At 42.8% G+C, this 144,179-nt stretch overlaps 4 long non-coding RNA genes across 5 annotated transcripts; 3 read left to right on the top strand and 1 right to left on the bottom strand.

Annotated features, from left to right (window-relative positions):
- Window positions 1-42,953: 42,953 nt before the first annotated feature.
- LOC122464021 lies at window positions 42,954-59,119 on the bottom strand. The gene is made up of 3 exons (XR_006287854.1): window positions 58,780-59,119; window positions 44,135-44,224; window positions 42,954-43,735 (listed from the first exon to the last, which is right to left on the bottom strand). It is a non-coding gene; the product is annotated as an uncharacterized LOC122464021 (long non-coding RNA).
- A 110-nt stretch (window positions 59,120-59,229) lies between these two features.
- Window positions 59,230-73,813, top strand: LOC122464022. The gene is made up of 3 exons (XR_006287855.1): window positions 59,230-59,403; window positions 67,014-67,131; window positions 71,675-73,813. It is a non-coding gene; the product is annotated as an uncharacterized LOC122464022 (long non-coding RNA).
- A 7,082-nt stretch (window positions 73,814-80,895) lies between these two features.
- On the top strand, window positions 80,896-84,544 carry LOC122464020. Its single transcript, XR_006287853.1, has 3 exons — window positions 80,896-80,969; window positions 82,827-82,916; window positions 83,659-84,544. It is a non-coding gene; the product is annotated as an uncharacterized LOC122464020 (long non-coding RNA).
- Window positions 84,545-126,608: 42,064 nt separating this feature from the next.
- LOC122464019 lies at window positions 126,609-133,063 on the top strand. 2 transcript variants are annotated; one of them, XR_006287851.1, is made up of 3 exons: window positions 126,609-126,727; window positions 129,862-130,115; window positions 132,419-133,063. It is a non-coding gene; the product is annotated as an uncharacterized LOC122464019 (long non-coding RNA). The 2 variants fall into 2 exon arrangements; XR_006287852.1 differs by lacking the exon at window positions 126,609-126,727 and adding an exon at window positions 127,261-127,701.
- Window positions 133,064-144,179: the final 11,116 nt, after the last annotated feature.

Raw genomic sequence — 144,179 nt, 5'->3', positions numbered from 1 at the left:
ACTTATTCTCCATGAATTTTATCTAGTTCTTTTCTGAATCCTGTTATAGTCTTGACCTTCACAACATCCTCTGTCAAGGAGTTCCACAGGTTGACCATGTGTTGTGTGAAGAAATACTTCCTTTTGTTTGTTTTAAACCTGCTGCCTATTAATTTCATTTGGTGACCCCTAGTTCTTTTATTATGAGAAGGAGTAAATAACAATTCCTTGTTTACTTTCTCCACACCAGTCATGATTCTATAGACCTCTATCATATCCCCCCTTAGTCATCTCTTTTCCAAGCTGACAGATCCCAGTCTTATTAGTCTCTCTTCATATGGAAGCTGTTCCATACCCCAATCATTTTTGTTGCCCTTTTCCTGTATCTTTTCCAATTCCAATATATCTTTTTTGACATGGGGTGACCACATCTGCACGCGGTATTCAAGATGTGGGCATACCATGGATTTATTTAGAGGCAATATGATATTTTCTGCCCTATTATCTATCACTTTCCTAATGATTCCCAACATTCTGTTTGTTTTTTTGACTGCCGCTGCACTTTGAGTGGGTGTTTTCAAAGAACTATCTACAATGACTCCAAGATCTCGTTCTTGAGTGGTAACAGCTAATTTAGACTCTATGATTTTATGTGTATAGTTGGGATTATGTTTTTCAGTGTGCATTACTTTGTATTTATCAACATCAAATTTCATCTCCCATTTTGTTGCCCAGTCACCCAGTTTTGTGAGATCCCTTTGTAACTCTTCGCAGTCTCCTTTGGATTTAACAATCTTGAATAGTTTTGTATCATCTGCAAATGTTGCCACCTCACTGTTTACCCCTTTTTTTCAGATCATTTATGAATATGTTGAACAGTATTGGTCCCACTACAGACCCCAGGGGAGCACCACAATTTACCTCTCTGCATTCTGAAAACTGACCATTTATTCCTACCCTTTGTTTCCTATCTTTTAACCAGTTACTGATCCAGGAGAGCACCTTCCCTCTTCTCCCATGACAGCTTGCTTTGCTTAAGATCCTTTCTGAAAATCTAAGTACACTATATCCACTGGATAACCCTTGTCAACATGCTTGTTGACCCCCTCAAAGAATTCTATGAGACTGGGGAGGCATGATTTCCTTTTACAAAAGCCATGTTGACTGTTCCCAGACAAATCATGTTCATCTATGTGTCTGATAATTCTGCTCTTTACTATAGTTTCAGTCAGTTTGCCCGGTACTGAGATTAGGCTTAGTGGCCTGTAATTGCCAGGATTGCCTCTTGAGGCTTTTTAAAAAATTGATGTCACATTAGTTATCCTCCAGTCATTTGCTACAGAAGCTGATTTAAATGACAGGTTACATACCACAGTTAGTAGTTCTGCAATTTCACATTTGAGTTCCTTCAGAACAATTGGGTGAATAATATCTGGTCCTGGTGACTTATTGCTGTTTAGTTTATCAATTTTTCTCCAAAATCTCCTCTCTCCTCAATTTGTCACCTAAAAAGAATGGCTCAGGTTTGGGAATTTCCCTCACATACGCAGCCGTGAAGACCAACACAAAGAATTAATTTCGTAATCCACATGAAATGAGTGTTTGAGCTAGTGAACTACTCAGATAATAATAAGAGGAAATGAATTCAAGTATTATTTAATAGGCTGTAGATAACTATCTTCCAAATGGAAATCTCTTCAAAGAATGTTAAAGATGGAAAGGGAAGAGTTCAAAAGTCAGCAAATGCTCAAAGTTAAAGTTTCCCACATAGTTTTATTTATGCCCCCTTTTTAACTTCCTGATCATACTATTTTAAATTCAGGATCCCTGCCTCACACAATGTACAGATTAAACAGCGTGCATTGAAGGAGGAAGCTATTCAATTTCAATAGATTTTTAATCCTCGTGGTTACTGCATATCATCAATGAGAATGAGGCAGGGGTCCTCCCAAACTCCTGACTCATTTACTGTGTAATCTGAGCAAAGAGAGAGGAGTCCTGTAGAAAAAAAAAGAGTGTCCTAATTAAAACTGTATCAGACTGCAAATATACAAAGTCATGCTGGCAACCTTAATTTGGTGTTTTTAGTCTTCTTAGTGCTTCATTTTGCAACTTCAGTGCTAGACTGTGACTTTTACATCATCCACTACACAGGACAGTGGCTTATTAGGGTTCCATTTGTTTGCAGAAATGGTGGTGGGCAGGCAGGGAAAGAGGAATTTTTCCCTTTCTTTTCCCAGTTAAACCCAAAACACACTCATATCCAAGGCGGGCAGCAGCACTACTTGATAAAAATACCTAAGTTACCTGTAGTTCATGAACAAAGCATAAACATTGCTAGAAGAGATACACATACACACCATTTCCACACATAGCATAGCAAGTTGGTCAGGTTATGCAGTTTGTAATGCTGTGGGTATGTGGAATTTGGAAGCCTTTTTTGTAAATACTGGACATTTAGGGTAAACCAGTCCATTTTAAGAGGCACAAATTTACCTTTCAAAGCTTTTTTTAAATCCTATGATATAATTTCTGTCAGAGTTGATGTTAGCAGAATCCACATATAGGGGTGAGCTACATCCAAAGCAGAAATGTTACACCAACTTCTTAAGTTGGAGAAGGAATTTTAACAGTCACCTATTGATAGCCTCCAAGATTCTTCTCAAACACATTGTTATATCATCATTATCTCCATTGTTTGTGATGGTGTGCCCTTCTCAATGATTGTCAGCCAATAGGCAAGTTTAAGTGCTTGCCCTATTGTGTGCATGAATTCATCCTCATGTTAGTCAGACACTCTTGGCAAAATGTTTCTAAGGTAACACGGCACTTCTCAGGTTGATCGTCTCTTCTCTGTCAGCCTAGTAACAAAATCCTGAAGCGTGCTAGCATCGAGCAGGCACATGTTGTATAACTGTTGCTTAAAGAATAAAATATGTTTTATCGGTTTCTTAGATGCTGATTGCTTTGTGACACATCGTAGAACTCTAGGCAACACCAGTCAGATCCCTCCACCTCATTTGAAATGCCACCCTGCCAGGGAGATGCATCAAAGCTGATTTTACAGTTTGCGCTACCCTGGAAACGTGGAAAAAGCACGGTTTCCCTGAAGTTTCAAGCAGAGAAATTACCTCAGAACAAATTAGCCTTCAGTGTCTAAATCTTTGCAGGCTTGAAAACAAAGTATGTCTGCTTCTTTGGCTTTTAATTTTTACTGGGAATTCATATTTGAAGGGTCTTATTATATTTTCAGTAAGAGAGAGAGACATTACTAGCTTTCTATTCTTTGAGAGGATATGTTCCATGGATTAGGATACATATTTAGTTTCTAGTAACTTTCCCTCCGAAAAATAAAGTAAACATCACAACAAATTTCCTCCTTCCCAATTCCAGAGAGATGAAGGTTCAGGCTAGTACAGTTTGCCTTTTGCTAAAAGGGTACTGAGCAACAGGGATGCATTACAGGGACACTTGAGAACATACTGCAAATCTGTAAACAGCTTTTTACTATACCTTGGTGCAATTTCAGGTTGCAAAACTATTGAAAAACAATTTCAGGATGCAGAAAAAATTATTTTGCAGTGAAGCACAAGAAACATGAATGAAGAGGGACTAAAGTACTATATTTGATTCTATTTTGTACTTGGATTGAGAATCCTTCTTTTATATCATTTTCTGCTCTATGTATACACTGTCAGTGAGCCTGTACTTTATAAAACTTTGCTTGGTAGGTCATATATTTTACCGGATAGCCATCATTCAAATTATGCCAAGGTCTCAAATAAATATAACTGTTGTGTTCCCTCTCATTGTGTTCTCAAGTCTCCTCATGAAACCAGCAAGTAATTTGGCATAATTAGCTGTCTCCTCTCAAAAGAGAGTGAGGAGTGGAATAGCATGTGTGGAGAAGGTCAGGAATGGGGTGCATTGGCAGCGCTGGCTATTAATCATCCACAAACATTAATTCACTCACCGATGTAAGAATATAACTAGAAACCATCCTTCAGGCTCTCTACACTGAATGCCAGTTTTCCGTATGTAAAGTCTCTTGGTCTGCATTCACACATTCAAAATTCCCCAGGCACCAACCTGTGCTTATTCCATGATTACTTCATACATGTTTGGTTGCAGTTTATTTGGTCCCTGGGATTCTTCCCTGGGGCCTGATTCTCCTATCCCTTACCCTAGTATAAATGAAGAGGAACTCCGCTAACATCAGTGGATGGGGGAAGGGGGTGTCTTGCGATGGATACACTATCTTAAGAGGGAAACAGTTACTGGTAAGCAAACCTCATAACTACAGGAATACATCCCCATTGAAGTCAATAGTAACTTTTCAATAGGCTGTGGTACAGACCCTTAAGAACAGAAAGCTATGGAAAGCGCTCTCTCTTTCTCTTTTAAAAAATTTATATCTGAGAAGATCCTCCAAACACAAATCCCCACAAAAACTAAAAGCTGAACAAATGGCCATTCCCGATTCTTAACCCTGAGAAGATTTTGACACTGAAGGCTCAACCTATATCTGTTCTCAGGTAATTTCTCTGCTTGAAATTTCAGGAACACACAGTTTTTTCCATGTTTCCAGGGTAGCGCATTTCAGCTATAAAATCAGCTTTCATGCATCTCCCTGGCGGGGTGCCATGTCAGATGAGGTGAAGGGATGTGACTGATGTTGCCTAGAGTGATGCGGTGTGTCACAAAGCAATCAGCACCTAGGAAACTGACAAAATGTTTTATTCTTTAAGCAACAGTTACACAACATGTATCTAGTTGATGCTAATGTGCTTTGGTTGGTGTTATAAGGCTGACAGAGATGAGACTTTATTAACTTGAGAAGTGCCATATTACCTTAGAAATGCTTTGCCAAGAGTGTTTAACTAACATGTGGATGAACTCATGCGCACAATAAGGCAAGCACTTAAACATGCAGATTTGCTGAGAATTATTGAGAAGGGTATAACCATATTGATGGCCTAATATTAATCTTGATGGCCAATGTGGGAGAATGGGAGTTTTGGGGGGTTAATGGGAATCCTTTATTAACATTCAGTTACACAAAGGGACTTAAGCATTGTGATGCTGATTGTTGTAGTCACTGGGCCTGAGAGAGAGAGCATGAGAATGACTCTAGTCCAGTGGACAGGGCACCCATCTGGAAGGTGGGACACCTAGGGTCCAGGCCCTCTGCTCCAACGACTATTTAAGAATTTATTCAAAGCGGGACAGCTTCAATAGAAAAGATTATGAGAGATCAATATCAGACTAGTCCTGTGGTTCAAGCACTCTCCTGAAAGGGTAGAACTGAACTTGGGTCTGCCACCTTGCAGTTGAGTGCTTTAACCACTGGCTAAAAGCTCTAATGGGGATACCACCTTCTCCTTTGGCTTGATTTTGAATGGGACTTGATTCTGTCAGGGGCCTCTGAGCACATTTACTGGATTGGGCCCCACAGGTGAGATAGGCAGAGGAGCACCTATCTCCCCCACCCCCGTTTGTGGATTGCTCTGGGACTTAGGCAAGAGATAAATGCCTAGCGTGAGGCAGCAGTGTGCAGGCCAAGACACACAAATGTAGGTGCCAAGGGAACTTTTGCTGCAAATATTTAGGCACCTACAGTGGGAGTTTTGTGGATGTCAGTGGCACCTAAACATGGGTTTTCAGTGTATAAATCTCAGTTTTAGGCACCTAAGTGGATCTGGGCCTCTGGGCCTCAGTTCCCTGTCTGTAAAATGGGATAATATTTCCCTGCCTGACAGGGGTGTTGTGAGGATAAACCACTAAAAGAGATTGTTTGGTGCTCAGATAATGTGGTGGTGGTGGTGGGGAGGGGTGATATAAGTACAATAGAAAGAGAAGAATACTGCTGAAGGCAATTTTTTTTGCCACATGGAAGGGACGAAATTGTACATTGTGTCCACAGTTACAAAAACCACATGACTTTCTCGGTGAGCATGCACTCAGTCTCTCTCACTCACCCCCTTCCCCACTGCAAGCACACAAGCTGAATTATGTACAACCATAGTATAGTAGAACCATTTTTTTAAAGGAAACAAAGCAGCAACATCTCTATCAGTGTTCATGTAACATAAGTGGTTTGTCCTGTGCTGTTGCCTCCCTCCGCCATCATGGGAAGGCCCTTTGATTTATTGCTTATTCCCTCACTGCTTTCTTAACAAGAACATCCAAACTTGGTGCAGAGTCCTTATTACACGCTAAAAGGAGACACTTTGTGGGTGTCCCGATGCAGTAATGAGCAGCCAACCAGAAAGACAGCTATAGTTCCAAAGCAATTTAAAGCTGCCGCTATTTACGAGCTCAGTTGTGGCTTTGTCATCAGCCCTGTTTATTGATTATTATTATTTGTATTGTGGCAATGCCTATGCATGCTAGTAATGAAGAAAGCCCTCACTCTGTTAGTACTGTACTAACACAAAACAGAGAGACAGCCCCATGGCCTACAGAGTTTACAATTTAAGTATTAGACAAGATAAAAGTGGTGGAGACAGACAGACAGAGAGGGGAGTAAAAGGAAACAATTAAACACTTTGTTGCACTGTCCCAGGAACAGCGCTGGAACCAGATTGTGAGTCAGTCAGCATCTGGTTCCAAGGAGAAATAATCCACTCCAGCCTTTGTACCCAATGCCAATGACTTCTTCTGGCATGCTGGCTCAGCAGCGCTGACCAGAGAGAATATGCTATTTTTCAATCAGCTCTACTCACAGTAGGTAAGTCCTGGTTTCATAGAAGTCAGTGGCAAACTCTCAACACTGTGTCTCAGTTGCTTTTGTTGTATCAAATTCCTACTTAACTCTCATAAAAGGCCATCCACCATGGTGTCCTAGCTAAGTAGATTTTATCATATAATGGGAGAAATGCATACATGTACCGTGACACGGATATTTCCTGAACAAAACTTTTCATAGACATTTGGCATAATCAGCTTATCTTTTAAAGGACGTATATTGTATAGTAACCGAAACCAATAAGTGTTGTATGTATCTGTTGGGTAAATTATGTAATCCCAACGGATGAGAACATATTTTGGTGACAGCGCTGCAGTAAGGATTCATCACAACCCAAAGGCCATACTCAAAGTGCATTTTGAAGAATGACAAAATAAGAAGGCACACGCACCTATCATTTAATCTGTTATTTAAATTGTTCCACTATAAATCTCATTCCAGTTCACCAAATGACATTCTTTCAACTGTGAATATTGTCTGCCTTTTTTAATATCATAACTTTCAAACCGACTACGCTAAATTCATACTAATTACAACTTTATGCTATGTTTGACAAAAAAGAATATTTACACAAATGCAAAAATAGCTGAGATAAAATGAATTCACAGCTGGAATTCAATAACTACTAGCAGTTTAACTGGCTGTTGTGAGCACTTATGACAAACTGCACTACATAAATGGACTTACCCTGCTTTGGCCTACAGCCGTTGAAGTCAAAAGCATTGACATCACAAATGGTCCCCACATTCAAGTGTCACCTTTTCCTGGTGTTTGTGCCAAATGTTTCAGGAAATCTAAAATGAAAGCAGTTCTAAAGTTCAGGCCACCAGTCAAATTACAATTGCCTGGTGGGTGGAAGTCCCTTTCCCTCTCCTCTTGTATGACCATGCTATGAAACATCCTCCTGTCAAAAGCCACATCCCTTTGAAGGACAGCAATATCTTGGGCTTGATGAGCTATGATCTGCCACTAAAATATGCAAGGTGACCACTGATCACTTCATTACACTTGTATCTGCTGCTACCAACTGGCCCTGTCTTTTGTTGCAGACTCTAAAATTTATGGTTTGATTCTCCAAGCTCCACTAGAGTTAATACTCATCTAGGATCAAATTGCTTACACTATCTGCTGTCTGTAAGAGCTGTCTGTGTGTGGCAGGAGAGGAGGGACATACCAGGTCACTGGTAATCCCGTTTGTCATAGTCCTGTTTTCTCCCACACTAAAACCCTCCCTCTTCTCTTTCGGGAGTGTCAGATGGAAGAGACTTTCTTCCAAGTCCCTTTTTCTGCTTTGGAAGTCTTCTTCCAAGAAGAAGTGGGAAGACTGGGGCTTACATACTATCTAAGAGTGACAGAATCTTTTGCCTCCAGTTTCCTGACTGATGGAGTCATAACAGAGTCTGTAGGAGAGGTTGCCAGTAAGATGGAAGGGGAGAAGACTATGAGATGCATAATGTTTAGTGAGTAACCTTCCATTATCAGCCAATCTGACTATTTCTAGTTCTGTAATAGCTGAAGGACAACATAATGGGGAGTGCAGCACAAGGGAAGATATTCTTCCTCTCAACCTCCGTGATTAGAACTGAGTGAAAATGTATTTTTTTTTGGCTCAGTGGCTGAACCAAAAAAATTAGTTTTGGGTCTAATTGATCTTTTTTTCATTTCACTTTTGGGTGTTTTATACCCCTTTAAAAATATAAATCTATCTAAATTTCAAAAATGAAAAGTTAAAATGTTTTATTCAAAAAATGTCAAAACAAAATGCTTTGACTTTTTCGGGTTTTTTTGGACAAAACGAATTGTCAAATTCTACCCAAATTTGTGAATAGTTTCAGACAACACAAAACTGCATATTTTGTGGGATAAATTATTTGTCTGAAAAATTTCATTCAGCTCTACCTGATACTGGAAAAATATGTGGACCAAAAGGAGCATGTGAGTGAAAGAGCAGAGAAACCTCACACCAGGAAAAAAAAAAAACGTTGACGAGAGCTTATAGGTCCAGCTAGCCTTGCTCTGCTATACTCACAGCCAATGCCAGGCCTGGAGGGGGAAGAAGAGGAGAGAGCCTGGCTCAGTTCAGGGCTGACTCACTTCCCAGGCAGCTCTGCCTCTGCATGATGGGAGTGTCACTGCAAACCAGACAGCACCGCTGTGTCTCTGCCCGAGAGAGAGAGACCATTGAGGACACTGGGAAGCACCCAGCAGTGAGTGAACTTTGCCATTTCACTCTTAGGACATGGAGGAGGTAGGCCCCCTCCAAACTTACATCCACCACAACCAAAGGGACCTGAGGCCACAGCAGGACACCACAACAGGTCCATAAGGAGATGCTTCTCCACATGAGCCACTATAGACTGTTTGGACTATTGGGGCCACACCCCAGCTGAAGGGACATAGGCTGGAAGTAGCTCAGGGCAGTGGACTTCTCTGCTGGGAGGACCCTGCCAGTGTTGCTTCACACAGGGCCCTGGGCTGGGACATAATGGAGAGGGAGAGCCCAGGTCTCCCTCCCATACACTCTTAAGGGCTAAGGCCCAGATGTGAGTGCTGGGCAGAAGATTCCTGGCCTAATGTCAGGAACCAGGAATCTGTGCTGCCCGGTTAGGGAAGTAAGGGACTGGACATCAAGTTGCCTGGCCCCACAGCCCCCCATCACAGAGCATTATCGCAACTTTCCTGTTTACACTTCATTGGCTCTGCATATTGCACACTGCAGCCCCATCTCCCCTCCATCCACCCCACTATTTAAAAGGAACCCTCCACACTATTTTTTAAAATTTTTCTTCCACAAACACATGTACCAGTTCTGGACATATTAAGGTCAATTCTGTCCATAGTTATAGGGACACAATTCCAACTGAAAGCGACTGGATTTACAAGCTGTAACAGAGAGCAGATTTAGGCTCATTTACTAATTAATTCCTTCTAGCCTTGTTAGGAATGAATCACCTGAGCTGGCACAACCATCATTTGCTGCAGGTATGTAAGAACAGGTTACATGCTGACTCTTGGGTATGTATTACAGTTTGGGGACAGACAAGTGAATATCTTTACATCGGGCCCCAGAACTGCTTGAACCAGTTCCTAGTGATTGCTGAATTCGTATTAATGAATTCATGTTGGGGGGGTACAACCTAGCAAAAGTAATCCAGGCCGTTTAGTGTTTGTGCTGCATTTCAGAGAACTACCTGTGCTGGGAACGCAACACACAGAACTCAAGGGATCAAGTTCTGCTTTAACTGATATCCTGTGCAGCCACAGTGAAGTCAACAGGATTGCATGAGATGACAGAGATTGGGCCAAAAATCTCACTCTGATATTCCTTTAAAAGGGGTGCCTGATTGAGAGACAGGCCTGCTTTTACCTTACCAAAATGATGTGGGTTTGTGTGTGTGCTCTGATGTTTTTCCACCTCAGTTGAAGCTTATTTTGGAAGCAGTCATGAATGCCAGCTATTATGACCGAACTAAGGGACAAGAGGAAGTGATCTGGGCTGTGGTATCACTTGAAGGGGTGTGATATTTTCATGATCTGGCATTCTGCCTCACCTGAAGGGTGACACTGCTAATAACACAACTCAGCGAAAGCACAGTCTCAGTCTATAATCATTGCATTCTGTTGCTGGAGCATGGATGAGTTTCCCTACCCCTCAGGCTGCCTTGCTGCATTCTCCTACACTGCCCTGTTCTTGATATAACCCATCCCTCCTATCACTGTCAACTAGCATTACACCCCTATGGCTTTTCTTGGACAGGTCTCATGATGGCGAATTGTTGTTTGTTAGTTTATGACTTGCTGCCCTAATTTTTCTTCACTTCTATGTTTTATTACATTTTAAGCAGTCCCAGGGTTTCGGCACTAAAGTAAGATGTTTCTGCCTTTAATAAAAGGAAGCTTACTTCATTATCTGCTTATGTCTCAGCTCAGATACAAATTGAAACATCTTAATAAAGTACAAACTAATTAGGTGGAAGATCTAATTTTAAAAAATCAGGATATGTCTGATTCTAAAGAAATCTACCCTGATCAGGTCTTTCAGGCACCAGTTAGAAGAATACACATCTGGTACATGAAATAAGTTTCCAGCTCATTAATTCTGAATAGATTAATTTACAAATTAGTTATGATGTTTGCAATATTGTAGATATTACAATAACCCAAAATACATCATTGCATGAGTAAGAAACAGTTTGAGAATGAGACAGGGATTAATCACAGTAAACTTTATTAATTTTAATACAGTTAACTATGGACTAACCTGTTTAGAGGTATAAGCTACAATATTAAAAATGCAGTTTAACATTGCATCACCAATTTTTATGTCCATTACATGTAATAGGATTTTTCATCAAACATCTTTACAGGAACAGATTAATCATGTATATTTCTGTCTCCGAGATTCATCCCTCAGGGCATTAGACCTTTTAATCTTCTTCCCTCGTTCAGTGTCCATACCAGTTAGGTCATCTGATTCCTTTTCTTCATTCACTCATTATACATTAAGCAGCCACAAAATTATTATCACTGGGGTTTTTTTTGTTTGTTTTTTTGGGTTTTTTTAAGCTTTCTCTGCTGAGATCTTATTTGGACTCTAAACAGTATCTGAAACTGAAGATATACATGCATATAGATGGACTGATTCCAACCATCTGCAGCTACAGCAGTCACCAGTGATTATAAGCGTGCTCAAATATCCAGTCAAAACACACTTGCAACTTTGTAGACTGAAAGGGAGCGGAAAGCCAGGCATATCATTAGAAGTTTCTTTTTTCCCTCTACTTGTTTTTATCTTATAAAGATCAGCTCTGTATTTTCCTGGCTTTGTTGGGGGCATCCATTACATTAATCATGGTCGGGGTGTGTCAAATAGTGTTCAATTATCATACTCCCTGGATGTTAACACAGGGAGAAAGCAACCTACATTGTTCCCTAAACCAAATGCAGACATGTTGAGGAGGGAGTGCCTTAGAACTTTGATGAAGGGAGAAAGCAACCAGTTTCACTGCCATATCGATCTTGTTACACAGTGGGGTTGGCTCACTGATGGCAACAGTTAACTGTCTCTTTGGTGGCAGGGTATTAGGACTCCACACACTACCATGAGCTGCTGTGACTGAAGTATTATTAATATTTAAGTCAGAATTACAAGGGAACAAAAGAGTTGGTCCTACTCCCACCTCCTTTAGCACTATTGTAATCTGTGAGCACAGACATTCTGAGCACATTCAAGTGTTACTGTAGTGTATGGTGAGTTGTAGAAAATGTAGCTGGAGTGCAAGGACATCTGACATATGTCCAGAGCCTAGATCTGTGTCACAACAAATGTCTTGCATTTAGATGATGACACTGAAATAGTTAATAAACCCACAACATAGGACTCAATTCAGGCCAGGTGTATGTAGATAAAACTCCCACTGAAGTCTGTGGGAATTAATCTGTTTACACCAGAGCTGACTTGGCAGCTGGTGCTAAAGGACTTGTATAACTTCACTGCTTTATTTTTATCACTGAAAAATAGCTGAGCATCCTCATCGCACAAAACACTGTATCAATTCACACTAGGCTATGCTCAATTGCTTATTTTAATTTATGCCAGCATAATTCACAGATGGTCTCTCTAGGAGTTGATATACAGTAAGAGTATTTTTCACTGCAAATTTATCCTGACAAATGATGTCAGACTATTAGTCTCAGTGTATTAATGTCACTCACTAGGAACAAGTCTGGCTGCTGAGCTTTCCAGCCAGGAACTCCAGTGTATTGTTATTTGACAAGTCGCAGGAGGAGTTAATGATATTACCAGTAACTGGACTAAAACTCCACATCTCCTGAGGTGATCTCATCACCTAACCAATCAATCTGCTTTCAAAGACTGAGTCTAATGAGTGGTGTTCCTAATGCTTCTCCTTTAGAGACACAAAGTCTATTATAGGCACCGGCAGCAGGATTAAAGATGCCACTATTTCTGTGGCACTCCCATGGACTTCACTAGTTCCTGCACAGCCCATATCTTAGCTTAAAAACAGAAAAAAGCCAAGGGCTGAATAAGCATGGATTTAGAACTTCCCTCTCTCTCCCTGATGAACTCTGACGGTCCCATGACCCTCCCAGACCCCTCCATTACACAGAGAGGGGAATCACAGTTCCCATTTACAAAAGAGAAATGGGTATGGGACTTCTAGTACAGACAGTCCTGAATATATGAACCAGTTGCTGGAGCTCTTGGGGAACAAGCTGCTGGGCTCCATTGCTCCAGCAGGAAGAGGAGGGGGACCTCCCTAGCACAGACACTGCTGCCTTTGGTTCTCGATGCCATCTTTGACACCCTCCACTCTGGTTTCCACATCTCCTGTGCCATGCAACCGTCCTCTCTTACAGAGCCTTTCTTTAGAAAAAACAACCACCCATTTTTGCTGTATTGTCTCCATACTTTCTTGCATCTGAATCATTGTTCAGTGCATTATGTTTTGAAAAGTTCTTGCTCACACAAATCGTCTCACTGCAATCAATTGGACTTCTTGTGTCCCCTAAACTGTAAATTCCTTGGGACAGAGTTTTCTCTACCTTGCTCTATGTGTAGTCATTCACACCTGTACAAAGAAGTTGCAAAATACTACCACATATGGCTAGCAGCATGCATTTAGCATCTACCTTGTACAGCTGTAAATGACTACACAAGATACCTATAAAATGCCACCTCCTGCATGAATCTTAATGGATACCAATAACTTACTCTCTGAAACATTTCAGTCTTCCAAGTCATTTCACAGCATTCTCAAACTTTTACTTGCAATACAACATTGACTTTGAGGTTTTGAACTGGATTGAACATGGTGTTGAGTTCTTGGTATACTCCATAAATGAATTCAGATGCTGCTGTATTGAAATCAATTTATGCCATTCATTTTGATAGGAGCAGGTTTGGGTCCTCGCTGTTTAGACCTCTCTACGGTGCTTAGAAAAACAGGGATGAGACAATATGATAAACCTGTTCTGACACCCAGGGAAATGATTCAGTGAACATTCAAGAAAATGGAACAGGAACGATCTTAAATATTTATTGGGCCAGAGAGGGACAGTGAGAGACTGACTTTATAGCCCAAGGATTAGGCCACTTGATGTGGGAGAGTCAGGTGCAAGGCCCTGCTCCAATAAATATTTAATTAGTCATATAAAGTGAAGCAGCTTCAAGAGGCGATGCTTACCCCAGAATACCTACTAGTCTGCTGAGTAGGGCACTTAGCAGGGGTATGGAAGGATGGGGTTCAAGTCCCTGCTCCACCTCAGGCAGAGTGGAGAGTCAAACGTGAGTGCTCTAGTCAGTGGGCTATTGCACGCAGTGGTACCCACACCTGCCCCAGGCTGTCTCTTGTGCAGAGAGGTTTGCTCAGACTACACCTACTGAATCTGCTGAGGTAGGCAGGGTAATGCCTAGCTTGAGAATCCTGCCAGGCTTAGGTATGAGCTAGGGCACCAAGCTGCTTGCTGGTGACAGGACTTAGCTAGTTTTGTGCATGGCCACCAGTGGCAACTGAGGTGCCCAGGGAAATTCGCTGGTAGAAATTTAGTCGACTGGGGTGACAAGGTGTCAGCTGAGTGGTGGTTTTTTGAATGCTACTAGTGCCTAAATGCTGGACTTACTTAGGCACCCAGAGAGGCAGTTAGGCACCTAGCTCTCTCTATTGAATCTAGCCCTCACTTCTCGAATAACAGAAGGAAATGTTAAAGTCCTGGAGTGTAGGAATGTGCTGCTACCTTATTCTGAAAAGACACATGAGGATAGCAAGAATAGCCTACAGCCAGCATCAGTTTTGAGGCCCTAGTATTTGTCCATATGCAAAATAATCTAAAAATCCTTCAGAATGAGCACACAACCTGCTGTGGGCTGCTATAGTTATGTGGAAATGTGGTTTTAACGTTTAAAATGTTGGTAACAACACTCTTGGGGGTCACATCGTATCATGCAGGGCAGTGAGCTGTGGCTTGTCTAACATCTAGACAGGATTGTAACTTTCCAAGTAAGGGACAGTGTGTGGCTGAACTGGCCCAGGAGCAGCGCAGGAACCTGCCTCCGAGAGTCACAATCTGATGCTTCCCTTTGCTCTGGGTCCGAGCAGCTGGTGTGGCTACAGCAGCCGCTCCTCCAGCAGCGGCAGGAGGAGGGGACGGATGATACTGAAAAACTACTACTATGCTGTTTCTGAAGCAGCTTCACATAATGATGTGTTGTCTGGGGTCAGGAGTTGGCTCCTTGTGCCCTTTACTCCTTGAATGGGCTTGCAAGAGGGCTCACGTGTGAGCCAATGGTGAAGAGTAAGGGAACGATGTGGGGAAGGAAAGGGAGTCTAGTGTTCAAAATACTCTCAAACAAAAAGAAGCTCCAAAAGCTTCCAGAAGCTTCTTGTCTGGGGATGGAATAAACACATTGTTGCTGCAGGCCTTTCAGAGAGCTTGTGAGCTGGGAGGTCAGGTGAAAGCTACCCCAGGCACCCGCAGTTGTTGCATATCTCCACAAGGCAGCATCTTTACAGGTGTTGTACCTGGTGTAGTTTGTTAGCTTATTCAATATTAACACAACATCTCTCTCTAAATTAAGTAGAAACTAGCACCAGTCCCACAGCATATCAACAAAACCAGCGTTAGCACACAAAGGAAACCAATCTAGCTATGTATTTGTGACCCAAGAATCTTAGTGCCAACTGACAAGGGGGATGGGAGGAGGCAAGAGGAGGGTGGATAGGGGATATAGGAATCTCCAGACTCTGGTATGTACATTCTAGCTCTCCAATAGAGTGTCATGTGAGATCCCTTATAAAAGCCTGTCACTTTGGCCATCAATACCCTTGTGAAATGTCTGTACAGATCCTGTGTAAAGAGTGATGTGTATAGTTAGGATACAGATATTCAGGCCTGTCTGTAAAGGCCTATACTCTAAGAATTTAGGTGTATTCTTATCACTTAGCTAGTTACAAAAAGAATCAAAATCACTGTCTGCCCGTGTAAGGGCCTTCTCTTACTGTGACAGTCAGAGGCGCTGTTCTTAGGCTAAGGCCTTTGGCTAAGCGGCAGAGGCAGCCATAAGCTAGGAAGCGACGGGTCACCTCCTCACATTCCAAAGTAGTCACATTGAAATAAGGTGCTATTGGGCTGTTAGGAATACAATCCTGTCCTGATAATGCCTATTACCTCCAGAGAAAGGGAAGTGCCTAGAAAATGTAAAAACAAAATTAGTTTGATAGCATCCTGTCTGTCAAGAACTCACTTATCAATAGCTCGGATGTGAAATCCTCATTTCTGTGTTGTTCTATCATTGTAGTCCCCATTTCCCTATTGTTTGTCTGTATAATCTCTGTCTGGTTCTGTGATTGTTCCTGTCTGCTGTATAATTAATTTTGCTGGGTGTAAACTAATTAAGGTGGTGGGATATAATTAGTTAAATAATCATGTTACAATATGTTAGGATTGGTTAGTTGAATTTCAGTAAAATGATTGGTTAAGGTATAGCTAAGCAGAACTCAAGTTTTACTATATAGTCTGCAGTCAATCAGGAACTGTGTGTGTGTGGGGGGGGGAATGGGAACAGGGAATGGGGTGGGAAAATTGGAATCATGTTTTGCTAAGGGGGGGGGGGAATAGGGACATAAGTAAGGCTCTGTGGTGTAAGAACTGGGAAGGGGGACACTAAGGAAGGAAACTGGAATCATGCTTGCTGGAAGTTCACCCCAATAAACATTGAATTGTTTGCACCTTTGGACTTCGGGTATTGTTGCTCTCTGTTCATGCGAGAAGGACCAGGGAAGTAAGTGGGTGAAGGAATAAGCCCCTAACATGTATATATTGAAAATATATTTTTAAAGTCTGTGTCTAGGTTAGAGGGCCGGCTCTAGGCACCAGCGAAGGAAGCAGGTACCCGGGGCGGCCAATAGAAGGGGGCGGCACACTGTGTGTTATTGGCGCGGCACATCTGGGTCTTCAGTGCCAATTCGGCGGCGAGTCCTTCGTTCCCTCTCTTCCTCTTCAGTGGCAATTCGGCAGCAGCTTAATCGGGTTTTTCCTTTTTTTTTTTTCCTTCACCGCTTGGGGCGGCAAAAAAGCTGGAGCCGGCCCTGTTAGGTCACCAGCAAAGGTGAAAAACAGGTTTTCCGTCAGATAAGATATGTCTATCCGGCTGTTTACATGTCAGTTAAGAATTGTATAGTTCACAATGGGTCGATACTCACCAGTCTGAACCGAATGCAAATGGAGGATTGTGAGAACTCCAAAGAAAGAAACTAAGGGGAAGAGTAAAACAAGGGTGGGGCGAGTGAGGGGACGCAGAACCCTGTCCTGAGGGGCACCCCAGAGGTTTGCTCTACTATATTTAAGGGACAAAGATGACATTCTGTCACCCTTCCCTTAGGAATTAAATGGACAGCAAGTTTCCTTAATGAAAAAGGAGGCTCAACCAGGCTTGGTTGAAAATGCTGGAGAGAACATTGGGAGGGAAACTGCTTTAGCCAGGAGGTTAACCTGTTAAGTTTAGTCTCTGGAAAGCACATGATGATTTTGTTTTATATGTTACTATTTGTTTCCAATATATTTACTCACTATTACTTGAATCTCTGGTTTTGACGATAAACCTATTCTTGTTTTCCCTATAGACATTTCTAACTGCTCTGTGCTAAGTTAAATTTTACAGGCTGGTGTGTACTGTTCCTTTGGGACCAGCAAGCCTGGTAATTCTGTGAGTGCTGAGTGGATAAGGGGCTGGGGATGTTGCAAGGACTCAGGGTTGGGCTGTGCCTATCACTACCTGTACAGAGAGAGCGAGTCCTGGAAGGTAGTGCTTGTGCTATCAGAGGGTGCTGGTTTCAGGGAGCTTAGCTTCAGTGGGCACAGACAAGACTGCTTCACTTTCAGGGCAGGTGGTGGTGAGAGGCCCTGAAAGAGAGTCCCAATATTTTTTAAATTCAGCCATCAACAGAGAGGGTGGTGGCTTGTGTAAATTTGCTGTCAAGGATCCCTCGCCACACATGAGACGTAAGATTTCCCCAGTAGATGGACAAACCAGAAGACAGCACTCTTCCTCAGAGCTTATCAGAGATGTGTTCCCTGCTGCTGCTGCTGATACAGTGGTCAAAATAAATAACTTCTCTTCAGAAGCGATAATGTTAGCTTTTCTGGTAAAATGATCAGCGAATGGACTTCTCGGAGTTTCGGAAGTCTTAGTGGAAAAATACCAGAAGAGTCAGAGGCCGTACCTCCCAATGCCAATATAGGAAAACCTCTTCTGAGAGTGACTAACTCACTTCCTGGGTGAACAAGTGAAGCAGAAATAGAATTTGTCTTTATTGGCAAAGAATCTCCTCAGTTGCTACTTCACTCAGGTGTTGAAGATGCTGTGTTACAGTAATAAGTATAAGCAGAATATAATACCTGGGGTGCCCTGTAAAACACGTTGCAAGTATTAAACTCAAATAAAACTATGTTTAATTCACAGAGGCACTGTCATGCCACATACAAGGAGACTTAACCAGCCAACACAAGCATTTGTTTTGTTACAGTGACATCAGATGAAGAGTAACCGGAGTGGTAAGGGGAGGCCATTATAGGAGAACACCAGCTGCTCCCAGAGGTGAAGATCAGATGCTTCCATTAGAGCAGATGGTTATAGTAAAAGTAAACTGGAGATCTTTAACCAGTGATGAGAGCATCTCTAGCAACAAAGAGGTGCAAAAGGAGATAGTAGTAACATGAAGAGAAGATGAATGGAAGGTCAAGCGGGTCTGAACGCAACAGAAGGTAAAATGGGGCATTTTGAATCTGAATGATACAGGAAGAATAGGGGACCCTAGTGTGTGTGTCACTAGAACCCGCTCATGGAATTAAACCCCCATAATGCATAGGTATAGTACTTTAGATCCTGGGGAATTAAGCATTTTGAATCCTCTAAGCTGTGGCTCAGGATATACATCAATTCATACTGGCGTTGCAAACAAAGACTAACACTTTATTATCAAATTTGTATTTCATTAGTACCCAGGGCCCCCAATCAGCCATTGGAGCCCCACTGCACTATGCACTGTGCACTCATGCAATGAAAGTACAGTCTATGCCACAAAGGGTTTGCCAGGCTTCCATACATGCCCACAAACCAAGCATCCTCCTTCATGCCTTCCTAATATACCTATGTGACCCTGGGAAACCAATTGCCAGCTCTGGCCCAGGCTTTAGGTGTCAGCTAAGAACTGACATAGCTGGAAACCAAACCAGCTCACCAGTATGTTAGTTTTGTTCAAAATAGGTATTAGTCTTATATGAATATATTTAGTGTTTAGGTTCTGTGAAATGCTTGTAAATTGCTGCATGCATTAATCTCACTTATAATGTCTATAGTCCACGCTATAAAGAAATATGTAAGTTTTGCTTTATAACTAAAAATATTTGCTCTGCACTTGTGAACCCAGGCATGGGAATAGTTCCCTCCCCTACTCCGCCCATTAAGGAGGCCTAACAAGATTAAATGGGCCATTAAGAAACATCACAATACAAAGGACTGATGAATGGCCCTATCCCACCTTGGAAATGCTACATGCAAAGGCGCTCATCTCATGGACGAGAAAGCCAATGTAAAAGATAAAAGCGGGTACAAGAAAATTTGTCATCTCTTTGCTGTTTGAACTCTCACAGGGCCAGAGACTTTAAAGGGAAGCAAGAGATCCCCTATGGTTTGCCCTGAAAGACATCTTGATTGGACAGACCACTACAACTCTGTCACTCTAGGATTTAGATTGCAATTCATTTGTGTTATATGCTTGCCTGCTTTAACCTGCAAATAACTCTTTCATTTCTTTTTTCCTAGTTAATAAACCTTTAGATAGTTTATTACAGGATTGGCTACAGGCGTTGTCTTTGTGCAAGATCTAGGGTACCAATTGATCTGGGGTAAATGACTGGTCTCTTGGGACTGGGAGCAACCTGAATATTTTGTGATTTTTTGATGTAAGTGACCATTTATCACTAAATCCAGCTTGCCTGGGTGGCAAGATAGACTGGAGAGTCTAAGGGGACTGTCTGTGACTCCATGGTAAGACTTATAGTGATCCAGGAGTTCACATTTGTTATTGAGTTGGTGAAATCTAATTATAGAACATCCCACCAGCTGGGGGTGTCTGCCCGGTTTTTGACAGCCTGCTCTGGTGTAGGCAGTCATGGCCATGACTGCCTACACCAGACACTCAGCATGACAAGCTAAAGGCTATGTATCTGTAAGCTATACATCATGATACACTGTGGTATAGCTGATATTCAGAACTACCAAAAGAGACCTAATTATACTTTAACTCCCCGAATCCACCAGCTACTCCTATCCCATCCACTTGCACAGCAGACCATTCAGCATATTTAAGAAACCCTTCACATCAACTAATCAAGAGTTACAATCCAAAAAATGAACCGCATTGCAGAGAAAACATTTGTACCAAATTAGAAACAAACATAATTTCTCATTTAATTGTAAATACACAGCATTTTCCAAATGCAACCATCTGCATCGTCGTGCATAATTAGAGTATAATTTGTCAAACAGGGGGAAAATATCCACCAAGATTTATGGTTCTTTCATGTAGGGCAGCTTTCTACATTCTACAGTGAATCCCATCAAAAATAACTGTCTCAGTACTTCGGTCTCTGGCCTCCCCACCTTTCCCCACAGCCTATAAATGGGTACCCATTCCTCAGGCATATGCTGTGCCTCCTGACCCCCACGCTGTGACAGGTGATCTGGGAAACCTGATCGCGACAGTAAAGGGGTGTACCATATCCCTAATTCCTGCACAAGCATCATGAACAAATATCAGTTTGGCCCTCAGCGGTCAGTTCTTTCATCTGTATTGCAATCAACATTTCAGAAGAGGGCTGAAAAGCATATGGGATTCCTGTGGATGGGTGAACAGTTCTGAGGTGAATGAAAGAAGCCTTCAAATTGCTTTAGCTTGTATTAGAGTCAGGGCTGCGGCAGAGAATCAGGAAGTCAAAAACAGCTCCCTGCTGTCTTCCCTACCATCAGCACAAGTGAGTGTAGTAGAGAATGTGACACATAATGTTCAAGCCCTTGAATATTTAATGGAGCCTTCTGTAAATTTCTGTAACATGCCTGTTAATAGTAGTATCTAATTAAAAATGTATTAAAAGCATGTAAGTTAATGGAATAAATCCATTAGATCCCTTCTGCTAAAATTAACATTTCAAATTTGTGTAAAGGATGCTTTAATGAAACACCACCACCAAGAATATTGCTCAAATTAGTGAGTAAGGTGCCTTTAATACAGTGAGGTAATTTTTGGAGTAGCGTGCTCTGTCCCCACATCAATTATGCTCAAAACTGACAAGCTTCATAGGGTGGTCATGCCTGAAAATTATATTTCATGGCTTGTCACAGATTAATGGAAAAATCATATTAAAGCTGTGCATATTAAACTATTGATTCTCAAAGATTATACATGCTTTATGAGAAAGGCAAGCTGGAAACAAAAATGGAAGTGTTTTAAAACTGAATTTTTAATCTGTGCTTCAATTACATACTTCAGTGCATTCAGGCAATAGCAAAGTTGGGAGAGGTTTTTGAGTGCTCAGAGAAGCTAAATCAGTGTAAAGCTGGTGTCAGTGGAATCAGAATTGATCCTTGTATAGCTCACCCAGGGATATGGGAGATTTGCTTGCATAATCCTTCTGCCAAGGGCCAGGTTCACTATCTAGGGGCTCCTCTTAACAATGCAAAACAGAATTGGCTCCAGCTCCCACACAGTAATCTGAGAAAATTTAGCACAATCCCTGGGTCCCACTAAGAGGCAATACTTCCCCTCTTGCAAGCATTGAGTCTGTGTATAACAAATAAGAACTTTTATTGAAAGGCAACCAAGCATTAGTTTGGGAAACACCACAACCATATTCCAAAAAAACATGCGAATGTAAGAGTATGTTGGGTAGTGTCCTTTGCCTCAGTTTCTCACCTTGCTCTGTGAAAGTCCAGCAAGCAAATGGACCTTTCACATGCCACTCCTCTCTCCCTCTATTGCACCATGCTCACAGATGCTGTCCCCGCTCAGTGAAGACCCAGAGGTCAGAGGGGCATTCACGTGAGTTTACCTCCCACCTCAACTGCTGCCGCCACCACCCCTGCAATTGGCTCATAGTTGCTGCCGTTCACTCTGTGATGCTGACGCCTACCTCTGTGCCATCATTCACTCCGCTGCTGTTGGACGCTGCATCATCTCTTTCTCTGTCACTTGCCTCTCTATTGCCACCTCTGTGATGCCACACCTTGAGGTCCCACCCAGCTCTCAGTGATTTCAGCAGTCAGTGGAGAACCTCACTGCTAGTACAGTCACTGAACACTGTCCCACAGCAGGTCTAAGGCTGAGAACTGAGACCTGGTTATCCGTGATTTCAGCTCTAGCGATCACAACAAAAGACTCTCAGGTGAGAGTAATCAGCTTTGTCTTTAAACAATGGAGAGGGGGAGCTTCAAATGGCATCTAAGACTCTTAGGCAGAGCCCATACCACCAGGTAGGAACACCTGTCTCCCCACCCCCTCTCTCTTTTCACTGGGATTTGGCATCCCTGCTTAGCAAGTGCAGTTCAGTTGAGGGCGACCCCCTCAATCAGGGAAAGCTAAGTACAGTTCGGCTACCCTTTACTCAGACAAGAAGAACAACAACATTTCAGTACCCGTGCATTCCATACTAAAGTGATTTGTAACCCAACACCAGTCAAAACTGATCACTTTGGCAACACAGGTTTGTCTGCTGAATACCTAGCAGAGTAAATATGGTCTGGTCCTAAAGTCTTTTCCCCACAGCTCATCACTAGATGTCAGGGAAGAGCTCTTTCGGGCCCTGCTTACACTTGCAAATTAAGGGCCCAATTCAGGAAGTACACAAGTAGATACCTAAGTCCAATTGAAATCAATGGGACTTAAACTCATTCTCTAATACCCTTCCTGAACAGGAATGGATGTAAGCGTGTGATTATTTGCTCTTCTAAATCAAAGCCAAAGCATAGAATATAACCGCATAAGGGTTTCAGAGTAGCAGCCGTGTTAGTCTGTATTCGCAAAAAGAAAAGGAGTACTTGTGGCACCTTAGAGTCTCTATTTTTGAAGACGTGTGCATTGCTGTGGGAAAACAAACTGGAATAAAGACAAGATTTCCCTTTGCTAATTCATTTGCATGGTCAGCACTTGATATGCATGAGTCTACAATGCCTTAATACTCTCTACAGTTGCCTGGAAGGACATTACCAATGACAATTTGGCACATTAGCTCTTAGTCTAATCTAATAGTTGCCTGGAAAATCAGGTAATTCCTGTGATGTTTGGTTTTACAATCATGGATCAGGTTATTAGAAATGTTGGAAAGACATGCATACCCTACCTCCACTAGCATTCAGAGTAGAGCACCTAGTAATCTGGATAGCAAAAAGCCTCAAGATTTTAAGATAAAATCTAATCAAAATTCATTTCTGCGCCTCTTGAAATATTGCATACCTTTTAATAAGATGAAGCATATTTCCATGCAATCAGCTAGTCCTTTTTCAAGCTCCGTTTTTAAAAATTACTATAACAAGTTCTTTCGTAATTCAAAAAGAACTTCATGAAACTGTTCACCCACTACATAAATGCTTTGGAGGCCACATTTGAAAAGAACTCCCTGCTTCTGCAATTTCAACTTTCTTGACACCACTTGGAATTTTGCCTGAGTAAAGTTTGTAGGACTAGGTCCTTTACTTGAAAGTCCCTTTTAGACACATGTAAAGATTTCAAGGGAACTTTGATTCATATATGAGTTGTTTGATACACAACAGTATAAATGGGCATATTACAAACTTTTCATACACTTAAAATCCACTTGTAAACAAATGCATTGGAATTCTGTACCAGTTGTTTCATACCTCACGGGGAAAACAAACAACAACAACAGAAAAACATCCTAAACTGGGCATCTAAGCAAGGTCACCATTGTTACTAACAGCACACATTACTCCAAAGAAGAAAGACCTGAACTTATTTCTTCTCAGTCCAAATACTCTGAACTCCAACCTCCCTACACCCATTCCATCTGTCCCAGCCATCCTCTCCCTCCTACAATCCCATCCCCCCGCCCCAAAAAGGAACTCAAGCAAGCCTTGAAGGATGTCCTGAAGTTCAACAAACTCTGGCTTTGATAAAGCTCTTCCCATTTCTACCAGTTTGTCAGTGTGAGCATCTCAGATAACCTGTCTGCTACCGCAGTACTACTCCAGAGAGGATCTCTCAGATAGCTAGAACCCAACCATTTAAGGCTTTAACGGTCCAACACCTTAAACATCACTCAGAAATCAGCTGGAAGCCAGTGCTGCTCATGTTATATTCTCTCTCTAAAGCCTCATTTAATATGCAGGCTAGGATAGTTTGCTGGAAATGTCCCAATGGTTTAAAGTTTTGGAAAAGGCACTGCAAAAATGTAATTGTGGTAGCAAAGGTGTGGACAACCAAAGTGAGCCCTGCATTCACAAGAAAGGAACATAATCATCTTCATTTGGCATGAAGTCTAAGAAACACATTTCACTACTGTGGCTACTTAAGAATCCAGATTTTGCTGGAGCAAAATTCAGAGCTGCATAGCAGGCTGGTTTGCAGATGAAAGTGAGTCTTAACTCAGAACAGCTGAAATTGGTCACTTTGGCAGACCGGGCTAAACAGCTGATCACAGGGCAAAGTAGGTGTGTCTGTGTGAATACAGTCTGTTCCAGAAGAAGTATTTTCCCGCAGTTTATCAATAGATGGCAGGGGAGAACTCATTCAGACCACTGCTTACGCTTGGCACGACAAAATATTTCTGTTTACACTAGCTGTTTGTGCAGCTTCTGATCCTGTGAAATTAAATCCATGCCAAACATTTAAAAAACAAACAAACCTGCTCTGCAGATGACTTTCCACTGTTATTGAGGAGGTGAGAGCTTTAAAATAAAAAATGAGGGGAGAATCTACTGCAGGTTGCCAATGATTTGCATAATGAAAAATCTCTGCACGCTTGGTGTACAGAGGGAAGAGAGGCAGTGATGGGCTGCCCTTGCTTTGTTTTACATACACAAAGAGGTGACGTTAGACAAACAGTCACTCAGCAGGCTCAAGACCAAGAACATTCACGTTTGTTTTTATTCTGTTCACTTGTCAGGTAGTTTGTTCTTCAGCAGGAAACCAGCTGGAATTTTACAGAGAGTTAGAACTGGAAAGAGCCCAAACCGTCCCTCAGGTTGTGATGAAGTCTTTACTAGTGTGGTACCACCATTGGAGAGAGACCTTTTTGCACAGCAGGCTCCTTGAAGCTCCATGGAGGTATTAGAAATGCTGTCACTTCCTTCTCTCCTATTTGTGGTAAACGCGACTTTACCCCATCTGAAGTGTTTGAAAGTTGCTGCATCAATTATGTTCAGTGCTATGCTATCTATGAGCTGTATGTCTAATGTTTGTGAATAAACAGTGAACTTTATCCTGAGCTGAGAGACAAGAAGGTTGGGGAAACTGTATGTAACCAGTAATGAAAGAGTCAGTCAAGGCATCATATCACAAATGGCAAGAAAACTGCATCCAGGGGTTAGAACAAGAGTTTGCTTCAGAGCAAGCATTGAACTTTGAGGAAGTGCACTTTGCCTCTTTAGGCTTTTATTCAGTCATGCCATACTGCCAGCCTCAAACATTCAAAAATCATGAATCCGGGCCCCAAAATAATGAGATTGGGTTTAAAACTATGAGGTTTTTTTAAAATAATAACTGTTGGATTCTTTATATTTTTATTTGCCTCCTGTTTTTGAGCTTTTAGGTTTACACTCCGGTCATGTTTTCAAGCTTTCCTCTGCAACTATGAGGACTAGGAACTTACTGTTTAAAATGAAAAACCGAGAGTCTCACCTAATCATGTGACTCTAGGAACTTGGGCTTTCTGAAACACACCAAATATTGCAAGACTTGCAATAAAATCACAAGAGTTGGCAACAGTGGTCGTAGTTTATCAACCATCAGGAGCATAAAAGCAATACTGCTCCTTTGAGCAAGAGAACTCTCAGCTGGCCACGTGCTTCTGGAGACCAGAAAATACAGACAGAGAGCTAAGACCCTTCGTTGGTCCAATTTCTTCCCTGTGCATATGCAGTCTCAGTGCATGAACAGTACTAACTTAGGCCCAAATGTTCTCTGGATACATGTGTGAGATACTGGGTGCACCTCCTCTGAGCCATGGAGCTCCAGCAGCCCTTTTGGGTGGAGTATGCAGGTGCTTTGGGCTGGAGTTGAAGCTGTAGGATCCACTGTCATATGGATCTGCCACTCAGAGAAGGGGGAGGGGCACAAGGGCCATGGAGATTACTCCAGCCTTAGGAGCCCTTTCCAAAGGAGTATGTTGCATGCAATGAATTCAGAATAGAACAGACAATTACACCAATGTAGTTTGTTGTTTACAGATGTGAATGACTGCCATATTATAGGTGTATCTAAGGAACACACAACTGTATCAATAGTTGCATGATTCATTTCATAATTGTTTCAAGGTAAGTTTCAGCTTGCCGAGAACTTGGCAACTACATTTGAAGTTGTTGGGGAAAAAAGGCAACTCTTTAGTTGTAATCAACAAGTAATTACTGCTTGTGCATTTGTTTCTGCAATTGCTGAAGGTTCAGCAAGAACTCACGATGACCTTGCTTTAGCTGTGAGGGGGAAGTGCAGCTGCCTTCGCATTCTCATTCAGTGATGCTCTTTCCTCCTGTGGGGCCCAAAGACTGGGATGACCAAATCCCTTCGATCCAAGTGAACCCCGCAGGGCACTTTTAAAGCTGACAAACATAAAGTGCAAATGGCATGACTTATGCTATGTTTTAATTACAAACCTGGTAAACTCAGAGTAATAATAATAATTTTTGGAGGGAGGGATTTGCTGGCGAGTCTAAAGATGGAATGAGACATTTTTTCATTCTATCTTGAATAAAAAGGATTTTCTCATTGCAACACGTATAACATGTATTTTTAATACAACATCAATTGCTTTCAATATCTTACTGAAATGACTGGTCATCCATAATGGAAATGTGATACTAAGGCCTACGTGTCAGGTTGAATTTCCCCTGCAGACTAATGGAGCTCAGTTGGGTCTGTAAGGCAGAGCCCCATACATGTGGGTGGATTCCCACCAAAGTGCAGGACAAGTGGACCAGCTGCACCTTCCTTCTATGCGCAGTAAACTCCACTCACCCAGGCATGGGGAAGCATTGCTATGGCCCTTCCTCTTGCTTGGCCCTGTGGGGTAGCTTGCACCCTGGAGGGACAGTAGGGGGAAATAACCTTGCACTCAGGGATTCCAGTTATGCTCATGGCCTGTGGCCTCTTTGAGGCCAGTGTAGTGGATATGCTGGTGTGTGCTGCTTAAGAGCCAACAGGAGGAAACTCTGGACTAGTCACCCGAAATTCCCTCTTGGGAAGCTTGCTGATGTGCACCCCTGTAATGTGCCTGTCAGCACATAGGACAACATCGAGCCCTAAGTAACATATCCATGATCACTTCAGTAAATGGAAGAACTCATGTCAGAAGAATAGAACCTAAGAGCCCTGATTCCTGCCCAATGTTTTAACCACTAGACAGAGAGATTTCCCTTCTTTCATTCAACAGAACAGTTCATCCTAATGATATGAAAGATCAGGAGAGATCTCATTTAGAATCAGGCATTTTCTACCCTGCATTCTCAGTGGTGGCACTTTTCCTGTAAATTCCCCCCAAATGTACCAAGAAACAGGATTTTAGGAAGAGTAGGTTTATTTCTGTTGTATTGGGGGAAAGTGTAAATTGGAGTCTATGACTGGCCTTCTCTATACCATTCCTTATATTAGTCTCTTATAGATCCTCTTTCCAAACCATATTTTCCCAGTCGTAATGTCTTCCTTTGTGGAAGCCTCCTGTGCTTCACATAATGGGTACTTTGTTGCCCTTCTCTGGGCTGTTTCTGCTTTGCCTTGTATGGTGAGCCAAACGGAACACAGCATTCAAGGTGAAGATGGAGCAACGAATGTAGATGTATTTGATTTTCCCTGTTATTCTCTATCCCATTCCTAATACAGTCCAACACACCTTACACACTTTAATGACTACTACTGCACATTAAGCCACCATCATGGAGCTGTCTATGTTGACTCCTAGATATGTTTGCTCAGAGTTTACAAATAATTCAGAGCCCATCAGTGGGCCAGATGCTAGTCTGTGAAACAACCCCTTAGTGCCACTCTGTAGGGACCTGTCACCACTTCTTAGTGTGGTCTTCCAAGGGTTCTGAGCTTCTCCTGACTGACCCTCCTTAGTTTGCCCTCAGTCAGGTCAGTCCCTGGATCCTCACCTCCAATTAAATCTGTCAGTCCTTCATTTTTTGGGCTTGCAGTCTCCTTGCTGCTTTCCTGGAGGCAGCTTGGTGCAGGGCTGTCACCCCTTTGCTGTCCCAGGCCTGCCTGCCTGCCTGCCTCCCTTTCCTTCTCTGTACTCTCTCCTTCAGAGAGGCCTGGTTTTTCTGTAGTGGTTGCCGCTTTGGGTGCCTGCCTCCATGATTGGCAGCTCTGGCAGCTGTGTGGGGTTCTGATCAAGCTGCTTGCTTGTAAACAGGAGAGACTTTCCTCCCGCCTTTGTCTATGCTCAGTATGGGGTTGGTAACCCTATTTTAGGGCCATAAAGCTACCTAAACAGGTGCCTAGGAATTTGCCCTGTATAACAGGAATCACTGTATAAAAAAAAAATAGTTCTCCTAGCACTGATTTAGGCTGGGCAGCAATTCTATTCTGCCACATCTACAAAAGAATATGCATTTGATGACCTTGCTTAGATTACAGTGGGGGAAAAAAATCTCTTGGATTTTACAATGTTATGTGAAAATGTCAATTTGATTGACTTATGTCTCTGAAAGGGAGACTCCATTTCTGGTAGAAGTACCGAAGTTGACTTTTATGATACATTTGCACCCATCTTCGGTATGACAGAATGTCTCTGGAATCAAAGAATTTTTTTCCCCCCTTCAGTGCAATTATGGCGAGTGTCTCTGAAAAGAATGTCTCTTTGCTGTTATTACAGGAACAAATTAATCTCTTGTGTTAACTCAGCTGCATGCATAGAATTGCAGCAAGGGTGGTTTGGCTAATAGTTTGGCTAATGAAGGATAATTGGAAGGCTTGTTGGCCTTATAGGTTTTATAGCCAAACATCTTATGAAGCCAGTGACCTGTGCTTGAAACCCATGATCAAAGTGACTGATAAATTGTGCTGTTTAGATGGCTTTAAAGGGTTCTCTCTGTCAAATGATCTCAGCTTCTATCATTGACATCTGGTGCTGGTGATCAGATAACAGAAATTAACCTGAGCAATGGTTGATTTACTTCTTGATTTGTCATCTTTCAGTAGAATTTCCACTATTCTGGAACCACTGAATAGTATATTACAAAGCAGAGTTTTTTATTCTTCTGTACTGATAGTGCATAATGGCTTGCCCATTACCAAATGAAAATGGTGTAACCAGGTCTAATTCCCATGTTGCCCAACTTCTCACTTTCCATGTTCAAAAGTTCCATTGACTTCTCCCACCCCTCCCCCCGATGTCCTTCAGACAATTCTGAACCCACTATGACAAGTTTCTCCATGCATGACCGTGATACATGTCCTAAATAGAAATCTTCAGTGTGAAAAGCTTATCCTGGTATTGTCTGAAAGTTTTATTACTATATTTAGTGTCTGCTGCATAAATATCTTGCCTGGAATTCTGAAATAGATTTCCCAGATGATAATTAGAGCTGGTTGCAAAATGGGGGGAAGTCTGTTTTTTATGATTTTACGCAATTTAATTTAGATGAATTTCCAGCTAGTTCTAATGATTTTTTTCCTCAACCATTGTGGTCTTTCAGCTGAATTAAGACTCGTTCTCCACCCCACCCTCTGGCTCTAGTTTCTGCCTCTTAACCTGTTCACTCCCATCACATCTCCTGTGCAACAGAAGAACTGACATTGGTAAGTAACTTTCTGCACCTGTGTTGTTCATGCTTTGGGGACTGAGGGCAGGTCTACACTTAAGACGCTGTGTCGGGGCAGCTGCACTGATGCAGCTGTACTGCTCTAGCACCTAAGTGAAGATGCTCCTACACTGATGGGAGAGCTTCTCCCGTGGGTGTAGTTAATCCACCTCCTGGAAAGGCGAAGGCTGTGTCGATGGAAGGTGGATTAACTACTTTTTAACTATGGGAGGTGGATTATAGCGACCTAACTACATTAGGCTGGTATAACTACATCGCTCAGAGGTGTGGATTTTTCACATCCCTGAGCGACATAGTTATGCCAATATAGATCTGTAGTGTAGACCTGGCCTGAGACTTACTCTTCTCCAGTTGGCCATGGAGATCCCAAGTGGGACCCACTACTTCACCTGTGTTCTGTCACCTTCAACTAAAGCAACTACAGGAGCATCAAAGCAATTGTCTCAGCCAAATTGTCCCTGGCTACTACATGCCGACAGTGGGTAATTTCTAGGTTTGCCATGTTTGGACTTAATAACAGCTTATAATATTTTAAAACCATATTCAGGTCTGTATGTGCATGTCTGTATGTGTGTGCTACTCAGATTCCGCACCAAATTCTAAGGTGCTGCATTAGGTAGATTCCCTGTGCCTGACTATTTGGTGCCAGGTGGCCTTTTTATGTTGGCTTTACCAGTGTAAAGTGGATGCAAATCAGCCCTATGCCCCCCCTGGGGAATATTACCAACACAGAAGGGCCTCCCCAGCAGACACAGAGCCAATTACTCTTGCTTTATTTTCCTCCTGGCCTCCTGCAAGAGCCTCCTATGCAAATATATGTAAAAAACAAAACAAAAGCAGTTAAATTGTCAAAGAAAGTGCTGTCCTCAGAAATGGCTAAAATTGTCTTAGTCTATACCATATATTAGTGCACATCTCAATATTTTGTACATGATAAAGTGAGTCTGCAGCTCCAAGTCCTGCAGTCCCACTTGATTCTAGTGCATTCCCAGACAGATAAATGAAAGTAACCACAATAATAGAGACAGGGTATTTAATCTTCCACAACTGAGAGGACAACCATGTGTCTATGAGAAATGAGATTTCTTGTTAGAAAACATACCTCATTCCCAGGGATTTAAACTTACATTTTTCAACCTCATTTTTTCCCCTTTAACATCAGGATTGAAGATTTCTCAGTGTTTTGAAGTTGAGAAATATACATACAGTATTCATAGATTCTAAGGCCAGACTGGACCATTGTGATCATCTACTCTGATCTCCTGTATACCACAGGCCATAGAACTGTCCCAAAAGAATTCCTAGAACATATCTTTTAGAAAAACATCCAATCTTGATTTAAAAATTGCCAGTGATGGAGAATCCACCACAACCCTTGTAAAGTTGTTTAATTACTCTCAGTTAAAAATGTATGCCTTATTTCCAGTCTGAATTTGTCTAGTTTAACCTCCAGCCACTGAATCATGTTATACTTTTTTCTGCTAGACTGAAAAGCCCGTTATTAACTATTTGTTCCCCATGTAGGTAATTATAGACTAACAAATCACCCCTTAACCTTCTCTTTGTTAAGCTATATAGATTGAGCTCCTTGATTCTATCACTAAGACATGTTTTCTAATCCTTTAATCATTGTTGTGGCTATTCTCTGAATTCTCTCCAGTGTATCACCATTCTCCTTGAATTGTGGCCAACGGAACTGGACACAGTATGCCAGCACCAGTTCCACATACAGAGGTAATATAATGACAGGATATCGCCTCCTACTAGCAATCAGTTGCGCGGGAAGTACGGGTGCTGGGGGTGCTGCCGCACCCTTTGGCTTGAAGTAATAATAATGAACACCAAATACATGGTTTCAATGGTTTCCTTCATCAACACCCCCACTATAAAATTGTTCCAGCACCTCTGCTAGCAATGATGCTTTTTAAAAACTGTCTTCTACCTGCTATTGCCCATACCTACTGGAATGCTGAGGATATTTATATATCAGCAAAAGATTCTGCCTATTTGACCTCTAAGATCACTTTCTTAATCCATTCAAAGGCTTTCACATTTTCACCTAATTGCTAAGCTTATAAATATTTTCACTCACATAGTGGAAAGGTCAAACTAAGGCTGCTGTTTGACTCATGTCATTGACATTCCTCTTGCATAAAAGATTTTATTTTGTGTATCTTCAATCCATACTCCCCCTGCAAATATAAAATCACAAGCCTCCCATTTTTCATTTATCAAATAGCCAGTAAAGGAGCATACTTTCCTCTTTATTAAAGAGGGTGATTATTTGCATTGTATTGACAGCATTTGCTATTTAATGTACTCCTGCTTTCATCCAGATGTGCACTGTTCTGGGGCAGTCAACTGTTTGGAGCAAGCTGTAATAATTGACTCTTTCCATTTTAGTAGCACTGAATCAATCTGATAACATCTCTCCATGGGAAATGATCCACCTTTTCATGTATCCCCACTGGAAATCTAGTAAATAGTGAAACCATCCTCTTTCAGAATAAACATTTCCTCCCAGGAGGATATTTTTTATTAGAACCTTTGTGAAGTCACCATTTTGGTGCTGCAGAAAGTACCTGTTGACATCTAGCTGGCACCACAGAATTAATGCTTTCCATTTACAGACTGACCCTTTGTGTTGAGGAAACCTTTTAAGACAAATGATACTGCATAGTAAAACAGGAACACTTGAGAGACGAAGGTATTGACAAAAACAGATCAATAGCAAAGGAGCTAGACCTCTACCAAGCTGGGGAGCGAGGGGAGGAAGGCATCCCGGTCACTGTGAAATGTGAAATGGCTTAACTTTCAATCCTCAAAATATTCCTCAAACAACAAAGCACATTTATACTTCTTTTCTTAGAGTGTCTGTAAGCTAATTATTGCCAGTGCTGTTATAGTGAATGCTACAGTCATATATATATGATCCTTGTCCCCGTAGTATCTGACCAACTCACTGTTCTCAATGAACTTTTTAGCCTCACAACACTCCTGCAAAGTAGTAGGGAGGTTCTATCGTCATATTTTTATAGGGTGGGAACTGAGGGACAGGGTAGATTAAATGATTTGCCCAAGGTCACACAGGAAGTTTGTAGCTAATTCACACAGGAAGTTTGTAGCGAATTGAACCCAGGGCTCCTAAGCATACAGGTGTCCTCCTGTCTTTGGGAGACAAAACAATGTATTTTAGGAAATATAAGGACAAGTGAAAAAAAGGTATCACATCTTTTCACACGGATGTGATATATGTATTTCCAAGACCCTGAGCTAGGAAGAAAGGCCAAATGTTCATCTCCTAATTACTTTTCATATTAGTACAAGTGCACCCTGGTAAATTTATAAACTCATAGTCATGTTGCATAATCTCTTTGCAGCTAATATGTTCATTCACAGGGGATTCATACAGCTTTCATTCATATATATTTTTTTACATGTATGAGAGTGACAAGATGGGTGACCAACTTTTATTGGACCAACTTCTGCTGGTGGAAGAGACAAGGATCTTGTCTATATGACTGATTACGTTGGTATAATTTATGTCACTTAGAGGTATGAATAACCCTCACCCCGGAGCAACATATATTATACCCACCTAAGCACCGGCGTAAACTGTGCTATGCCAGCAGGAGAGCTTCTCCTGCTGATGTAGCTACCACCTCTCATGGAGGCAGGAGTTATTAAGCCGATGGGAGAGCTCTCTCCTATTGCTTAGAGCGTCTCCACCCCAAGTGCTACAGCAGCTCAACTGCATCAGTGCAGCTGCACCACTGTAAGTGCTGTAGTGTAGATGTAGTCAAGATTTCAAGCTTCACAGAGCTTTTCTTCAGAGTGTCACAGCTAAATGCAAGGTTGGACAGATTGTTAAGCATAAGGGGTTAACACATGTTGAAGGAAACCACTTCAAATGAAGTGGGCAATTAATACCTCTGCAGTCATAGGACAAAGTAGGTTGCAAAGTGTTGTAATGACTCCTAAAAGTAGTGTCTCTGTTGAGTCAATGATTTGTAATGTCTAGAAGAGTTATGAATTTAAGCTCCCAGGCTTGTATTTTGAAGGTGTTGTGCAGGTTTCTTACGAGGGTGAGGACTGAGAGGTCAGATATGGAGTGATCACTTTGTGAAAAGTATTCGCCCACAGGTGATATGGTGCTTTTGTTTTTTATAATTTTTCTGTGTGAGTTCATCTGAGAGCAAAGTGATTGCCTGGTTTCACAAACATAGCTGTTGCTGGGGCATTTGATGCACTGGATGAGGTACACCACATGTTGTGATAGGCATGTGTAGGATCCATGGATCTTGAAAGGTCTGTTGTGGGGGGTATTGATCATCATAGCAGTGTCTGCAAGTTTTGCATCTGTTATTCTGGCATTGTCTGATTCTGCTTTGGGTTGTTGTGTCCTGGTCTCTAGGAAGTTTGCTTCTGATGACAAATTTAGTAAGGTTGTTTTAAGGCCAGAAGAGGAGGTTCAGGAAAGATTTTTTTCAGGATGTGATCCCCATCAAGCATGGGTTGTAATTGTTTGAAGATACTCCACATGGGTTCCAGTGTGGGATGGAGGTGACAACTGGGGGAACACCAGAGAAGTAGACTGCGTTTTGGAAGGGCTACATTTGGTCAGGTTCAAGTAATTTAATGATTGGTGGAGAAATAAATATAGAAATGAAAGATAGAAAGAATCTAGTAGGCCACATTAAGATTCTTCTTTCACTGGCATAGACTAGGTTATAGAAGCTTCTGTCAAAGAAGCAGGTGGGATTTTTCTTAAACAGGATTTTTTTCCTATAACCATTTCTTTACAACTACTTTTAAGTCAAGACCACTGTTGTCAGCTAGAAAAGGCCTTTTCCTTCTTTCATTGCTTCGGTGAAATCCTGGCCCCACTGAAGTCAAAAGAGAGTTTTGTCATTGACTTCAGTGGGGCCAGGATTTCACCCTATGATTCTATTCTGATGAAGTCCTGGAATCAATGGAGATAAAAATAATTTTCTTGAATATTTGCTTACCATACTGTGTCATTGCCAATAAATTTAATTCTGATTTTAAAAGCTCACTTTGGTCTGAGATGAACTTTTGGTCTGAAAGGTAACTCTCTGGTTAGCTCTATCCTGGTTCTGTATTAAAATAAACATGTTTACTTATCCATGGTAAGGCAAGTTTGGGATCCGTAATTAGACAATATGCTGGATCCATCTGGGACTTGGCCCACAATCCCAACACCAAAAGACCAGTACTTTTCATATCTGATCACCCAGAAATTGTCAAATAGTTACATGAACTGGTGAATATTGAGGTTAATGGGATATTTAGGTTTCTTACCAAACCTTCTTTCTGTTTGCAGATCTACAGCCAAAGTACACCTATAGTATTATTCAAATATAGTTCTTTGCATTATTCATTCTGGGTAAGGCTGAGTAAATTATATTAACAAATAAGAAAGAAAAGGCATTAACAGTGTTTGTGATTTCTCACGTCTCATATTCCACTTCCTCTTTATGCCTATCAAGAAACACAGTGAGACTGATATAAAGACTGACATAAAGGGTAACAAGAAAACATTTTGCAAATACATTAGAAGTAAGAGGAAGACCAAGGAGAGAGTAGAGGTCCATTACTCAATGAGGAGGGAGAAACAATAGCAGAAAAAGCAGCAATGTCCAAAGTGTTAAATGTCTTTTTTGTTTCAGTTTTCACCAAAAAGGTTAGCAGTGAATGAACAGTTTAAATGGAGTTGGATCTGAGGCTAAAATAGGGAAAGAAAAAGGTTAAGGATAAATTAGATATCTTCAAGTTGGCAGAACCTGACCAAAAAAGTATCCTAGAATACTTAAGAAGTGGCTGAGCCATTAGTGATTAGTCTTGAGAACTCATGGAGGACAGGATTGATCATAGAGGACTGTAAAAGAGCATGTATAGTATCCATCTGTAAAGAGGGGAATAAGAATAACCCAGGGAATTATAGACCAGTCAGCTTAACTTCAGTACCCAGAAAGATAAAGGAGCAAATATCAATCAGTCTGCAAGCACCTAGAAGATAATAAGGTGATAAGTAAGTCAACATGCACTGATCAAGAATAAATCATGTCAAACCAACCTAATATTCTTCTTTCGCAGGGTAACGAGCTTTGTGGATGGGGGGAGGGAAGAGGTAGATGCGATATATCTTGACTTTAGTAAGGCTTTAGTACTGTCTCACATGAACTTCTCATAGCAAACTAGGGAAATATAACCTAGATGAACCTACTAGAAGGAGAGTACACAACTGGTTAGAAAACCATACTCAGAGAGTAGTTATCAATGGTTTACAGTCAAGCTGGAAAGGCTTATTGAGCAAGGTTGTGGAGAGATCGGTCCTGGGACCAGTTCTATTCAATATCTTCATAAATTATTTGGATAATGGCATAAAAAGTGAACTTATAATATAAAGTCTGAGGACAATACCACACTGGGAAGATTGCAAGTGCTTTGGAGGACAGGACTAGAATTCAAAATGTTCTTGACAAACTGGAGAAATGGTCTGAAATAAATAGGATGAAATTTAATAAGGACAAATGCAAAGTGCTACACTTAGGAAGGAATAATTAATTGTACAAATACAAAATGACTCCCTAGGGAGGAGTACTACAGAAAAGAATCCAGGGTTATAGTGGATCACAAACCAAATATGAGTCAACAATGTAATCCAGTTTCAAAAAAAGGGAACATCATTCTGAGATCAGTGTTGCAAGACATGAGAAGTAATTCTTCTACTCTACTCAGCATAGATAAGGCCTCAGCTGGAGTATGTGTCCAGTTCTGGGCACCACACTTTGGGAAAGATGTGGACAAACTGGAAAAAGTCCAGAGAGAGCAACAAAAATGACTAACAGTCTAGAAAACATGATCTATGAGGAGAGGTTGAAAAAAACTGGGTTTGCTTAGTCTGGAGAATAGAAGCCTGAGGGAGGACATGATAACAGTGTTCAAGTACGTAAAAGGTTGTTATAAAGAGGAGGGTGATATATTGTTCTCCATGTCCACTGAGGACAGGACAAGAAGTAATGGGTTTAAACTGAAGCAAGGGAGACTTAGGTTAGATATTAGGGAAAACTTCCTAACTGTCAGGGTAGTTAAGCACTGGAACAAATTACCTATGGAGGTTGTGGAATCTCCATCACTGGAGGTTTTTAAGAGCAGGTTAGACAAACACCTGTCAGGAATGGTCTAGATAATACTTAGTTCCACTTCAGTGCAGGCTCTCTTCCAGCAATACAGTTTTCTATGATTCTGTGAGATGCTGAGAGTATGTAACTGCTATTTGCTCCCATTGGTACGCCTATCTTACAAATTGACCCCTGTAGCTGTGTAATGGCCAATATATATTTTAAACGACTTGTTGAATGGCGCAATCAGAATATTTTTGGGGAAAGCACAGCTACAACCGTGCTTGTTTTGAAATACTGGGCCACATCCTCAGCTGGTGTAAATCAGTGTCACTGACTTACACTACCAGAGGATGTGGCCCACTCCCTTTACACTTACGCTTCGCTCTTTGAATCCTCACTTCTCTGCTATATGTGCGGTTTATATTTGTGATCCTAGGAGTATTTCAGAGATTTTAAAAATATTTCTATCTTTGGTGCTTTGGAAGAGCCAGAAATGCCCTCTCTCTCACAGGAACATCTCGATGATCTGTATGCTTCTGTGACAGCCCAGTTCTGAGTTACTCTACTGTGTCTCCTCTGCTAATGGCTGACAGTTTGTGAAATACAATAAATAGGTAATAAATAGCTTGGATAACACTTGTTTCAGATGTAGATAGCTACTGTAGAATAAATGAATGGTGTCTGAAACTTAAAGGAACATTGAGGATTAACAACTATTCTTAGAAATGCTTGCTTCTCACAGAGGGCTAAAGCATCCAATGAAAATGTTTCCAGTACATGAGGCTGTGAACCTTCAGTTGCATTCACATGAATGAACTACTGCACCTGTACAATGCCCCAGTGATGTCAATGAGGCTCTGTGTAGGTACAAGAGTCTGCTTGCATGCATCTGATTACACAATCAGGGTTCAACTAGGTATCAAAATTAGACTTGGCAAAGAACTAGAAAATAGGGGAATGGGACACACTTGCACTGCCAGAGGATGGACTAGGTCACTTAACAGGCCCTTTTTAATCTCTATGATTCTATTTAGTGAACACATAATTATCATCCTTTTAAAACTTTATTAAAAGCATATTTAAACCACATGAACAGAGTTAACAAGACAGCTGGTGAATTTGGTTTTAATTGTCTGTTTTATGAACAGGGAAAAGGACCAACAGCCCTGTCTCTCTCTGATAAATTCAGTTTCATGAATTTTCATCAGATGTGTTAATTACAATTTCTATTGTGCCAGAGTGAAATACTATTCAATTAATTAATTAGATTTTGATTTATGACCACGTCTCTTGAGGTCTTCAGGTGTTTGGTGAAAACAAAATTTATGAGTCTGGGAATGTCAGAAGGTAAATTTTGCTAACTGCAATGTATTGTTCCATGCTGAACAAGCACCCCACGATCAGACGCACTTGCCCTTACTGTTCAGTGGAGGGAACCTGGAAAGGAAGAGACAGCAGGCCGGAGCCAATATTTTTTGAAGTCAATTGTAGTCTTTCTGTTGACTTTAACGGGTATTAGATCAGACCCAAAATGAGAGGGGAAGGAAGGCCCCAATCCATCTGTGGTGCAGTCACCTACATGCAAGAAGGCTGGGGGCCTAAACATGGACAGGAAGGGAAAGGTAGAGAAATACTGTAAAAACTGCAATCTGATTGGTAAAAACAGTGTCCCTGCCTATCCCTTTTCTGATTTAGCTTTAACAGCTGGATTAAAAATGAGCGCTTACTTCTGCTGTACCTTGTATTTTATTTGGAGAGAGAGTAAGAGGATGAAAAGGGTTGGGGCACTGAGTTATAGAGCTGAGCTGAAAGGGCCTGACAGCAAGGGTTGTGTCCTGGCAAGGCAGGAAGACAACTGGAACCTCTCACACACAAGTTGGGTAGGGTCTCCTCCTCCTGCCCCGAGGATAGCATGGTGGTGGCAACTGCGTGCCCCACTCCTGCCAGTTGCTGCCACCTCATGGCACAGTGTGTGTGCTGCAGAGTCGGCCTCTCACTCCACGGCACACAGGCAGCACGGCAGAGGGTAGGGAAGAGCAGCAGCAGGCCACACAGTCACTGGCACATGCAGCTGCACTGACCCCACGAGCTGGAGGCAGTGGCAGCAGATTTGGAGGGAAAGCTCATGTTGGAAAATGATTTGACCCTTTCGGGCTGGGGTCGGGTGGGCTGGGATCCAGTTCAGGCTTAAAAATTAAGCCCAAGAAGACTTTTGTTGAGATGGTACATCTGTCAGGAGCCAAATGGAGGGAAAAGCTAAAGGAAGGGAAAGGGAAATGAGGACATCTTCCACCAGCTCCGGACAAAACATTCAGATTTCCTTCAGTTTAAAGGAGAAAGGAGCTGAAATCTATAGGATGTCAAAGTATGTAGTGGATATGCCCAAGAAATCTAGACTTGCTAGACATTGTGTCCAGTCAGTAGCAGCGAGGGGGATAACACAAAGTAAGTCTATGCTAGGGACAGTGTATCGTTTAATAAACCAACAAAAAGTGGATGTTTTAGATACCTGAGATGTTGCTGCTTTTCACAAAGGCTACGAACTTGCTTTAGAGTGTCCTATGACTTGTACAAGATTTGAACATTGGCTTGGTAACTTTGGAATGTGAGTGGAATTATTTGAAAAAGATTTCATAGCAACAATGCTTATTCATTTTTCATATTTAAGTAGATTATTTAATGACACTGAAATCTACATTACTCATTACATGTAGGGCTTTTGGAAAAGAAGCTTGAAAATATCCTATTAACAACAGCTTAGGTACCACAGAAGTTAAAGATAATTCTTACCTGGGCTGTATGGGGCAGATAATAGAGTAATAGGGGTCCTCAGGCTTTGTACCTGGGGTGCTATTCTTTTCTTCAAGGACAAATAGATATCTTCTGCAGGACCTACTACCCTGGGCTCAGCTCCACAGTCTGTTGGCTCACTGAGGGCTTCTCTGGACTTTCATCCAGATGTCACACATATTGCTTTCCTTGTGGTGGTACGTAAGATGCAAGCCCTACCTCACAGCCCCGCAGGCTTGTATCTAGTTGCTGCTGCAGCTCTTGCTGGCAAAAGCTTCCTACCTTGTTGGGCTCTCTGCTCCTGGTCCAGATGTCAGGCTGCACAATGAAGTCCATGGGGCTTAAAACACATGCTTAAAGTTTTAAGTCCATGCTTAAGCGTACTGTTGAATCAAGGCCTGAGGGCAGGTCTACAGCTGTGCCACTGTAGTGTTTTAATGAAGACACTCTACGCCAACAGGAGAGAGCTTTCTCATCAGCATAGTTAGTCCACCTCTGCGAGAGGTGGTAGCAATGTGAGTGTGAGAAGCTCTCTCACCGACATAGCGCTGTCTACACCAGCACTTAGGTCCGTATAACTACGTTGCTCAGGGATGTGGATTTTTCACACTCCTGAGCAATGTAGTTATACCAAAGTAAGGCCTGGTCTACACTGGGGAAGTGGGGGGGAGTTTTGATCTAAGTTACGCAACTTCAGCTACGTGAATAATGAGTAAGAGAATAAGACTACCCATACTTTTATGAATTTATATCATACTGCCATATGGGTCCTACTTCTAGGTATAATATTTTTTTCGATTGTTAGAAGTTTATAAAAATGCTCACAAAAATGTGGATGCAAACCCTTTTTATATACTTCATTGTGTTACATGAAATAATTCTCTACCATAATGTGAGAAGATTAGAATTCCAGATATGTTTGGCTCTTCCATTCAAATCATTTTTTTTGAAAGTGGCTATAACGAAAAATAAATTAATTTCTGGAGAATCAGCACATTAAACAATGCTTTAATTTTCTCTAGTATTATTATTACAATCTAATAGTATATTTAACAAAAAAGAGATTGTATTTTTATATATTGTATTTTTGACACATTTTGTATTAAACTAAAAAAAATACCATGAACATGTGTAGATGAGCTGGGAAATCACACTGCTCTCAGTCATTGGAACTACACCCATTTACACCAGCTGAGGATATGACTCTTTAAGTCTGATTCTGCAGTCCTCATTCAGAAATGTATTTACCCATTTACTTCTGTGGGAGTTTGCCTGATTAAGACTACAACATCAAGCCACTTATGCTTTAATCACCACACTTTACATGTGACTTCAATGCACAGCTACGTATAAAAGGAAGATATTTTTATCCTCACTTTTATTTAAGTCAAAATTGCAGTAATTCACCTAAATCCTGCATCATGGTAGGGGGTAAGACTAGGTGATCCTTGCAGTCCTTTCTAATCCTGTGGTTCTGTGATCCTATTATTTTAATTACAGGGTACACCAAGTTTAGGCATTAACCAAATCTTCTAGGAACAGTTCATTAAACTATTGCAAGTTTTTAAACTTGTCATCTTGTATCAGTCTTGTAGTTATGTCTAATATCCAAATTAAAGAATAAAAGGAGTGCATGCTATGGGCCCATTTCTTCTCTGGCATGGTTTACATCAGCACTGGTGTAAGAGCTAGGGTTGCCAGGTGTCCAGTTTTCGACCAGAATGCCCAGTCAAAAAGGAACCCTGGCGGCTCCAGTTGGCACTGCGCATGTCTCGCATTTCTTGTGTATGTCCTTGGCCATCCGGTGCCAGTAGAATCTATTACAAATAAGTTCGAGAGTTCTCTCCATTCCCAAATGTCCAAAGTCATCATGCAGGGTCCTTGTGACAGGGCTCTGTATTCTTTTGGTAGCACTAGTTGTGTTAGTTGATTTTGCACAGAGGGGTACTCTTTGGGGAGAGCCTCAGGGAGTCTGTCAATGTCACATACAAGCTGAGGGGGCTGGAAGGAAGTGTAAACCAGCTGAGACTCTCTTTTGGTTTGGCCCTTTGTCTTTGAAACAAATTAAACATTAGGAGCAATCAAAGATTTATCATACTCAACATTTGGGAACCTAACTGAGACAGGTTTCAGAGTAACAGCCGTGTTAGTCTGTATTCGCAAAAAGAAAAGGAGGACTTGTGGCACCTTAGAGACTAACCAATTTATTTGAGCATGAGCTTTCGTGAGCTACAGCTCACTTCATCGGATGCATACTGTGGAAATCGCAGAAGACATTATATACACAGACACCATGAAACAATACCTCCTCCCACCCCACTCTCCTGCTGGTAATAGCTTATCTAAAGTGATCATCAAGTTGGGCCATTTCCAGCACAAATCCAGGTTTTCTCACCCTCCGCCCTCCCACAAACAAACTCACTCTCTTGCTGGTAATAGCCCATCCAAAGTGACCACTGTCTTCACAATGCGTATGATAATCAAGGTGGGCCATTTCCTGCAGAAATCCAGGTTCTCTCACCCCCTCACCCCCCTCCAAAAACCACACACACAAACTCACTCTCCTGCTGGTAATAGCCTCTCTCTATTACCAGCAAGAGAGTGAGTTTGTTTGTGGGAGGGCGGAGGGTGAGAAAACCTGGATTTGTGCTGGAAATGGCCCAACTTGATGATCACTTTAGATAAGCTATTACCAGCAGGAGAGTGGGGTGGGAGGAGGTATTGTTTCATGGTGTCTGTGTATATAATGTCTTCTGCGATTTCCACAGTATGCATCCGATGAAGTGAGCTGTAGCTCACGAAAGCTCATGCTCAAATAAATTGGTTAGTCTCTAAGGTGCCACAAGTCCTCCTTTTCTTTTAACTGAGACAGCCTTTCCTAGAACCAGAACATTTTAATAGATCTAATTATATATTCTCTTAAAGATTCATGACAAGCCTGCTGTTGCCGCCTTCCTTTACTGGCGAGAACGCTGTTAAAAGTCAAGACCATAAAGACTTTTTGACAAGTCTGTTTTAATTGCAGTGATTCCCAGATGAGAAGGAACTCATAAAATGATGACATACAACTTTTTTTCCCAAATGGTTATTTAAAAAAGCAATCTCATTAAACGAGCTGCAAATGCTGCGTAAGACCCATACCTTAATGATACCCAGACCAGTTTTTCATTTGGATTCCAATGGCTTGCACTTTACCAGAAAGATTACAGGACCAGCATGATATTTGTTAATTTTTAATAACACCACTATCACTACCTGGGAGAAAAAGCAACACTGCTGAAAACACTGAAGTAAATTACTGTATTTTCAAACTTTTTGTTTGTGCTGATATGTCAAGCCCAAAATCGGCTTGGATGTCAGTGAAACTCAGATCAGCGACTTGAAATTAGTGATGACTTAAGTACACTCCAAAAGATCCAGCTGCATCAGACACTTTTGGACTCTTCCTGAGATTTAATATGATTTGAATACAGGTAACATTTACAGACCTCACCCAGGCGTGAGTCCCCATTGTGCTAGGCACTGTACAAGCATGGGGTAAGGTCCTGAGCCCTGCTTCAGTCTCTTTTCACCAGGTAAAAGGCCAGAGCAGCATAAGGGGGCCCCACAATTGCAGCCAGGGAAGGATTCCTCTGGTGCAGACTTTGCAGAGACAGACCTAAGGTTACCTTCCTAGAGCCCCCTTGGAAGCCCTGACATAGCAGGACATGTCAGGGCAGAGCTGAGGGCGGAAGGGATATGTCAGGGGCAGGGCCCCAGCATGTGGTGCTGCAGAAATTCCAGGCGGTGCTGCAGCCCATAGGGGAGCCTGAGAAGGTTGCTGAAACTTAGAAAGGCCCTCCGGACTGTCTATGTTATGCCAGGTGCCTCTTGAGTCCTCAGAGAAGGCCAGGATTGGGACGGCGCAAAGGCCATCCTAAAGCTGCTTAGGTGCCCCTCTCTTGGGCTATGGAATCTCACCCACTGAAGAGACGCCAACCTCTGCCCCAAAGAGTTTACACTCTAAAAAACAAAACAAAAAACAAAAATAAATAAGCAATTGTCCGAAGCCCAGAACTAATAAGTTGACAATGTTTCACTCAACCTACCACCATCCCGTGACCCCTGCTACCATTCATTATTGCATCTTCACCCTGGGCAGCCCTCCCGCATAAGAGACCAGTGAGCCTCAGTCTGAGAACAGAGAGGAAAAGTTTCTTTAATTGTAAAAAAAAATAAAAATAAAAATAAATAAAAATGAAGGTTTGTTCTCAGACACTTCCTGTCCTGGGGAATCTTTATTCCTGGTGGCAGTGGGCAGAGAAACCACGTGGCCTGTCCCCATGTCTCCCCTCCTGTTTCAGCTGCTGCCTGACAGAAACACCTCATTTATACTAGTTTGGAGTTTGTGGCTTTTCTTACCATAAGCCATTTCAGGGGCGACAGCTTACTGTGGGGAGAGAGGGGAACTGTGGGGATGATGTCAGTCAAAGGCTTCTCAGAGCTTCTACTCTGGTAAGCAAAAAACATACAGTAGGATTAGTAAGTATGTATGTACTGCTGCAACAGACATGCTGCCACACACCGGTGTACATGCAGTCAGGATGTGTATTAAAGCCCAGCCATTTCTAATTGAAATACAAGCTTGCTGGAATAGTTCCTAGACTTGCTGGAATAGTCAATGGCTATTAGCCAGAATGGACAGGGATGGTGTCCCTAGCCTCTGTTTGTCAGAAGCTGGGAATGGGCGACAAGGGATGGATCACTTGATGGTTACCTGTTCTGTTCATTTCCTTTGGGGCACCTGGCATTGGCCACTGTCGGAAGACAGGATTCTGGGCTAGATGGACCTTTGGTCTGACCCAGTATGGCCGTTCTTATGTCGTCACATCAACAGGTAGCGGGCGTGAGGGGAAAAAATAGTAATGAAAAAACTCTAGCTCTCTTCAGTTAGGTTTCATAACAGCAGTGAAGCACCGCAGGGGAGAGCTTAGATGGGTATTTGTTTTCATGGCAACACACATTCCTCTTTGCACCTATGACTTCAATATTAGAGGCTTTGCTATCAAGCATATTATTTATGCTTTTATACCAAATGAGATCCTTACAACTCAAGAGTGCAGAAGGAGGCAGGGCCTACTGTTAGAGTAGATGCTAGACAGTTTAGCATGAGGCATTGCATCTGATATTTTTAGCAGTTTATTTTTCAAGTAATTGAGACTAATAGTACTGGAAAAGATGGACTTAAGTAGAATTCTTAATGTGACAGGGTGGGTTTTTTTTTTTCTTTAAGTACATTGCATCTGGCCTTTGTGCAGTATGCCATTCAATCCAGGAAATTATTTTATTGCCAGAGTCTGAAGTATCAGTAAATGTGGGTGAAGAGTTCTGTGATATCAAAAAAGGAAGTGGGAAAGCATCGTTTTAATTCCAGTCATGCATGTGCCTTTTTATAGACAGCTATAGGCTTAATGAGATCCATCTCTCCTAAATGTGCATTAGCACTGATCATCGGTTAGACACATAAGACACCTTTAATCAAAATGAAAGACAACTCTCCCACTTCCACTGTTCCTATATGGTAATTAAGAATGATGCCATTCCAAGTTCACAGAGCAGACTGAGGGAAGTGATCAGTACCATATAGCAATGGTGTTTTCTTTCGGATTTGTTTTAAGGAGGTAATGCATGGTCATATCACTATAGTTTCCCGAATATACCCTCCTCCTGGACAAAGAAACTCGAACATTTTTTGTAAACAGCGAAAAAGAGTGCTTTAAAATAACAAACATTCTACTCTTTATTTGAGCCCTTAAGACAGGAGTCAGGTTTGAAGTGTTTTTAGGGTGACCAGATAGCAAGCGTGAAAGATGGGGACGGGGGTGAGGAGTGGGTGGTAATAGGTGCCTATATAAAACAAAGCCCTGAATATTGGGACTGTCCCTATAAAATAGGGACATCTGGTCACCTTAAGTGTTTTGCATCATCACTTCTGGCCAGTTTCCTGGACTAAGAAAAATTTGGAGGGAGGATTCTAGGGGAGAGGTCTGTACTTGTCAGGGGCAGAGACCTGAATCGGGGCACATGGGATGAAAGCCTAGCTCAACTGAAGTTAACAGAAGCTTTGCCATTGACTTCATTTTAGTCAGGATTTCATCCTGGGTGGAGCCAGTCCCCCAAGCCAGTTTACCTCACCCTCTTTGGGAACCACTCCTCCACCCCTGACCCTGCCTGGGAATAGACACTACCTCTTGCTATGGCCAAGTCCTGTCCCTTGTCTCAGGCCAAGTAACAGCAGGTGCATCAGGATCAATGCAGTAGCAGCAGCTTTGTGCAAGGCAGAACCAGCATGAGGACTAGAATGGCTCTGTGCTGAAGAGGCTCATCAGCAAGGCAGGTAGAAAGCACAAGGATCTGCCTGCTTGCAGGGGGAAAGGGGCTCTTTTGGAGCTATGGAGGTGAGGACAACTGGGAGACAAAATATCTAGAGAGCTGGGAAAGGCTCCTTCATTAGCTGAAGGGGTAGGGAAGAGATGGGAGGGTTATGGGGCTGTTGCTGGGCAGAAGAAAGAGTGTGAAAGTTAACTGGCTCCAGTCTTTCATTTTGGAACCAAAAGGAAAAATAGACCCTGCTTTTACTATGCCTCCTTATCAAGATTTGGCATGACTCTAATCACACCAGTTCTTAACGAGCAGATCCCTCCCCGCTGATCAAATGGGACCCATACATGTTCACTGAGACCCTGCTAGATGAGTAGGGCAGGTGCTGTTAGCACAGCCTGCTCAGTCTCCACCACTTGGTATCTGGAAGGACAGGCGGTTAGCCAAGACTGGTAGTAGTGGAGATGGAGTGCCCACTGCTCGAGCTGGGGACTACAGGATCTCCCTCCTGGGGATGCTTTCTTTGTCTTTGTGTTCTAGATGGTCACACTTGGGAGGACAGGGTGCTAAAGGGCTGGCATATCCCAGTGCATAGAAAGGACCGGGGAGCCAGTGGTGGAGCTAATGGGAGGGAAGCCACCTGTCCGCCCAGTGGTCTCTAGGGATATGTCTACACAGCAACTAGACACCTGAGGCTGGCCCGTGCCAGCCAACTTGGGCTCGCAGATCTTGGGCTGTGGGGCTGTTTCGCTGTGTAGATGTCTGGGCGTGGGCTGGAGTCCGGGTTCTAGGACCCTGCAAGGTGGGAAGGTCCCAGAACTAAGGCTCCATCCCTAGCCTAGACATCTACACAGCAGCTAAACAGCCCCGCAGCCTGAGACCTGCGAGCCTGAGTCAGTTGGCACGGGCCAGCTGCGGGCTTTTTTTTGCTGTGTAGACAGACCAGAGGTGTATGTGTGGTGCCTTTTCAAGCTTATTATGCACAGAGGCCCCTCTAGAGGTAGGCAAGGTAGGCAACTGCCTATGGAGGCATATTCTCAGTGCACTGGGAGGTGATCCACCCCACACTAGCCTGCCATAGTGTAGACTGTCTGTGTGCACCCTGATACTAATTAATAGTTCCTTAATGCACTTTGATCTAGTCGTCTTTGCAATGGGACTAAATCAATGCACATTAACTAACGGAGAATGCGCATCAGCAGGGTGCACATCGGGTGCACCATGTGCACAGTAACACACCCACAGAGAGCTTGGCACAGGCCATGCAGCTGGAGGGTCCAGCTGGGTGGGGAGAGCCCAGGAGGAGCCCACAGTTTAGACTGGTCCCCGGTGGCTCCTCTGGGGCTGAGTCCAAGGGCAAGGCTCCCCACACAGGTCAGGCAGCAACCAGCTAAATGGCAGTCCCTGCCCCTCATCTGTCCCCCGCCCTATTGCACTTGCCCCTCTCCATCCCCCATGTCTTAACCCCACTCCAGCTGCCCCAACCTTCCCCTCTCCCGGCATCCTTACCCACCCAGCTTTCCTACCATCACCCCTGCTCTCCCGCAGTTGCAAAACCTGGTTCTGCCACTGAGGCAAGTACTCCCAGACCACAGTAGCATCTCAGCAGATGTTGGCTAGCGCGATGCCCACCAAAACTGGAAGCCACAGTATTGGCATTGATTTGAGAGAGCTGCTAACAATCCTGAGCAAGGCATAAATTTCAGGCTCAAGTTGACTAGAATAACAATTGGTTTTAATGACATCTGTGATTGGCAATGGATATAAGACCCACTGCTTGGCAGCCACCAGCTTCTTTCAGCATAACAAGTAGTCTAATATTGTGTTATAGGTGCATGTTATATTGTGAGTGTGTGGGTGTGTGTGTGTGTCATAAATATAAAGGGAAGGATAAAAACCTTTAAATCCCTCCTGGCCAGAGGAAAAACCCTTTCACCTGTAAAGGGTTAAGAAGCTAGGATAACCTTGCTGGCACCTGACCAAAATGACCAATGAGGAGACAAGATACATTCAAAGCTGGAAGAGCAGGGGGAACAAAGCGTTCTCTCTGTCTCTGTGTTTTTTTTTTTTTTTTGCCGGGACCAGAGCAGGAATGCAGGTCAGAACTCCTGTAAAGGGCTAATAAGCAATCTAGTTAGATATGCGTTAGATTCTGTTTTGTTTAAATGGCTGATAAAATAAATTCTGCTGAATGGAATGGATATTCCTGTTTTTGTGTCTTTTTGTAACTTAAGGCTTTGCCTAGAGGGATTCTCTATGTTTTGAATCTGACTACTCTGTAAGGTATTTACCATCCTGATTTTACAGAGGTGATTCTTTTACTTTTTCTTCAATTAAAATTTTTCTTTTAAGAACCTGATTGCTTTTTCATTGTTCTTAAGATCCAAGGGTTTGGGTCTGTGTTCACCTATGTAAATTGGTGAGGATTTTTATCAAGCCTTCCCCAGGAAAGGGGGTGTCGCGTTTGGGAGGATTTGGGGGGAAAGACGTTTCCAAGCGGGCTCTTTCCCAGTTATATATTTGTTAGAAGCTTGGTGGTGGCAGCAATAAAGTCCAAGGGCAAAAGGTAAAATAATTTGTACCTTGGGAAAGTTTTAACCTAAGCTGGTAAAAATAAGCTTAGGGGGTTTTTCATGCAGGTCCCCACATCTGTACCCTAGAGTTCAGAGTGGGGAAGGAACCTTGACATGGTGGCAGAGAGGTGGGATTAACTTGAAATCATTTTGAGATCAATTTGAGATTTTTTGAACCAGAAGCACAGATTTTTTAAAAGGAAATATTTTTTTCCCTTTGGGCTGCTGGAAAGCAGGTTTTAAGCTGAAAGCAGTTAGAGTTTTTTTTGTCTCTGCTTGGGAGCCAGAGTAGAGAGAAAAGGTAATTGTCTTTTGTGAGCTGGAGTTTTCTCTACCTAAAGGCAGGGTAGTTAACCTCCTGCAGGGAAATTCACAAGTCTTCACAGACCTGAAGTTGTTTTTACCTAAGAGCAACTAGACGGGTTTTCTGTCTATTTACCTGCAGACAAAGGTATTAGGGTTTTTTTTTTTTTAAGGATTTTTCTGTAGGCTGACAATCACTATCAGAGAACATAGTTATCCGGTTACAGCACAACTTATATATATTTTGACAAGCCAAGTTTTTTGTTTGTTTGTTTGTTTTATTTCTAACTCTCGAGTGTAAAGTTAGTTAAAAACAGAGAGGCAAACATGACAGAAACCAAGGAAAAATCCCAAGAGGCTGCCCATAGGAGAGCTATGGAGACAAAGGAAAAAGAAATGGAGGAGAAGGAAAAAGAGAGGAAGCATGCTGAGGCGGGGAAGGAAAAAGAGAGGAGGAAGCATGCACTGGAGATGGAGAAGGCAAAGGCTGAGTGGAATCTACTGGATAACCCTAACCATCCTTCCCCAACAATCCACAAATGGGAGCGACTATGTCCACAGTATGATGAATCCAGTAATATTGCTGAATATTTTTTCACCTTTGAGAGACTGTGCACTCTCCATAAAATTCCTGAAGCTCACAAGATGACCACATTGGTCACAAAATTAACTGGAAGAGCTCTGGACATATTCAATAAGATGCCTATTGATGAGGCTTTTGACTATAATAAGTTCAAGGATTTGGTTTTAAAGCAATTTCAAATTACATCTGAAACATACAGAGTAAAATTTCGAACTCTTAAGAGATGGCCTGGATTAAGTAATGTGGCTTATCTAAACCAGATGAAGGATCTGTTAGATAAATGGGTCCAAGGAAGGGGTGTCACTAGCTTTGACGGAATGTGTGATTTGATAGCTCAGGAGCAATTCCTGAATATGTCCAAGGAGGAAATAAAATAGTGTTTATGGGATAAGGAAATGGACTCAGCAGAAAGTCTTGCTTCTTATGCTGATCGATACAAGCAGTCCCAGATCACCAGAGAGGCGGGCAAGCTGGAACAAAATGGATGGAGGGAGGAGAGAGGAAGAACCCTGGTCGCAGTTGGAGCGGATACCAGAAGGGACACTCTCAGACCACACCCTACTACTGGGGGCAGCCCAAGGCCCCAACTACACACCAAGAAATACTCCAGACACCTTATCGTCATGCCACATCATTCTCCAGCAACCCACCTAGCCCAGTGACCCGTCAGCTGGATGATGTTTTAAATGTAACGTGCCAGGGCATGTAAAGGCCAAATGCCCCAAGAACCCCAACCAATTACAGTTCATTGCACCGGAATCACACCAGAGGTCCTCAGGCCCGATACCTTCCAGATACCCTTGGAGCAGAGGGAAACTGAGTGTGGGCGGGAAGAAGGTCACCGCGTGGAGGGATACCGGAGCACAAGTGTCGGCTATCCACAAGTTACTTAGTGGACCCCAATTTAATTGACCCAGAGATCCAAGTGACAATTCAACCTTTCAAGTCCAACTCTTTCAATTTGCCTACAGCCAAGTTGCCTGTCCAGTACAAGGGCTGGTCAGGAACGTGGACTTTTGCAGTATATGATGATTATCTCATCCCCATGCTGTTGGGGGAAGACTTGGACAATCATGTGAAGCTAGCCAAGAGGGTGGGAATGGTCACCCACAGCCAGGCTAAGCAAGCCGTCCCGCCTAGCTCTGTTCCGGAAACTTCTACCAGGACCCGGTCAGAGGTGATGGACCCGGACCCCATGCCAACGTCTGCAACAGCAGTAGTAGATCCAGTCCCAGAGACCCAGACAGAGCCAGTCCCAGAACCGGAACCGGCAGAAGCCGATAACCCTACACAAGAGGCTCAGCCGGAGCCTGAACCCCAACATAGTGCACCAGTGGAGAGCGGTTCACAGCCAATGGAAACAGCCCCATCCCCTACATCGCTTCCAGAGGGACCAAGCCTAGGTCCACAATCCAATGAGGAACTGATGTCTCCAGCATCAAGAAAACAGTTCCAGACCAAACAGGAAGCAGATGAAAGCCTCCAGAGAGCTTGGACGGCAGCCCAGAGCAACCCACTGCCTCTCAGCTCTTCTAATCGATCCAGGTTTGTTGTAGAAAGAGGACTTTTATACAAGGAAACACTTTCTGGTGGACACCAGGAAGACTGGCATCCTCAAAGACAGTTGGTAGTTCCAACTAAGTCTGGATAAAGCTCTTGAGCTTGGCCAACGATCATCCTAGTGGCCATGCTGGGGTGAACAGGACCAAAGACCATTTGGGGAGGTCATTCCACTGGTAGGGAATGGGAAAGGCTGTTTCTACCTATGTCCGGTCTTGTGAGGTATGCCAAAGAGTGGGAAAACCCCAAGACCAGGTCAAAGCCCCTCTCCAGCCACTCCCCATCATTGAAGTTCCATTTCAGTGAGTAGCTGTGGATATTCTGGGTCCTTTTCCGAAAAAGACGCCCAGAAGAAAGCAGTACATACTGACTTTTATGGATTTTGCCACCCGATGGCCGGACCAGTAGCTCTAAGCAACACCAGGGCTAAAAGTGAGTGCCAGGCACTAGGAGACATTTTTGCCAGGGTAGTGTGGCCCTCCGACATCCTCACAGATGCAGGAACTAATTTCCTGGCAGGAACTATGGAAAACTTTTGGGAAACTCATGGGGTGAATCACTTGGTTGCCACCGCTTACCATCATCAAACAAATGGCCTGGAGGAGAAATTTAATGGAACTTTGGGGGCCATGATACGTAAATTCCTAAATGAGCACTCCAATGATTGGGACCTAGTGTTGCAGCAGTTGCTCTTTGCCTACAGAGCTGTACCACATCCCAGTTTAGGATTTTCACCATTTGAACTTGTATATGGCCACGAGGTTAAGGGGCCATTACAGTTGGTGAAGCAGCAATGGGAGGGGTTTACACCTTCTCCAGGAACTAACATTCTGGACTTTGTAACCAACCTACAAAACACCCTCCAAAACTCTTAGGCCTTGCTAAAGAAAACCCACAGGATGCTCAAAAAGAGCAAAAACATGCCAGAGAGCGTTCCTTCAGGGGACCAGGTCATGGTCTTAAAGGCGCTCCAGGCCCATAAAATGGAAGCGTCGTGGGAAGGGTGATTCACAGTCCAGGAGCACCTGGGAGCTGTTAATTATCTCATAGCATTCCCCACCTCCAACCAAAAACCTAAGGTGTACCATATTAATTCTCTAAAGCCCTTTTATTCCAGAGAATTAAAGGTTTGTCATTTTATAGCCCAGGGAGGAGATGACGCTGAGTGGCCTGAAGGTGTCTACTATGAAGGGAAAAGTGCTGGTGGCGTGGAACTGGTGAACCTCTCCACGACCCTTGGGCATATGCAGCAACAGCAGATCAAGGAGCTATGCACTAGGTATGCGCCGACATTCTCAGCCACCCCAGGACTGACTGAACGGGCATACCACTCCATTGACACAGGTAATGCTCACCCAATTAAAGCCCAACCTTACCGGGTGTCTCCTCAAGCTAAAACTGCTATAGAACGGGAGATCCAGGATATGTTACAGATGGGTATAATCTGCCCCTCTGGCAGTGCATGGGCATCTCCAGTGGTTCTAGTTCCCAAAGCAGATGGGGAGATACGTTTTTTGCATGGACTACCGTAAGCTAAATGCTGTAACTTGCCCAGACAACTATCCAATGCCATGCACAGATGAACTATTAGAGGAACCGGGACGGGCCCAGTTCATCTCTACCTTGGACTTAACCAAGGGGTACTGGCAGGTACTGCTGGATAAATCCGCCAAGGAAAGGTCAGCCTTCACCACACATCTCGGGCTGTATGAATTTAATGTACTCCCTTTCAGGCTGCGGAATACACCCGCCACCTTCCAAAGACTTGTAGATGGTCTCCTAGCGGGATTAGGAGAATATGCAGTCACCTACCTTGACGATGTGGCCATATTTTCGGATTCCTGGGCAGAACACCTGGAACATCTACAAAAAGCCTTCGAGCGCATAAGGGAGGCAGGACTAACTGTTAAGGCTAAGAAGTGTCAAATAGACCTAAACAGAGTGACTTACCTTGGACACCAGGTAGGTCAAGGAACTATCAACCCCCTACAGGCCAAAGTGGATTCTATCCAAAAATGGCCTGTCCAAAAGTCAAAGAAACAGGTCCAATCCTTCTTAGGCTTGGATGGTTATTACAGGCGATTTGTACCGCAATACAGCCAAATCGTTGCCCCACTGACAGATTTAACCAAAAAGAAACAGCCAAATGCCGTTCAGTGGACTGAAGAGTGTCAGAAGGCCTTTAACCAGCTTAAAGCGACACTCATGTCTGACCCTGTACTAAGGGCCCCAGACTTTGACAAACTGTTCCTAGTAACCACAGATGCATCCAAGCGTGGTGTGGGAGCAGTTTTAATGCAGGAAGGACCGGATCAAGAATTCCACCCTGTAGTGTTTCTCAGCAAGAAGCTGTCTGAGAGGGAAAGCAACTGGTCAGTCAGTGAAAAAGAATGTTACGCCATTGTCTACGCTCTGGAAAACTATGCCCATATGTTTGGGGACAGCGTTTCCACCTGCAAACTGACCACGCTGCACTTCAGTGGCTTCATACCGCCACGGGAAATAACAAAAAACTTATTCAGTGGAGTTTAGCTCTCCAAGATTTTGATATCGACATCCAACACATCTCAGGAGCTTCTAACAAAGTGGCTGATGCACTCTCCCATGAAAGTTTCCCAGAATCAACTGGTTAAAATCATCCTTGAGATGTGGAAAATATTGTTAGTCTTTCTATACTTGGTAGTATATTTAGAGATGCATGTGTATTATTAACTCTGTTTTCTCCTAGAGCTCCAGGAAGAAATCCCAGCCAGCGTTTCACCCTATCTGTGATTTGGGGGGCGTGTCATAAATATAAAGGGAAGGGTAAACACCTATAAATCCCTCCTGGCCAGAGGAAAAACCCTTTCACCTGTAAAGGATTAAGAAGCTAGGATAACCTCGCTGGCACCTGACCAAAATGACCAATGAGGAGACAAGATACTTTCAAAGCTGGAGGGGGGTGGAAACAAAGGCTCTCTCTGTCTGTGTTACTTTTGCTGGGACCAGAGCAGGAATGCAGGTCAGAACTCCTGTAAAGGGCTAATAAGCAATCTAGTTAGATATGTGTTAGATTCTGTTTTGTTTAAATGGCTGATAAAATAAGTTGTGCTGAGTGGAATGTATATTCCTGTTTTTGTGTCTTTTTGTAACTTAAGGCTTTGCCTAGAGGGATTCTCTATGTTTTGAATCTGACTACTCTGTAAGGTATTTACCATCCTGATTTTACAGAGGTGATTCTTTTACTTTTTCTTCAATCAAAATTCTTCTTTTAAGAACCTGATTGCTTTTTCATTGTTCTTAAGATCCAAGGGTTTGGGTCTGTGTTCACCTATGCAAATTGGTGAGGATTTTTATCAAGCCTTCCCCAGGAAAGGGGGTGTCAGGTTTGGGAGGATTTTGGGGGGGAAAGACGTTTCCAAGCGGGCTCTTTCCCAGTTATATATTTGTTAGACGCTTGGTGGTGGCAGCAATAAAGTCCAAGGGCAAAAGGTAAAATAATTTGTACCTTGGGAAAGTTTTAACCTAAGCTGGTAAAAATAAGCTTAGGGGGTTTTTCATGCAGGTCCCCACATCTGTACCCTAGAGTTCAGAGTGGGGAAGGAACCTTGACTGCTGCACAAGGGTCAAATGGAGAGGGTAGTATGGAGAAAACAGGGTCCCCCATTAAAATGAAGAAATGAAGTTAATAATTCAGAGAGAGGGCAGAATGGAAGGACCAATTCCTCTTAAATATTTAAGGCTGTGTCTTGATGCCTTTACTCAGTCTGAGTTACATGGAATTTCATGGGACATTCCGTTCCAGAGTTCAGTTCAACTTGAATAAGGGTATCAGAGGCTGAAACTTAGTATTCAAGCTGTAATATTAGGTCACGGCAGCCCTTGTGAGGAATTTAAGGAAAACTAGTTGACCTGGAACAGAGGAACAGCTGAAACAATGTGTGGTTGGATTCCTTCAAGGGATTTGAAATCCTCAGAGATTGTCTCAGTCTACAATGGAAATAGCAAGAGAGGGAGATAATGATTTTGCAAGAACATAGCTCATTACTGCCTAAAACCCTGACAGTGGCAGATAAGCTTTGTTAAAGTTTCAAGACAAAGTACACGTTCCAGTGAGATAATCAAAAGAAATCAGAGGTCATCTTTCAAGAGCACTGAATTTACATTTTTAATGATTATTTCCTTCAATTCTCCAGGCATGGAAGGCCTAACACATCAATCCTTAATGTGCTTCAGGAAGTGAGAGTGTGTTTCTGCTGTAACTCAATACCTGGCAACTGATCGCTACATAAGAGAAACTTTTATGGATTTAATTTCACAGCAGAGTGTCTTAGATTTAAATGCAGTGACCTTTTTGGTCAAGCTGAATACTGAAACTCGAGCTTCCACCCCAGAGGATGCAGCTCACCAGAGAACTAAAAGGCACATTAGTGGATCAGTCTCACTTTGTTCAGCCACTGTGCCTCATTCTCATGCTACCCACCCACCCTCTCGCTATCTGTCTCAGTCCACCTCAGACTGAGAAAAAGTCTTCACTGTCTTGCCAAAGGTGTGCAAGGACCTTTAGGACCATTGTTTGGACCCATATTTATTACCTTTCCCTCTGACTCCTTTTATTTTGGCTTGTGTTCCTGAAGCGAGTCCCATACATTAACTCCGTTCATTGTGGATTCAGAGGTGTTTTTGTTAGATTGTCTCATAGGTGCTGACTCCGGGGTTGCTCAAGCACCCACCGGAAAAAAATAGGGGGTGCTCAGCTCCCAGGAGCCATAGTCGTAGGCAACACAGGACTCTTGCTTATGGGGAGACTGGACGGAAGTGCTGGAAGCTTCCTAGAAATGTCGGGGGGGTGCCCACTGGCGCCCAGACCATGGCCCCATCCCCCGCTCCACCCTGAGGCCCCACTCCCAGTCCATCTCTTCCCCTGAGGCCCTGCCCCCACTCTGCCTCTTCCCACCTTTGCTCTGCTTCTTTCCCTGAGGCTCCCTCCCACAAGGTGCCCCCGCCTGCTTCTCTATGCCTCATCCCCTGAGGCCCTCCTGCTCACCCTTTGCTCCCCTCCATCTCCTCCCACAAGGCACCCCCTACCCACTTCTCTCTGCCCCCTCCCACGAGCCCCCGCATTCCTCTCTGCCTCCTCCTCTGAGGCCCCCACCCACTAGCATACCAGTGATAGACACATATTCAATAACTAGAATATGAAAGAAGCATATAAATATGCTGAAAATAGCCTCCCCCCAAAACTGACAGAGCTTTACCCCCCTGCCCCCCATTCCCAGAAACACACACCCCTCTTCAAAAGCACCCACTGGCAAAAACAAAAAGTCAGCACCTGTGGATAGTCTTCATAGTACTCTCTCATGTTAATATTGCACGGTGCCTTGGATGGGATGGCCAAGGGGGTACTTCAGAAATAATTTTTTTCTTGTCATCAAATGGTGCCTATTGTAATATGATTTAAAAACAGAGCTGCAGCTCAACTGAGTCCCCGGCCTGAGCACTTTGCCAAGCCAGATGCTCACTTGTGCCTGTTATCATAGAAAACAGCAGCAAAGCAGCTGAATTGCAGAGTAGCACCAGCCAGTAGTCTCCAGAGAAGCAGAGCTGTGGGCTTCATGAGAGATGTGTTGTTTATGTGTCAGACATTAAACCCATGAGACTTTGCAGTCTGCAACAGAGCAAATCATAGTGGGTTTAAAACAGCACCCAAAAGAGACATGAAAGTCTCAGGATTTTTTATGTTAAACTAGTGCACATCATTCATCAGAAAAGCTCACTTACATACTGTATTAAAAGATAGGGTGATAAAAGATAAGATGGGAATGTAGCTACAACATTGGAATTAGAGCTGTTCCTTCTACTCCCACAAAAATCTAAGGACTTCTGAATATTCCTTCCTCACTATTATTCTCAAGTCATTACCCAATTAAAAGCTATTCAGACAGGGCCTGTTCTCGTTCTCGAAGTCAATTCCTAACATCCCTTTGCCTTCAGTGGTTGAAAGATTTACACATAATGCACAAAACATATACCCCTTCTGTGGGCTTTTTTAAAGTGTAATAAAGTCCCCCAGCTTTTTGTGCCAATGGACATACCTGATTTCAATTTAAAATCATCATGGCTCTCAGTTGGCTTAAGCCAAATTCTGAACCCTGAACTCTTTCCCATGTACTATTGCTAGACTGTTCAGTTAGACGCCAATTCAGGGAAAGGACTTAAGCAGATGCTTAACTGGAGCTCAACCATATACTAAAGACAAAGCACCTTTTAAAGAACCTTTCCTGAATAAGGCTCCTTTCCTTAATCTGGGCCTTAATTTGGAAGGAGAGTGGGATACATGTAGCATATAATGAGAGTATCATGTTATTCTACAAAACAAACTAGCATCAATTTTTCTTTTGTATTACTCCAAATTATATTTTATGTCTACTTTAAGGCTCCTGGAAAAGGGGCTAAGTGAAAACGAGTATCTGGTCTTTAGAGTCTGTATTATATAAAACTCTGGAATACATTGAGGACATTGTGAGAAAAGTGGCTTGTTGAACTTGCTAACTAATTTTTATGGAGACAAAATTGCCAACACTGAAATTATCTTTTATGAAAGGAAATGTGGAGTTATAGATTCACAATAGGAGCTGGGGCATTTTTTAAACCTATAAATGCATTGCGCTGGCCTTACATAATGCTAATTTCTGTGGGATTTTTTTAAGGTATCAAAAATACTGTTTTAAGTGATGTTCATATTACAGTGGGAAAATAAGTCTCTAGGGGAAAGAACAATATGCATCCAGCAATTTAGTCCTAATCATGTGTTTACCCAAGGAATATTGATTTATTCATACCACTAAAAATAATTATATTTTTTCCCAAAGCGATACTGCTAAACGCTATACACTGAAATTGTTGTTTTCTAAGTCTGTATATTATAAATTCCTGAGTGCAGGAACTCTCTCTTTTTCTTTGTTTTGTACAGCACCAAGAACATTGCTAAACAAATAATAGATAATAGTATACCCCTGCAAGGATACATTTCCAAGTGAGGCACATACACTCATTTGAATGCTCCCAGTGTATCAATAGGTATACAAGTATGCAATATGTGCAAGTATCAGATGTTCACGTGTAAATCAACTATTTACCAGGAGATATGGCTATGTAGGGACACAAATACCTGATTTGAGTGAAAAGAAAAGGAGTATTTGTGGCACCTTAGAGACTAACCAATTTATTTGAGCATAAGCTTTCATGAGCTACAGCTCACTTCATCGGATGCATACTGTGGAAACTGCAGAAGACATTATATACACAGAGACCATGAAACAATACCTCCTCCCATCCCACTCTCCTGCTGGTAATAGCTTATCTAAAGTGATCACTCTCCTTACAATGTGTATGATAATCAAGTTGGGCCATTTCCAGCACAAATCCAGGTTTTCTCACCCTCCGCTGCCCCACACACAAACTCACTCTCCTGAAACCTGATTTGAGTGCACACATTGGGAATATGCATACATCAGATGTGTAAATGTAAGCACAGAATGATTCTGAAAATCTGCTTCATAGATGACTGCTTCAGCTCAGCTGTAGAGACCAACAAAAATCCAAGGAGTTCCTTAAAAGTAGCTACTCTAATCAAAACAGTTAATAATAATGAAATAGAAACATTTAATAATGCAAGTAAATCTCACCTTTTGTGCACAAGTGCAAACCAACATCATTTGGATTATTCTGCCGAACCAAAACTTTCCTTTTCTTGTTGCTGGGCAAAGTATCAATGTAATCTCTATAACAGCACAATGTGTTATTACCGGTTGCCTAGCTCATTTCCTACATGATTAAAACAGAAGCCATACTTTTTTTTCTTACTGGGTAGGTGAATGAATACTAGAAGCCAGGTGAAAGTTATTTGCCTCTTGCTCTCCCATTTTCATGAATAGATGCATCAATAGGTCACACTATTGCTATTCATGGGCTGTAACTTCATCTAACACCCCTTCCTAGTATCTTTCATTCTTGTAATGATCTCAGCTAAGGTGTGACACACACAGGAGAATTGTAAGCAGCTGGACTTTATTTCCTAATACCAGTCACCTGATATAGATTAGGGCTACAAATGTTTAATGCCTCTGTCACATGATGGGTCAGTTACCACTCACTCCAGTAGCTACTGTAAAAATAGATCAGATAAGAGCTTATTGTAACATTTGATGATAAGCCTCAGTTTTTTATTATTTATACAGTCCCATAAGTGTAAATGAAGCTTAAGCAGCTTATGAAAGACAAAGTCCCTTCACACAAAGAGTTTTAAAAAGGTATGTACTTCTGAATTCATATACCTAACAAATCGAATGCACAGGGCTGCAGACATGGACTATGTTTAGCTGTTCCTCCAATTGCAGTTTGTTTTGATTAGCATTTAAGCTGATTGTGGATTTTCACTTACCAAAGTTATTGCTCACATACCTGCAGCAATGCGATCACTGGTAGTGATGGCTGGTGAAGCCACTGTCCCTACAGGCTATCCTGTCAAGACCTATCTCCCTTCTTCCAGCAGTGTGTACAATGCTGTAATGGGACTTGGATGTTTGCAACCTTTCCAACAAAGGGAAGGTTGACAAGTGGCCCCTCAGCACTTGCATTAAAGTGCTGCGGCCACGGTCACAAGCTGTAGCCAGTACAGCTTCCAGATGCATAAGCAGAAGAACCAGGAAAGTAGCTGTGCCCATTCATTTTACAATGCTGAGTAGCTATGCCTGCCTCACAGGTCAGAAAGGAACAATGCTCTTTTTCAGCCTGTGTTTCCTCACCTCTTGTCTCCCCGTCAGAGAGTCAGAAAAAGCTAAAGAAAGGCAAACCTCTTTTTTAGGTTTTACTACAGCAACTGTAACATGTTTATAACCTAGGATACGTTGGCTATTTGAGCAGGGGAGGAGTGAGCCACTATCTCTCAACTTTCTTCCCTACTACTGTTGTTTCTCTTTTGACATCTGTGGGGAAGTCTCTGAGGTTCATTTCAAACCCCTGCTATCCACTAGAAAGAGAACTTTAACCCCTTGGTGAGTGTGAGATGACTGATTAGGAGCCTGTCACTGTCACGTAGCTTAAAATAACAAGCAACGCTCATGTTAAAATAAATAAAGGAGACATCGTGATGTTGATTTCAACACATCAGGGTGCCTGTCTCGGCTGCCCTAAAAATGGAAAATCGTGCTTGCATTTAGTGCAGTCACTTCCTGTTGGTTTTAAAAGTCATTTTATCAGAGGTGCACATAGCTCTGTCTCCTTCGTGCCACTCTCAGCACACGTGACTGGCAAACTGACTTTGTCCAGAACTGCTGTGACTGTCAGACTATACAAGGTTGCAGTGACAACAGATAATCAACTTGATTTGCTACATTATTGAACCCACTTGATTTTTCAGCCTACACAAATGAAATTAATTAGCTCGTGAACACCCTAAGTCACATTGCCACTTGTTATTGCATGCCTAGCCGTATCGAATTGATTAAGCTAAATGTGAGTGAAATTACAGAAACAGTGGATAAGGGGAGCATAGTCAATGGAATATATTTAGATTTTAGTAAAGAATCCAATACAGTGCCTCTCAAAATCTTACTTGAAACCTTGCGTTGAAATGGGCTTGTTGTGGGAATGGAGAACTGGCTCAGCCTTATAATGATCAATGATACAGTGTCAGGTTGACAGAACTGGTTAGTAGGCAACTGAAAGGTCCATTTTTGTTCCTGCTAATCTAAAGATGGAGCAAACAGCGCACTAATGAAATTCACAGATAGTATCAACCAGAGAAGGGTGCGACACCAGTCAGAACCCAGAAATAATAAAAAGGAAACTAGAGAGATTAGAAACATGGGCAGAAAAGAACAAAATGAGATTCACTTTGAAAGATGAAGATTTACATGTGTGAGGAATAAAGATTCAATGATGGAAAGAGAAAATGTTAATGCTGCAGGAGACCTACAGGTGCCATGATGGTAATTTGCTACACTAATGTAAAAATCTTAGGAACAGATTCTTTCCCCATCTAGCAACATAGGTGCTGGAACTAGGGATGCTGGGGGTGCTGCTGCATCCCCTGGCTTGAAGTGGTTTCAATCATATACAGGGTTTATGTTTGGTTCAATGGCTCTCAGCACGCCCACTATACAAATTGTTCCAGCACCCTTGTCTGCCAATGAAGTTAAAAGGAGCTATAAGCAAAAACTTGACCCTGGCTACCCACACAGAGGGTGTATAAGTCACCTCTTGGTTACCCTTATTGTTGGCAGCAACATGGGACTGATCACCATTACTGCCCCACAACAGAGCATGGCTGCTACTCCTCTTTTTCCACAGGGGGGCGGGCAGGGGCAGGGAATGGCACAGCTTTGACACACTCTCTTCCCAGACAAAACGAAGTCCAGTGCAGCTGAGCTAGCACAGAGGTGGGAACAATCACAGCCAGCCGTAGAGCTAGTGCTGATTAGTTCTACCCTGCATAAAGGAAGGAATCCGGGACCACTTTGCACCTCAGAGTCATTATCTGGTCCCTGGTCTGCTCCCAGGACAGTACAACTACATGCTGCCCCTTACTCAGAGCTTCCATGACAGAGTGATATGAAGAGAGTATTCTGCCTTAAAAATCCCTGGGGCAAAACAGGCCTCAGTACTGCTCGTAATATGTGCGCTATCCATAGCAAGCTGACCAACCATCATATGGTTCATAGAAATGTCACTGGTGGTGAGTAGCCAGGCTTGGTTTCATTTTGCTAATTTCCTCCAATAAAATATTAATTTGGAGCTGACTGCAGATGAGCTTTGACAGGAACTGTCCACTCGTGAAAATATGCCTGAACCTATTAAATCTAATTGCGTACTGGTGGAAAGTGGAGTGCGGAAAGGTTAATTCACAGGACAAGGACAAGAATCTCCGGTGCTCATTGACATTTCTTAGTTCAGTTGCTTCATTCTTGGTGCTCCTAGTACACGTCCCTGATGTTATAGTAAGTTTGCAAAGTAAGAGCTTCATAATACTATTCATGTCCTCTGTGTTACGAAAGCAGGTGCCCTCTGACTCATGGTTATGCTGTTCAACAGTATCCTTAGTGCAGATACCCTGAGGGGCGTAATCCTGAACAGCTCAGGTACTGAGTGTTGCCCACATAAGTGCAAGGTAAAAAGTAACGAGCAGGAGAGAGAGTGCAGGGGAACTCTATTTTATATTCGTAAGAGCACCACTGCGTTCCTTGTCTAGAAGCAGAAGCATAGAATGAAGAATGTGTAGCTACCTGCCCCATTAGTATGATTGAGGAGACAAGGTCTTAAGTACAATCCTCAAAGACCCCTCTCCCTTAACCTTATGTAATTGTGAGTAAGCAAGCAGACATGCCGGGGACTTGAGACTTAACTACGTGTCAGTGTAGAGAATTAGACCTAGACTGCGATTTTCAGAGCTGCCTAAGGAATTTAGACCCTTAATTCCATCATTTTAATTCTGGAATTTGGAGGCCAAATCCCTTAGGTAGCTTTGAAAAGCCCCACCGTATTGATTAACACTACCTGTGTCCCAAGTATAGCCTCCATCTACCCTTGAGCTAGACTGCAGCAATCATGTGCTTGCAAGATCAAGTCCTGTATGTGGCAAATATTTTCAGTTAGATTATTTGTGTACCAGAACACTTGGGAGTGATGGACCTAGTTCTGCTCTGAAACACCAGTGTAAATCTGCAGTATTGGCAGAAGTTAAAGATATTTCTCTATCTACATGAGCATAATATTGCTTGTTGAGGGGTGGGATGGAGTCAAGGCTCCACCCACTCCTTGCCTCTTCCCACGCATTTCTCATCCCACTGTGGAGGATGAGGAGTAGCAGACTTGTGAAAGCTGGTCTCTCCCATATTACTACCATTGCTAAGGAAGCAAGGAGATGCTGTTCATCCACTTACTCCCTTGTGTGAGAATGTAGCTATGGTCAAGATTTTACCCTTAGTTCCTGTCAACTTCAGTGGTTGTTGGGGAAAGAATCTGGCCCTTAGAGTTTTACAATAGTACAGTAAATCATTACACTTCCTTTGATTTCACTGAGCAGCTAAGTCATAGAATCATAGAATATCAGGTTTGGAAGGGACCTCGGGAGGTCATCTAGTCCAACCCCCTGCTCAAACTGACCTCAGAGAAGTCATGTTAGCTAATAAGATGTTAAACATGAATTTATAGGGCTTGAGGTTTACTGACAGTCAGATAATAGGGTGGTAAGCACATCTGGTCCATGTGTACACTTACAGCAAAGTTCTGTTTAGCAACATGTTGGTTAACATGACTTCTCAAGGTGTTCTAACTCTGCGAAGACAAACCCTCGGGACAGCAATGGTCACTAATAAATAAAACTACTGCTGGTTAATAACTAAATATATTCAATAGTGTACACCCTGACAAGAAATGCACTTTGATAGCTATTTGAAGCTGTTTATGATTCCCTGGCATATGTCTCATGGAAAAGCATTTGACAAGTAAATTCCCTTGAGCACGTCATGTAGGATCTGACCCTAGAAAAGCAGATTCCTTCTGAGGCTCAGAATGGGGACTCCTTTTTCAGAGGAGTCGTGTTTATCCTGAAGTGAGAATTGCCAAATGCTGATGGACAGACTTAGTCCCAGAAAAGTGATTTTAAAATAAAAGTCAAAATGCCTGCCAACAAAAGTGGAAAAGGTCTGTGTTTAACTTAAAACAAAAGACAGACTTGCCTAAGTACCTTACTAGGGAAGGAGCATGGTATATGGCTAAAGCCCAGGCCTCAGAGTAATGATATGGTTCTCTTCCTGGCTATGCCATTGCATCCATCCACACATCTGTATCCTCCCTTGCACTGGAGTTTCCCTGTCTGTAAGACGTAGGTAATGTCACCTCCCATCTTCACAGGAATGTTGTGGAGATTTGTCAAAGAATGGAAAGCACTATAGAAGATTAGAACCAGATACTCCTCTGTTTTCCGAGATAAAGGGGATAAAAAGAGGCCAAATACTGACTAACCTGGCCGGTATGCATATGAGGAGCCGAGCCAAGCGTCATCCACCCTTCCTCAACCCTTTAAGCACGTATTCAGAGCTTTATAGTTTCAGTGGAAATGACTGGGAGAGTTGCAGACAATCAGTGGGGACAAACCTCCCAGTTCAAATTAGATGAAAACAGGCTAGCTTGCAAATGAATGCTGGCTGAGGAGCTGCCATAGGCACAGATCACAAAGGGTCAAGTGCCCCTCCAGCAGCTGGCCTGGGTGGGGAGAGGAAGGGGCGGGGCCAGAGCTGGAAGGGATGAGGCGGGGCCAGGGCCTCTCATGTTCTGGCCACATTGCCTGGGATGCTGCCCGGTGCAGCGCAGTGGCTGCCTGGGAGAGCGCCAGGCTGCAGCAGCGCTGGGCTGTCCCCTGCCCGGGCTCGGCTTCTGGGGACGTGACGGAGCGAAATGGAGCCCCCCTACCTCCAGCATGCTCAGAATCGGCTCCTGTCCCCTGCAGCTGAGCCTGGGTGGCGGGCAGCCTGCTGCTGCCACAGCCAGGTGCTCTCCCAGGCAGCTGCTGTGCTGCACCGGGCAGCATCCGGCCATGCCTCTGGGGCCTGGCTGCCAGGAAGAGCAGCTGAACGTGCCAGGCAGAACGGGTGCAGCTGGAGGGCAAAGTCCCGCCCTGCAGGTAATGTGGGATTGGGAGGGGCCGGGGAGAGCACAAGGGCCCTGGGCTGGGGGCGGGGCAGGGAGGAGTCACATGGGGAGGTCAAGTGTCCTCCCCTTTAGCTGATGCCCCCTTTGTGTCCCTCCCAGGAGTCGCCTATCCAGACAACTAGTATTATTTTCTTTCTAAATTTAAAGGTCAGATATTTATGTTGTAACAAACATGGCAACATATCTTCACTTTAAGTTAGTGGAAATGCATGGAGGTTGCTCTCTTGCAGAGATGTGAATCATGAAATAACTAGCCCACAGATAATTCAATCTGCCAAATGCTTTTGATGGGCAAACCACAAAAAGTTCAAACATTCGCTTTACACAAGCTTTCAGAAGATTTGATATTTCTCCAAAGTTTATCCAAACATTTCTAAACCTCTGTTTTGGAAATCAAGCTGACATACTTGTGAATCTTTCTAAATGGACAATAGTATTTCGTTTCCTCTGAGGAGAAGATGCCAAATAGTATCTTTCACTGTATTATGGTACTTCCACATGAAACCAGAGTGTGTACAAAAGCCAAACCAGACCAAACAACTTCTTCAACCTTTCCTTAAAACATCACAAATTGTTCTCATTGAATTCCAGGCACAGATTGCTTGGATTGTAAGCTTTTGGGGCAGAGACCATCCTTTTTGTTCTATATTTGTGCCTAGCACAATCCTGCTCATGACACTGGGGTCCACAATAAAATAATTAATAGGTCAATTGATTTTAAGCCCACCCCAACTAGCCTTTCAATAATGCTGGGGAAGGGGAAAAGACACGGAGGAAGAAGATAAAGACATGCTAACTGTGATGGTTTGGGGGAATTCTGTCCTTATACAACATATCAATATGGTTTGATATTATGTTTATATCCTATAGGTTGTCTTCACAGTAGTTTTGCATCATATTTATTGTTCTGAGGAAAGGGGGACTGGTACCTGGGTAGCTTCTGACTAGGATGTTAAGGACCGTCAACAACTGAATCAACTTTGTCCTAGCAGAACAACAGGGTAGCTGCAACCTAGTTAAAACCGGTTCTCTCCAGAGAGGGAAGTTCAAAAAAGAATTAGATTCATTCATGGAGGATAGGTCCATCAATGGTTATTAGCCAGAATGGGCAGGGATGGTGTCCCTAGCCTCTGTTTGCCAGAAGCTGGGAATGAGCGACAGGGAATAGATCACTTGATGATTACCTGTTCTGTTCATTCCCTCTGGGGCACCTGGCATTGGCCACTCTTGGAAGACTAGATACTGGGCTAGATGGACCTTTGCTCTGACCCAGTATGGCCGTTCTTATGTTCTTAAGTGGAAAAAGTCCCCAAAAGGGGAAGGGAGAGGCAGAGTTGTTAGTGTATGCATTTAAGAACATAGATGCTGAGAAGTTCAGGTAGAGGAACAAAGGGGCGTGCTTCCTAAGCAAGAGGGAACTGTTTGACTGCAGTGGCAGCCAGAGCTAAAGGACGGTGGCTGTAGGCATTAGAGAGAAGACTCCATGAATCAGAAAAGTGAGGACCAGGGAGAGGGTACCTTGAACCCTGAAAAGACACTGAAAAATACTACAGAATGCTCAGGATTGGTGAGGAAACTGAGGCAGGGAATTGTATACAGATGTTTCTGATTTTGCATGGGTCTGTGTATCCCTTGTGTTGTCTAAAGTAAATAGTGAATGGTTTAAAAATCCCTCTGCAATGTCTGTCTGATTTGCTTCAACTATGTCCCTGAAGGGACAAACAGTAAAACAGAATACCCAATGAGGGTGAAGCTCTGGGAGGGATGTGCTTAAAGCACTTAGAAAACTTGTGGGGTTCAGCACTAATGTCGGGGCCTCGGGCAGCTAGCCTGTGACGCCCTTCCCTCAAAATGGCACCGGGCAGAGCCCGTGCTTGGTAAGTGTGCCCAAGGTCCAGAACACAGACAGTGACTGGAGCCCACCCAGTTCTTGGAGAGCCTAAAAGCATACAGATCCAAGCACAACAGCCTGGTAAGGATTCGGCAGCAGAAACTGAACCAGGGCTGTGACATTAACCCCTTAAAAGTTCTTAATCCATTTTATACATTTTACTCTTGTAAGATGGCAAACACCTCACACACAAGCCTTCAAATAGCACATTTCTAATCTCTCTCTCAACCTCCAAACTACTCCTGTTTCCAATAGCAGTTACATTCTTCTGCTGCATGGCAGGATGCTGTTTATATACTCCCTTCCCTTTTTTCTCAGGAAGGCTTGAGATCAGCTATAGAGATATCGACATGAAGCACGTGTAGAATTGAATTAAAAGTTACATCATCACTAAAAGTGGCCTGTCACGCAAGCTGCTGCTGAATGATTCAGGCAAGTGCGTGAGATGTTCTATTTTATTCCTTACATTTAGGTGACATATTTGAAAATTGAATGATAGCCCGGCACTGACATCTCCTCACTTTCAGACAAAGGCAGTAACATGGGCCCAATCCTCCTGTAACTCTGAAGAGGGAGGTACCTTTCTATAAATGTGATGTGACATCATGCTGGTGTGCTGTGACCACAGCCATGGGGATCAGTATTGTCTCATTGTTTCTTTGTACTCTGTCTGTATCCACCTGTCTCTTGTCTCATGCTTAGCATTGTAAGCTTTTTGGGGCCGGGACCATCTTTTTGTGCAGTGTTTGTACAGCACCTAACACAATGGGATCTTGGTCCATGACTGGGACTGGTAGGCATTACAATAATATAAATTAATAATACAATGTACACTTATTGGAGGTATTGCGGGTTTTTTTTACTTGTTCAACTTAGGCTAAACACTTTTACTGTATGTGTTTGTCTCTAATTTTTATATTCATTTAAAATAAATTCTGAATGTAACTCTGATGTATTAAATGCATTTTCATTTGCATGCCAATCTGAAAGTCGCATTTGCCCTAAAACTCATACTGCATGATAATGCACAAAGACTATTGTGAGAACAAGCTCTGTTGCAACAAAAGCCCATTTATTTCAACACCAGTTAGTATGGTGATGTTTAAAGAATGAAAAGCTCCTAAGGTCCCTTCTATAGGTGTCATTCAGTTTTAAAATCAAATAAGTTGCTTGCATTGATGTACATACACAGTGCAGCATTCTGTATTAACCATGTATGAATGGTATAGAACTTGTAATCTATCTTGTTAATAAGCACATTTTTAATAGAGTAATTGAAATGTGACCAAATGAAAAAATTTTAGGAAAGGAAATCATCAGAGGTTATGAACTGTTTGACTTCCAGCTAACTAATCTGGCAGAGAAGTATATGGAATAATTTTTCCCCCTCAATGATCCCTCCAGAAGCTTAAAAATGAAAATTGTTTCAGAACTGCTTTTTCCCTTCCGTTGCATGCATACATTGGTTTGTTATTCTGGGATTGCTCATGAGTACAAAGCTGCTGGCACTGATGTTTCCTTAAAGAAATAGAGAATTGAAACTATTCTTGAACAGAAGAATTAAAAAGAAATGGATACAAAAATGTAATGGCTTTTGCCACAGAAGTAAGTAAAAGTATCTCAAATTTGGGTCCCAATCCTTTTTGAAAATGTGCTTTTAATATATGATGCAACATTTATAGGATTTCCATCATATTCTCTGAAAATGTACTGGATTGATTTTAAAAAATCATTTGGTTATTTATTTCATGATTATCAAACATAGGCATGCACAATTCCATATGCAAAAATTCTGAGTTTGCATGTGCGACTCCCACAAGTACACAGATGGCACAGCTAATTGGACATGTGAACCAACATCCAATTTGCATGGAAGTTAGGCATGCTGTTGAAGCTAAATTAGGTCCCTCTTTCACAGCTCCCTGTTCACTGTTCTCCCTCTGCTAGTCATTCATTTCTCTTAACCAATCACTGAACAACAATCAGCAGAAGCTAAAAAAACAAACCCCATAACAATCATGGCAAGCAATGAATTCAATGGCATCAACTGGCTCTTATTTTCTTTTGCTACTTGCCTGAACACTGCACCTCCACCCCAGATTTCCCTGACATCCATTCAAGCACCTTTCAAGCACATACCCAGTCTTAGTGCTGGCTGTACAGGAAGCAGACTGTTTCCATATCCATGAAGATCTCGAGATCTATGAGTTTGGGAAAGAGCTTGCCTCCTACCCTGCACTACCCTCCATACCCCTAGGGACTCAGGAGGACAGTGGCCGGGAATGTTCCACGTGCAGAATCTCATGGAGATTTTTACCTCCCCATCCCAAATGTGTCTTTCCACAGATTTTCTGCCAGAGCGGATGGTGTAGCCACTGAAGAGTAGGTTACACTATGAAGATAGGGGAGATTTTTTTTCCATTGCACAGTTGTTATTAAATATGTTTATTTCACGTTTAAAGATAATTAAGTCAGAGTCAAATAATGCAATTAACTGTACTACTCACACAATACTTATGATGCTCTCTAGTTTCTTTTGGGACTACACACCTCAGGATTCAGAACTAAAATAAATGAGCTCTTGTTTCATTAGTGTCCGACTGTGTGACACTAACAGATGATATTGTGTCACACACGTTTTGAGGTTCTCAACTACTAAATGATAAACGGATTAAGCATAGTAAACTCTGAAGTTCTGAACAGGTGACCTGAACAGAACAAACTCTTCTATCTGGAAGGCACCACTGGCAAAGGCCCAACAGAAATCCCCATTTGATTTTTGTTTTTCCGTTAGGTAACAATTTCTGTGTCATCGTGTTAGTGATAGCACGGTATGCATGTGCTCCATATAATGATACAGCTATATTACTGTCCCTGCCTTACATTTAAAATAATTTCCCACTATAGATTTGTGAGATTTTGTTTCAGGAAACATACTGAGGGATTTCATATTTCTATAGTTCCTTGAGAAAAGAAAGCTGGGGTGAAAATTTCAAACTTATCTAAGTGGCACAGAAGCCTATATCGACTATTTTTCAAGAGAACAGTTTTCCACTGGAAAACGCAGTTTCATCAGAGTCAAAACATTTCTCAGGAAATGTCAGTTAAGATGAAGTTTTTTGATGGGAAAGTGTCAGAACAAAATGTTCCTGCTTTCTTGTTTCATTTTGATAGTGTCAAAACATTTTGTTTCAATAAGGTAAGAACAGTTTGTTTTGACTATCATTTCAGTTCATCTAGACTCTTAGATATAAATATTAAAATAGTATGTATTATAAATCTCATTGACTTTTGAATTTAAATTTGTCACCTTCTGTATGTGGAAAATTCTTATGTTGACTGTTTTCTGGCATTTCCCCCCTCCCCTTAGAAGGAAAAGTACATTTTGCCAGGGTGAATGTATGGGTCAGTGGCTCAGTTTGTTCTAAAAGCAGAGCTGGGTGAACGGTGCAGGTTGGTGGCTGTTAGGTACACAGACAAGTTGTTATGCTGGTCTAGTTGGACCACCGGCCTGATATTTGGTATGAGAAATTCTGTGTTCTTGGACATGCTGAGCTACCCACAGGAGGAAGTATCTTGGGGCTCTTTTGTGTTGTTGTTAGTTGATGTTGCTCTCTGTAGGCATTATGAAAGCAGTGAGTGTATTTTAGGGACTGAAATGAGGATTTTGTATTGTGCTACACTCTTTTTTTTGACCCACATAGCTTGTGAGAACACAGAAGTCCAGCTGATGCCTGTGTCTGACATGTGATAAATGCCCCTTCTATTCTGCTTTTGCTAGGAGGGACTTTTCCATTTGTTTACTGCAGCTTTCTTTTCTCATTTCAGTTTGGTAAGTCTGCAGAAATGTGGTGACGGACACAGAGTTTCATCTCTGTTGGAAGCTTCCTGTTGGAAGCACACTGTTGATTGATTAGTGTGCCAGAAAGACTCCTGATTACACACCTACTAGCAAATCAAGGATCATGCTGCAATTAACCTTTAGGCTGCTGGCATTTTTTTATTTTACTGATAATTCAATCTGTGATGTAGGGAGGGAATACCCTTAGACATGAGCCTAAGTGTTTAAGATTTATTGCTCTCAGAGATATTATTTAAGAAGTCACTTCCAGTGTCTGACTCTTTTGACAGGATAAAGTTTCTGACTAATGTAACTCTCTTTATTTTCCTCATGTTCTTTTAATTCTCTCTTTTCACTCATGCTTAAGGCCATTCTCAATGCCAACTAAATAGAAACGCACAGAAGGAAAAGGATATACTAAAACAATTGGCCTGATTCACCACTGCCTTGCCCTTGTGTAGTCAAACACCTGGGCTGAGCAAAATGGATGTAAAAGGCTGCTACTCCGATCTGAGTACATTTGACACCCACTTTGCCTGGCAGAAATGTAAGTGACTACATAAGGCGCAAGGCAGTGGCCAATCAGGCTCAGAGGCTCTTACAGAGCCATCCTCTAAGTACATTTTCCCCTCCATCCTGAATTCTTTAGGCCAGCAAGACAGGCAGGAGGTGGGACCAGGGAAGGCAAAACATGGATTCTATGGGAATCCATACCCCCAAGTTTGGAATCACCGAAGAACAACTCTGAAGTGCTGCCATTGGCCACAGGGTCACCCTCAGTGCTATACCTTAAAGAAGATTGACCAGTTAGTGCTGCTCATGCATTCTCTATTCTGGCTTTCATTTTCCTCTGTGGATTTTACACCATGGTGTAGGGGGAACATGCCACTTAGTGAGGCTCTCACTTCAGCCCCACATCCTTTCCCCACCCAACCCAGGGGATATTTTGTGGAGGTGATTTGAAGCAGCCCCATACAGGTGAATGGGAGCAGAGAGGGGGAATCTGCAGAGCTGTCGTTCCCTCTATACAGGCTCCCAGGACTTTGCCTTCACCTTTGGGTCCCCTTTACACTATAGATGGGAGAACACATTATCTAATCCGATTTAAAAATTGGATGTCCATCTGTTTTTTTTTCAGACTCAGTGAGGTGAGGCAATGGCAAGACCTACACTTTTCACTCAGGGACATCTATATTCATCTAATTGATCACTCTACCCTGCTTACTACATCTGTTCCAGAAGCTTTTCATCTACCATCCTCAAATCTGCAAAAGCTCCAAACGAAAACAACAACCCAAAGAAAAACACAACAAAAATACCAACTTTGCATTAGTAAGTCAACTTGGATCAGATCCAACTCTGCAAAGAGAGAGGCGGTCTTGCTCTGCCTGTATGACAGCTCTACAATTTTGCTGCCTCGTTGCATTCCAGCTGGAAAAGGCATAATTCTTAACCCACAACAGAACACGAGCCACACCTAGCAGAGCATTAACCATATTGGTATGGTATGGTATGGTAGGTATCACCAGGTGGTACCATTACTCATAGCCTTTCAAGTTCTATTTCTTAGGACGACATGTTGTGTGGTGTTCTTTGTTTATGCATTGTTCTGTGAGGAGGCAGTGGTCCTTTAGAGAAAGGTGTGGGGGCAGGACAGTTTGAGCTCTGCCTTAGTCTCTTCTTGGAGTCAATTAGTGCTGTCTAGACATTAGTGTTGAGCTCAGATTACTGAAAGAAGGGATTGCTCTGAATGCAGTTTGCCCAACTCTGTTCTAGGATTGGGGGTAGCGATGTGTGCATAAATAAAACAAGTTACACTTAGACTATACTCGGGGTGTGTGCAGGAATAAAAACTGACGGCGTTCAGAGCAGCATGTTCTGGGGCCAGAGGAGATCAGCCTTCCCGCCACGCCCCGGGGCCCAAGGAGCTCTATACCCCTGCCATGGCCCCGGGGGCGTTCTGTGCCCCTGCCGATTATTGGGAGGGCCCATGCCCCTGCTTGCCCCCCTCCTTGTGTGCGCCCCTCACTAAACCAGATTTGTATAATTTATTTCTCCTCCATTGGAAAGCTAGATAAATGGCCCCAAACAAACTGCTAACACGCAGAGGGGAAATGCAAGTGTCATAATAGGACATGACTATCAGAAGGGGCAACAATATGATACAATCTAACAAACTAAACACTTTATCTACTTGCCTAAAACAAGTACAAGAACCTCAGATAACCAGAGATAAATCAGACAACCAGAGATAAACTGGTCCTAACACTTCCCTTACAGAACTGGTGTAAAAAATAACAAAACCCATCTCTTCCTAGGAATAGGGCACCAGTGTCAGACTGTGCTTTCTATGTTGAAATACACTAGGGGTAATAAGAGAGCATGGCAATGAGGCTACATATACCAAGGAACAGAGATCCTTTGTTTGAGGCAACAACTTTTCTGAATTTGCCATGGCAGGTATGTGATTATATGCGGAAATAATTGTATCTGAAAACCTCTGAGTATCTTTCTACAGATTTTTCTAAGCATTAAGGACCCTTTACTCAAATACCAACATGGTAGATTATAATTACTGCCACACAATGAGGAAGCTGCTCATCAATTTGTATGAGTATCAGGTATTCTCCAGGCTGATAGAGCAGGAGATGAATTAGACTAGCTCACCAGCTGTTTTAAGTTGTTCTCCTAGTTCAAATTCCAGGTGTTGTGAATAGTGTTGCAAAAAAGTGTACGTACACTCCCTTTTCATTTCTGTTTGTCTTGCATCTGTTTATTTTATATACCCCTCATGATTTGACTGTGTTAATGTTTCTGGTGTACTTAAATGGAGCTACAATAGGAACTACTCTGTCAACAATTCGCTGATTCAATTTTAACATTTACTGTGGCAATAACATACACCTAAGGAATTACTGCAAAATAATAGAACTAACTTTCATGAGTCCTTAAGGTTGCAGTTCAATGATTTCCACAGTGCGCTTTATGTTGGCTGCAGCACTGGTAGTAATTTTCCATTGTGTTAACTTTATGACTCAGCGTGGCACATGTTACACCACTGATCCTCATGCTGCTATATAAGGTGGCTTTGTATTTTCAAATGTTCAGCATAATGCTGCTGGATTAACTGGTGTAGCAGGTGTGGGTAGAGTGTGAATATCTGAGGGGAAGAAACCCAGTTAGGTCTTCATTAGCACAAAACTATTATTGCTTTCTGCTACCTGCTTCTCCATTCCCACCTGATCTCCTTGTCTACAGCTAAAATAAAGTTACAGTTTAAAAGGGTCTTGGAATGAAATGATTTTTAAGAGGTTTCAGTTACAAAACATGGATTACAATACAGATAACAAAATATGATTCCCACCTTGTATAGTCATTTATACCTAAGCAGAGCAAGTGTGATGTAAAATGCTACCACTCTCACACACTTTGTACAGGTGTAAGTGACAGCACAACGTGCAAGGTAGGGGAGGATCAGGTCCATTATGTCAAAACAACATCTTTAACGCCAAAAGATCTTTGGGGAAAGTTACATGCTGTATATATTAGTGAACAAAAACTACGTCTAGTGACAATGAAGGCTGCAGGACACACCTTATCCACCCAAAGCCTTAAAGACATAAGATGTTAAGGGAAGAGTCTTGTACATTTCTTCCCTGGTTCATATTGCCAACAGCACTGTCAAGAAACACACTCACTGCTCCATATGTCTCTTACTTCCATCTCCAACAACAATAAATACCCCAACTTCAAACTAGTACTGAAGGATTTGTACTAAGCAGTGACTGATATGCTTTTATATAAATTTGGCAATCAGGTGTGACCTTTTATCATTCAGGAAACTATTTTGCCTTACAATTCTTTTTAGGAAACAAATCTGAGGAACTGTTCCAGATTGGGGTGTCATTAGAGGAGGTTTTGGAACAAATTGATAAAATAAACAGTAATAAGTGATCAGGACCAGATGGTATTCACCCAAGAGTTCTGAAGGAACTCAAATGTGAAATTGCAGAACCACTAACTGTCATCTGTAACCTATAATTTAAATCAACTTCTGTACCAAATGACTGGAGAATAGCTAATGTGATGCCAATTTTTAAAAAGGGCTCCAGAGGCAATTACAGGCTGGTAAGCCTAACTTCAGTACCAGGCAAACTGGTTGAAACTATAGTAAAGAACAAAAGAACTATAGTAAAGAACAAAATTGTCAGACACATAGATGAACATCATTTGTTGGGGAAGAGTCAACATAGTTTTTGTAAAGGGAAATCATGCCTCACCAATCTACTAGAATACTTTGAGGGGGTCAACAAGCATGTGATCAAGGGGGATCCAGTGGATATAGTGTACTTAGATTTTCAGAAAGCCTTGGACAAGGTCCCTCACCAAAGGCTCTTAAGCAAAGTAAGCTGGCATGGGAGGGAAGGTCCTCTCATGGATTGATAACCAGTTAAAAGATAGGAAACAAAGGGTAGAAATAAATGGTCAGTTTTCAGAATGGAGAGAAGTAAATAGTGGAGTCCCCCAGGGGTCTGTACTGGGAGCAGTCCTATTCAACATATTCATAAATGATCTGGAAAAAGGGGTAAATAGTGCTGTGGCAAAATTTGCAGTTGATACAAAACTATTCAAGATAGTTAAGTCCCAAGCAGACTGCGAAGAGCTACAAAAGCATCTCTCAAAACTGGGTGACTGGGCAACAAAATGGAACAAAAGATGAAATTCAATGTTGATAAATGCAAAGTAATGCACATTGGAAAACATAATCCCAACTGTACATATAAGATGATGAGTCTAAATTAGCTCGTTTCAGAGTAGCAGCCGTGTTAGTCTGTATCCGCAAAAAGAAAAGGAATACTTGTGGCACCTTAGAGACTAACGAATTTATTTGAGCATAAGCTTTCATGAGCTACAGCTCACTTCATCAGATTGAAAAAATTAGCTGTTATCACTAAAGAAAAAGATCTTGGAGTCATTGTGGATAGTTCTCTGAAAACATCCACTCAATGTGCAGTCGCAGTCAAAAAAGTCAACAGAACGTTGGGAATATTGGGAAAGGGATGCTAATAAGACAGAAAATATCATATTGCCTCTATATAAATCCATGGTACTCCCACAACTTGAATACTGCATGCAGATGTGGTCGCCCCATCTCAAAAAAGATATATTGGAATTGGAAAAGGTTCAGAAAAGAGCAACAAAAATGATTAGGGGTATGGAATGGCTGCCATATGAGGAGAGATTAATAAGACTGGGACTATTCAGCTTGGGAAAGAGATGACTAAGAGGGGGATATGATAGAGGTCTATAAAATCATGACTGCTGTGCAGAAAGTAAATAAGGAAGTGTTATTTACTCTCTCATAACACAAGAACTAGAGGTCACCAAATGAAATTAATAGGCAGCAGGTTTAAAAAAAAACAAAAGAAGTATTTTTTCACACAACACACAGTCAGTCTGTGGAACTCCTTGCTAGAGGATGTTGTGAAGGCCAAGACTATAACAGGGCTCAAAAAAGAGCTAGATAAGTTCATGGAAGATAGCCAGTATGGTGTCCCTAGTCTCTGTTTGCAAGAAGCTGGGAATGGGCAACAGGGGATGGATCACTTGGTGATTACCTGTTCTGTTCATTCTCTCTGGGGCACCTGGCATTGGCCATTGTCAGAAGACAGGATACTCTGCTAGATGGACCTTTGGTCTGACCCAGTATGGCCATTCTTATGTTCTTATGCAATTGTCATGGCTGTCATTGTTCATTTGCATTAAAAGTGAGCTTTGAAATCCTCATCACCTCTCTTTTAGCTGAAGATGCTTGCCTCTAGCCTCCAGGGCCATTTGGTGATGGCTTCTCATTTTTTACCTTCTCCTGCAAATGATGGGTAATGTTAGTCCCATAGCGAATTCATTGTCAAACTACAATTTGTAAGGTTTGCCTTGGCAATTTTTGTTATGGCTAGGAAGTTATAAAATGCTCTATTGGAAAACACTCCTTATGTATAACTGGTATTCTTCGAACTGGCACATGAGGAGCAACAGTGTGGCCACAGGACAGGTCCCAAAATGTTTTACATTTCTTGCAAAAGGAATACAAAGTGAGACAATTGGGGGTAGGGAGGAGAATGGCCAAAGTGGGTGACAATGAAACTGCCAGGAAAAACTCAAATAGGACTCAAAACTTATATTCTGTTTGTTTTTTGTCATTTCAATTAGAGTTTTACAAAATAAAAGCAAAATCATTTTCAGTACTGCATACCTCATCTGTGTGAAGTTACTATGACTGCATATAAAAGCATAGTGAAATGGCCAGTTGTCTGCATCATTGGCTATCCATGTGATCACGTGATTTGTATGTGAAGTACCTGCAATTATTCACCCAAATTAAGCATGGAGTTGCATGCACAGGCACGCACATGCACACACCTTTAAATATTAGCTACTTAAAGGCAATTCAGAACAGACACAATGTCAGTTTTTCGAGTCTCATCTGAAAGAACTCCATCTCTCACCCCCTACACACAGAATAAACAACATGGAACTCCATTTATCTTCATGGAAAGATGAATGACTGAGTCAGTCCTGGATCTGAGCTGTAAGTTTAAGGTAGTCTACTAACACCAAACCTGAAAAATAAAATTGAACTGAGTTGTTTTAAGGCACCTTGGATAGAAGAAGTTTACATACCCGCTAGTGGATAGTTTAACTAAGGGTGGGAAAATGTGAAAATAAAAGAAATTGAAAGGAGGGAGATAAGTGCAGGGGATACAGTGAATATCTAATAGCAATATGCACGAAAACCCGTTTACATTTTTCCCAGCAGTTTAAAATTGCAGCAATTATTCCTTCAGTGGCAAGTGGTCTGTATTTATGATGAGGTATAATCAAACAATATAATGTGTAGATGGAAACTAATTCCAACTCCTACTTAAAAAAAAAAAAAGTACAAAGAAGAGTCAAGAATTCCAATTCCCCTGAGATTCCTGTGATCTAGACTTTATAATATGACAGAATCTAAAGCAATAGTCTCAAAACATTGCACCTTACAATTATGTCCTCCCTTATGAAATCCAATATTATAGAATGCTGATTCACTGGAGATGTTATTAAGATTGCATTCTGTTTTTTCTGAAAGTGCCAGCAATTTTGCATAAGTTTGTGTAATTATATAGTATAGTCTTCCTAAAACAATTCCGGGTACTCAGCTTAATATCTATCCATATGTAATAATAACAATTAGGCCTGGTTAAATAGGAAGTCAGTTATAACCTCTGAGACAAGTCTTTGACCACATACTGTATCATTTTCTTTACTTTTTTTAAACAGCCGTACTGAGGTGAGGTTTGAAAAACCCCAATCAAAGGCAAAGCTTATTCATTTTGGTATAACACGACTGTGATAAAGATTAAAGAAGAGACAAAACGAAATCACTTTTCATGCACAGCAGAGGACCAGCAGGTGTTGCCATGGAAACAAAGTCAATCCATATCTGCTTCATCACTGCGTGGGCTTCTAAAAGAGCCTCTTGCCTCACACTTGACAACTTTTTGGGCAAATTGCTCTCATGGGTAAAGGAGTGACTTCTGCTAGGTTACATTGATCCATATCTGGGATGGTCTGGCCATTCCTGGCAGGTCTCAAGCCTCGGGCAACAGTGAGACTGCAATTTTACCAGCTGAAAGGGAAAAAGTGAACAAAAGCGACAGGAGAGAGAGATGTTCCCCAGCAGACTTCTGAAACGAATGACCTGGGGGTGACTGCTGCCTTTTGTTCACAGCACACCTGCAGGAAAGGTCAGAAAACACACATCAGCTTCTCTTACAACCAGGGAACTGATTTGAACTTAATGGCAGTAGAAAGTATTTATGTGCCCTGCATACAGGCATTTGAAAGTCCCATTGCTGTGTTCATTGTTAAAGCTACTCAACTGTTTTGTAATTGTTGTTGAGCCATCTGCTTCTGGTATCAAAAATAGATCAGAGGAAAAAATCAAGTATTCTTATCGTCAGAACACAGTCTGATCCTGAGCCGCTCGCCTGCCCCCTCAAGCCACCACACACACCCTCCCGTTTCAGAGTAGCTTTCAGCCGTATATCTGACGGGAGCTAAGAGAATACAATTAGTTTTAATGACATTTTAACACCATGAGACAGATGTACACTCTGGTGTATGTCCAGGTACAGTAAGCCTGATCCATTCTGATTTTGAGTTTGTTTGATGTGACTTTTACCCAGCAGAGCCTTAGTAAAGTCTCCGGGGCTGTCATGACCAATAAACAAATGGGAATGACACCAAGTGAAATACAAAATGAAAGGTTAGCTAAGAGGATGCAGCCTGAATACAAAATCATCCAAATACTCCTCTATGAGCCCTTTGGACATTGTTTTAAGTTCATCATCTTTCATTAGAGACCCTTTTGAGGATGGGTGGAGACAGCACTCACCTCTTGAGCGCCTCCCAGAGGCTGGGTGTGCTGCAGTTCTTTTATCACTCCGGGCACCCCCTGCAGCCTGCTGGCTAAACTTTGTGGGTCTTCAGTGGTTTGGTCCTCTGGCCAAGTCACAAAGTCCAAATGTACCCCTTCCAGGGTATTAAGGAGTCGAATAACTAACCGCCTCAGCTCTGGGCCCTTTAAGTTCGGCCCTTTGTTCTGGCTCCCAGATAAAGCCTATGCCCTTCTTGGTGTTTATGCCATTTTACCTGTGGCCATTGGGGGAACCCCGGCCTGCCCACCAGTCAAGGTTCCAACCCAGGGACCCTGCCTACAGCAAACATGCCTTCCGCCTGCAATCCGTCACTGCAAGTTCCCTAGGCCTCTTCCTACTGAGCCGGTTTTTCTCCAGCCCTATTTCACGTTCAAAGTCCTCAGGGTCCCCTCTCTCTGCAATCCCAGTGTAAATTCAGCCAGCCACAAACTCTGGCTACTTGTTGAGGCCCTTAGGCGTAAAGGGAGCAAACAGAAAATGTGTGGACTTTCTTTAGAAAATGTCTGACTGTTTCTTTCCTTCCTGTGACGGGGTGTACCTGGCCTTTGCAGTTCCCTGGCTTTGCGATCCTACTGCACCCCACCAGGAAGCAGAGATGTGACAGGGTAGGAGCAGCACAGGTGGGTCCGCCAGGCCTGCCTAAAGAGGCCTCACAGAAGCAGCCAATCTGAGGCCAGCAGCCTCAGATAAAAGGAGCTGCCTGGCAGTAGGAAGGCAGTTCCTGGCTGGGAATAGAGGAGTGATTAGAGGAGGTGTCAGCTTCTATTGCTGTTGTGACTGTGAGTATTCCCCACCAACCACACCCCAAGGAGGATTTATCATCTTGCTGACTGGGGAGGCCCTGGCCTGGGCTTCCTTTCTCTTGGAGAAATCTAGCCTGCTCCTGGGCCAGTTTGAAAACTTTGTGCAAGCCATGGTGGTAACCTTTGACTACTTGAACTGCACACTCACAGCAGAAGCTGTGCTCCAAGCATTGCGTCGGAGCAACGATCAGTTGCCAAATTTGCCATGAGATTTCCATACCTGGTAGTGGCCACTGAGTGCAAGGAGCCTGCATGGCATTACCACTTATGGCTCGGCCTCAACGAAATCAGAGATGAGCTGGCTTGAGTTAAGTCCTTGCCCAGACAATCTAATTGAATTCTGCATTAAGAGCGATAACTGTGATGGAGCACTGCCAAGAGCAAAGCTCAGCCTTCTGTGCCGCACAAAGGTCTGACCCGTGTCATGGATGAGAAACGTCAAGTCTCATCCCCAATAGAGGGGTACAGGCTGGATTGGTATTCCTCCCTGTGACGCTACACCCCATATTCTTTATTAAAATATTGTTATAATATGAGTGTAACATAATGAAGATGTATTTTATGCAAGATGGATCATATGAGGTATCATAGGACAGGTTATGATTGACTGAATTTGATTATCCTATTTGTATGCATGTATTGTTTTTGTAGCTAAAGTTAGGAATATTGATTTTACATCTGTACTACAAAAGTGTTTGCACCTGGGGAATCCCCACCAGACAACATGCAATCAGTCTGGCTGACAAGTCAATAAACCAATAGGGAGAACAATAGGTCTTTGAAGATGCTAATCTCCCACCTTCCTGGGATGCTACAAATGACCTTTGACTCATGGCTGCTTTGACACTGCAGAGTCATGTGATCATGTCACCTGGTACTGGACTCCATGATAGAATACAAGTATTTTTCCACTGGGAGGGAAGGGGGGCACACTGGAAAACAGTGGGTTCCTATCATATGTAAAAACCTATTTAAGGCCAGGGAGTGACTTAATCAGGGTTTGTTCTTCATTGAATTCCCCACGCAGGATGATTGCTGGAAACATCTAAGAAACAAAGACAAAGTGGGGGAAGGGGGTGAAGAGCTGAGCCCAGGCTGGGAAGGTGTCTGGCCTGTGAAACCCTGCAGTTTGCCTAAAACAACATTTAGGGTGAGAAATTATTACTTAACCAGTTTATTTCGTGTATTAAACTTAGTTTGTGTGTTTGTTTTATAGGCTCAGTAATCTGCTTTGATCTGTTTGCTATCTGTTATAATCACTTAAAATCTATCTTTTGTAGTTAATAAGCCTGATTTTGTTTTCTCTAAAACTAGTTTGTGGAATTCATAACTGGGGGGCAAAAAGCTGTGCATATCTTCCCCCACATTGGGGGGGGGGGCAGATTTTTATGAATGCATCCAATGAAGTGAGCTGTAGCTTACGAAAGCTTATGCTCTAATAAATTTGTTTAGTCTCTAAGGTGCCACAAGTACTCCTTTTCTTCTTCCAACCCTAACCTTCTATGATTCTATGCACTTGAGTGCTGGGCAATTCCCTAGCTGAGTCTTCCCATGCAGAGGTAGGTAGATAGAGGGTGTGTGTGTGTGTGTGTGTAGGCTTGAGGGCCTGGCTCAGCAGGACAGTGTAGGGGAGCCCAGGCTGGTGGAACAGGTGGGCTTGATGGTACCCCAGTACATCAGGTGGCTCCCCAAAGTAGTGGGGGCAACCCATCACAGTCCCCTTCCTCAAGTACCCAATATCGATATTTTTTCACATACCCCTCCTGAAACCTTACACAGAGAACCAGGAGGAGTATTTGGCTTAGCAATTTCTTGACTCCTGATGCATTAGGGGGAAACGCCAATATTTAGTGCACTGGGAACCAGTGGAAAATATTCATACCCTGAACCTGCTGCAGGAGTTTCATGAAATCTATCCCAGCCTAGAAGCCCCTCATCGGCACCCTTGGAGGAGGGAGCACTGGCAGGAGTAAGGATTTGCAGCTAGCCTGATTACCTACCAAGTTAACCCCCAGGTAATCTAACAAGTGCAGCTGGGCCCTAATTGAGCTGCCTGATTGGCTAAAGGAGATCAGCAGAGGCATAGCAGGGTCCAGGCTGCTCAAAGCATTTGCCCATGGCTTTGATAGCTCCTATGCCTGTTTGTTTCCAGTCCAGCTCCTATCCTGTTACAGCCCTGCATCACTCCTGGTAAGCTGATTCTGACTCTGGGCTCTCATTCCTGGCCTCCGACTCCAGCTCTGACCCTGGGTTCTGTCTCCTGCTCCAACCACTAGGCCTAATTGCCCGTCACTGTCACTGACAGTGACTCACAGAAGGAGGGTGTCTGAATCAGACTTTCCCCTCATTAATCCTCAGTCTTACTCAGTATTACCTTCATGCACCTGTAATCCTAATTTGGAGTAACCCTGCCTTTACAACTCAAAGTATGAAAGAATTGGCTTTAACAATTGTTTCATATATTTGTCACCCTCCACAAAATATGACTTAGATTGCAGCAGAGGAAGTACTGTAGTGGCAATGGGTCTGCTTCAGATTCAATTGGATAAAGGAGTGAACTAAATGTATCAGAAGTCTGCCTTAATGACATTACCTAGGTGGCAAACCTAGACTCTTTCAAGGAGGAAGATACATTCTGGAGTCTATGGGCTTCATTCTCACTGCCTTGTATCTTCCATCTTTATTTACAGCTGTGCAAAGAGAGAGCAAAGTCAGGACAGTAGCATTGTACACCCACTTTGAACAGTTATGCATGTCTTCTGAACTACAATCCCCACTTTATTCCTGCAAGTAAGAAAAGTCAGAAGAATTTGCTGCATACAAAAATCAGTTCAATCAATTACATTTCTCTTCATAAGTTTTTCTCTACACCCATTTCTAAAGCATCTCTCACTTTGGTTTCTAAGCACTGTGCATGGATCATAGAAGTGAGTGAGTGCTGTCATGAATGGCAGGACATTCTCTATCCTATTCATATTTTAAACCTGTTCTGCTTAATTTAAACCAGTTCCTGTATGAACACTATGGCTATACCCTGGTTCTTTGAGGAACAGTATGGGGAAGAGATGAATTATAGCACAACTTGGTGAGTGAAATGGTAAGTGACATTTTCAAAGTGCTGGAATGAAGTAGGAGTCTAATAGGATTTAGTCTCCTAAATCACATAGGTGTTTTTCAACCAGTGACTCCTCTTGGTCTCGTTTGGGAGTTATTATGGAACCCGGCGCCTGCTACTGAAATGGTTCTTCCTCTAATTGAGTCGAAACCTGGGCTCTATTAAATGGATGCCAGACACTCACAGCTCCTGTGATGGGTCCCAGAAGAGATTGCTCGGAGGCAATCTCTGAGACTCTGTGAAGCCCGTTCCATTAAGGGCCTAGTGAACCAGCACCTTGAAGCAATTCAGCTAATAAAAGGAGACCTGGTGCAGGTTACTGAACACTGTCATAATGTGGTTTCTTTAGTTGCTTGCCCCACTTAGGAGATGGGTCATCAAGGTGTGAACGTTCTGTAACTTCTTCCGAAATTTCTTATTTCGGCCTAACGTATCATACAATAAGCAACAGAACAGCAATTTTAGTGTTACTCATTATGGCACTTGGTGTTTTGACAAGATTAGTCAAGTGTAAGGTTTGGGGAGAGTGATTTAGGTAAGTCATTTATTCATACTTAATGTTACGATCTCCTTTTATATGATGGCTTTGTAAATTTCAATATGTAGCTTCCTCTTTTCTGCTGCAGAACATAGCTCATCAGCTGTCAGCTTCTGTGTGTCAGAGACTGTCTCTGACTACCTAATTGGGAATTACATATTAAAATGCTGGGTTTTTCCTCCACAGGTAGGGGCCAAATCCTGCTTTCCAGTATTCAGTGTGGTTCATCCATATCCAGGATAGAATTTCACCTTGGGAATATTACTTAAGCATGTGCATGTCTCATAATTCCATTAGGGAAGACAGTCTGGAAATACTGGCAGGTGTCAGCCATGCTGTCTATCTTTCATGGGCTGATATTTCCTTTTGTCCTGCTTATCTGGTTTATATGCTCATCATTAGTAGATTTGCAGTAACTATACAGTTCAAAGGCAACTTTCTCTAACGTTCTAAAATGTTCACTATTTCTCATTAAACATGGCATTGGCAGTTCTTAGACTTGGGTACAACCACAATACAAATAGCTCTCCACTAAAAGTATCTAGGAGCCCCAGTCATTGACCAGGACACCATTGTACTAGGTCCCCGTCTCAGAGAACTTAGTCTTCTCATAATTCCCCCCTGGCCACCCATTTGTATCTGTCTCCTAACACTCAGACTCTGAAGGCTTTTAGTCTTTAATCTGTACACTTCTTTCAGGCTGTAACTCACCATTTTTATTGTACTTTTTTCTCTCTTTGGAAGCATATACATTACTTCAACTCGGAGTTTGTTGCTTAAGACTTATTTGTAATTAGACAATTGTTGCTCTTTGTTTTAATGGAAGGCCAGGAACATTGTCCCAAAGAAGAAAACTGACAATCATCGCTCCAGGGTAGCTTATTTTGTTTGTGAAACTCCCACAAGTGTTCTGATCAGATCCATGCGAGTAATGCTTTTCACACATAAAGCAGTTTGCTTTCCATTTCTCTCAGAAAGAGCTGACTCAGGTTAATGTGACCTCAGTTTATTTATTAATACAATGTCTTTCACTATTTACTGCTGAAAAACTGACGACAAATGATTGGACTTTGCTGGAATGGAATCTCCTGAGGAGTCACCATTTATACACGCTTTAGGATCTGAGAAATATAAACTGCCAGGTTGCATGAATGTACACTTACGTGCAGGAGAGGGCTAACTACACTACAGAAGACAAATCATTGTGGAAAAGGGCATTAAACATCAAATTGAAAAGGAAACCAGGGCGAAAATCTGTGCTAATATTTGTTAGCTGTCTGTTGACCTGAAATGAAGGCTAATTCAACAGAAAGCGATCTTGAAGTGAAATTTGGGGCCTGAGCAAAATGGGGGGAAAGAATAAACAAAAGGCAAAGGCAAACGCCTTGCTGGAGGGACAACTCTGAAAAATGCACTTTAATTTCACATGTTTTAGGCATGCTGAAACTACTGTTAGGTGAAGAATGAGTGCACTGAGGCCTATGTGTGTTATTGTCAGGTGTGTGAATACAATTGATTGTACAGAATATCCTACCAAGCACAGCCCTTTCTTATAGCTTTTTAAAATAATTCATTTAAAAATCAAAAAAAGGAAGTTTCCTTCCTGGTTACGGCCAGTACGTCCAGGAACCCAAGTGCACGTACACCTAGTCCGAGACAGACTACCCCAACAAACTTTCTGTCACACAAGACACACAGAGTGGGAGAAATGTACTACTGTCCCCATTTCACAGATGGGAATTGAAGCATGTGGTGATTAAGTGATTTGCCTGAAGTCACAGAGGGCATCTTTGGCAGAGCTAGGACTTTGACTCAAGTCTCTTGAGGCCCAGTCCAGTGCCTTAACCCTCCAAAGCATCCTCTCTCTCTAATGACTATATAATATAGGCCCAAGTCCATCAAATGACAGAAGCATATGCATAACTTTAAACCTGTGAATAGTCCTATTGAAATCAATGAGACTATTTAGGTGCTTGAAGTTATGCATGGGCTTAAGTATCTTACAAGTTGGGGCTGTAATCTGTTGCACTCCCACAGCAATGTTACTTCTGCCCTTCCTCTTGGCTCTTGTCCATGGTCTTTAGGATTTTAACCCATGTATAAAGGAAACCTTGACATTAACCACTTCTTGAAGGGATGGAATAATAGTTTCTGGCCAACTAGGATGGGCTCTGGGGTAGGAGCCCTTTCAGCAGCCTTAGGCCACCAGAGGATCTCAGAACAGAAGAAGTCCTCCACTGGCTGGTTAGACTGCCTTTAAGTCACTATGCATCACTTGAGAAATGTGAAGTGGTCTTAACAGGGCCAGGGACTCTGATCCAGAGTTGGTGTCAAAGCTGCTAACAGAATAATTGCTAAACCCAATAGACCAAATAGCTTGAGAAGTTTGTGTTGTTGTAACTGATATTCCACAAGAAATAAAATAATGCAAGTCTAAAAATCAGTGCTGACAAACTGAGAAAAATGGAAACTGGTGTATTGAAACAACCACAGGACTAAAGCTATTTCCTCATTGAAGGTTCAATAACATCTGTGGATTCTTTTCCTGCACAATAATTCAGGCATGTGTACAGGAGGAAATATAAGTAGCCAGGTAGGAATTAAAGGGACCAAATTCTGCCTTTCGATATGTTCCCATTGAAGTCAGTGGGCCAAATTCTTCTTTCTGCTATACCACTGCAAACTTTCAGTAGGGTTGGCGTCATATAGCTGAAAAGAGAATTTGGCCCAATGAAAACTATTCATGCATATTGAGGGCAGAATTGTATGGGATGGCGGGATTGGAAAGGAAATGCAGTAGATCTGCAATGTGTAGGTGGTCAGACTGGATGATCATGACGGTCCCTTCTGACCTTAAAGTCTATGAGTAAATAATTGAGATGCCACACTTTAAATCACACATTGTCCCTGGCTACATGGGTTCATGTGGTAATCTCCTGCAAAAAAAGGGAGAAATGTAATTAATGAACTAAGTATCGTCTCAGGATAGCTGCTGGGAAGATGAAAGTGGACAGGAGACTTACTCTTACTCAGTGAGGGGACAGTGCCTAGTGTTTATATTTACACTCATGCACTGATTCTGTAAACATATGCACTGAAGAACAGCAGCTACGCACCCTTTCCGACATTGCTCAAAAAAGTGCAGGACCAAGGCCTATTGTAATTTAATTATGATTCAGCAAATTAATTTAATTATGATTCACAGGTTGTCTTGAGGATGTTCAGCTACAATGCTTACAGAATATCCTCAAGACAACCTGTGCTGTAAAGGTGCATCTCTTGCCTCCCATCCTCGTTAGTTAGCTAAACAGGGGAGTGTTTACAACCCAGAGCCATACAGTGTATTAAAAAGTCTTGGCCTCCAAGCCAAGCGATTAAAAACTGATGTGACCTGGCTATCTACAGGAAAAAATTGTTATCAGTCTGATCAGACATATTCAGGTATCTGTGATAGGGGCTGGTAACAAAATAATCTAGCAAGTAGTAATTTATTAGCACTATATCACATCACATTTTTCCACTATGAATCAAAAGTTTTCATGGTGTAGAATTTGAGATATCCAAGATTAGCATTCGAGATGGAGATATTTTACTAATAGGTGATGCCAATAAGAAACAATTAGACCATTAGGCCCAGATTTTCTAAAATGTACATGCACTCTGGGCAATTGCATGCCTTTACCATTATTGCACATGACATCTCAGTAACTGAGCCCATAAATAAGCACGCTGATGCACAAACTTCGAAAAATCTGAATTTTGACATATGACCAGTAGAATCCAGTCTAACAGCTGAAGAATTGCTATTACATCTCCCAGAGATCCTCAAGAGTATTTTGAACACAGCATGTATAGTAGTCAGGCACTTAATACATCAATCAAAACCACAAAAGAAAGGCTGAAATACAATTTGTTGAGGACTTTGGGATGTTTAGAATTTGAAGTCCTGTCACCATTTCTGAGGATTTCAACTCCAGCGGACAAAACCAGTGGTAACCAGCCTTATTACACAGGAGGGCCACATAAACCAAAGCACAACCTTGGGTGGGCCAAACAGATTCTACGTATTCTAATAAGATTTGAAGTCACCTATATTTTAAGTTCAGCTTGTTTCGTAGGTATTTAGACAGAAACAACCTATGTACAGTATTATCTATTTAAAAACAAATAAAGAAATCAGTGCATAAAACATATATCAGAATGATAGAAAACAGAGAGAAAAAACAGTAAACAACACATAACCCCCTCCCTAAGCACAAACAAAGAATGCACTTTCTGAGTTAGTGAGAAGTCTGAAGTGGTTTCTGAGCAACCAGTTTGTTGAAGTTTGGCTTAAAGTGAGAAACACTCATCCAAAGTACAGCGGGCAGGTGGTGGTCTGTTAGGCAGTAACACAGCTTCGACTTATCCGGCTTCATAACTGAGAAAGTTTGTTCACAGATGTATGTGCTGCCAAAAATTGTGCACATTCGACAAGCAAATTTGCACAGATTTTGAAACTGATAGTTGGGCAACAGTGAGTAAAACTCCACCGCTTTCTTTTCATGAAACATTTCTGTTAAATTTGAGTTAAATCAGTTCCATTTGCAGAGAGGCCGGGACATTTTTCACATTAGCAACAAAAGGGTTTTCCAACAGACAGACATCACTTGTTTGTGTCTTGAAGTCAGAAAATCTGGCCTCAAAATTCTCATCGAAGAGGTCCAGTAATTTTACCATTCAGGTACATGGAACCAGAACAAAACTGACCTTTTCATCCTGAGTGAGTTCTTCACAGGAAGGAAAGTGAGATGGTGTTCCCCTCTCTGAGTGTTGTTGCAAGAGTTTCAGTTTTGCCTGAAAAGTTTTCATATCTGAGTATAACTGAGAAACAAGCCTTTCTTTACCTTGCAACTTCAAATTGAGATCATTCAACTGGCTTGTTAAATCTGTTAGAATTGCTAAACCCCACAACCACATGGGCTCTGAGAGTTCCGATACATTTTTAGAGTTTTCATTCATGAAAATATTGAATTCATTCAAATGGTTGGGCACATTTCCGCAACTAAGCCAACGTCGCTCACTATAGTGCATCACATCCTCAAATTCTGAATCCATTTCTTCCAGGAATGGTTTAAACGAGCAGTGATTCAACCCACATGCCCTGATCGAGTTTACAGTGGCCACGGATTCATTACATTTTCCAACTTTAGAACTTTGCCACTCAGAGCATATTGGTGAATAATACAATGCAACACCATTGGCCTTTCAGCATTACGCAAATCAAGCCCTTTATGCCTCAGTCCAGTCAGTCCAGTCTCATGGCCTACCGTGTTCTTAGCACCGCCCGGCAGTGATTCCAAGACAGAGTTCTCTAATACTGTCGGCAAATCTCCAAAACGAGTCTTCCGCTGTTGTTTTCCCGTGAAGGGTCTGGAGCACCGCACGCTCACCAGTGATTTGATAATGCCTCATCTATTCCACAAATGGAAATTTAGCAGCTGAGCACTGCCAGTAATGTCAGTGCTTTCAACAAAAGCCACTGAAAAAAATCTCAGAATTTTGGATTTTTTTCATAGAGCTGTTCTTTTAAATATGCACCAATATCATCTATTCTTCAAGTAAGGTTTGGCGAGACTACCTACTGCTTCAATAAGGTTCCTTTTGTCAGGACATATCTCCTCCATAATCACATTCATACACTTTTTTATGAACTCCTCATCAGAGAACGATTTACACTTAGTACATACACAACGCGGTAGCTTGCTTTCACTACTGCTGCATTTTATTCTCAACGTATTCTTAGCATTTACTGTAAACTTCCGACCTTTTTTTTCAAATATGGGATCTTTGCAGTTCGGTGTGCACCCTTCTGTTCATTATACTTTTCTCTGTGTTTCATGTCACAGTGTCTCTTGATGTTATATTCCTTCCACACTGGTTTCTTTACAAATGAGACATAATGATTTGTCTTGATGGGGCACACAAAATAATTGATCGGTTCACTTGTCTTGAAAAACATGACATTCAGCATCCACTTTCCATTTTTTCGTTGGAGGCATTTTCATGTGTCATCTGCTCTTACCAAAGCATTGCATCTGGGACAGAGTACAGCCGATCTGCGCATGTCCAAAGGTGTCGTCCTGAATGTTTATAACAATCGCTAAGGAAGCACGTGTTTCATTGGTCTGGTTAGCCTACAGCTGAGCTGTTAATGCAGAGAGTTATTATTTACAGTCTTGCACTTATATGAAACGTGACAACGCTTTTTTTTAATTAAACCTATTCTTTATCACATTTTTCTGATGCTTCCTTATGTAAACTAAAATGATGTAAACATGACAACAAAATGCTAGTGAATCATCTGTTAGTATATTGTGTTTAAGCAGGCCAGGGGCCTTATGAAGTGCTCTGGTGGGCCGTGTATGGTCCGCAGGCTGTAGGATGGGCACCCCTGGACTAGACAGTCTAGTTTTCTTACATTTAAATTGCCTTACCCACCTCTCCTTCCCACCTGGTGAAACCAGTGCATTGGCATCAGAATGTCACATAGCATCTAATTCTAGAAGAGTTCGGAGTGAAGGGTTATTAAAATCACATGTGGCTAAAGAAGCTCAGACTGAGCATCACTTATGTAGATGTAAGATACTAAAGCCGGTTGCCTAGTAAGCAGTATCTAATAATGTTCTTACTTTATAGCTGGCCCTGGACATAAATATTCTGTTAACAGTTTCTGCTTCAGTCACTTCACAGAGGTGATGATTCAGCAAACTGCTGTGCATTAAAAAAATAATTTCAACTGTGTTAACATTTAAAGACTAAAGGTCAAATATGCCCCTTTAGTTTTAGCTACACAAGTAATGTGTATTTTTTTGCTTCCTAAGTGTTCAGAAATTCAGTTTTATTTTAAAACAGTCCCTTTTATAGGTGGTCTCTTGATGCTTTTGGTTTAAAACAATGCCACAGGTCTGCAGTTGGAGTCTAGAAAACACAGTAGCATGAATAGAAAGTTTCACATTTCAAGAGTGTTTTCTTCTGTTCTGTTTTTCAAGTGCAAAAAGGAGCCATATACTTTCCATTTTTAGATGAATGAAAAACAAGACAATGAAAAGTAAAGTAGAGACTCCAGGAGAGAGCTTAGTGTGTCTCCTTTATAATATGCTCCCATCTTGAAATGAAACTATTGCCCAAAACAGAGGACCTCACAGCAGACAAACTCCTTGAAAATGTACAGTCAAGTACGTACTTGATGCATTTTATCTTACACTAGATTATAAGTTCTCCAGGGCATGGACTACTTTACTAATTTGAACAATGCCTAGCACAAGGCATCCCCACTGAGGCAGTGGTGTGCTATGAGATCACAAAATTAGGATAATACCCACTGTAGAGGTAAATGAACTATAAACACACTTGTTGTCATACTGAAAGATAGTCGTCACTCTAGCTGTCTGACTGAGGGCTTGTCTCCACTTACCAGGGGATTGATATGTGGCGATAGATCCACCGGGGGTCAATTTAGTGGGTCTAGTGAAGACCCACTAAATCAACCACAGAGCGCTCTCCCATCGACTCTGGTACTCCACCGGAACGAGAAGCATTAGGTAAGTCGACGGGAGAGTTTCAGCATGGTGTAAACACCGCAATAAGTCGATCTAAGGTACATTGACTCTAGCTACGTGAATAACGTAGCTGGAGTTCCTTAACTTAGGTCGACTTAGCCCCGTAGTGTAGACCTGCCCTAAGAGTGTTCCAGAAGGTTCACCAGACCTGTATTGTTTTAGTCAGCTTCACATTCACACAGTACAGCATCATGTACATGTTTATATCTATAAGGAGCTCTATGCCATTGACACTGAGCCTAGGATAAAAAAGGAAACATCTGTGGTAACTGAATGGCTTAAATACACTGTACAATATACCTCTTCTGCAGCTCCCCCTTGCTTAGTAGATGGAGAACTACAAAATATTAAAATATGTTTTAGTGAAACAGTGTTCACATGTAAAATGAACAATCCCAAGGGACTCTTGATAGTTAATTACAGAGGAACATACGCTTTTTGTCAGCTTTCGTACAATATGAGATAACCGCCGTAACTCAAGAAGAAGTTTCCATAGTGACCCAGTATCTCTTGGGGAAATAAAGCTGTCTGCCATCATCCTTACAGGAAGATACTAGCAACAAAACACCCACAGTCTAACAGTCTTACAGTTTGTACAAAATGCCTATCTCTTAGTTATGCTATGGAAAGTGACTAATACAATGTGTTTATAAGATATCCCATGATAAGGCATCTCTCTGCAAAGTATGTATTTTGATGTTTCATTGTGGACATTATCACCAAACAAGCATTGTTTAGTAGACATATCAGAACTCACATATAAATCTTTGTGTCACAAACGTTGTGCCTGAATGCTCATAGCAGCCCTGCCACAACCTCAGTTTACCATCCATCCCACAAAACAAACTACCACATCAGCTGGGTTTGAATTACTGCTCCCTTTCTGGGTGTTGTTTGTTACCATCAAGTAATAAGGCATTCTGGCCCTCTTCTCCAAGCTCAGTTAGCCCCTTTCATACAGTTTATAAGGAGTTTCAGTATCCATATAACCCTCTCTCTCAGTTAAGAAGCCTTTGCAGTTCTTTAGCAGGGCTTCATTGTAATCCTCCCTCCTGGCTCACAATTCTTTGCAGCCTTCCTAGCTGGAGCTTCCCTCCCACAGCAGGCTCCTGCTCCCTGCAGGTCCCTCAGCTGGGGCTTAACTCTCAACAGTCTCCTGCTCCCTGCATATACTATGTGTATCTTCCCATGTCTCTGTTCCTCTCTTCTGTCGAGGCACCCTGGAGAGTTGTCACTTACCCTCTTCCTAATCTTAGACTGCCCTTATGTCCCCAGAAGGCTTTGTTTCTAGTCACATGCTCCAGTCACATGACCCAGCGGCGTATAAGCAAACAATGCCACTCAAGTTACTTTGAGACTGAGCTGACTAAAAAATTTCACAAGATAAAATTGGGAGTACAGTTATGGCTAAGGCCCCACTTAACTTGCAATATTGCCGAAATTGCAGATTCTGCAATATTAGATTTCCATCACAATTTTGACAGCAGGAGCCCCACCGTGCACTGGGCTGACAGTGGGAGCCCTGGCTGCTCTGGGCCTAAGTGTGGGAGTTCCTAATCTCACCCTCGGGTAGCCTCTGTCAGCCCCATGTTCCCGCTCTCAGCCCCAGGTGGCTGACAGCAAAAAATTGCAGATCAGTAATAATGGAGTTTATTACCGCAAATAATACGGTCCCTTGTTACTTTTCCGCAATTTTCCATGGGTTGTCCGCAACTCAGCAGCAATTTTTTAACATCATCCTGCGATTTAAGTAGGGCCTTAGTTATGGTACATTTCACACACATACAAAGACATGGACATTAAAGTAACCTGAAGGCAGTTGTTACATTCTTTGGAGCATATCTAATGGATCAGCTTAAATCTGTACATGCAGCGAAGAACTCATGCCAACCTAGATGTCTTGGCATTACAGTGATAAATAATTTCAGTACTATGCTAATAAAGGGCAATTAGCTAAGGGACACCAACCAAGTAGCTGCTATAAGACTCATTATGTTGTGACTATTGAAGTCTATGAACAGCTTATATTAACTGTAGCAATTTGGAAATTGTCTTGAGTCAAAGTTATTTGAACACAGATATGGTTAAAATGGCCCTTTTATTTCTTTCTGCTTTTGTCTAATGGCCTGGTTCTGCCTTAGATATTTCAAACACTACGAACGTTCAACTGGATTTGAAGATGACATGCAAGACCTTAAAAAGAAATGTTGTATCTAATACATGGGTGAAACGCCATTTCTTCCAGCGGTGTTACCTCTAATTTACATCAATTTCAATGAGATCAGAATCCGGCCGCTGTACTTAAAATTAGAGCCAGTAAGTAAACGAATGAATGCAGTGCAAGAATATTTTTCATTTGAGAATAAGGCTCCGTATGAAATTGGACCATTGTAATAACTATAGATACAACTGTGTGTAACCAGGCAACATTTCCCTGCTAAATTAATGCAATAGACTAAAACGAATAATCAGCAATAGACATAATTAGTCTTACCTATCATTTTGCAGGGCTGTTCTTGACTTTAATTAAAGTCTCCCCAAACTCATGAACTTGAAGCTTTTTCATTATTAAAAAAGTAGGCTCTACAGCAGTGGTTCTCAAACTAGGGCCGCCGCTTCATAGAATCATAGAATCATAGAATATCAGGGTTGGAAGGGACCCCAGAAGGTCATCTAGTCCAACCCCCTGCTCGAAGCAGGACCAAGTCCCAGTTAAATCATCCCAGCCAGGGCTTTGTCAAGCCTGACCTTAAAAACCTCTAAGGAAGGAGATTCTACCACCTCCCTAGGTAACGCATTCTAGTGTTTCACCACCCTCTTAGTGAAAAAGTTTTTCCTAATATCCAATCTAAACCTCCCCCATTGCAACTTGAGACCATTACTCCTCGTTCTGTCATCTGCTACCATTGAGAACAGTCTAGAGCCATCCTCTTTGGAACCCCCTTTCAGGTAGTTGAAAGCAGCTATCAAATCCCCCCTCATTCTTCTCTTCTGAAGACTAAACAATCCCAGTTCCCTCAGCCTCTCCTCATAAGTCATGTGCTCTAGACCCCTAATCATTTTTGTTGCCCTTCGCTGGACTCTCTCCAATTTATCCACATCCTTCTTGTAGTGTGGGGCCCAAAACTGGACACAGTACTCCAGATGAGGCCTCACCAGTGTCGAATAGAGGGGAACGATCACGTCCCTCGATCTGCTCGCTATGCCCCTACTTATACATCCCAAAATGCCATTGGCCTTCTTGGCAACAAGGGCACACTGCTGACTCATATCCAGCTTCTCGTCCACTGTCACCCCTAGGTACTTTTCCGCAGAACTGCTGCCTAGCCATTCGGTCCCTAGTCTGTAGCGGTGCATTGGATTCTTCCATCCTAAGTGCAGGACCCTGCACTTATCCTTATTGAACCTCATCAGATTTCTTTTGGCCCAAACCTCCAATTTGTCTAGGTCCTTCTGTATCCTATCCCTCCCCTCCAGCGTATCTACCACTCCTCCCAGTTTAGTATCATCCGCAAATTTGCTGAGAGTGCAATCCACACCATCCTCCAGATCATTTATGAAGATATTGAACAAAACGGGCCCCAGGACCGACCCCTGGGGCACTCCACTTGACACCGGCTGCCAACTAGACATGGAGCCATTGATCACTACCCGTTGAGCCCGACAATCTAGCCAGCTTTCTACCCACCTTATAGTGCATTCATCCAGCCCATACTTCCTTAACTTGCTGACAAGAATACTGTGGGAGACCGTGTCAAAAGCTTTGCTAAAGTCAAGAAACAATACATCCACTGCTTTCCCTTCATCCACAGAACCAGTAATCTCATCATAAAAGGCGATTAGATTAGTCAGGCATGACCTTCCCTTGGTGAATCCATGCTGACTGTTCCTGATCACTTTCCTCTCATGTAAGTGCTTCAGGATTGATTCTTTGAGGACCTGCTCCATGATTTTTCCAGGGACTGAGGTGAGGCTGACTGGCCTGTAGTTCCCAGGATCCTCCTTCTTCCCTTTTTTAAAGATTGGCACTACATTAGCCTTTTTCCAGTCATCCGGGACTTCCCCCGTTCGCCACGAGTTTTCAAAGATAATGGCCAAGGGCTCTGCAATCACAGCAGCCAATTCCTTCAGCACTCTCGGATGCAACTCGTCCGGCCCCATGGACTTGTGCACGTCCAGCTTTTCTAAATAGTCCCTAACCACCTCTATCTCCACAGAGGGCTGGCCATCTCTTCCCCATTTTGTGATGCCCAGCGCAGCAGTCTGGGAGCTGACCTTGTTAGTGAAAACAGAGGCAAAAAAAGCATTGAGTACATTAGCTTTTTCCACATCCTCTGTCACTAGGTTGCCTCCCTCATTCAGTAAGGGGCCCACACTTTCCTTGGCTTTCTTCTTGTTGCCAACATACCTGAAGAAACCCTTCTTGTTACTCTTGACATCTCTTGCTAGCTGCAGCTCCAGGTGCGATTTGGCCCTCCTGATATCTTTCCTACATGCCCGAGCAATATTTTTATACTCTTCCCTGGTCATATGTCCAACCTTCCACTTCTTGTAAGCTTCTTTTTTATGTTTAAGATCCGCTAGGATTTCACCATTAAGCCAAGCTGGTCGCCTGCCATATTTACTATTCTTTCGACTCATCGGGATGGTTTGTCCCTGTAACCTCAACAGGGATTCCTTGAAATACAGCCAGCTCTCCTGGACTCCCTTCCCCTTCATGTTAGTCCCCCAGGGGATCCTGGCCATCTGTTCCCTGAGGGAGTCTAAGTCTGCTTTCCTGAAGTCCAGGGTCCGTATCCTGCTGCTTACCTTTCTTCCCTGCATCAGGATCCTGAACTCAACCAACTCATGGTCACTGCCTCCCAGATTCCCATCCACTTTTGCTTCCCCCACTAATTCTACCCGGTTTGTGAGCAGCAGGTCAAGAAGAGCGCCCCCCCTAGTTGGCTCCCCTAGTACTTGCACCAGGAAATTGTCCCCTACGCTTTCCAAAAACTTCCTGGATTGTCTATGCACCGCTGTATTGCTCTCCCAGCAGATATCAGGGAAATTAAAGTCACCCATGAGAATCAGGGCATGCGATCTAGTAGCTTCCGTGAGTTGCCGGAAGAAAGCCTCATCCACCTCATCCCCCTGGTCCGGTGGTCTATAGCAGACTCCCACCACTACATCACTCTTGTTGCACACACTTCTAAACTTAATCCAGAGACACTCAGGTTTTTCCACAGTTTCGTACCGGAGCTCTGAGCAGTCATACTGCTCCCTTACATACAGTGCTACTCCCCCACCTTTTCTGCCCTGCCTGTCCTTCCTGAACAGTTTATAACCATCCATGACTGTACTCCAGTCATGTGAGTTATCCCACCAAGTCTCTGTTATTCCAATCACGTCATAGTTCCTTGGCATCACCAGGACCTCCAGTTCTCCCTGCTTGTTTCCAAGGCTTTGTGCATTTGTATATAAGCACTTGAGATAACCTGTTGATCGCCCCTCATTCCCAGTATGAGGCAGGAGCCCTCCCCTCACAGACATTCCTGCCTGTGCTTCCTCCCGGTATCCCGCTTTCCCACTTACCTCAGGGCTTTGGTCTCCTTCCCCCGGTGAACCTAGTTTAAAGCCCTCCTCACTAGGTTAGCCAGCCTGCTGGCAAAGATGCTCTTCCCTCTCTTCGTAAGATGGAGCCCGTCTCTGCCCAGCACTCCTCCTTCATGGAACACCATCCCATGGTCAAAGAATCCAAAGCCTTCTCTCCGACACCACCTGCGTAGCCATTCGTTGACTTCCACGATTCGACGGTCCCTACCCAGGCCTTGTGCAAGGGAAAGCCCCTGACGGGCTGGGCCAGTTTGTTTACCTGCCACGTCCACAGGTTCGGCCGATCGCAGCTCCCACTGGCCGCGGTTCACCGTCCCAGGCCAATGGGGGCTGCGGGAAGAGTGGCCAGCACATCCCTCGGCCCGTGCCACTTCCCACAGCCCCCATTGGCCTGGAGCAGCAAACCGCGGCCAGTGGGAGCTGTGATTGGCTGAACCTGCAGAAGCGGCAGGTAAACAAACTGGCCTGCCCCGCCAGGGGCTTTTCCCTGAACAAGCGGCAGCCCTAGTTTGAGAACCACTGCTCTACAGATGACTTTTCCAAACACAGCTAAATTAAGATGCCACACAGCTGTAACTAAAGTAGACGTTCAACAGTGTGTGTTGGTTAGGCTCCACTCTGTATACACAGTAGAGCCTCAGTCTCGGGACCTCAGACCTCGGGATGGAAACCTCGGGAATGGAGGTTGTTCGTAACTCTGAAATATTCATAACTCTGAACAAGCCATTATGGGGTGCTCCTCAGGGCAGACTGCTCAGAGTGGGGTCTCACAGCTCTGCAGTGGCTGCCTGGCAAGTGGGGGTGGGGTCGGGCAACTGGTTCTAGCTCTCTGGCTGCAAGGGTGGTGAGTGAGGCACCACAGTGCCAGTGGGTGCGCGGTACAGTCTGTGGCCCTTTAAAACTCAGCTGCTCTTCCAGAGTGCAGCATGTAGGCAGGAGCTCGGGCTTTGGCTCCAGCAGCTTACACTCCAGGCCAGGTTTCAGTAGGAGCATGAGACATTTCTTTCCCCGGCTCTAAGCTTGTCCCCCTCCCAGCCCCGGGGCAAGGAGAGGGGAAAACACCATTCACCATCTCCTACCTGTAAGTGGCTGCCCTGCACTGTGGTGAGTAGGGGTTGGGGGTGGGGACAGGCAGCCCAGCTGTGCTTAACTTTAAGATGTAATACAGGGACAGTACAGGTTTCAGAGTAACAGCCGTGTTAGTCTGTATTCACAAAAAGAAAAGGAGTACTTGTGGCACCTTAGAGACTAACCAATTTATTTGAGCATAAGCTTTCGTGAGCTACAGCTCAGTATTTGTTGGTTTGTACAGTAGTGCAATCTCTTTGTCATGAAAGTGCAACTTACAAATGTAGAATTTTTTTTTTACATAACTGCACTCAAAAACAAAACAGTGTAAAACTTTAGAGCTTATAAGTCCACTCAGTCCTATTTCTCATTCAGCCAATTGCTAAGACAAACAAGTTTGTCTATGGGAGATAATGTTGCCCAATTCTTATTTACAATGTCACCTGAAAGTGAGAATAGGTGTTTGGATGGCACTGTGGTAGCTGGCATTGCAAGATATTTACATGCCAGATACGCTAAACATTTGTATGCCCCGTCATTCTTCTACTTGTAGGCTCTAAAGTATTATATTGTTTTGCTTTTGAGTGCAGTTCTGTAAAGAAAATAATTCTACATTTATCAGTTGCACTTTCATGATAAAGAGATTGCACAAAAGTACTTGTAGGAGGTGAATTGAAAAATACTATTTCTTTTGTTTCTCTTTCACAATGCAAATATTTGTAATAAAAATAATAATATAAAGTGAGCTTTGTATTCTGTGTTGTAATTGAAATCAATATATTTGAAAATGTAGAAAAACATCCAAAATATTTATAATAAATTTCAATTGGTGTTCTATTATTTAACAGTGTGATTAAAACTGTGATTAATCACAATTATTTTAATCTCACAATTAATTGTGATTTTTTTTTAATCGTTTGACAGCCTTAGTTATTTTCTATTCCTCTACTATGATTCAGTTATAACTACCACCACCACCTCCACATTTTCTAGCTGAGAGGGAGCCTATGTTGTGTTTAAAAGCTAGGCTGTATTAAATCTCTGCTGGAATATGGTGGGTCTGCCAGGAATGTTGCTGTGGAGAATGTCCTCTGCCCCCTAAACCCTGCAGGACTTCTTCTGTGCAGACTACCTGAAAGAGGATCTACAAGCTGCTTGGAGGAAGGGAGAAAGTTACAGGGGTGGCAATTCCTCTTCATTCCATAGGGATAGAGAGAGAGAGAGAGAGATGCAGCCATAATATACTAATTGAGCAAACTCTTTGGAACAGGGGCTATCTTTGTTCTGTATTTGCACAATTCCTAGTGCAATGATGTCCTGGTTCATGACTGGGGCTCCTAGATGATACAGTAATAGATTCCAAGGTCAGAATGAATCACTGTGATCATCTAGATTGATCTCCTCTCTAACATAGGCCTTAGAACTTCCCCAAAATAATTCCTAGAGTGCAGCTTTTAGAAAAACATCCAACCTTGATTTAAAAGTTGACAGTGATGGAGAATCTACCACAACCATTGGTAAGTTGTTCCAATAGTTAATTACTCTCACAGTTAAAATGAATACCTTATTTCTCGTCTGCATTTGTCTAGCTTCAGCTTCTAACCATTGGATCATGTTATACCTCTCTCTTAGATTGAAGAGCCCATTATAAATATTTGTTTCTAGTGTACGTACCTGGAGACTAACAAATCATCCCTTATCCTTCTCTTTGTTAAACTAAAGAGATTGATCACTATAAGGCAAGTTTTCTAATCATTGAATCATTCTCATGGCTTTTCTCTGAACCCTCTCCAATTCATCAACATCCTTCTTGAATTGTGGACACACTATTTCAGCAGCACTCACACCAGTGACAGAGGTAAAATAAGCTCTTTATTCCTACTCTAGATTCCCTTCTTTATACATCCCAGGATTGCATTAACCCTTTTGGCCAGAATGTTGCATCAGGAGCTCATGTTCAGCTGATTATTCACCATGACCCCCAAATCTTTTTCAGAGTCACTGCTTTCTAGGATAGTTTCCCCATCACATAAGTATGGCCTACACTCTTTGTTCTTAGATTAATACATTTACATTTAGCCATATTAAAAACGTTGTTTGCTCCCACCCCACTTAGCAAGTGATCTAGATCACTCTGAATCAATAACCTGTCATTTTCATTATATAACTTTCAGTGATGATTTTATATTTTCTTCAGGCCACTAATAAAAATGTTAAGTATCAAAGTGCCAAGAACTGATCTCTGTGGAACCCCAGTAGAAGTGCAGCCAGTCAATGATGATTTCCCATTTACATTTTGAGACCTATCATTTAGTCAGCTTTTAATTCATTTAATGTATGTGTGACAGGTTGGATCCCCCCATCTGAGATGCCACCTGATGTGCTGGGGTCTCACTGAGCTTGCCCATTCCACCAGCCTGGGCTTCCTCACCCTGTTTATGCTGTGCCAGGCCCTCAAGCCTTCGCTAGCACATACACCAGGGATTGGCAACCTTTGGCATGCCGCTCGTCAGGGAAAGCCACTGGAGGGCCGGGACGGTTTGTTTACCTGCAGCGTCCACAGGTTCGGCCGACTGCTGCTCCCACTGGCCGCAGTTCACCGTTCCAGGCCAATGGAGGCTGCGGGAAGTGGCAGCCAGCACATCCCTCGGCCCACGCCGCTTCCCGTAGGCCCCATTGGGGAGCTGTGATCAGCCAAACCTGTGGACGCTGCAGGTAAACAAACTGTCCTGGCTCACCAGCAGATTTCCCTGATGGGCCATGTGCCAAAGGTTGCTGATCCCTGACACGCACACACACGTAGATAAGGCCACACACAGCTGCAGACACAGACGGAAGTCAGCTCTGTGAGAGAGGGTTCAGCTCAGAGATTCACCCAGCACTCACATGCACACCCCCTTTGGGGAGTAAACCCAAAGTAATATTGTCTTGCACTGTATAGAAAGATCTGCAAAATGCCAGCTCATAAAATTCACCCTCTCCCTCAATGTGGAGAGAGAGATGGACAGCTTCTTGTCTCCCCCCGATACGAATTGCACAAGACTCTGGGTTATGTTATAAACAAGAAATAAGTTTATTAACTACAAAAGGTAAATTGTAAGTGATAAGGGATAGCAAACAGATCAAAGCAGATTACCTTAGTAAATTAACAAAAACCGCAAACTGAGCCTAACAAAATAGATAGGTAAGATATAAATTAGCAAATTCTCATCCTGAGTGATAAACAGGCTGGCAGATTCTTAAGGCACAAGTTGCTCCTGAGGTGTTTCCAGGTGTGGTGTTGTAGGGAGAGTGAGGTCGCCCCATAGTGTCATTTTCCCCCTTTTATATCTTCTCCCCACTTGCTGGAAAGCTCTTTTGCTGTGACTTGGGTCAAACAGTTCCCACTGTGTTGTGCTATCTCTGAGAGGTTTAGGTCAGATTCTAGTGGTACATGTTCTGTTAGCATGTTTTAGAAGAGACAAGCATGTCAAGCTTTGCAGATGACGTGTGCATTGCGATGCAATTTGAAGGAGAAGTAGGTTTTTTTGACACATGAAGAGAGAGAGGGCAAGGGGTGCATGAAAGAGTGAGAGAAGGATTCAAAGGGGCAGATGGAAGGAATACTTGGAAGGAGGTGAGAAAGGAAGTGATAGCTGACATTTATGCAAAGGGAGCAGTGGATCAGGGGCTTGATAGAGAGGGGAGGCACCTTGAACTTAAGCCAAAATTTTCACATAGGGTTGCCTTAAAATTCAGCATCTTTGTTAGAAATCTTAAATAAGGAGCCTGATTTTCAGAGGGGCTGAGCACCTGCAGATACCATTGGCTTAAAAAGGAATTGTGGGTACTAAGCACCTCTGAAAACTCAGACCACTTTTACTGTAGGTACCTAAACCCTTGTTTTTCTTTAGACACCTAAGATGGAATATTTGAACATAATGTGGAACAGAAGGGGAACAGAGTGCAAGTGATTACAAGGGAGGCAATAGTACCATGAAAAATGTCAGGACCACATTGTCATGCTGTCTGGAGTGGCTCATGACCATGATTGCCTTCCTCAGGGCAGACTGTCAAAAGTAGAGCAAGCACCCCAAACTGGTGGTATGTTCTATAATTAGATTTCACCAACCCAGTAACAAGTGTGAACTCCCAAAGTACTACAATTGTGTTATAATGAAGTCACAGAGATTCCCTTTAGACACTCCAGTCTATCTCACCACTCAGGCAAGCTGGACTATGTGATAAATGGTCACTTACACCAAAAAACACAAATGTTCCAGGTTCCTCCCAGTCCTGAGAGACCACTCACTCACTCACACTGATTTGCAGCCAAGCTCTCACACCAAAGACAACTCTGGGAGCCAAAGTTATGGTAAGCTAACTAAAGGTTTATTAGCTAAGAAAAAGGAATGAGAGTTATTGAGAGGTTAAAGCAGGTAAAATATCTATACAGGTGAGTCACAGTCTCTAATTCCAAATGGTGGCAGAGATATAGTCATCTGTCAGTTTCCCAAAAGTCTCTCAGGGCTACCGCAGAATAACTCAGGGGAACTCCATCTTCTCAGTTAGTTATTCTGCCCAGTTAGGATCTAAACAGTCTGGAGGTGAAAGATCTTTCCCCTGGTATCCATACTTATAGCTTCTTCTCACAGAAAACAGGGTGACAGAGTCACTCCTCACATGGGCTCATTCTTTGATTGGCGAGGAGAAAGGGGTACATTTAGAGTCTTTGATCTCTGATCATCACACACAATGACCACTTGCCTTCAAATGGTTAAGAACTAGAACTTTCCTATTAAGGTTCTGCATTTGCTTTACACAAGACTTCTGTTTCATTTGATGGGTTATTAGTTACAGGAGTATATACAATGTAAAGGTTTGCAGCTACATTATAACAGGATATGGGTAAGTGAAAACAATGCATGTAGCATCTCATTACTTTTCATGAAGTTTAAAACCAAACAAACACTTAGATCTTTAACAATCACTTGGATCTATGCTAATACACAAGCGAATTGGCCTGGCTTCCAGCTATGCATTTTTTAGTGTTCAGGGAGGCCTGGAGCTTTGGCACGAGCTGGCACCTGGCCTGCCAGCATCACACACGTAAAACCACTATTTCACATAGATGGAAGGGAAAGAAAATGAGAAGCAGGGAAAACCAAAGAGGCGTAGGCTGCAGCCCTTGACACAGATAAGCATTTTACAGGTAAGGCAAGGACAGATTTTGTGGAAGGCAAAGCAGAGAGGGGAATGAAAAAAAAGACACCCATGTTTAAGCCTGGACAGATGGGGATATTTCTTAAAGTGAGGGAGAACAGGCATCGCCAACTGGGACATGCACAGTACAAGTCCATAAGGGTTATACTCTGGAGTAACAAGCTGTTAGCTACATGGGTTAAATACCCTTAAAGCTTCCCTCTGCCTTGTGGTGTTTTAGCATAGTCCTCAGAGAAAAACCCCTTCACTCAGGCTAGTATCTGATTTTTCCAGGATTTGGATTCAGTTTGTGAGGGTTTTAGATATCAGTCACCTATTGGTGCCTGGGGTTTTTTTAAACATATCCTATAACGTTTAGCAGCAGAAACACTGCATATTTACATCTCACTCATGCAATGAGACTCCAGCACCAGTGTGGAGGCCCATTGAATTCAGTGGCACCACACAGGCACTGGGGTCCACCTGTATGTAGCTCACGGAAGGGTCAGGTCTTTTCAATATACAGCAAACTAATCAAGTTCCAGGTATTTCTCTGTGTGGAGACTATAAGCTACACTATAAACAACACACATAACATTGAACTTTGTCTCCAAGCATCTTTCAATAATTCCTTTAAAGAGTCAAGGCAGAACAAGTTCTAATTAAAAACAAGATTGAGTTTAAAAAAATAATCCCAGCTAAGGGATAAGTCTTTAATGCCGTTGTGAATTTGGCAATTAAAACCTTGCTCACTGAGTACGAGCAGAAGATAGTTCCAACACAGAGAGATTAAAGGCCAGCCTAATGTTTAGACTAAAAGAACACAGGTCAGATTTGACCAAAATTTGGGGTGTGTTTTTCTTTTTTGAGGAGGGGGTGCTATTTGTGTTTTTTAAATGGCTTTGCCAAAACCTAACATGTCTCCGCCTGAAACAGTTCTAACAAATAAACACACACACACATTGTGGAACATTGTGCTAGGACACAAGAAAGTGAAAATGAAGGCACTCATAGCAGCATGGCTGTATGTAACTGAGTAAACTCACCAGCCAGAGTGTCCTGTCATGGCCATGGCCAGGCATGGCACAGCAGTGAATCCACCTCAGTTTCCCCCACCAGATAGCTCTTTGGCACTGTGACAGTCAGTCTTGCCTCATTACTCTAGCCCTCCATAAATATTACCCCAGAAGGGGTAAAAAAAGTCCCACAAGTCAAAGGTCCCATGACCCTGTATCAGGTCATTGGCCACAGCTTGAACTCAGACTCAATAGTCCTTGCACCCTCTTCTTCAGGGAGGGTTTCCTACCCCCCATTTCCTGGGGACAGTAGGGAAATCCAGGCCTGTCCTCTCTTTTGGGACCCTGTGTTTAAGCAGCTAAGACCTGCTTCTTATAAGCCTTTCCTGCTTCCCTGGGCTGGTTCCTACCTTCACCTTTCCACAGACAACTTTCCTAGGACTGCACCTTCCAGTCATCTCTCTCAGGAACTCTGACTCCTGATGCAGCTGTTTGCCAGCCTCTCCTTGGCAGTTCCCTGGAACCTCTTCAACCCACTGCCCTCTACCTTCAGTCCCACGGTATGAATTCCCTACTGTAACTCTCTTATCTCAGTCCTCCCCTATTACCCTGCAGTCCTTCCTCTGTAGGACTCACCCAGTCTGATTCTCCCCACTTGGGTCTAATCCTTAATTACTTAGCTCCGTGTGTCAGAACAAGCTAGTTGCACTCACCAGCTCCCCTTAGCTCTGTCACTGCCGGGGTGCAGTTTATACATCCCACCACATTATAGTCAAAGGAATGTTGCAAAGAGGATGAGGAGGGCTGAGATAAAACATGGAGTCCTGGGTTTCTGCGGGCGTGGTTCAAACCATGATAAATCCATTAGCTAAACCCTCTGCCTATTTCATAGAGCAGCAGACCTAACCCTTACCCTTTCCTCCAAATATCAAAAAGATAGAAACAACTAATTAGGAATATATTAGAATCCAGAGTTTGCTTCACAGCAGTCTATGGTGTCATGGCACTCGTGACTTGTGAGTGATCAGGAATTTGTGCAGAAACACCAGAAGTTGAATGAAAGATTATTCATCTGACAATTTAAACCAGAAATCTATCATTGCTTAGAAAGGCTTCAGCCATCCAGTTAGGGAGCAGAAACAATATCATGCAGCATAAAAGTAGACAATAGCCAAAGCAAACAGTTCACAAATGCCCCTAAGGATGACAACCGTTCATCCAAATATTTGGGAAAAACATACAAGCAAGGACTCCATTAACAGAAATGAGGGTTGCACCAGTGATGACTCAGGCCCAGATCCACAAAGGTACTTAGGTACCTAAGTCCATGTTTTAGGCACCACTGCAATCCCCCAAAATCCCCACTTGGCTACTGCCTAACTCTATAGGCACCTAAACTCAGTGCCTAAATTATCCCTGTAAAAGTTCCCTAGGCACCTACCTTTCTGCCTCTGGGCATGTGCACTGCTGTCTTACTATAGGCATCTGGATGCCTATCTCCCAGCTAAGCTCAGTGCGATCCATGAACCAGGGGAAGATAGGAGGAGGAACCCCTATCTCATCCATGGGGCTAGATCTGGTAGGCAGACACAAACTGAAATCAGATCCCTTTCACGATCTGGTTGCAGGTTGAACTCACTCTATAAGTTTTAGCCCAGGAGTTAGCACACTCACGCAGGATGTGGGAGACCCAGGGTCAATTCCCTACCTCTCTCTGAGGAGAAGAAAGGATTTCAGCAGGGGCCTCCCACCCCTCAGGAGAGCACATTAACCCCTCAGCAATAGGCTATTTTGATGAAGGGCTCCCTCAATGTCTCCTGTTGAAGCAGCTCCACTTTGTATAAATACAACTATTCAGTGAGCCAGAGAACTGCCTCAATAGCCTCATGACTATGTCAAATCACACGGGAGACACAGACTCCACTCCCATGTAACATTGCCACCTGTCTGCCAGCTCTCCTAAAATAATTCCTAAAGACCACCTTCTACAGCTGCCTTTTTAGCAACTTCTAACTATAACAGGTAGCTCCAGTTTCCACAGTGATTAGTGTGACCAAAATGCCCAGACAGAGAACTGCTCACTCCCTGCTGCTTAGGAAGTGTAATTCAGATTCAAATGCTGAGAGGCATGAGTAAATATTATACATTGGGCATCTGTGTGATAAGGCAGAAACAAGTATTCACAAGCTTTCTTGTTATCAGGGCTATTTTTAATTGGAGAAACAATGTCAATGATTTTATCTATAATGTCAAAAGTCTTCAGTGTCAATATGAAGAGTCTAGTAAATTAAACCTGTCACTGACAACCAACTGCCCATTTTCAACTCTAGCCTACAGTGCAACTCAGGAAGGAAGAGAAATGGAAGACACAGTGATGCAAAAGGAGATATCATTTGTGAATTCACTGCATCAACCTGCCTGGCCCTAGAAGTGACAGGTATTTTGAGTTCAGACATAGGGCAGGTCTGCACTTAAAACACTTCATTGGTGCAGCTATACGGATGCAGCTGTGCTGCTATAATGCTTTAATGAAGACACTCTATGCTGATGGGAGAAAGCTCTCCTGTTGGCATAGTTAATCCACCTCTGTGAGAGGCGGTAGCTAATTTGGCGGGAGAAGCTCTCCCATTGACATAGCGCTGTCTACACTGGCGCTTAGGTGGGTGTAACTCTGTCACTCAGGGGTGCGGATTTTTCACACCCCAAGCAACATAGATATACTGAAGTAATTCTGTGGTTTAGGCCTGCCCATAGATGCCTACCTCCTCAATGAAGAACACAGACTTAATTTCATTAGTTCCCTTCATAGTAAGTGTCTGCTTTATATGCTTTAAAGTGATAACACTAATGAGTTTATTTCATAATAGGAAGGACAAAACAGACTAATTCAAGAGTGCTTCTGGATCTAATTAGCTTGAATTTGCTGACAGAAATGTTGACAGCTAATTGTCCCTTTCATTAGCTAAACTCTAAGCTACACTGTCTAATCTACCTCTGGCTGAGGCTGGTTGTTAGTTTAACAAATTACTGTAGGCTTAATAGCAGTGCTCCTCTAAAGCACTTAAACAGCAGCCGTAAATGTTTGGTAAAACATGATGAACCCTTGGCACAAAAAGGCATGAATGGCATTACGGCAGAAGCCACCGGTAAGTTAGAGGAGCCTTGTGTTGTTAAAGTTGGGGCTAGACACCAGAAGACTGGGGGTTCTATTCCTGGCTCTGGCACAGAGATTTCTCTGAAATCTGAGTTTCCACATCTGAGCAGGAAAAATGATATTTGTAAGATTTAATTCTTTGAAATCAATAGGAGTTAGATGCTTAAATAGCTTTGAGGATCTGGGCCCTTAGAGACTTTTTGTTTGAAGGCACTATAGAGATGCATGGTTTGTTATGATGAATAATAAATGAATTAAACAAGGTCCCTACCATGACAAAAAGTTTAAACAGTTTACAGAACATACCACATTTTTATTTTATATTCTAAGTGTAAAGGAGGAAGTTTGGTAACTGTTAGCAAACCCTGATTTAATAAGAACCACTCTATTCTTTAGAACTGTTACAGGCCAGGCAGGTGATGCTAACCGTAGAGTATACGGTACTATGTGAATCAGACAGAACGATTTCAAAGACATCAAAACCTCTTTTAGATAGAATTGTCTCACTATAGAAAATCAACCATTTAATGAATGTTGAGCATGAGCTCACATGAATAAAATGTAAATTAAATACATTTTTCTCAAAGTAACATCATTCAGAACAGTACTAGCTCAGAAGGGAACCATAGACAAATACAATACGTGGCTTACTCTAATATCTCTTTAACTGATGAGGCTGAACCTTATAGAATAAGGGCTTGTCTACACTATCGCTTAAGTTGATATAATTTACATTGCTCTGGGCTGTGAAAAAACCACCCCCCTGAGCGACATAAGTTACATCAACTTAAAGTGCTGTCTACATCATGCTATGTCAGCAGGAGATGCTCTCCTGACAACATAGCTTCCGCCTCTCATTGAGGTGGAGTAATTACATCGATGGGAGAGCGCTCTCCCATTGACATAGCGTGTCTTCACTAGACGTGTTACATTGGTGCAGCTGTTGTAGGGATACAACGTAGGGATACAGCTGTTGTAAACAATCCCTTAAGTAATGTTTTGTGTAAGCAATTCCTCTTTGCATGGAAAGAGTAAGTGCTAGGGCAGCTAGGCATTGCAACACTCAGTGTTATGATGCCTAACTTTTCAGACACCGAGAAAGTCACAGGAACAACACGGCAATCTGCAATGCCTAAGTTAGGTGCCTAGGCTCCCTGTGCAATGAATGGGTAGAGACAGGTTCCTTAGAATGCAATCCACAAAGCCAGCACACAGCCAATAGGAGATGCTGATGAGAATGCTGTGTGCTAAGCCACAACTCATAACAGAAATGGGCACTTAGGAACCAGGCTGCAGGGAAGCACCTATCTCTGCGTGTGATCCATTAACTGGAGGACGATAGGTCTTCAGCTGCCTTAGTCATGTGAGAGGCCTGATCTGATAGGTGTGTTCAGCGGCTGCTTAACTCCACAAAACAGCAGGGGGAGGGGTGGGCAGAGGCAGGCCACCTGCCTTAGAACCTTTAGCCCAGTGGATAGGGAACTCATCCAGGATTTATGAGACTCCCACCCCCCTCCCCCTTCAATTTCCCCTCCTCCTGATGGTAAGAAATCTGCAACATCTCAGTTGTGTGCTCTAACCCCCAGGCTATGGAATAGAATGAAATGGGGCTTCCACAGTCATGCCTACTGAAGTTGTTGCACTTTAATTGAATATTAATTAGGCCAGTGAAGGAGTTAGAATGACTCTATAGCCACCTAGTTAGGGCACCCACATGAGAGGTGGTAGATCTTCTTTTCCTCAGGAGGAGAGAGATGAACCAGGGGTCTCCCACATTTTGGGTGAGCAACCTATGCACTAGGGTAAAGATTATGCAGGAAGAAGGTCTCCTTGTGTTAACTCACCTGAGGGGCCCAATCTGCTAGGTGGTCTCTGAGCATACTGAATGGATGGCCCCCCATGCAACTTAGGCAGCCAGACACCTGTCTTCTCCAATTTATGAACTGCTGTGGGGTTTAGGTAGGAGATAGGGGCCTGGACACCTAGAGTGAAGCTGAAGTTTGCAAGAGGCAAAAAATTAGGTGCCAAGTGAGAAGAGGCACCTAGAGTGTTAGGTAGCAGCCAAGCAGGAGTTTTGGGGATCATAGTGGTGCTCAGAAATGGGACTTAGGTGTCTAAGTACATTTGTGGATCTCACCCTTAGTGACTGCATTATGGAGAGAAGGGATAACCGCCTCTCTCTTCCAGTACCTTCCTCTTTGCAGGAATATGAGCAAATATTTTCTTCTGTTTCAACCTGTGAGAGTTCTCACCCCAAATTTTCCTTTAACTTGGTAGTTGCTCAGTCAATCACTTCAAGACTCCCGTTTTCAAATGGTTTCATGCCAAAAACATGAATTTCATATAGTATCAAGAGATAGATCCAACCCACAAAACCTGGCTCTCTAGCCAATTTTCAGGGATGTTCAACTGCAGAGTTCAAGTGAGGTCCATTACCAAGAGACAGAGAAGCCATCACCACAAAATTTGAATACAAATCTGAGTCTGGATTTTGAAACATCCCCCATAATCCCAGGATGTTCAGTTTTAGGATCCTACTGCAAGCTGTAAATTGTCACAGCTTTACTCAGAAGCAGGCTCACAAAGGTGAGCAAACATTTGATGGATGTGGTCTTAATTTTGATTGATAACAAAATCTCAATTCAGATTAATTTCTATCACTGCAAACATTTCACACAACTCCCGGGAGCTGATAACTCTACCTCTGAGCAAAGCTGTTCTGATCCCTGAAGCCCAGCTTTAATTCAGTCGTGATGCATGCAGAAATTACTGTCAGCAAAAAGAATTATTTTTAGTTCCCCGGAATATAAAATTACAATGTGTTTCATTTCCCAATATATAAGAGTTATAACATGCAACTGGAATGAGATATTTCTAAAAACCAACATTATTGAATTATAGTAGTTAATGTTCAGAGCTCACCGTGATGATATTCACACACTAGATGGTGTAGGTGAGCTAGAACAATGCTTCTCCAGCTCTTTCATTATATGAGCCATTTTGTAACAGAGAAATTCTCCCATGGACCACCTCCTCTTTCAATTTCCCAATTCCTGAATGTTTAGTTCTCTGCACCACCTGTAGTTCAGGGAGCCTGTGGAGGTGGTCCATAGACCACAGGGCAGAACCAATCAGCTAGAAGATTAAAGACAGGTGCTTTTGAAAATTCTAATTGAAAGCCAATGAGATTTAGGCTCCTAACTGCCTAAGTCCCTTTTGAAAATGGGACTTAGGATGACATTTTCAAAAGCACCTACATTGTTAATTTAAGTACGCAATCAGAAAAGAGGCATTCAGCTCAGTGGAGAAATGAGTAGAATTAAAGCCTATGGCTTAACTAAACATAACCATAATAAAAACATTACTTAAACACAAATATGACGGTAGGATCAAAGGACATTACTTTTCCTTAATTTATATTTCTTTTTAATATCTTTGTATCAAGCAAATTTAAAGTCTGATAATCTGGATGATAAAAACATGCATACAAATTCCATTCTTATACATACGGTAGTAAATATGAGCCAGATTATTGGTTGGTGTAAACCCAGGTAGTTACATTGACTTCAAAGGCCCATATACACCCAAATATATACTAGCACGGTAACTTTCATTACTTTGCTGTGTTTGGTCGGATCCTACAAGCACTCCACACACACACACACACTCCCACGCAAAGACAAATATATAATAAAAAATAAGTATGTGTGTGTGGAGCCTGGTGATGCAAGATTGTATGTATAATAAAAAGATCAAAAATACCTGCTGCTATTTAAAAAAAAAAGTCTACTGCATTTGTAAACTACATTTGTTTTCTATTGAAACATCTTACCAGTTACATCTTCTTTCTAATAGTATCTACCCTGCTGTTTAGGTTGGCATAGCAATTTGTGTGTGTTTTTCTAGAGTGTGCTGCTTGAGTGTTCAATTGTCTATTGTCCAATTTTGAAATATCAGGAATCTTCCTTTTACACTTGAAACAAGGGTTTTTTGTTCTATTTATTCCCCACCCCTTAGTTATTATTCCTCTATTAATAGGAGATCGTGCTCTTCTCCAGTCTCCATTGTGGATCTCCGTTGCATACTCTGAACACATTCATTGTGTGGAACTTTCACAGATACCACAGAGAGTTCTGTGCATATAACAAGTGCAGAATAAGCAATAGAGGTCAGAGGGGTGGGTAAGGAGTAGGCAGGTTGGGGTCAAGGAGGAGAATTTTGCCAGTTGTGTTCTTGATTTGTTTTTACTCTCCACACAATAAAATGCTTTGACTAGTTTCTAATTGAGAAACACGGATTCTCAACTCTCCCTTCTCTGAAGTGTTTGGAGAAGATCAAAAGAAAGTTCAGCGTCCACCTTTGAGGAAGTGGTCCAAAACCTCATACACGTCCATTGTAGGAAAATTCAGGATTTTTGGTTTCAGGTGGTTTATCAAAAGAATAAATCCTCCCTCAGGCAAGATATTTCACAATAATTCTTCAAATTATAAAGTTGGTGAAAGAGAAACCTGCAAACCACAACCCATGTGAAAACTAAGAGTTCTGTTGGAAATTCTAACCGGCATTTAATGTTTAATGGGATTCCCCGTGAATCAGTAGCAGCATGCCAGCTCACAAAAGCAATGCGCAGGCTCACTGTGAATAGATGGAAGGTTAATTTCATGGATAGACCTCACAAGATTGCCTTTGAAGAGTATTCAGAAAAATATTGCCGCAAAATTGCAAAACTACTTGATCATTTAAAAATGTATTTTCCCCACCATTCTTTGTTCAGCTAGGAAAAAAGCTTCTGAATTTGTCTCCTTAGTTTTGATGGAAGGACAAAGAACTAGGATACTGGATGGTGGTGTTTTGGAGCCATAACTGTAACCCACACTAACACAGTGTGGTTCTGTCTCCCTGTGTTGGCTAGACTGCATCCGATGAAGTGAGCTGTAGCTCATGAAGCTTATGCTCAAATAAATTGGTTAGTCTCTAAGGTGCCACAAGTACTCCTTTTCTTTTTGTAGAGGTTTGTGACTCAGCTACCACTTTTTAGCCAAGGCAGCTGGTCCTTCACTTCACGCAATAGAAGTTCATGCTTTTAACTCCAAGTTCAATCCCAGCAGATGACCTATCCAAGGGCATCATTACAGTTGGACTTTACAGAAATTTGAACAATCATGAGTCTCTGAAGTTTAGGATGAGCTTTTCTGGCCAGTGACAGTATGTAGCCCAATTGGCACCATGTAGATCTTTGTCCCCCCTCTAGAGATTAGATCATGTATAGAGATGTATGAGTCTCTTACTGTTTCCAAGCTACTGGATTTGGTTCTTCAGCTCGGGCTCCCACTTAATTCCAGAGATCTCCTGGGTTCAGTCTCTGCAGACAATTCAAGCAAGGGGTCACTGAAAGTCAATAGGATGTAGTTGAGCTCCTCAAAGGTGCTGAGGCCTCCCATCTTGACTCTGGGAGGAATTACCTTTCAGGTTCCGGGTTTAGCTGCCTAAGTCACTTTTGAAAAGTGATACTTGTGCTCCTAAGGAAATGTCTGCACAGCAAAGAAAAACCTGTGGCTGACCCGTGCTAGCCTCCTCAGGCTGAGGGGCTGTTTCATTATGGTGTAGGCTTCCAGGCGTGGGCAGGAGCCCCCGGCAGCCTACACAGCAATGAAACAGCCCCGCAAGCCCAAGTCAGCTGGTACAGGCCAGCCACAGATTTTTCTTTGCTGTGTAGGCACACCCTATGGCACTTGGTGCTTTTCAGTTTTTTTGCCCTATGTCTAACAACTGCAGCTGACACTCTTTTCTTACAATATGCATGCTGCAGAAACAATACATTCTACTTCCGCCCACATTATACAGATAGAATTACTGAAATGAAAATGGCCACATTTTACATTAATAAATAATTTATTTAGGTATACATCATTAATTATTTTAACTAAATGGTTAATCGGTTGTTTTGGCTTGCTGGAGAATGTACACCTGCTCAATAGGCTGCTGAAAGTCAAGGCGGATAACCATCTAACACCTGTTGGGCATAGATCTATCAATTTGTGTCTAGAACACGCTTATAACATTTGTTAATCTTTTATAAGCCATTTCAAATGTCTCTTTCATATAAAGTGCGATATGAAATGCAAAGACAGAGTTATCAGAAGATGGAAAATCATTATCTAGTGCATCCCTGTCTCACACTGACTCAAGTGTTGAAGTTTGGAGCTACAGCTGAACTTCAAGGTCTGGAAGTGGATGGATCCAAGTCTCCCTTTGCATTTAGGTCTCTCTCTATAACTGAAGCTACTAGTTTAAGATGACATGTCACACAACAGTAAGACATTTTTTAAAAAAACTACTTCCCATGGTGATCAGTGCCATTTGATGAAAGCTGCGTTCATTAAGGGTGCCGGTGGGTAGTGAGGGCATGATATGGGTGAGGGCAATGTGTTAGGAAAAATAATATCTACTTAATTTATTGGAAATGGTACATGATTCTAACTGCACTTTTATCTGGAAAAATCTGATTATTCTCAGAGGCTTAAATGTTATTAGTTTTATCTCTAATTGCAATTACTATTACTTTTTTCTAAATCAGTTTTCAGAAGCAGAGGTAGCTTGTGAGAATTAAATGAATCAGAGTCCCTTACTGTGAAGTAAGTTCTCTGACCTCTTTGCTACATGCATTTTATCACTCAGAGCATGTGGAATCATTGGAAAAACTGGACATTTTCCCTAGACCCCATGAATGGCAGCTAGTATCAGATTTAATTTATGTCTAATACATCTTTACATATTGTGATACTTTACCAATGATCTACTTAAAATCACCATAGATATTACTCAGTTGTCACTAGCCAGATTATTCGACAAGCAGGTAGGAAAATAGGAGAAAACAGCTCTCAAATGCCTCCTTAAACCACTTATAAAGCTGATTTGCAGCATGGTAAATTTGAATTGTTTCCATGGCAACATATTGTCCAAAACAACATCAGTCAATGCCATCCACTGTTGCAGCTCTGAAATCTAATGTACAAAGGGTGACTGTTAAGAAAAGTTAATACACATTGCACTCTGACTTTCTCAAGTTAGAGTCCATATGAAAGTTACTTTTTTATTACAGTACACACCATGGGACCTCTACAACTTTGCATGCACACAATGAGATGTTAGGTTTTCTTTAAAACCAGGGCTTTTAGTCTCCTACAAGATGCACACATGTGACTGCACACTTTGTTGCTTTTTCTCCTGTTGTACTAATAGTTAAATTTAGTCAATTTTCCTTTCTTGATAACACACGGAATCTATCACATAAGCCTGATTTTAATGTACCAGCTAACCTTGTATGTTGGCCAGAAGACTGCAAATGTAGAAGAATTGGCTATGATCAGATCATTTCATAGCTACAATCTTAAAAAAACAGAATCATAGGACTGGAAAGGACCTCGAGAGGTCATCTAGTCCAGTCCCCTGCACTCATGGCAGGACTACGTATTATATAGTTCATCCCTGACAGGTGTCTGTCTAATCTGAAATGAAATGTTTAGATTCTCTGTTTGTGTTTATGAGCAGAGCCTGTGACCTTGCAGTACACCTACAGCTAGAGTATCATTAGAATAGAACAGTCAAGATCATGAACAGTTATCTTAATTCAGCACATTGCTGTTAATGCAAGTTTATGCTTAGATATCACATCTCTCACAGACACCTGGATACTATGCCTACGAACTGCTTGCATTTGCCTGCAGCCTGCTGCTTTAAGAGTCATACAAATTTTCAATATGCATCTGTGTTACCATCTCGCTGGCTCACCTTGAAATAAGACAATTTCCCTATGGCTAGGTCTCTGTTTCAAACCTTTTCTTATCTGCCCAGCTCATGGGGTAAGAACTATTCTCTCAGGCAACGAGATACCCTAATAAAAGTTCTTCAGTATACTGTAGTCAATTAGAATGATAGTTTTGCTATTTATTAACATACATAGTACAGAATTGGTATGGCATAAAAATCTATATAGAACAGAATAGGATATGATGTATCATCTAGAGGACCCAACCACAATTGGGGCCCCATTGTGCTAGTTACTGTAAAAAAAAATGCAAAGGCCATGCCCCTGCTGAATATTAAGTTCCTGCTCCAAAGCATGGGGGGGCACTAGAGCTTCTCAGTGAAATTTTTTAAAGTGGGCAAACAATGTATTTTTTCCTAACTTGATTCTTAGGAACAGCAGAACAATTTTTGCAGAAACTTTCCAAAATATTCAGCCTGAGGCAGACACAAAACATGGAAAATTTCAGCCTAAATAGTTAAAGTTTGACAACATTGTAAGCAGCTGAAAGCAGGGTCCAATAAACCCTTCCTATAATGCCATCCTAATGTTTTATTTGTGGCGGTTTTTTAGTCACCAATGCATTTTTGTCAGATGTTTTCACCAAGACACTCACAATAATGCCTTGGTTTTTTTCCTGAATAGATCAAATCCTCAGCTTGTGTAAATCTGTATAGTTCCACTGAACTGCATGAAAGCTATGCCAATTTACCCCAGCTCAGAACCTGACTCAGTGAATTTAGAACCCAGCATGATAGTGAAAACAGTCCTTTGAATTTGTATGCTCTTGCAATTGCCTATAGCGAATTTCATCTGTCATCATTCGGTCTGATCACTTTGTTAGGTATATATCTGAAGTTGCTCATGGCTCGACACCATCATCCTCTTTCTCAGATCATTAACAAATTAAGCTATGGCAGTCCTGGTACAGAATCTGGAAGCATTCCACAGTTAACCTCTTTCCATGTTAAAAGCTGGCTGCTTGTCCTTAATCTTTCTTTTCTGTCTCTTTACCACTGATCCATGACAGTAATTCACATCTCTCCTCATGATTGATTGAAAGAGACTTGTCAAAGATTTTTGAAAAGTCCAAGTACATTATGTAACCAGTTCTCCTTTATCCACAGTTTTGTTGACAGTTTTATTTTGTTTGCTATTAGAATTCTTTGAGTGGAAAGAATTCTAATAGACCAGAGAAGCTTGTTTTTTCCTTTATGGAAGTTGTACTGGTTTGCCCTTGTAGCCTGATCATGTAAGTATTTTATAGTTCTACTTTTCATTATAGTTCCAACTTTTCAATTATTTCTGGTACTGAAATAAGGCTTACTGGTCTGTAATATCCAGGATCCATCCTAGAGACTTTTAAAAAGATCAACACATTTGCTGTCTTCCAGTAAGATAGTTGATTTTTAAGTAGTGCAGTTCCTAAATTTCTTCAGAACTCTGGTCTGAATACTATAGGATTGGGATGACTTGTTGCTCCTTAATTTAGCTGATTGTCGCAGCAGCTCTCCTACTGACACCTCAATTTCTGTTAGTACCTCCTCTTTATTATCTGAAAAGTTAGAACTCTCCCTGAAGTTCTCTGTGAAGAAGAGCTATCCAAATAAAGTAATTCAGCTTCTCTGCAATGTCCGTAATTGCTCTCCTTACTCCTGGATTCTCTTGCAGGATTCCTGCTTGTGATACCCTTTTTAAAAAAAAAAATCTTGTTTTTCGGTCTTCTGTTATTTTAATGGAGAATCCTATCACTTTAAATCCTACCAGTAGTCAGAAAAATCATAGAACATGAGGAACTATGGATTATGCATATTAACTCCAAATCAAGAGGGCTACTGAATATGTATAAAACACAAATGTGGTAAACTGAAATATACTACTAATTCTCTACTGAAGGTGAATGAGAGTTCAAGTAATCTATATCTCTGCGATAACTGTGCATTACCATAAATTATCTCCATTTCAGCTTCTGTACTAGGGGAATTAATAAAGATACTTGTGTCCCCAGTGAAGGTGAATATATTGGAATGACCTCCAGAACATAGTCTGATTTTCAAAGAACTAAAACTAATTCCTTGAGTTCCTCCTTTGTGTTCACATGTTCCTCCTTGTTCTTTATCACAGTCAGTGTGCAATCAGGGTAAATTAAATGTGTGACCCTTGGTAAGAACATTCTTTCCTGCTATTGTGTTTTTCCATGCACAAAAATCAACCAGATAAGCCTGAATGATTTATTTTAGATTAAGGGAAACCAAAAAAAAACGGGGAGGGGGGCAAGTCTCTGTGCGAGCACGGTGTCTGATTTCTCTGCAGCATGTTGAGTCAGCGCAGCCTCACAGAATGAGAACTGCCTTTGCAGACAACAGACCCCTATAAATGTAAAGGTGCAGTGCGCAGAAAACAAGATGCTAACAGTCACAGAACTACATGCGTCACGCTTGCCAGCCAGGAGATTTTCCTCCAATAATTTATGGTACAAGTAGGAACTGTACATTTTCTTTAGAGATTCATCTCCATCATGCTTATGTATCTTTCCTGGAACAGCTTCTCTCCTCCAACAGGAGGTTTGCTGGTGGGCTGTACTGTACGGTGACAATGACAATCTGCTCCCCACTACCTATGCGGCACAGTAGCAGCATTTATGATGCAATTTCATTGGTCAGTTAATGCTTCACTCAAAAGCAGTAACTCTAGAGCTGCACCATTGAAAGTCACAGGGCTGTGCTGCCATGGCTCTTGGGACACGGAGTAGAGAAAGGATCTCCCTCAAGAGCCTGAGATCAGTGAAGTCTCCATCCTGCGCTCCTGCGGCCGTCAGCCCAGAACAAGTTTTGGAGGTCATGCACCTTCCTGCCATGTACTCCATAGGAGCAGTAGGTAGGTGCAGTTAGTGGCTGGGGAAGATTGAAACAGGAGGGCAGCACTAGCACAGGAAGAGCAGGAACAGCAGAGGGATGCTGCTCACACCCAGGCCAGGGAGAGCATGAGGTGCTTTCTCTCTGCGGGAGACAGCCTGACCTACAGCATTGGCCAAACTGAGAGAGACGCAAACAGCATCGCTAGCAAGGAGCAAGTTAAAGGTTTACAATTCTCATTTAAAAATATATATATATTAAGGTGTGTGTAACCTCCTTGCCACTGTAGGCCTCTGCTGGTAAGTCTCCCTCTCTATGAGGCCCAGTCTAGTGGTGCTCTAGCCCTCCAGCCAAAATCCCCTTTGTACCACCTCTTTTGAGGCAGCAAGGTTCAAAGGCAATCTGGAACAAAAACAAACAACTCAGAACAGGGTCATCCAATGAGCCTTCTGTGGGGTCCAGCACTTTCTGCTCAGGGCTGGTCTGCCAAACTCTCTGCTTCCACTGACTCCCCACCGGGTCTGGGTGGCCTTGCTGGAAGGGCAGGTCCAGAGGGCATGTGCACTTCATTTCAGGGCTGCAACCAGGCTCTCACCCATCAAGAGAGGCAGAGCTCGGTCCTCCTTTCTGGGCTAATTCTCCTCCTTTTAGCTCCCCTCATCATGCCAGACATTGGCTGCAGGCGTAGCAGGGCAGGGTCCACTGGGCCCATAGGCTCTCCATAACCCTTTCATTGCCAGTGGAGAGCCTGTCATCCTCCTTACCCCCCTCACTGCCAGTGTGAGGTTCTCTGCTCCATTACAGTGACCAGACCCTTAAGTGGTTTCATGGGTACTTAACACTACCTTAAAGTAGCATCTGGGGATTTCCTGAACATAGTGTAATCCTGAACTGCCCTCCTTTTTCCCCCACCTTCTTCCCCCCTCAGTATATGGGGCAGGAGGGGGTGGGGTCAAACTACACTGAATTCTAAGTCTGGCCATTGGAATAGCTCCTTGAGGGCCTTTATCTACTAATAAAAAAGTCTGAGTAGTCTTAGGGCTGCCCTAATTTGCACCAGGAGCCCATTTAACCACTGATAGTGCCCACAAAATGTGAGATAAGCCACCTATGCACTCTTGCACTCTCTTCACCAGATGAGCTGAGCACTGCTCTGTCACTTGGGCTTTTGCTGTGTGTTCAAAAACAAAGCCAAGTCGCTTAAGTCAAAGATAGTAGAAAAAGCCTATAAAATCTCAAGACCTGAATGAATGATGACTGAATCATACTGACAAGAGTACACATGTGGAAGACTTAAGACCTGCCTTGTATAAAGACTTAGGCTTCATCAACACTACCAGTTTATGTCATGTCGGTATAATTCCATCACTCAGGGGTTTGGAAAATCCACACCCCTAAACAACAGTTATACCATCATAAGTTGGTAGTGTAGACCAAGCCTGAGTCTTTATACCAGGCAGGTCTTAAGTCTTCCACATGTGTATTCTAGTTAGCATGGACCTAAGCTAAAGGCCAGAGCTTTCCCGTTGGCATATGTAGGGTCTTCACTCTTGCTACAGCACCAGTGCAGCTGTGCCGCTGCAGCGCTCCAAGCGTAGACAAGCTGTCACCTCCTGTTCCTGCTCCAGCGGAAGTCAATGACAAAACTCACGTGGCATTAAAAGAGGCTGTGACTTCCATTAAATGGCTTCCAGAGTCCTTCTTTTTAATAATGTAATTGCCAGCATATGTCCTTTAGAGCAGTAGTTCTCAAACTTTTGTACTGGTGACCCCTTCAACATAGCAAGCCTTTGAGTGTGACCCGTCCCCCCTTATAAATTCAAAACACTTTCATATATTTAACACCATCATCAGTGCTGGATGCAAAGTGGGGTTTGGGATTGAGGCTGACAGCTCGCGAGCCCCTATGTAATAACCTCACAACTCCCTGACCCCCAGTTTGAGAACTCCTGCTTTAGAGCAAGGTTAACAGTACAAAAATCCTGTCAGTCAAAATACAATTTCCTGGTCCTTTTCATTTGACTTTTAAAGACTGAAGTGCTAGAAGAATAAATGCTTTAGTTATTTCCCCAAATTTTTTAAAGCGAAGTTCTTCTGTCAAATGATCATATACGCTTTTTTAAAAAAACCACTATTTTATAATAGTGAATAGATATGTAAATGCACCACCATGTTGCCTTCTCCTTTATCATCCTCAGCAGTAAACCTCATCTCACACTCATAAACATAGATCTGAGAGAGTCTTCTCTAAAATAGGCACTTGTGGTATTTTATATTTCATGACATGCATCTAAGCTCGATTTCTGGACTCGAGTGAGGAGCCTGTGGGTTGTGTTGTATAAAACCCTTAGTTGGCCGGCTCAGTCAATTGACTGAACAATTCTGACATTTAAAGGGGGGAGGGGAGAAAAAAAAGAGAGAGATGGAGGGCTACATTCAGCAAGGGTGTAAGTGGCTGCAATTCTTGAGCACCTGGCACATGTCCTTAATTGCTTCAGTGGCAGTCTGAGAATGTTACAGACATAATGATACTTTATGGGTTCTTCATTGTGAATGAAAAAGTATAGGAGGGTACGATGAGCTTTCTAGATGGAGACCGACAATATAATGTTGGGTATGTGTTTACCTTGAGAATTAGTAGAAGATACAAGCACAAAATTCTCTATTGCTATTTTAATTGCCTTCAGCTGTGGGTCCTCAGTATCTATAGCTATCTCCAGCTAAGCAGCCCAACATTGAGGGGCCTAGAATGAGAAATCCCTTAAGATTGTAGCAGCTTAGCATGGCCCCTCTTACATCAAGGAGTTATACCCTTCCCAGTGCTCCACCACCATCCCTCATGGACCCAAGTCCAGGGGCTGCCATTGATTCCCAAAGTACATAAAGTATAACGAAGGATAGTCCTGAGGACAGCTGGCCACTGTTGGGAAGCCCACACAGTAGGGGACTGTTCAGGTAACAGCAGTGCCTCAGAAGAGGCCTGAAAGATGGGTAGTTTGATACCCTGTTGCTTTTAACTGTTGAGTTTGAAGTTGTGCATGAAGATAGCATTCTGGGAAGACAACACTTCCCAAGTGATGTGATGGAGCTGTAAAGCCTGATTGGCCAGTGCTGCAAGAAGAATGAATTTCACCTCCCTTCCTCCACACATGTCCCTTTGCCTTGTTCATCTACAACCCAGACAACCACAAAGTCCAGCAGTCAAGAACATTTTAGATGAGATTCTTGGGCTATATTCATTTTATGGCATTTGTCAGTAATAAGCCAGGCTTACAAACAAAACACTGCACTCTCCTTAGTGAGATTACCTGTGCACTGCTGAGTTTATTCAGCCTAAAGAATTGGAAATGTCAGCCATAGTCAACCTGTGCCAGCTGAACTCACTAACACTTAAACATTTTCTTAGTTAAAACTTTTCCTAATTAGATCCTAAATATCTGGAGGTCTTAGACATTGATGTAAATATTAATGAGGCATATCTCACGAATGAACAGAATACAGGGAGGCAACTATGACTTTCCAAAGACCGTATGGAACATGTTGCATACAATACTGACCATGCGCGTAACTCTTTGGTTCTGCAAAGTTATTTCTGCCAATAGTAACCCTTTAGAAGCTTAAATGATCTCCTGAGCTCTGTGGCTTATGTTATATAAAACTTTCACAATCAGGTTTAAATAATACCCTCCTTATTCTGCCTCACCTTAAGCCATTCCTTCAGTACAAGATTACTTTGCTATCTAAAGATTACTTTTCAAGACCTGCTCAGTATAAAATGCAAAATCTTAGCATTCTCAAGAAAGGCATTATGCAGAAAGGTGTGCTAATGCCAAAGATTTGCTAACTATGTGTGCGTGACTAGTAGCATTTGATTTTAAAAATCATGAAGTCTACTAAATTAATTAACTTGTCAAGTTCCTAAGGCACATTAGGGCAGAATCTAGCCTAAGTAAATAAAAGCTCCTATTTTTCGACTACTTTAAGTAGCAGATGGATGAAAGTAAAATCTGTCACCTGAAAAGCATAAAAGATTTATTGTGGATGAGAAAACCCATCTTCTCCTTGGACTAGCTCCTTTTGTTTTTCTAAGAATCAGGAAGAGGGTGCCAGGCAGATTGCAGTGAGATGCTGTTACTTTTTCTTGTTTGCGTTCCCTGTCCCTCGAGGGATTTAAATGACTTAACAGCATAGGTGCCTTTTGATGGTGATCCCATTTTCAGAGGTGCTGAATCCAGAGATAATGCTTTGTAGAGCTATTGTTGCTCACTCTGGCATTCTATGCCATGGTATCAATGCCACAGATGCCATGTCAGAATGGTAGTTCTCTCCATATCCATGGATGGGATCACATTTTCAGATGTGCAAGTGTAAGAGTGTGTGCTGTTGAATGTGGTCAACTTAGATGAGCAAATATCCCATTACATGTATGATCATAGCTGCATATGGCCACCATTGGCCATTCTGGCAGGTTTATGTGAGTCTTTTGCAGTATAGAATCACATCAGTCCCAACCTAGACATATGGTTATCCATTTTGTGTGTTATTTCGTGAAAGTTTTTGTTCCACACTGGAATGAAAACAAATGTTGAAACCACATCTTTCATAAAACAGAATAGCTGGTTTCCAGCCAGCCCTAATAAAACAAGAGTTTTGAAACAACTTAATCGGTTAACACCCAAACTTTATCAACATGACAATGCTATAGTAGTAGACATCCTTCAGTCTCGAGAGATCATGGGTTGCGCCCCTGAGAGGTAAAGAATTTACTCAGTTGGTTTTATGGCAGCTGTGAATGTGGCTGAAGAGATGCACTGGAGAGAGAATCTCTGCTGCATCTGTCACATTTAAAGGTGATGTTTCAACCCTTGGGGCTCTGCCTTCTGTGAGCTCTTTTCTCCTCTGCTAAGCTGGACGGCTTCCTCTCAGAACTCCGGAGACCTTTGTTAAGTTCTTGTTTCCAAAGGCTGTGGTCCTGAGTGCGATCTTTCCAGTTGTCCACATCCATGCCCATTTCTTTGAGGTCTCGCTTGCATACATCATTGAAATGCAATTTGGGGCATTCTTTGGGTCTTTTTCTAGATGCCAATTCACCGTAGAAGATGTCCTTTGGGATGTGCCCATCATTCATTTGACACACATGTCCAAGCCAGTGGAGGCGTCTGTTTGAGGAATGTTTGCATGCTAGGTAAGCTGGCCCACTTAAGCACCTCCATGTTGGTAACTCTGTCCCTCCAGGAGATTCCAAAGATTTGAGAAAGACAATGCATATGAAAGCTGTTGAGCCTCTTTTCCTGATGAGAGTATAAGGTCCATGCCTCTCTCCCATACGAAAAAGTGTGCTGATAACACATGCACAATATACACAAATCTTTGCTATAGCAGTTTAAACACACACACAAAATATGACAGTGCTATGAAAGTCTATACACACACACACAGAGTCAAACTATACTAAACACGGAAAAGGGAACTAATCTAAAAACAACATTGGCAGGGCATGGAATAAAGGTCCCTGTGTTCTCAGCAAGCTGTGGGAAGGAACAAACAGTCAAGTGGGCAATACACGGCCTGTTTTGTAACCTCAGCTCTGAATGTTCTGTACCAGAAGGGGAGTTCTTACATTCCCAACAGGCTTCGTTTTGGTACAAGTTCCAAGAACCTTCAAGCTGCAGTTCATGTCCCTCAAGTGTCAGCATGCTAAGGCCACCTTGCAGAATATGTTCCCCCTCCCTAGGTTTAAAATCCAGTCAGTCAGTCAGTCAATGTAAAAATCCTTTCAGTGTTCCCTGGAAGTCTTGACACAAGATGACGTTATTCCAGCACAGTTTTAGTAGGAGGAGGCTCTTTCACTTCGTTCCTCAAAAAGAAGATTCATGGCCTCATCATTGCTGGAGGAGTTAATGCAATGAGAAATTATTCCTTAAGGTTCCCACTAGCTTCAAATCAGCATCTTCCGTGGTGGTAGCTTGTTGGCTGTATTCAGCAGCTGTGTACAGTAACCCACCATTCCTTTCAGCAGCTGTGTATTCTGCTCTGCTATGCCCTCATTTAAACTAGAGGTCATTGCAGTCAATGGATAGGACTCCCGAGGATGTAAAGGAAGCAGAAATGATTCAGCATAGCCAAAAACCAACCAACCAAGCAGAAAAGCAGGTATACATTAAAAAGGACTATCCAGCTGTCATTGAACCCACAAGCCATTTTTAGTCAGGTTCTAAATCAAGGCAACATCTTCAGGCCAAAAATCTGTCCAAGTGGTTATAACTTAGATCTACATGTTTTTGAAGTGAATGTAAAAAATAGCTGGGCTTTGTCTGAATAAATGAAGTTCTACTATATCAATGTGCATTCACATCAGTAGTTGTAAATATGTACAAATATATTCAGTGCTGCTTTGGGAAATGGGGCTATATTAGAGCTCCAACACATACAGGGCTACCTTCCATGTTTATTAAAACACATTGGCCAGATAACGAACCCACATTACCCACACTGGCTAGATTTTCTGCTGGGCACCATGTGCAGAGAGGGAGACATCAGGGAGCAGATTACAGCTTCCTGATTCTCATGGTGGTTTTACGTTGGCCCTTTGTGGAGTTTAGAGCACTCACATGGCCATGTCTCAGCCCTGCCCTCGTGGTGAGGGCTGCAGATGGGGAAACACAAGGATCTGGCATAGAAGCCAGCTATGGCAGTTCTTCACCCACGTGGGACTCTCCCATGCTGGGGGGAATCCCAAGCAGGGTATATGTGACCATTTCCTCTCCTATTGCACCCCGGGAAGCCCATTGTATTTAACATAGATAAAGCCTGACTAAAAAGCGGTCCCTTTTATGGGCATTTATAGATGGTGGCAGGGAGGACAGGCGTTTACAACACTGCTTTCAACTGGAGAGCTTCTTTTTAACAGCAACAACTTAATTCAGAAATTAAGATGCTCAGAGATCAGGTGATGCCCCAAAGAAGCATGAGCAGGGCCTTTCCCCCTTCCAGGCACTTGGCAACAGTTGCTTTGCAGGGATGTGAAGAGTACATGCTTCTCCTTTCAGTCTCAGGTGTACGGAGCACTATGCAGTGTGCTCTTGCAGAAGTACTGTCTGCATTTGCCATGGTAGGCCTATTGCCTTAGAGCACCTCTATTCAGCCAGTAACTGGGCCACCGTAGCTCCTCAGCCCTCTATGCACAACAGCCCCTTAGCACTCACATAGCACTTTGCAAACCGTCAGTAGCTAATATTTTGAGATGAAATGGTTGGGGGGCGCTAAATCATGTTTCGTTGCATTTTTAGACTGGAAGTGCCTTTTGACCAGCTGCTTTCACTAGGAGACTTGAGGATCTTAATCTAAGCCGAGAGAGATTGATTTCCGGATGTTTTCATCTTTATGGCCAGCCAATGTTCATTACTGAATTCCCATCAAGTAAATTAACAACCAAGTGAGGCTGTGTGTTGTGCTGACATTTTCATGAGCGAATTCCGGATAGCCAGCAGTACAGTATTTAAAGACCTCAAAGGTTAATGCATCCTCAGATCTTGGAGTCTGATTTTCCCCGAAAACCTGAATACATAATCACCTCCTTCATCAATCACTTTAACCTTTCAGCATTTGACTGTAGACCTAATGCTATAATGAATATGAGATTTAAAGGGTGAAGTGTGTGTGAAGCTTTGCTGCAATCTCTCTTACAGAGGAGAACTTGAAGTCAGTTTAAAAAAAATCACAGCTTTCATCATTGCACTGCTCTGCCACAATTTGGGTCTAGCTATTGTTATACCTGGCATAGTGGAGGAGAACTGGCTGAGGCATTGGACAGGATCCAACACAGCTAACAAAGGCAACAATGGACATGCCTCCTCTCCAGTGCATTAAGCCAACTACCTTCCATCACCCCCATCCCTTGCAATAGCAAGAAGACATCTAGCCTGAGAGCCAGCAGTGGGGGTTGGCAAGTGATCCTGAAGCGTGGCGGTTCTGGGACTCTGGGTTCAAATATTTTTCATTGTGATCACTGGCCCCAGACCACTGATTAGCAGTTGATTGACCCTGAAAGCATTTGTAGCGTTTCTCTGCCCTTGTAGAGCACAAGGCATTTAGGGGAAATTTTTCATAAGTACTTAAGTGACTTAGAGCATATGTTCCATTTTCAGAAGTGACTTAAGCACTTCAGAACCTACGTTCTATTGATTTTCAATGAGACTGGGCCAGTTTCCCCAAGAGCCAGATTTTTAGGTGCCTAAAGATGCAGATAGGCACCTAAGATTTATTTAATATCCCAGTAGGTGGCTATTTGTCTTTAGGCATCTAAACACCTTTAAAATCTTTCCCTAAAGCCTAATTCACGTTTGAACATTGGATTTTGGCTTCTAAACCACACAGTCACTTTAGAAAATGCTAACTTCTACATTATCTTGACTCAGTAGTCTCAGGATGCAAGCCAGCCTCATGGCTCTAGCTGGCAGGAGTTAGTTGGACCATTTGGTTTGGGGTTTTTTTAGACCTATGCCTTCACTGGGTTTCACAGGCCAAGCAGGACTGTCCACATTGCACAGTGTGAGCTCTGAAAGCCCAAGTCTGCAGATCCGGGCTCAGACTCACTGCTATGGGTGGTTTTTGCACGGTAGACATACTCTAAGAGGACTGGCTCTTTCCAGGCAAAGGCTAGAAAAGCTCTTGATTAGTCCGGTCTTTCTTTTTCGACATTCTTAAAGACGATGCTATGTGATGGAGCATACAGACTCCACAATGGAGAACAAGGGGTTAAGGAGCAACTCTGGGCCCCGGGAGCCCCACCCAGTCACACATGCAAAGCCTGCACAAGCTGGAGGCAGAATTTAAGAAGGGAAACAGAGCAGCTCAGAAGGAGGTAAGCAGTGGGCGGGAACAGGTCTCTGTGGAAATAAAGGAGCTCTGGTTGCCTGACACTTGGCCACACTGATCTGGACAAGCCTGCAAAGGAGAGCTGGTGACTGTTTGGGAAGGTCAGCAACTTTGTTTTCAGTTCAGCTCTTTAATTTACCTGTGAGGGAAAAAAAGGGGAACTCAGACAAGAAGTGATCCAAGGAATCAGCTATTTAGCACCCCAATGTGCAGAACTTAGCCGCCTACCATTGGGCCCTGGATTAGAGCCCGGTGGAGCAGGTGTGCCTTCAGCTGCACTGAAGGGACAATAGGAGTTGATGTCTTTATGGGGATCCAGCTGAGGAAGATCCTGAATACACAAGGGTCCAGACCCCAAGCCCCAGAGCTAAGGAGAGAATCCCCAAAACCTTATGGGCACCAAAAGACATCTGTTATTGGACTTTTCTTTCTGTATAGCCCAAAAGGGATGGACTAGAATGTTTGAAGGGAGGGGGAACAATGGCTACAACTTTGCCTGAGATTAGGTGGCGCTGCTGCTGAAGGTAACCTTTCAAATCTTTGGGTAAAATCCTAGTTCCATTGAACTCAATGGGGAGCTTTGCTATGGACTTCAGTGGAGGTTTCACCCTCTATTTATTTGACAATTGGCTTGATCTCAGTAGAGTTCCCCTAACATCATCAGTTCATTTAATTATCCTTACATGATCATCCAGTTTGAAGAGAAATAGGAGTAAAGGATACATAAAGATCAGACGTGATGCTGGAAGCTAGAGTCATTGTAAAGAAACAGATGTTTAGAAACCATTTCTCTCAGAAATGGGACTTTGAAATTTGAAAGCTGACAGGCAGAGTATGCATGGTCAACATGGTTTTCATGCAAAAGCCATTTTGTTGATTTTTGCAACACAATAAAATTGAAGGACTACAAAAACAAAAAGTGTTTTTTCTATGAAAAGTTAATGGCAAATTCTTTGGTAGCTTTCCCCAACACCAAGTGAAGATAAACAATATAGTACTTGATGGAAGAGTGCAATCTGTGAAAAAAGTAACGATAGTAATGTTATTTACTGGAACATCAATCATTACCCTGGAGGTAAGTCCTCTTGGAATTAATTTTCAGTGTAAACTCTTCTTTCTTTGCAAGGACAGAAATAAATATATTTAATCAGTTTTTGTGCCATGAGAATACATAACCTAAATTAACATGAGATTCAGTTAAACCACATCCATGTTTCCCTCTTCAGTGCAATCTGTACTCAAGACTCCTGCTGCTTGTCATTTTCTATCACAATGGTTCCTCACATGTTCCACATTTTTCTTATTTCCTGCCAACCAGTGGCCATTTACGGCAGATCAAATATCCTGTGTTTGATCAATAGAGTATTGCTTGCTAAAAGGAAATCAGATTTCCCCTTGTCCATCACAGTTTGCTTCTCAGTGAAGAGTGTATTTTCTTCTCCCTAGTCCAAATATCAAGATTATGGTTCATTGACTTTACCTTGAACTAGTAGAGTTGCTGTGCAAGAAAATATTGGAGATCAGACTTCCCCCTCCCCCCCCCCCCAGTTTATAACGAGGAAGGGCATCATTACTGTTTTGCTCTTTTTTTCCAGGAAATGTAATAGGCTTCAGCAAAATGACTTGCATTTTATTATTTTACAAATAAAAAATGCCTTTAGAAAAATCTCCCTGTGCCTTTTAAAAAACATTGTGCTTCAAGTTCTCTAGTCCATGAATAGAGATAGATCTGAGCATGCTCCTAATGTTCATTCTGACCATGTTCTTCAGTCTAGTCCCCACAGCTGCCTCAAATGTTGCCACTGGCATTTCTTTGAAACTCTAATTTGTTATTTAATTAATTATTAGATTGGAGCCCAGATTCTTAATACTCAAACACCAGACCACCTTTCTGAGGCCTCATCAACTTACACAGCAAGAGTGAAATTCATCCCCTCCTGCTCTGTGCACCCTGCACAACCCCCCCCCCCCCCCAAAAAAAAAAAAAAAAAAAAAAAACACAACCAAACACAACACATTTTGTATAGGAAACTACTTGCAGACTGGGAGATACCAGAAAACAACTGCAACTAACGGTTTCAGCCTCTGGGCTGGAATAGGGCAATGACCCCTCCTACTCACCCAGGGGATTGTGGTCACTGGATCTGCATAACTGTGGACATGATGGCCATTACCATGACTCTAATGACTCCATGTCACTTACTGGAGGCCTGGAACAGAGCCCAGCTCAGCCACTCGTTTGCGGAGAAGGCATATGCACTCCACAATCACCACCCAAACAGCAGATCTTGTACATTTCCACTGTGTGGGGCGGCTTCCATGTCCTTATAACTGAAGAATTATATTAGCTATTTGCCAGTCATATGGCACAGAGGCTGATTTAAAGAATAGATCTACGTACCACAGTTAGAAAAGGAGTACTTGTGGCACGTTAGAGACTAAGAAATTTATTTGAGCATAAGCTTTCGTGAGCTACAGCTCACTTCATCAGATGCGTTCAGTGGATGACGTGAGCTCTAGCTCATGAAAGCTTATGCTCAATTAAAATTGTTAGTCTCTAAGGTGCCACAAGTACTCCTTTTCTTTTTGCGAATACAGACTAACACGGCTGCTACTCTGAAACATACCACAGTTAGTAATTCTAGAATTTCATATACCAGTTCCTTCAGAACTCTTAGCTGAATACCAGCTGTCTTGTTGGCTTATTACTGTTTATCAGTTTATTCCAAAACCTCCTCTACTGACAGTTCCTCAGATTTGCCACCTAAAAAGAATGGTTCAGGTGTAGGAATCTACCTCACATCCTCAGCTGTGAAGACCAATGCAAGGAATTCATTTAGCTTCTCCGCAATGGGTTTATCTTCCTTGAGTGCTCCTTCAGCTCCTCAGTTGTCCCATGGCCCCTCTGATTGTTTGGCAGGCTTCCTGCTTCTGATGTACTTATTATTATAATTAATTTTTTTTGCTGTGATACAAAACTTTAAGGGAATATATGTTCCTCCATTCTCCCAAACCTTGAGAAACAAGGTCTTAAAACAGGCTGCTGCCAATATCCACCCAGTTGTCTGACCCATGCTCACAATTCCTTTCCAAAAATCAAACTCCCATCTCAGCAGTCTGTGCGGTTAATCCAGACTGAGTTTACAGTTGGATTAGAATCTGGCCCTGAGTGTGTTATGGGTTAAGGAGGAAATGTAAGCCTTCGTCTAATTTGTCTTCTCTTGCTTCTTTTCAGGCTGTCTGTACTGCTGAGCTAACTCCAGGCAAAAGCTCAGTACTGTATGCTGAGAACTGGCTGGGTGATAACTACCATTCAGCTAGAGAAGTGTTGCTAATTCCCTGTGCTGAAAATTTGCCCCCTGCTTAGTGTCCCTGTTAGGATTTTCCATTCCAAAGGCACATGGAGCCTGATCATACTAGGTGTGGAACACCCACGACTCCCATTCAGGAGCACACTTCCAGGAAGCATGCAACTCCTCACAGGATCAGGTCATAGAATCATAGAATCATAGAATATCAGGGTTGGAAGGGACCCCAGAAGGTCATCTAGTCCAACCCCCTGCTCGAAGCAGGACCAATTCCCAGTTAAATCATCCCAGCCAGGGCTTTGTCAAGCCTGACCTTAAAAACCTCTAAGGAAGGAGATTCTACCACCTCCTTAGGTAACGCATTCCAGTGTTTCACCACCCTCTTAGTGAAAAAGTTTTTCCTAATATCCAATCTAAACCTCCCCCATTGCAACTTGAGACCATTACTCCTCGTTCTGTCATCTGCTACCATTGAGAACAGTCTAGAGCCATCCTCTTTGGAACCCCCTTTCAGGTAGTTGAAAGCAGCTATCAAATCCCCCCTCATTCTTCTCTTCTGCAGACTAAACAATCCCAGCTCCCTCAGCCTCTCCTCATAAGTCATGTGCTCTAGACCCCTAATCATTTTTGTTGCCCTTCGCTGGACTCTCTCCAATTTATCCACATCCTTCTTGTAGTGTGGGGCCCAAAACTGGACACAGTACTCCAGATGAGGCCTCACCAGTGTCGAATAGAGGGGAACGATCACGTCCCTCGATCTGCTTGCTATGCCCCTACTTATACATCCCAAAATGCCATTGGCCTTCTTGGCAACAAGGGCACACTGCTGACTCATATCCAGCTTCTCGTCCACTGTCACCCCTAGGTCCTTTTCCGCAGAACTGCTGCCTAGCCATTCGGTCCCTAGTCTGTAGCGGTGCATTGGATTCTTCCATCCTAAGTGTAGGACCCTGCACTTATCCTTATTGAACCTCATCAGATTTCTTTTGGCCCAAACCTCCAATTTGTCTAGGTCCTTCTGTATCCTATCCCTCCCCTCCAGCGTATCTACCACTCCTCCCAGTTTAGTATCATCCGCAAATTTGCTGAGAGTGCAATCCACACCATCCTCCAGATCATTTATGAAGATATTGAACAAAACCGGCCCCAGGGCTGACCCCTGGGGCACTCCACTTGACACCGGCTGCCAACTAGACATGGAGCCATTTATCACTACCCGTTGAGCCCGACAATCTAGCCAGCTTTCTACCCACCTTATAGTGCATTCATCCAGCCCATACTTCCTTAACTTGCTGACAAGAATACTGTGGGAGACCGTGTCAAAAGCTTTGCTAAAGTCAAGAAACAATACATCCACTGCTTTCCCTTCATCCACAGAACCAGTAATCTCATCATAAAAGGCGATTAGATTAGTCAGGCATGACCTTCCCTTGGTGAATCCATGCTGACTGTTCCTGATCACTTTCCTCTCATGTAAGTGCTTCAGGATTGATTCTTTGAGGACCTGCTCCATGATTTTTCCAGGGACTGAGGTGAGGCTGACTGGCCTGTAGTTCCCAGGATCCTCCTTCTTCCCTTTTTTAAAGATTGGCACTACATTAGCCTTTTTCCAGTCATCCGGGACTTCCCCTGTTCGCCACGAGTTTTCAAAGATAATGGCCAAGGGCTCTGCAATCACAGCCGCCAATTCCTTCAGCACTCTCGGATGCAACTCGTCCGGCCCCATGGACTTGTGCACGTCCAGCTTTTCTAAATAGTCCCTAACCACCTCTATCTCCACAGAGGGCTGGCCATCTCTTCCCCATTTTGTGATGCCCAGCGCAGCAGTCTGGGAGCTGACCTTGTTAGTGAAAACAGAGGCAAAAAAAGCATTGAGTACATTAGCTTTTTCCACATCCTCTGTCACTAGGTTGCCTCCCTCATTCAGTAAGGGGCCCACACTTTCCTTGGCTTTCTTCTTGTTGCCAACATACCTGAAGAAACCCTTCTTGTTACTCTTGACATCTCTTGCTAGCTGCAACTCCAGGTGCGATTTGGCCCTCCTGATATCTTTCCTACATGCCCGAGCAATATTTTTATACTCTTCCCTGGTCATATGTCCAACCTTCCACTTCTTGTAAGCTTCTTTTTTATGTTTAAGATCCGCTAGGATTTCACCATTAAGCCAAGCTGGTCGCCTGCCATATTTACTATTCTTTCGACTCATCGGGATGGTTTGTCCCTGTAACCTCAACAGGGATTCCTTGAAATACAGCCAGCTCTCCTGGACTCCCTTCCCCTTCATGTTAGTCCCCCAGGGGATCCTGGCCATCTGTTCCCTGAGGGAGTCGAAGTCTGCTTTCCTGAAGTCCAGGGTCCGTATCCTGCTGCTTACCTTTCTTCCCTGCGTCAGGATCCTGAACTCAACCAACTCATGGTCACTGCCTCCCAGATTCCCATCCACTTTTGCTTCCCCCACTAATTCTACCCGGTTTGTGAAAGAAGGTCCTGAAAGAGTGAGTTTCCCAGAAGTCTGACTTCTCTTTCAATGCAAGTTTGCCAGAGAAACCAAGAAAACTCAGCCATGTATAGCAGGAATCAATGTTGAAAGCCAGAGAGAAGAAGAAAAACAGCCATGTCACCGGTGTGGATTTTTTCTCGTTTCCTGATCCTAATAGATGTCTTTGGAGACTGACGCTGCCTGAACATTGCTGTTGAATTGCCCATATTGCTTTGACAGTTCTTGACCTTTTTTAATCCTTTACATTTAACTTTATTTACACTTCATTTAAATTTAATACCTTTAGGCAACTGTGGGCACTCCTGCCCTATTCTCTTTAGACTTTTTTGTTATGTGTGAGGACTCTGTCTCTGGTTGTCACCAGTCTCCCTGTTTCAAAGAGACTTCAAGAGTATCACTAGTTCTGACTTCAGTCACAGTCGTTCATATTAGCCAGAGTCTGGAAAAATACAAAGTAGCTACAGCCAATGTAGCCTGCGTAGACCTATGTATATTTTTACAGCTTTTCTTTTTAATGCACTGCAAAGCTTGGCTAATCACCCTTCTCATAGACTAGATATGAATAAAACATCCTGATTGAACTCGGCTAGGTGAAGTACTCCCAGATGCATTCCGTGACCTGTTTCATGTCTGTGGAAGATCAGATTTGTGGAGTCATCTTTAACAACTCAGGAGCAAGAATGATAAATAAGTGAATGTAGAGAGACTCCTGATGTGTGGGGGGTTTTCTGGGGGTGGGGGGGGAGGAGTTGCCCATAGGTGCTAGAACTAGGGGTGCTAAAGTGGTTTCCATTAAATACAGGCTTTACAGTTTGAATCAATGGCTCTCAGTACCCCCACTACACAAATTGTCCCAGGCACTGCTGGAGTTGCCTGAAAATAAAGAAGAGGGGGCGGGGCGGGGGGAGGAGAATCAATATTTAAAAGCACCTGGTGGTGATAGCTTACGTGAAGCTGCCAATTCCCTCGTGGCAGTGCAACACATTGACACATGTTAGCAGAGTTTGAGTCGGAGCTGTTCTGGACTGGTAGGCCTGGGAAACCCTGCGGTATGTGCAGCTTCTAGCTGGAGGGATGGAATGCCACTCAGTGATCTTCTCTGGCTCATGGAAGGAGAAGCAATACAGGGCTTTTGAGGATAGGACCACATGTGGGGGAAATTTGGGCTTCTTCTTACCCTCCCACTGCCCAAAAGAGCCTCTGTATAAATAGGTTTCAGAGTAGCAGCCGTGTTAGTCTGTATTCACAAAAAGAAAAGGAGTACTTGTGGCACCTTAGAGACTAACCAATTTATTTGAGCATAAGCTTTCGTGAGCTACAGCTCACTTCATTGGATGCATAAAATGGAAAATACAGTGAGGAGATTTATATACACACAGACCATGCAAAAATGGATGTTTACCATACACATTGTAAGGAGAGTGATCACTTAAGATGAGCTATTACCAGCAGGAGAGTGGGATGGGAGGGAAGAGCAAACCTTTTGAAGTGATAATCAAGGTGGGCCATTTCCAGCACATTTCCAGGAGTTAACAAGAACGTCTGAGGAACAGTTCAGGAGGAGGAATAAACAAGGGGAAATAGTTTTACTTTGTTTAATGACTCAACCACTCCCAGTCTCTATTCAAGCCTAAGTTAATTGTATCCAATTTGCAAATTAATTCCAATTCAGCAGTCTCTCGTTGGAGTCTGTTTTCAAAGATTTTTTGTTGAAGAATAGTCACTTTTAGATCAGAAATCGAGTGACCAGAGAGACTGAAGTGTTCTCTGACTGGTTTATGAATGTTATAATTCTTGACATCTGAGTTGTGTCCATTTATTCTTTTACGTAGAGACTGTCCAGTTTGACCAATGTACATGGCAGAGGGGCATTGCTGGCACATGATGGCATATATCAATAAATAGGAATTTCTACATATCTCTTTCCTTATTATCTATCAACAAGAACATTTTCAGAGCAAGAGAATTTTAGTTTTTAAAAAATTACTTTGTTGCTACTTCCCATGCCCCATCTGAAGTCCATAATCCTCAGACCCACTCCAGCCCTTTTAAGCTGAGTAAATGGGCTGGAGGGGTATTAAAACTCTTGAAAGCCCCAGATCTGTCCAGGGGAGGATTCCTCTGGTGCAGAAACTGCAGAAGACACCCAGAAAGCTGCCCTCTGAGGACCCCCTTGTAGCCCTGGCATAGGATCATACAGGGGACAGAACTGGAGGCAAGAGAGGCATATCAGGGGCAGGGCCATGGCAGACTGAGGAATATGCTGTAATTTTGAGAGATCTCTTTGGGCTATCGAAATTGGGCCAAGGGCTAGGGGCATCCTGGGATCAGGAAGGTACAGAGGGGATTTAAAGCCATCTTTCCCCGCCCCCTGGGTTGCAAGTGCTGTGCTACATCTCTTAGGGAATAATTATGTCATAAATAACACATTATGGACTACAGGTAAGAAATAAGCAAGGTGGGAGAGAGAGATGAATCCTTGAGAGACACAGACTATTTTAATGTAAAAGATTTTTCTAATTAGAAACCATTCAAGGAGTCATTCGCAAGAGCAGCTCCTTAGTATCCAGTGCACCGAGTTCTGTAGACCAAATTAGTGGTTGTAGAATAATTAAAAATCTGAATATGAGCCATGAGTCCAAATAGTTTATACTATTACATTCGCAGCAGCAGTTTGAACTGTGGCTTATAATTAATGCTAGTCAACTTATATTTTATAAGCAATTTAATCACATTAATATTTAACCCCCTTGTAAGCGGAAAAGGGTTCATTTCCATGGGTGAGAGTCTTGGACATAGAAATAGTAGGTGCCTGCCTTACAGAAACTGCATAGTCTTGTGTAGATCAGCAAAATAATACTGTCTGATATTCAGTACTGCTATCCTCAGAACAACCACCAAACTTTGCCCTGGATCACGCATGGAGGTCATCTGAGTTGCCTGGGGTGTAAATCAACACTGAATTTGCCCTTACTATACATTCATAAATTCCTGCCAGGAGGCTGGAGACAAGGAGACTGCTGGAGAAAGATTCCATGCTGTTGTTTGCTAAGATGCAGAACTGTTTGTTCCTGCCCCCATTCCTCGCTAAAGAATGGCCACTTGATAGGTGATTGTCCATCAGCTTTGAGGACACCTACTTAGAAGTGACAGCTTGTCCTTTGTCTTTGAGACCTGTCTGGCAAACACATTTCAGTTCTAATTTCAGCTTGTGTTTATAACTTTACATATAATTTTGCAACACACATTTCATCATGACGTTATTGACCAGTGAGTTATTAGTTTTGAAATGATACCTCACAAGGCATATTTTGTACAAAGATTGTTACAATGGTGTGTAAGGTGCAAATACAGTGGTTCATTCAGTCACAACCTGTCAATATTAATCCATCACAGTTCCCTATGTCTCTCAGCAAACATAGGAACAGTAAAGGGGCTTGGGGGTGTAACAGTTAGGGTGCACTGTGGGATGGCATTGAGGGAGAAGAGGGTAACCAGGTAGAAGCATAGAGTAACAGAGCTGCTTCACAGATGGCTGAGCCTCCAACAGATCTAGAGGTTTCAGGGTTTAACCACCTTAACATTTCTGCAGAAGGGCAAACCCTTCCAGTCCATCCAAAAGAATAATCAGGCAGAAACTTCACATATCCAAACACATGAAGTTTCCTAGTCTCCTTTGTGGGATCCACATGAATTTTCTATCTCCTAACTTACCTGAGAATATTTGACCATTCATATACTGCAAACATCCGACAAGTGTTTGACAATATAAATTATCCATACAAAACCTGTAGTGTACCACTGACTCTTAAGTGACACTGAGGCTTTGTCTACACTGGATGTTCTCCGGCCAAACTTTTGTCGTTCAGGGGTGTGGAAAAAAAACAAACAAACAACAACAACAACCCCACCACTCACTCACACACACCCCCCGAATGACAAAAATTTGGCCAACAGAAAGCACCGGTGTGAACAGTGCTTTGTCATCAGGAGAGCTCTCCTGCCGACAAAGCTACAGCTGCTTGTTGGGGGTGGAAGTTTTTTGTTGGCGGGAGAGCGCTCTCCTGCGGACAAACAGCAGCTACACTGCGCGTTTAGAGGCACGGCTGTAGCAGCACAGCTGTGTCACTAAAAGGTGCGTAGTATAGACATAGCTTGAGTTAGGGACAAGGGCAGATGTTGGTTTTGTGGGTTTTTTTTTCCTATGTGCCTTTGTACCAACTTGACTTACTCTTGTCAAAGTTCTTCCCTCCTAGAATTCACAGAATCATGAGAGGCTGTTGTCTAAGGTTTTAGAATGATTTCTTTATTCATTCATGCCAACTTTTGTATGCTTAGGCTCCATCCTAATTTGATAAGAAGCCTAGCAATAAAGACCTCTGATCTTCAAGGATCTTGCTTTATGATGTGATCAAAGGTATTCCAACCACAAGGAGAAGCATGGCAGAATAATATCCTACTTGCATTACTAACTTTCTCTAACCTCAACATTAGTTGCCTACAGGACAACCTTGAATTTTGTCTCTCATCCTATTTGGAGAATAAATTAATAAATGGGTTACGTACTTTGTTGCCTCACAAATGAAGAGATTTGTTACACATTAATACATTCCAGAGCCTCAGAATCTGATGTATGATTTAAAGAGCCACCAATCATAAAAATACTGGTGTATTATTGTTGTGTGTTAAACTGGACAATTTGATGAATATAGTTACCGTTATTCAGTAAGCAGGTAAAATGTATGTGGTGCTGTACTGGACACAAAGGGTAAAATTCTGGCTCCATTAATGTCATTGGGAGTTTTACTATTAACTTCAGTGGAGTCAAGATTTCAGCCTAAATGAATATGAGATCAGCAGTGAACAGCTTACAGTGCAAGAGATGTGACACAGAGAAGACAAGATGCACTGAGAGAAACTGAGAAGGGAATTAACTTGGTGTCAAACAAAATTAAGTCCTGATGGAGCCTAATTGGAAAACTATTGGGAACAGACCATCTCTTTCCTCTGTTCCCATAGGAAAAGGATGAACACCTATAGAAATAGCCTGGGATTTGTATCAGAAAGGGGTTAAGTGGCATCATTCCCTTTCTTCTGATTCTGTGGAAACTTCTGCTTGTGGTCTCTGTGTATTGGGCCTCTGGGCAAGAGGAATGGGGGAAAAGAAAGAAGTGGCTCAAAGTGGGGAAGAGCTAATCTGGATGGGTGCTCTGTGGAGTCATATTTCTTCACACATATGGGTAAATACCAGTGGAAATTAATGCTGACCTTATTAAACAGGTAAACCTTGCCTGTTTTCATGGCTTGCTTCCAGGAGCTAAGGACTTCATTTTGGTGTGGGAGTACTCCAGAGACATGTGTCTGCCCTCAGTGAATGCCTTGAGACTTCTGGAATTTCCCCCACAGATTTCCATGGGCCCGTTGAACACTGCAAAGGGACAAGTATGGACATTTTTTGATGGGATGATTCCAAGTTAACTCCACATTTGAAACTTGTGAAGTCTGCTGGCCTTTCCAAGGGTTTTCTCCCAGATAGGTCATGATCTTGCCCTGGAGATTATATATATACACACACACGCACAAATGTGGGGAGGGAAGAGTATTTATATCAGCCACTTTTTAAATATTCATGAAATAAATCAAGGGTTAAGTTACCAATGAATAGACAATATTGACATGTTTTCTCTTTCCTTTTGACAGAATGCCTCACAAATTATATAGGACACTTTTGACCAAGTACTTCAAGCATTTCTCAGACCTATGAAAGAGCTCAATGAAAAAACTTGTTTTGAAGCTTCCTTTGAAATTGCAAGTACCATAATAACTTGACTGCACTCTTCTTGCAGAAGAGCGGCATGTCAGTTCACAGGTCTGGCTGGTACAACAGAGGAGCTCTTCTTTGCTTTTAACACAGCATCTAATTTTTCTGACAGTGTGTCCTTTGCTATTAAGCATATCCAGTATTTTTGACTTGGTGTGAAAAGTGATCCGGTAGTTTAGATAAAAGGACTATTTAAATATGAATGTCAGGCTGACCTCATTTGTCTGTAGGAAGGATGTGTAGAACACCAATCAGAGGAGACAGTGTGGCCTAGTGGCTAGGGCACCACGCTGGGTGTTGTCAGAAAACTGAAGTTTAATTCCATGCTCTGCCACTGACCTGCTGGGTAGCCTTGGATAAGTCACTTCACCTCTTTGTGCCTCTATTTCCACTCCCCTTGTCAGTGTTCTGTTCAGCTCTAATTGGAAGCTCTTCAGGGCAAGGACTTTCTCTTACATATATGTGCAGAGCATAGCACAATAAGGCTTTCAACTTCAGGGTCCTCTAAGTGCTGCCATAATGTCAACAGCAAATGACCAATAGTATCTGGATGATGAGATACAGGAAACACAAAAAACAAGAAAAACATCCATATTCTTCAGTACCATGGAAATCAGCTGTGAGGGAGCCGATGTCACAGCCTCACCTGTGCTGACTTCCCTCTGGAACAAGATATTACAGGGGGAAGATTGGGTCTCAGCCCCATGCCTTGCTCCCTAAACAGACATGGAATGGGAGTGGTAGACCTGTCTGTCTAGCCAGGAGACAAAGCCAAGTCAGCTTGCTGAGTCCATTTAGCAGTGCTTGATACGGAGATGCTTCTGGTATGGACTGTCTTGAGCCTCTTTCATGTGGGCAAGGTCACATACCTCAACATTGCCATTGCCAGGTCTGAAGAAGCTGCTTTTAGAGAGAGGTCATAGCAATGGAGATGGCCCTTTACCCCAAACATAATGAATGTTCTGTCCTAGACTCAGTTGATTGGACCTTAAGAGCCTCCTCCATGAATAGGAATTTGAGGCAGCTTCCCAATTCTTGCAGGTTTAACTGGAGAAAGCAAGGTATATAGGTCACTTCTGGGTTGTGCCTTTTCCCTAGGCACTAGAGACACCAAACACAGACACTAGTCACTGATGTCACAGCCAAGACGTTGTTGGGGCCAACTCATCACTGGGGTGAGAATCCACATGACTCTTCACCTTGAAGGAGAAGGCCTTTTTTTGCCTCCTGTTAGCTTCAGGAGTAACTCTGTTGAAGTCAATAGAATTACACTGGTGTAAAACCAGTGTAAGCAAATCAAGCGCAGCGTGCAAAACCGGTGTATTATTAGCAAAGAGAGGTGGAGTGTGTTTCAGGAGTAATGGATAGCAAAAGCATGTAAGATAAAGCAAGCTTCTCTCTAAACATGGACTCGGGGCTCAACATTTTTTCTTTCTTGTCATTAATCCAGAAGGAGTTATAAGAATATTTACTTGCTGTTCCTTTAGGGCCTTTGTACTGGTCTGCTGGAATGTTCCTCTGATATGGGAAGCTAGAAAGTCTGAAATAAGGATAATATTTCCTTACCTCATTGGGGCTTCATTGCAGATTTTATTTTATAAAAATGATTGTTTCAATAGATTTCTCAAATAGGTGTTACCATTCAGGATGATCTGATCCATCCTCTATATTGTTAGCATTGTATTTTTTACTCCCTTACAATTTAAGGAAGAGAAAAGCAAAATAAACGTATCCTTAAGACAAGGTGAGAAAGCAGACAGCTCCTTATTCAATAGACCAGTTTCATAGAATCATAGGATCACAGGTCTGGAAGGGACCTCAAGAGGTTATCTAGTCCAGCCCATCGTACTCGTGTCAGGAGTAGATAATAGACCATCCCTGACAGGTGTTTGTCTAACCTGCTCTTAAAAATCTCCAATGATGGAGATTCCACAACCTCCCTAGGCAATTTATTCCAGTGCTTAACCAACCTGACAGGAAACTTTTCCTAATGTCCAACCTGAAACTGCCCTGGCTGCAATTTAAGACTATTGCTTTGTGTTCTATCTGCAGAGGTTAAAGAGAACAATTTTCTCTTTCCTCCTTATAACAATCTTGTATGTACTGTAGTGGGATGGCTGCCCCACTCCTGGAGAACAGGGCTTAAAAGCAGCCAAGCTAGGGTGATTGGGGAAGCAGCCACAGGTGCGGCCAGCTCAATTTGGGCCCAGCTGGCCTTGATAAGAGGGCTGGGGCCCAGGAGCTGGGGGAGTCTCTCTCTAGCTGTAGAGAGAGAAGGACCTAGCTGCCTGGGAGCAAGGTACCTGGAGCAGAGCGGAGCTGGGGAGCTCCAGCCTGGTAAACTGGGCTGCAGAGATATAGCCTGGGGTTAGGCAGAGGCAGCAGGTCCTAACCCCTTGCCAATGATGAGTGGCCATTACAGACTGCAGTCTGCCCCAGTGAGTGGGGGCTAGCTGACGACTGGCAGTAGCCACTGAGGGAAGGTGTGTTTAGAGGGTTGGGGATTCCCCTGGAAGGGGGAACCCAGAGTAAGAGGGTACCGCTGGGGCAGAACCCTGAGGTAAAGGACACCGGGGTCCGGGAGAGACATGGGGGCCTGAGGCAGGCGAGACACTGGCCAGCAGAGGGTGCTCAGAGGCTGGAAAGAGCTAATTCCCACACAACCAGCAGGAGGCGCTGCAGCAGTGAGTCTTCGCTTCACTACACGTAGTGTAGAAAACAGGCATAGATGGTCACCCCTGATACAAGGGGCAGGGCAAGGACTGTGGGACTATTGCCTGATCTGAGAGTTGAGAAACTGAAGGTGGAGAAAACGCTGGACTGGTACTGGAGGGCCTGAGTGGCCCAGCTCACCGAGCAGCAAGTGGGACTCCTTCGGCTGCTATGTGGGAGGGCACATGGACCTCGTTAGAGGCCAGGCACCTGGGGCTGGAGGCCGGTGCTGGGGCCTAAAGACCGTTTCCCCTGTGAGTGACAGGGACACTTGAGAAGGGAGTGCCCCTACTGGGATGGATCAAGGAGGCCCCACCCAGAAAACGCACCCCCTGTGAGGTCAACAGCGGGGCCACAAGCTTGTTGGGCCTGTAAGGAACCCAGACACATAAGGAGGGAGTGCCCCTACAGGACTCGCAGGGCCCAAGCTAGCCCTGAGGTGGCCAAAGGAAGGCACTTTCCCTGACCACCTTGTTGCTAACATACCTGTAGAAACTGCTCTGCCTGGCCTGAGGACCTGAACACTAGGAGCAGCTAATTCCTCTTGGGAGATCACCCTCACTGGTGTGTGCCAGCGAGGAGGTGTGGCCTCCCTCTGAGATTGACAAGGAGGGATGGCCACGCTCCCCTACAAACTCCTTGAATTTTTCCTGTAAACTTGTATATTTTGAGTCTTCTTTCTTAATGGATTTGTCTTCCTTGAGAATAATCATTTAGTAGGGTCAATGCAGAGACAATGACATTGTTCAGTAATGTTTTAGTCTCTAATACTAGCATATAGACTGAATGAAGGATGGAATGAGATTTTATTCTGAATCATTCGCTTTCCCCCCCCTTCAAAACAGTTCTTAATATGACTTTACAGTGATAGAGAAAGTTAGTGTAGGGCAGCCTTCTGCATCAGCAGCACTATTATATACTGTTGCCCCTTTTTGGCCTGAGCAGTTAACCAATATTTGAGGCCTTGCTGGGTTGTTCCTTTTGCAAAAAAAGAAACTGAGTATATAAATCAGGTATTTCTTCGGTGTAATCCTATTTATTCACCAAGAATATATTTCCTGAAAACAGTATAAACAAACTGCAGTAGGCAGTTTTTGTTCACCATTTCCAAGCCTGCCTTTAGTGCCTCAAGGAGCTCTCTCTTTGCTCCATGTCCAAGCCATGTTCATGACTGCTCTTGATGTGTACTGGCTTTCTGCCTCTGACACACAGGCACACACATCTGAAAGCAAGCAATCCTCTAGCCCCTGTATTTGCAGCAGTCCCAGGGAAGCCCCTCAGACCACACTGTTTAACAGCCTCTGCTATTCCATGTGGTGGCTTCCTATTGTTGCAGCTACAACTACACAAAAAGAAAAGGAGTACTTGTGGCACCTTAGAGACTAACCAATTTATTTGAGCATGAGCTTTCGTGAGCTACAGCTCACTTCATCAGATGCACGTAAATCAATAGAACTCCATTGACTTCAACAGAATTATGTTGATTTACACAAACTAAAGCTCTGGCCCTAATATTACTTATCCTTCTACATGAAGATCTAAAGCCACTCCATTACGGTGTCTGCCAAATCTCAGGCCAGGTCTACACTACAGCCGGATCCACACTCGGAGATCGATCCACGAGCGGTGGATTTAGCGGGTCTACTAAAGACCCGCCAAATCGACTGCAGATCGCTCTCCAGTCGACCCCTGTACTGTACCCTCAATGAGAAGAGTAAGGTAAGTCGACAGGAGTAGACTCCGCAGTAACTCTACCTAAGGTACGTCGACTCCAGTTACGTTATTCACGTAGCTGGAGTTGTGTAGCATAGGTCAACTTACCGCGGTAGTATTAGTCATAGCCTTATTCATGGCATAAGCAATAGCAGATGTAAATACAGCAGCAGAGGATGTAAAGGAAAGCAGATGAGAAAGATCACTGGCATGAGCAGACTTCATTGAGGTCAATTTGCTGTCTACATTATGATGCCAAATGTGGGTGATCCAAGTGTTGATGAAAGCAGTGTCTGCTTCTTTGCTTCTTGACTATCGTAATAATATCCTGGTATATTGCAAAGATATGATGTGCAGCTCCTTTCATATAGTGTAAAACTGACCCAGAGTTGACTCTATAGTTAAAAATCTGTATCCAAATTACACTGAGCCCTCTCAGCAGCTGAGTCCTGCTGAATTTCAAGCAGGCAGATATGATTTGGACTCATGGAGTAGAGCTGGGGTGTGAAATGTTTTTCCCATCCTGTGAAAACTTGAGACATTTTAACAAATTCTAGTTGTGCATTGAGGTTCAAAAATTTTCCAGAGAGAAACGCACCCCACGCTAGTCTGGGGAGTGGGGATAGGGCCAGGAGCAGCAGAAACCCCTTAAAAGTGCAGGGTCACAGGTGCCTGGACTGTGGCCCTGCCCCCCAGTGCTGCCCCTTCCCCCGCCCCCGAGCCCCTGACTCCCGTGCCACCCCTTCTCTGAGACCACTCCCTTGCACTGCCTCTTCTCCCTGACTGCCACCCTCACACCCCTCCTTCCAAGGCCCTGCCCCCGCACCACCTCTTCCCCACAATACCCTGCTCCCTGCCCGCCACCCTTATGGATGGTAAAAACTGGGAGAGCATAGACCTCCCACTTTTAAAAGTGATGGGCGGTGGTCCCCTGACCCACCCTGTTTTGGTGCCCCTGGTAGGGCACTCATGTGGGAGGCCCTAGTTCAAGTTCCTATCCTGCCTGACTCAGCACAGATTGCCCTAACCATTGGGTTATTGACTATTCTGGGGGCTCAATTTCATTTCACCAGCAATTCCATCCGGGATCTGAGAAATATTTTCCATAAAATTTTGGTTTCAATGTACCAGTATTTTCCAACCAGCTCTATTGAGGAGTAGGTCATTTCCTTGTTGGGGAGAAAAAAGATACTATATTTAATCTCTTAAGTATGCACAGTAATGACAAAAACAAATTGCTGCTTATGACTCTCAGATATAGCTTCACTTTCCTATCTCTAGCACAACAGCTGTTTTGCTAATCTTCATTCAAGACTCCTTAGTATCCTTTGTGTTAGTTCTTCCAAGCAAATGTCACCCTCTGTTCCTCCAGCCCCTTGCGTGCTGGAACTACAGGTGCCGGAGGTGTCCTTTGACTTGAAGTAATAGCAACCGAACAAATGGTTTCCATAATATGCAAGGTTTATGGTTTTGTTCAATGGCTTTCAGCAACCTTTCCA

The sequence above is a fragment of the Chelonia mydas genome, chromosome 1 (genome assembly GCF_015237465.2).
Source record: "Chelonia mydas isolate rCheMyd1 chromosome 1, rCheMyd1.pri.v2, whole genome shotgun sequence".
NCBI classification, from domain to species: Eukaryota; Metazoa; Chordata; order Testudines; family Cheloniidae; genus Chelonia; species Chelonia mydas.
The sequence above is the reverse complement of the archived record's forward strand: the minus strand, read 5'-3'. Positions and strand labels throughout refer to the sequence as shown.